The 122795-nt window shown below is 35.9% G+C and overlaps 5 protein-coding genes across 10 annotated transcripts; 3 read left to right on the top strand and 2 right to left on the bottom strand.

Moving 5' to 3' along the window:
• Nucleotides 1–17734: 17734 nt before the first annotated feature.
• Nucleotides 17735–29620, top strand: LOC141334451 (IgGFc-binding protein). The gene is made up of 19 exons (XM_073839527.1): nucleotides 17735–17783; nucleotides 17953–19134; nucleotides 19217–19557; nucleotides 19660–20233; nucleotides 20799–21400; nucleotides 21503–22073; nucleotides 22187–22782; nucleotides 22872–23436; nucleotides 23570–23766; nucleotides 23856–23994; nucleotides 24088–24692; nucleotides 24807–25377; nucleotides 25468–26060; nucleotides 26138–26702; nucleotides 26819–27015; nucleotides 27110–27248; nucleotides 27328–27659; nucleotides 28681–29239; nucleotides 29326–29620. Coding segments are annotated over exons 1-19 (8379 nt in total). The 3' UTR covers nucleotides 29328–29620.
• Nucleotides 29621–61714: 32094 nt separating this feature from the next.
• On the top strand, nucleotides 61715–65914 carry alkbh2 (alkB homolog 2, alpha-ketoglutarate dependent dioxygenase). Its single transcript, XM_073840316.1, has 4 exons — nucleotides 61715–61819; nucleotides 62164–62404; nucleotides 64926–65124; nucleotides 65211–65914. The coding sequence occupies exons 2-4, from the start codon at nucleotides 62164–62166 to the stop codon at nucleotides 65536–65538; spliced, it is 768 nt and encodes a 255-aa protein (XP_073696417.1). The 5' UTR covers nucleotides 61715–61819; the 3' UTR covers nucleotides 65539–65914.
• bcl7a (BAF chromatin remodeling complex subunit BCL7A) lies at nucleotides 65819–72176 on the bottom strand. The gene is made up of 6 exons (XM_073840318.1): nucleotides 71999–72176; nucleotides 70946–71027; nucleotides 69775–69871; nucleotides 69221–69394; nucleotides 69019–69116; nucleotides 65819–67185 (listed from the first exon to the last, which is right to left on the bottom strand). The coding sequence occupies exons 1-6, from the start codon at nucleotides 72088–72090 to the stop codon at nucleotides 67120–67122; spliced, it is 609 nt and encodes a 202-aa protein (XP_073696419.1). The 5' UTR covers nucleotides 72091–72176; the 3' UTR covers nucleotides 65819–67119.
• Nucleotides 72177–72540: 364 nt separating this feature from the next.
• On the bottom strand, nucleotides 72541–87662 carry cfap251 (cilia and flagella associated protein 251). Its single transcript, XM_073839526.1, has 20 exons — nucleotides 87411–87662; nucleotides 86324–86464; nucleotides 86098–86207; nucleotides 84836–84944; nucleotides 84512–84592; nucleotides 84288–84365; nucleotides 84163–84207; nucleotides 83859–84061; nucleotides 83476–83664; nucleotides 82558–82808; nucleotides 81125–81276; nucleotides 80663–80836; nucleotides 80378–80562; nucleotides 79044–79158; nucleotides 78695–78858; nucleotides 77281–77371; nucleotides 76957–77100; nucleotides 76618–76846; nucleotides 75655–75735; nucleotides 72541–72666 (listed from the first exon to the last, which is right to left on the bottom strand). Exons 1-20 carry the CDS (start codon nucleotides 87660–87662, stop codon nucleotides 72548–72550), a joined length of 2913 nt encoding a protein of 970 aa, XP_073695627.1. The 3' UTR covers nucleotides 72541–72547.
• Nucleotides 87663–90739: 3077 nt separating this feature from the next.
• On the top strand, nucleotides 90740–121199 carry atxn2 (ataxin 2). Of its 6 annotated transcripts, none has more exons than XM_073839796.1 (25): nucleotides 90740–91225; nucleotides 93068–93101; nucleotides 93312–93371; nucleotides 93519–93590; nucleotides 94084–94234; nucleotides 97534–97548; nucleotides 99269–99393; nucleotides 99479–99570; nucleotides 99681–99869; nucleotides 101207–101367; nucleotides 102180–102395; nucleotides 107370–107552; nucleotides 107633–107812; nucleotides 107922–108029; nucleotides 109153–109223; nucleotides 109303–109652; nucleotides 109873–109939; nucleotides 111670–111810; nucleotides 112560–112577; nucleotides 113221–113287; nucleotides 113545–113738; nucleotides 116634–116760; nucleotides 117612–117991; nucleotides 118079–118253; nucleotides 120945–121199. In XM_073839796.1, the coding sequence occupies exons 1-25, from the start codon at nucleotides 91107–91109 to the stop codon at nucleotides 120971–120973; spliced, it is 3324 nt and encodes a 1107-aa protein (XP_073695897.1). In that variant the 5' UTR covers nucleotides 90740–91106; the 3' UTR covers nucleotides 120974–121199. The 6 variants fall into 6 exon arrangements, with proteins under 6 accessions (XP_073695897.1, XP_073695900.1, XP_073695896.1 ...); XM_073839799.1 differs by having other exon boundaries at nucleotides 113221–113293; nucleotides 116634–116736; XM_073839795.1 differs by having other exon boundaries at nucleotides 113221–113293.
• The last annotated feature ends 1596 nt before the right edge of the window (nucleotides 121200–122795 follow it).

The following is a 122795-nucleotide window of genomic DNA, read 5'->3' as shown; positions in this document are numbered from 1 at the left end:
ATTCTCTGAAATGTTTATTAACTTGACATTTCTTTTATTGCACCATCTAAAGTGTTCTTTTATCTTCAACTATATCAAAGTCTTGTCCATTTCTGTTCCTTCACACAGGTCTTGGTGTGTGTACTGAAGGGAAGCTTATTAGAAGAATCAATTTAACTACACAGCTTCAGTCTGAAATCCTGCTGCCATGTCTTTTTGAACCAGCTCTCATTGGATCAAACCTGACCACAAATTTAAGTGCTGAGTGGACTCAGATTAATGAAACCATTGACTACATTGTAGAGATCAAAGTAAATGGTCAGATAAGCTTCTGGAATAGCAGATCCAATAGAATTAAGGCATTTCGTGACGCTGCTGCCTCTGGAAACTTCTCCATTCTGATTAGTGATGTGCAGCTCTGTGATCTGGGTCTCTACCGCTGTCACCTATTCAGAGACATAGCCTGTTCTCTAGGCTATATAGAGATACAAATCAGTGAGTATTTGAATTATACCTCTCTACAAGGATATTAATAGACTAGCAGCATGTATAAACCTGATATTGTGTTATGAAGTGGATGAATTAATAGTTTATCTCAATTATCTTATTGATCTTAATCAGGTCTGGCTGCTGTTGAGTTTTCACTGATCAGTAACTGGCTGCTCATAGCTGCAGGAGTTGGAGGAGGATTTCTACTTCTCTGTTTGATCACTGTGTGTGTTTACTGTACATGGACAAAATGTAAGTCTGATAACTCTACCTGTTGAGTAAATTGTATTAATGTTACACAACAAACTATAACAATGTCAGACAATTCATTCAACACGTTTTTACAGTTCAGCAAATGACTTGAAAGTTACATGCTGTAAAGACTTTATCAACAAAACAAGTAAAAGACCCAATGTGTGAAGACAATATGATTTAATTCGCTCTGGAATTGTTTTCAATACAAAACTACTCTAGAATGGAGATGTTGAATCTGATGAACATATTGTACAAAGCATTATCATTAACATTTTCTTCTAACATGTTCTTTCAGGTCCAGCAGTTGATGAGATGACCTATACAACCGTTGCCTATAAGGCACTTCCATAAAAGCAAGGGTCCATTTACATAATTATCAATGACATTTATACAGTAGATTGTCATTTATATACTGTGTGTAAAATGCATTGTTTGTATTGCATATAAAGTCAGTTGACACTTTATTGGATGCACGTTTCTAACATGACTGTGTGAGCTGGAAGACTGTTTCACAACACATTTGTAATTTCAACCCTTATTTGCCTGTAATAATTTAATTAAAGCTGCAAACTTCAAAGCCACTTCAGAAAGTCAGTTTTTGTGTCATGTATTTTAAATGATGGAGCTGAATACATAGTTTTCAGTAAGCAAAAAGCAAAAAAAAAAAAAATGCTCATTTAAAAAAGATCATTTATTTAGGTTTATTCAGATCTCTTTACTAATAAACCAAAACTAAAATACTAATACTAAATGCTAAAAACTAAATATTGTTAATAAACTTTCTATCAAATGTATGTTTATCTTTTTAAGATTTTCTTCACAAGATGGCAAAAGCTTTTTAAAAAGACCTTGAGTTCAGATCAGAATATCAGGATCTCTTCCACTGTGAGCTCAGTAAGACAGTGCTGTCTTTATTAGCCAGTTTGCATTATCTCTAAAAGATCTCTTTTTAATACTTTTGAGTTCACAAATGTCCAATCAGCTCACAGATGCTGCAATGCTTTGCAAGGTGTAGGTGTGAATTAGTAGCATCACCTAAACCAACAAAACTGTAATATGCAGCCTGAGGGGATGCTGCTTTGTTACTTTGAACCATGTCAACCCTCCACAGCATGCAGTCCTACTCATCTGACAGTACAAACATGCTGGCGATTCTGGAACAACAGGAGCGGATTAGTTAAAACGTCCATTTGCTGGAATTGCTGCAATTCCATATCATATTTAAAGGCGACATATCATGAAAATCTGACTTCTTCCATGTTTATGTGCTATAATCAGGTCTTGGTGCATCTTATTATAATATTACTGCTCCTTAATCTGCATGTTTCCACCCACCATGCCATCAATTTGTTTTCGAAAGCAACAACAGTGTCCCAGTTCTAACATCATGGCACAACTTCAAGCAAAGCATGCTAACTGTTCTGTCATGCTAACTTCTCAAGTAATAAATTAAACCAAAAAGGAGAAATGAAACTGCACGTCGTCCTTGGTTAAATGTATAATTACTGATCACGAGTTGATGTATTGATGTATTTACAACAACTGACTTTGACCTTCATACTTCCTGAGTTGTCTGGTTTTTGGGTATGAAAAGCTGTATAGTTTTATCCTGGACAGATCGGAGACTTCAGACTTCTCAACCTCCTTTCTCCACTCTCATCTTTGGGTGCATCTGAAACGGTATAAGTTTCTATTAGACTTATTTCTCTCAGATTTGATATTGCTATTACTATTTGACTACATTTGACTTAATCAGTTGCAACTGGCATTTATGGAACTCTCAACTTTTGAGTCAGTAAATATTATTGCAACTTTTCTTCTAATTACTGCATTTGTATATCTTCTCAAAGAAATATAATATTATTGAACATATTTGAATTGGCTTATTGATTAGGAAATTGGGATCCATGTTTTTTCCTTTTTAATGGAATTAAGGACTATTAATGGTGCGATTTTCTCATTTGCTATAATTTGTTTGATTGTGATTTACATTTTGATTCTAAAATATATTAAATATATTAGAAAATATTGAATACATTTTATAGTCTTTTAAACCCCGCCCGTCTGACTTCAAATCAATCATTTTCCGCATCAACAATGAACTGTGATTATGAACTTCTGATTATTTCCTCTGTGTTCCCAGTGTGTTGCAGAGTTAACTTCATCTTAAGTGTTGTTTTTACGCTTTTGATGTCAGTAAATTGGTTTTGTGGCAAAGGAGACAGACAGTTTGTGGCGATAAAGCAGCTTAAGTGTTGTTTTGTCTTAGTGTGATGTGCTTAGTTTCACATGCTATTCAAATGAATCAAAACTGCAGAAAAGAATGCTCGAAAATGTCAAATGCCTCTGATTATCTAATTCACATTTTATTTTTTACAATAAATTTTACAATTTTTCTAACTAAAGCAGTTGATTGAAAAAATTTTTCAATGAAAAAGTATTTTCGTTTGTTTTTATTACAATAAACCAAAAAACTGAACCATTTGTAAAGGCCAAGCGGGCTTTTGTGTGCCTTATCTGGATAAGTAGTGTCCCCCTTGGTCTGTGTCCGTGGAACCCAGCGGTGTGCAGTGTCCGTTGGACTGTCTGCCTTGAGATGTTGCCACCAGCAGAGCCCAGATTCATCAAGATGGCTTTGGTGGTGATCCTTGGATTCTTTTTTTATCTCTCTCACTATCCTTCTGGCCAGCACAGGTGTCCCTTTTGGCTTCTGACCACGTCCTCTGAGATTTTTCACAGTGCGGAACGTCTTGTATTTTTTTAATAATACGTTGCACTGTAGCCACTGGAACTTCAAATCATTTAGATATGGTCTTATAGCCCTTTCCTGACTTGTGAGCAGCCAAAATGCGCAGCCGCAGGTCCTCAGTGAGCTCCTTTGTCTTAGCCATGACTGTCCACAAACCAACGGCAGAGAGCTTCTGTTTTTCACCTGTTGAGATGATTAAAACAGCGTTAGAACAGCTTGGACTATTTGGAATTGTATAGAACTTTGGAATTTCCCATAGACTGTGACAGTTTGCAAAGGGTATGAATAATTTTGGACATGCCACTTTTTCAATCAAATGTAAATAAAAGCTGAGAAATATTTTTTTCCACAACGATGCCTCTTGTACATCCTCTTATCTTTTGGGAGAAGCCTGTGTCATTTCCTGTCAAAAAAAATTGCTTCTTCAATAAAAGTAACTTTAAGTCAGAATTTGCCAATAGGTATGAATAATTTCGGGCTTGACTGTTTATATATATATATTTCAGTGTTATTTCAGTGTCATATACTATTATAGTTTTTAATAATATTTTGAAGAATATTTAATATTTATATATGCACTACCTTTTAAAAGTTTGGGGTCAGTACATTTTTATTGTTTCTTTTTTTATATAAGAAATTAATACTTTTATTCACCAAGGATGTATTAAGTTAATAATTAAAAGTTTATTAAAGTTAATAATAAATAATTTACATTGTTATAAAATATTTATATTTTGAATAAACACTGTACTTTTTAAACTTATAACTTAAGTTATTCATGAAATAATATTGAAAAAAAAAATCACAGGTTCCAAAAAATATTTGGCAGCACTGTTGATATTACCCAACATTGATCATTCTAATAATAAATCAGCATATTAGAATGATTTCTGAAGGATCATGTGACACTTAGGACTGGAGTAACAGCTGATAAAAATTCAGCTTTTCATCACAGGAATAAATTCTATTTTAAAGTATGTTAAAATAAAAAACATTATTTTATATTGTAAAAACATTTTGCAATATTACAGTTTTTTCTGTATTTTTAATCAAATAAATGCAGCCATGATGAGCATAAGAGACTTCTTTAAAGACTATTACAAGTCTTACTGACCCCAAACTTTTGAACAGTAGTGTATTTATTTTCTTCGAGTAGCATCTTTAATGGTTTTGGCAAAACCTACTGATGCATTTTAAAAAAACTGTCACGTGAACAACATCCAGTGCTCCAGTGTGGTTGCTTCCTTTAGATTACCCAGTAACTGGTTACATTAGCAGCAATAACGACAAAAAACATTTCCTGTAGTCATTTACGCATGTTTCACTCTGCCGTGGCTCACTCCAACTCAGTGACATGTAGGCTTTTGAGTGTGAATTGCATGTTTCAGGTTTGCGATAACATTTCGGTGGGGTTTAGGTGTGGTTTCCAAAACACAAGTCTTGCTTGCAAACCATTCGGAGGCCTGAAACCTTTTTATATGTTTCAAATGATTGAAATGATCTTGCTGCATGAGTCAGCTCTGCTTCAGCTTCAGCACACAGTCAGACAGCTTTACTTTGATCTGGAGAACAGAATCATACAGTTCCTTTAATGGCAAGGCATCCAGCTCCTGAAGCAGATAAACATTAAGATTTAAAACCAAATTTTAAATCATGAAGATTAAAAAACAAAGAAATGCGCTTGTCTAAACACATACAATGGTAAAATGCTTCTTGTAATAAACTTCTTGTAAACATCATACCACAGTATTTTTTGTTTGTTTTTTAAATTATTTCAAGGAAAAAGAAGAAGATTGTTTTCCATATACTGTTCTTTGTGGGTTTACCTAGTCGTAGCCTATTTTTTTTTTTTTTTTTTTTTTTTTAGCTTTTTCAGGAAGTGACATGCAGAATAATTCTCACCTCGCTGCCCTGAACTCAGCTGTTGTTCTTTTCTGTTGCTGCTACTTCAGTGATCACGTAAGACAATGAAGCTGTTTGGACTGTGTCTCTCTGCTGTGTGGATGTTGTGCTGCTGTCTTTTGTATGGCAGAGGTCAGTTAATTCTCTGAATGCTTGTACATTTCCTTGTTTATTATCTGTACCATATCCTATATTGCTTTTATTGCACTCCTTATTTGATTTTTGTCTTTGCACTTTATCAAGCTCTTATCTATGTCTACTCTTTCACACAGGTCATGGTGTGTGTCCTGAAGGGAAGCTCATTAGAAGAATCAATTTAACCACCCAGCTTCAGTCTGAAATCCTGCTGCCATGTCTTTTTAAACCAGCTCTCATTGGATCAAACCTGACCACAAATTTAAGTGTTGAGTGGACTCAGATTAATGAAACCATTGACTACATTGTAGAGATCGAAGTAAATGGTCAGATAAAATTCTGGAAGAGCAGATCCAATAGAGTTAAGGCATTTCGTGACGCTGCTGCCTCTGGAAACTTTTCCCTTCTGATTAGTGATGTGCAGCTCTGTGATCTGGGTCTCTACCGCTGTCACCTTTTCAGAGAAATCAGCTGTTCTCTAGGCTATATAGAGATACAAATCAGTGAGTATTTGAATTACACCTCTGTATCCCTAAGAACATTATCAGCATGTATAAACCTGATATTGTAAGTGTCATAAAGTGGTTGAATTTATGATGGTTTATATCTATGATCTTAATCAGGTCTGGCTGGTGTTGAGTTTTCACTGCTCAGTAACTGGCTGCTCATAGCTGCAGGAGGAGGAGGAGGATTTCTGCTTCTCTGTTTGATCGCTGTGTGTGTTTACTATACATGGACAAAACGTGAGTCTGACCACTGTGTTATGAAAAAATTTAAAGCGAAAAGTATAAATGTCAACAAATATGCCGAGCTAGTTATAAATGCTGGTGAAAGTAATTATATGTAGGCTATGATCAATGCATATGTGATCAAGTCTATCAGGAATGGTTATCTGAGAAGCTTGTTAAAGGAATAGTTCACTTTCAGAACAAAAATTTACAGATAATGTACTCACCCCCTTGTCATCCAAGATGTTCATGTCTTTCGTAAAGAAATTGTGTTTTTTGAGGAAATCATTTCAGCATTTTTTGAAAATAACTGATCGTTTTGATAGATAAGACCCTACTTTCCTCGGCTGTGATCGTTTAGAGCCCTTTGAAGCTGCATTTTGGAAGTTCAAACTCAGGGGCACCATAGAAGTCCATTAAATGGAGAGAAATCCTGAATTCTTTTTTACTCAAGAAACATAATTTCCTTACGACTGAAGAAAGAAAGACATGAACATCTTGGATGACAAAGGGGTGAGTACATTATCTGTAAATTTTTGTTCTGAAAGTGAACTACTTTAAAGCAAGTGGCATTTTTAAATATAGTACATGAATTCATTGAGCTGCTCTTTCAGAAACTTTTTTTATTCATTCCACTGCTGAACTGCACATACAGTTGAGGTCAAACATTTAGACCTTGCAGAATTAGCAAAATTGTTAATAATTTTACCAAAATAAGAGGTATCATACAAAATGCATGTTTTTTATGTAGTTGTCATACCTGAATAAGATGTTTTTTCATGATAGACATTTACATATAGTCCACAAGAGAAAAAAAATAGCTGTATTTAAAAAAAAATGACCTCGTTCAAAAGTTTACGGGCATTAATAATACTGTGTTGTTACCTAAATGATCCACAACTGTTTTTTTTTTTTTTTGTTTTTTTTTTTAGTAATTGTTGTTCATGAGTCCATTGTTTGTCCTGAAGAGTTAAACTGCCCACTGTTCTTTAGAAAAATCCTTTAGGTCCCACAAATTATTTGGTTTTTCATAATTTTGTGTATTTGAACCCTTTCCAACAATGATTGTATGATTTTAAAATCCATCTTTTCACACTGAGGACAACTGAGGGACTCATATGCAACTATTACAAAAGGTTCAAATGCTCACTCGTGCTTCAGAAGGAAACACGATGCATTAGGAGCCAGGGGGTGAAAACTTTTCGAATTTAAAGATAAGGGTAAATTTATCTTTTTTAGCTTTTAGCAGTAGCTTCTAAAGAGCAGTACTAAATGAAAAAATATGATATTTAGGCAAAATAAGAAAAATGTACACATTTTCATTTTGTTCAAAAGTTTACTCCCCTGGCTCTTAATGAATCTTTTTTCCGGGTCTCTAAATGCGTCTTAAGTCTTAGTTTTGGTGATCACTGTATTTTACTTTTTAAAAAATATGAATCTTCTCTGTTCTAAGGACAACCAGTCGATGCATCAGTCAGTGACACATCACTCAGTTGCCATGATGTGGATGGTAAATCTTCTCAGTATATACTGTATATTGTTATATAAGCTAATGCCTGTTGTGGTCTAGAATGAGTCTGGATATTTTGTGATGAAGTAATCTCAAGAAATGTTTTAATTACTACATTAACTTTAAACAATTATAATTGCAACTTACATCATGAATTATTTTCTTTGTTCTTTCAGGACAAAAAGTTGAGGAAGCAGTTGAAATAACCTATGCATCAGTTGCTATTAAGCCACGCAACTGCCATGACAATAAAGGTAATTATTTTATGTACGTTATGTAACCCTGTGCAACAAACATGTGACAGTCTTTTTTTGCAATACATTTTTCACATGATCTTTTTTTATCTACTTCCTCTATTAGTTCTTGTAAATGATAACCCTCTAAATGGCTCTGCACCTGAACATGTCAACCAAGAGACGGTCCTTTACGCTACTGTCAAGCAAAGAGACAGAAGATGAGTAGTGAGAAGTGAGAAGCAAAACATCCAAATTAAAACACTCAAGAAAAGCGAAATATTTTTAGAGAACTCCCATCTGGTATGGTTTAATTTCTCACCACCTAAATCTAACGATGAAAATGCTGTCTAGGAATATCGTGCAATTAAAAATGTCTGCACAAGTGTGATAGCACCAATCTAGTCTGGTTTATGTTTTGTTTTATGCAGAAATTTTGTTTTGTTATCCACATTACATTTGTCTTGTGATGTTTTTAAAGGTATTAGAGACACAAATCACATTTTGAATTCTTTTTCATTTTAAGCTCACATAAATAAAGTGTATCAAAAACTACCGTAATTGTCTTATCCATCATGTTTATCAGTTTTGTCTATACCTTTTATATTTATTTGAAAGTCAGTCTCTTGGCTCAGCTGCATGAGGCTGTGAGTTGTCACTACTGTGGATGAAGCGTGTGAAGCGTTTAGCTACTTTGTCACCTAAACCACTGAAATCTTTGCAGACAATGTGTCAGGTCCACAGATGCAACAGCAGGATAAAACAGATGTAGTCTATCTGGTAAAGAAGCATGTTACAGATTTGAGTTAGTATAAAAAACCCAGCCCAAGATGCTTACAGGAAACCAGACCTGAGTCTATATCCATGAACTTCTTCACAAAGAAGCCACAGTTTCTGTTTTGCAACACGAAAATATTTAGATAATCTTGTGTGAACATCTTTTGTGTGAAAATGTTTTTACACCACTGATGCTTCTTTCTCCTGTCAAGAAAAAAGATTAAGATATTAATTAGGAGATATTAATTAATATAACAGAAGGCAAAACTGTTTATTTGCAGACTGTCTTGTGAACATACTGCCTGATCACATTAAAATAGTCAGTTTCACTGTGCATATATAGTATCATCCTGTAGATATTTGTGCAGAATTGTGTTTTTGACCTCTGGTGGCTATCATGAGACATTTTAAACATTGTGTGACCCTGAAATTATTTGTGACCCTGGGCAACAAAAACAGTTTTAAGTAGCATGGGTATATTTGTAGCAATAGCCAAAAATACATTGTATAGGTCAAAATTATACATTTTTCTTTTATGCCCAAAAAAATCTTTAGGATTAAGTAAAGATCATATTCCATGAATGTATTTTGTAAATGTCCTACCATAAATATATCAAAACTTCATTTTTAATTAGTAATATGCATTGCTAAGAACTTCAATTGAACAGCTTTAAAGGCAGTTTTCTCAATATTTCATTTTTTTACACTCCAGATTCCAGAGTTGTATCTCGGCCAATTATTCTCCTATCCTAACAAACCATACATCAATTGAAAGCTGATGGTTTTGTGGTCCACGACATCCATTTTAGTGGATGTCACAACACCCATTAACACATCAAGAGAGATAATGAGAATAAGAGGGCTAATATGACTTAAATGTCAGTAGGTACATGGGAATAACCATGAAAAATCTGTTATTTTTGTCATCACATAGCATAAAGTTGATAATGGCTTCAGATAAGACATTCTGCTGTATTCTGATGTGCAGACATAACAACACAGCACTAAAATCATTCTAAATATGATCTTGATATACTGTCAGATATGACATTTTAGACATGTTATTTACAACTTAGCCAGGCCATAATCAGAATATTAGCTGTATTTTTCTTTTTATATATTTTCTGTAATATCCTAAAGTCTAAATTTATTTTATATAATCCTTTTTTTATCTTTGACATAATGGTGCCAATCTGAAAACACTGCAGTCACAGAAAAGTAAAGCAACATTGGACCTGGGAATCATATATCCTCTGTGGGTTGTGTGGTGAAGTGTTGATAGAAGTGTGGTTATGCAGGTGTGTTTTGATGGATTGCTGTGGTTTACACTTTGCAAATCTGTAAAACATGGCAAGATGGCTAAAGATATAGCTTCACCTGCTTGTTCAAAACCTCATTAACACCCAGCTCAGACAGGTGCCCCAGAAAAATCATCAGCTCTAGAATATGTAAAGGTAGCCTGTCTTTTGTAAGGCACACAGGATTCTCCTGAGATGTCATCTTGATATCACTACTGAAATAGATGCCTTATGTAGGTACACTGTGGTACACTATTCTAATACTAGGGGAGCGTGGGGCACAACCTAACACTTTTTGAATTTCTCAGTTAGTTTAAATTCAGGTGAAGTTCAGAGTATAATTTTTTATCCACATTAACTTCACACTTGTCTAGTACAAATATGTTGCTTTCTTTCATAATTACAGTGTATATGTTTTTCGTTATTTACCTCAAAAGAAAGGAAGTGAAATGTTAAAACATGCCTAATAGTAACATCTGAGGGGCACGTTGTAACATAACCATATGACAGCTTAAAATGTTATCTGGTCGATTGAAAAAATATATACATGACAAACTTTTGTCAATAAAATAAAATAATTAACTTTTTAAGAATAAAAAATAATTGAATTTTTGAGTTTGATAATGAACATATCACAACCAAGGTTGGGACGGCCCTGATCGAAACACACAGCTATAGTTCAAAACAATGTGCACAAATAGATGAAACACATTTAGACATTCAGAAAAACAGTTCACTCCCTCCACACACAGCTCTCATTGAACACGAGACAAATAAATGAGCCAAAACTCTAAACTGATAAAAAAACACACACACACACACACACACACACACACACACACACACACACACACACACACACACACACACATTGCAGCCCTGCTGAAAAAACTAAAAACTAAAACCAGCCTGGGCTGGTTGGCTGGTCTAAGGTTTAAGTTGGAAGTAGCTGGTTTTAGCTGGTCTCCCAGACTGGCCAGGCTGGAAAAGTAGCCAAAACCCCTCTAAAACCAGCGTGCTGACCATTTATGACCAGCTGAATCCAGGCTGGTTGACCAGCTAAAACCACCCAAACAGCCTAGGCTGGTTTTAGCTGTTTTTTTCACCATGGAGATTGAAATAATAGCAGATTTGCCTCGTTTTAAATGAGTACTAAAAACTGAGATGAAAAATTTACTTCAGCCAGAAATGTACTTTTACTATGGTAAAATAAATATTCAGCGATATCTTCAAAAGACTTCAAATACCATAACTTTGGTTATGCTAGCGTGTGTGGAAATATTAAAACCACGTGTGTTACAACTAACCCCGCGTTAGTTTGTGCCCCGCGCTCCCCTACGTCAAGTTTTGATATGGCCAAAAACAGACCCAACTTTTAAATGACACAGATGTACACAATATGGGTGTAGAATCTTTATAGAAGACTAGATACATTAAAGGTACGGAACATTTCACTATACAGTAACTTCTCTAAATTTGGTTTCCCACAACTCTTACTTTCCCACTAGAGGGCGCCAATGTCTTTTAGATTTTTTTCCATAGAACAGGTCAGGTCAGGATCTAGCCATAAATGTCAATAACTTACTTAACTTAATCTCTTTAAAGTTAAAGCAAATGCACTCTGATTCCGTGTTACAGCTGACTGACTCCTAGAAGTACCCAGAATTAAGTGCTCTAGAATGCAATTTTTCTTAACGGTTAGCACTGAAGGTGCTTATATAGGCACCTCTTGTATCCACTTGTTTTCTGCTGCTGCTGCTCTGGAAGTCTATGGCAGCCCATAGAACCGCATGTGGGAAAGTTATCAAATTTTGATAACTTTTCACTTTTCAAGAATTGCTATACTAATAGCTTATGCTTCTAGGGTAGGCTACCCCACACATGCACACACACAAACTAAAATTTGAAGCTGGAGAGGGATGACTATTTCTAGTAGGAGCACAGGAGGGGAGATCTATTGTATTTCAAGTAGTCTGTGAGTTTTGACGGTAACATTTTTTACATTTTCCTTCATAACTCACAGACTACTTGAAATACACCAGTCATCTTTTGATACAAGAAACAACTTATAGCTGCACTAATTAATAATACAGATAATACCTTTCACTAATGAGGACAAGACTAATAATATTCAATTAAATGCAAAAAGTCACAGTGTTACAATTGCCCCATTGGTGTCAATAAGTCATAAATCCACTGCAACTCAAATAAAAGTCTACCTCAAAGTAATCACTTTACTGCTGTAATAATGTTACTTAACTATTACTTACTTGTTTTTTATATGGTTTGAAATATTTTAGATGTAAGACATCATATGCATTCAAAGAGCAAAAGTCTATTTCTATTTTTAAAAGACTTTGCAGCTATTCTAGTGTTAACTAGATTTTAATTATAGAAATATATATTTTACTCAAATACATTAATCAGCTGATGAATCAAGAACAAGACAGAATAGATCATGTGGAGATAATATAATTTTTTTTTTTAAAGGCAACACATGGTTTAATGTATAACACTAATAATGCCCCCGAAGTTGCAGCTATGATAAAATCTTGTATTCAGCCTAGTCACACATAAATAGTCAACATTTAAAGTTGATCAAAAAAGTTAATCAAAGTTGTATTAAGACAAGAACCTAGAGAAAATATCTATGTAACTTTAAATTCGCAGTCAGCTAATCTTTAGACAGCAGAAGAAAAATACTGTACATCCAAAAAGTTAGTTCCATACCTCAAAATCAGTATTTTGTTGAAAATTCTTCTGAGGTGAAATGATCATGCTCCTTTTTTCACAGGTACAGAGAGAATCCTATTGAGCATGTGCAGATCAATTGCCATCACTATAGCTTGTTTCTGATTGGAGGAATTTAGTGTGTTACAATTGCCACCGGTCTTTCCTACATTTAAGTGATTTTCATTGCTTTTAATGTAGGAGAGACTAGAGAGTTGTAGCACCACCAGTTTCACTAATTAGAAATTAACTACTGTACATGTGCATCCTCCTGAGGCAACAATAGAAGTCTCTGTGTAAAAACATGAAGGATTTTCAGAACCAAACAGATCAAATGTAACACTGTTTTGTTCTGTTGTTGTCAAATTTGATTTGCAGTCATGTTAATGGATATTAAAGTATGTTGCTACAGAAGTAAACAGTAGATTCGCTTGTTTAATTTGATATTTAACATTTACACATCAATGTTTACACAGCACACACAATGTCTCTGAACTTATTCCTGATTTCCCTCAACATGGGGTCGGAGAGCTGTAAGTCAATAAATGGGAAAAAAAAGTGCTGTTACTTATTTGAAAAAGTAACTCAGATATTTTCTTGTAAATTAAAAAGTAAAGCATTACTTTACTTTATTCTAGCTTGTTTCGGATTGGAGGAATTGAGTGTGTTACAGTTGCCCCTGGTCTTCCCTACATTTAAGTGGCTTTCTTTGCTTTTAATGTAGGAGAAATTAAAGAAACAAAATGTAACACTGTTTTGTTTTGTTTTGTTTTGTTTTGTTTTGTTTTGTTTTGTCAAATTTGATTTGCAGTCATGTTAATGGATCTAACTAAACATCAGATTCTCTTGTTCAATTTTATATTTAACATCTACATCTACACGAAAATATACATACCCCTGGCAAATTCTGACTTAAAGTTACTTTTATTCAACCAGTACATTTTTTTGACCGGAAATGACACAGGCTTCTCCCAAACGATAATAAGACGATGTACAAAAGGCATCATTGTGGGAAAAAAATATTTCTCAGCTTATATTTACATTTGAACAAAAAGTGGCATGTCCAAAATTATTCATACCCTTTGCAAACTGTCACAGTCTATGGGAAATTCCAAAGTTCTATACCATTCCAAATAGTCCAAGCTGTTCTAAAGCTGTTTTAATCAACTCAACAGGTGAAAAACAGAAGCTCTCTGCTGTTGGTTTGTGGACAGTCATGGCTAAGACAAAGGAGCTCACTGAGGACCTGCGGCTGCGCATTGTGGCTGCTCTCAAGTCAGGAAAGGGCTATAAGACCATATCTAAATGATTTGAAGTTCCAGTGGCTACAGTGCAAAGTATTATTAAGACATAAAAGACATTCCGAAAATCTCAGAGGACGTGGTTGGAAGCCAAAAGTGACATCTGTGCTGGCCAGAAGGATAGTGAGAGAAATAAAAAAAAGAATCCAAGGATCACCACCAAGGCCATCCTGATGAATCTGGGCTCTGCTGGTGGCAACATCCACGGACACAGACCAAGGAGGACACCATTTCTCCAGATAAGGCACACAAAAGCCCACTTGGCCTTTGCAAATGCTCATCTGGACAAAGAAGAAGACTTCTGGTCTTCTATTTCATGGTCAGATGAAACAAAAATGTAATTGTTTGGCCACAATGATGTAGCCTTCATTTGACGTAAAAAAGGAGAAGCCTTCAACCCTAAGATCACCATCCCCACTGTCAAACATGGTGGTGGGAACCTAATGTTTTAGGCTTTTTTTTTTTTAGCTGGTGGACCAGGGAACCTAATCACAGTAAACAGCAACATGAAAAAGGAGCAAACATCAAAATTCTCAACAACAACATTAGGCAGTCTGCAGAGAAACTTGGCCTTGGGCACCAGTGGACATTTCAGCATGACAATGACCCAAAACACAGCAAAAGTGGTGAAGAAATGGTTAGCAGACAAAACATTAACGCAGTGGCCCAGCCAGAGTCCTGACTTAAATCCAGTTGAGAATCTGTAGAGGGAGCTAAAGATCAGGGTGATGGCAAGGAGACCCTCCAACTTGAAAGAGTTGGAGCTCATTGCTAAAAATGAATGAGCAAAAATACCAGTGGAGACATGCAAAAAGCTGGTCAGCAATTATAGGAAGCATTTGATTGCTGTAATAGCCCAAAAAAGGCTTTTATATTGATTATTGAGAAGGGTATGAATAATTTTGGACATGCCACTTTTTATTCAAATGTAAATAAAAGATATAATATAATAGTAATAGTAATATTTTTTTTTCCACAATGATGCCTCTTGTACATCATCTTATCTTTTAGGAGAAGCCTATGTCATTTCTGGTCAAAAAAAACAAAAAAAAAAAACAGAAAAAAGTAACTTTAAGTCAGAATTTGCCAGGGGTATGAATAATTTCGGGCTTGACTGTACATATAAACACTATCACGTCTGATATCATGTGTTTCTACTTGAGTATACAAAAAGGAACAGCATTTCTTAGACTGACATTTGCCCCAGAAATCCCTAAACACAAAATGTCAGTGTTTTTATAGTTATTAGCCTTAAAACGTATAACTTTGAAAACATTTAATATAGTGCATACAATTTATAAGGGTAAAGGGTAAAGTAAATTTACAATTTTGACACTCTTCTTCAACAATTACAAAAAAGAAGCACAAATGTTAGTTTATCCAAAGAAATTTTGGCTTATTAGTGTGGTTGAATTGGATCATCGAAGGTCAGCAGCAAAGACACTGGTTAATAAACTTGGAATAAATTGACTTGTCAGTCAATATGGGAAAACAAAGTAACTGGTGTTACTTATTTGAAAAAGTAACTGATATTCTTTGTTAGTTAAAAAGTAATGCATCACTATTTACTTGAAAAAAGTAATCTGATTACATGTGTTACCCCCAACACTGTTAAAATGTTTCAAATAAAATGGGATTGCTGATGAACAAGTATAATAGATAATTAGTAAATTTGATGAATAAATAAATGTATGCAGAAAATTATAGGTGTACAGTGGGTTATGTTGTAAAAACAGCACTTTTTGTATTTGACTTTGACTTAAACCATTTAGAGGTGTGTATTATAATAAACTAGTATACTCATATTTGTCAGATAAATGTGGAAATATTACAGTCAAATTTAAAGACACAAAAAAAATCTAATTACAAAATTCCCTGGTCTACCAGTTTACTTTCTGATGCTTTTTTAATTCTTTTGATTGAATCATACTATGAACAGATTCAAAACTCTCTGTTCTTTCCATAAGAAGCTGATTTCCAACATAATTTCTTAAATTGTTTGCCGCAGACGTAAATAAGTGTGCAACCCAATATCTTGTGATTAATCTTCATGTGACAGCTGCAATTAACTCATTAACTATTCCGAAGGCTCAGGTTTGAATTAGATTAGGGAAATAACAGAAGCAGTTCTGAGAAGTCTGATCTTCTCAAGTGGTGGATTAACTAGTTTCAAACTAGATAAAGTATACAGGAAAAAGTCAACTGAGACTATCTAGGCAAACATGTCAGGTAAACAAAGTAATTTAAACACATCAGTTTCTGTTTGTCTTGTCACATTGTTCATACAATCCATTTCAACAAGAAAGCTGGGCAAACATTTTTTACCCCAAGTCATCTGCCTTGTGTGGACAATGTGTCACAGTACACACAGCTGCTGACAAAGATTGTAAAATTTCAATCCTAAACTCAAACCTCAGATGCATAATTGCAAATAAACATAAAATGTATTTACAGTATAACCAGGCAAAATTTCTTAATAAACTGAACACTCAGATAAGCGTGTGAACGTTTCGCTGAAGCCACCACAGTTAAAAGACTGTTCCAGCATCCTAGTGACTGCTCATTTGCTTGGTGAATCTTCAGTGTATTTAGGGAACACATTGGCCTAGTTGAGTTTGTTGGTTGCGGAGGGAGTAAATGTACACAGTGGTGTGTTCACTTGGATCCATATACACACACTTCAAACCAGCTGAATCCTTCCCTCCTTTAAGTATATTTGTTTTATAAACTCACAAATATTGTGTGTAATTACATCATTTCTGCCGTCAGTTTCATGTTTGCTATAGAGGTGATGCAGAACGCCTCATAGCTTTAATTTACACACATTTTTATGTACTCAAAAATGAGTTCCTGTTTCCGGAATGTGCTTTTTTTTTCGACCCTAAATGCTATATAAGCTCTTCCTTTTATTTTTTTTTTGTTCACAAGAAACCTGGTCTCCAGGTAAGTACGGCTCACTCTTAAGAATTATGTTCGTTCTTTTTAAGGCTAGCTTTAAAACTAAAATCTTTCGTATAGGTAAATATTAGTGCTGTCAGTTGATTCAAAAAATTACCTAATTAATTGCACATTTTTCTGTAAATAATTGCATATTACTATATTTATATTGTCATAATTAATGTAAAAATTTGTGTTAAATTGGTGTTTAATGGCATCTTTTTACTAAGTAGCCTGTTATTTATGAAGACCAGTATCTATACTAAAACTGCGATGATTGTATTAAATGCATTTTCCCTCAATTTTAGCCGTTAATTATAGCCATTCAACATTACAGTATAATTGAAAGCCGTATTTGTATGTTTGGATCTAACACACATCTCATTTTCTCTCTGTTCTTGATGGTCATTTAGAACTTAACTCATTTAGGACTTTGTTTATTATGTCACTCGTCCGTTTAGGAATGAAAGAGAACTCTGAACAGCTTTCTGTGCCTGTACAAATGTCAGATACCTGTGTTCACAGAGAGCTGCTTCACAGGCAGCTCTTTTTTACGTCTTATTGTGCTTGATAGCAAGTTCATATGATCCACTGTAATGCTAGCCAAAGGATTAAATTGTGTTCAATATTTTAAAACATTAAACTGAACAATAAATAAACAAATACTAATTAAAATCACACAATTAAAAATAAACTTTCTCTTTTACAGCCATGGAGTCCCAGTCTCTTCTATTCTGCCTGGCAGTTTTAACTGTAACTGGTAAGATTATAACAAACTTTAATTATATTGTAACATGTTTTCTAATACTTCAAATGCTTAATGGAAAGGTTTTGGTAAAGCTATACAATTACCTTTTGAACTATTACATTTTATTACAAATAATAATGTTTGCTTTATATGTGTACACTGTGTTTCTGTTTTACTACAGCGGTCAGCGGATGTCCTATAGGCCGTGAATTCATCACTGCTTTCATGACAAATTACCAATATGGAAAAGCCAATCTGGGTCTCTCTATAACAGCATATAATGCCCCCGCCACTGTCAAAATCGAGATAAAGGCACTGGGTTACAGCGAAAATGTGAACATTGGACGAGGTGAAACCAGAAAGATGGTCCTCCCTCAAAACGCTGAGATCGAAGGTGATGGAACCTTTCGCAAAACCGTGTACATCTCCTCTAATGCCGATATCTCAGTCGTTTCATCCAACTTAAAGGAATTCACCGGAGACAGCACTGTGCTCCTCCCAATAAATCAACTTGGCAAGCGTTATGTAGTTTTTACTCCAAACACGGGTCCAAGTCCATATAAAAAGGAGATGGCCATAGTCAACGGCAATTCTCAAAACACAATCACGATTGTCTCCGGTTCACAAAATCTTTGGAGTCTCATTTTTGGAAGGAGCAAAACCATCACGTTGGGTCCCTACGAAGTTTATCTATATCGCAGTCTTAACACTTTGACTGGAACACGAATCACATCCAAGTCTCCAGTGGCTGTCCTGGCAGGGCACGAGTGCTCCATGATCGTAGGCACCTGTGAGCATGTCTTTGAGCAGCTGGTGCCAGTTGAGTCTCTTTCCAACGAATACCTGATCCCTGCAATGCATCAGACCTCCAGTAAGGACACAGCCTATGTGGTTGCCCCAGATGACAACACTATTGTGTCCGTTTTCACTAGGCATAGTTCCTATCACACAAAACGTAAACTAAATGCAGGAGATGTTTTTGCCGTTGATGTGAGCAATAATGCTGCGCTCATCCAAAGTACCAAAAACGTAATGGTGATGTTTTTCAGTAGCAATTATCCCAATGATGAGTTCCTAACCAATGTCATACCCACCTCTGAGATGTCAAAATCATGGACCATTCACGCTCAAGATGGCTACGATAGCACTGTTGTTGTTGTTGCTGAAGCGGCATCAGCCTCCAGTATCAGCGGTACATTTAAGTGGAAAACATTCCCTGCTAATGAAAAGTTTGTATGGGCTACCAGGCCACTTGGTTTACAGAAAGGTCCCTTGACCATATCAGGTAATTCGATGATGGCTGTTTATGTTTTTGGCGGGAAAGTAAGGCACGGTTATGGCACGAGAGGAGTGTGTAACACAGGTAAGAAATCATGTCTAAATTAAAACATTTGACTGAATAATAACATATGACTGAAAACTGAAAAATTCCTTTGTTCCCTAAGTTTTAACAATAGCGCCGACTCCAGAAGACCCCTGTGAGAATGTTAAATGCCGTCAGCAGGAGGAGTGCAGAAAGGGTGTCTGCGTCCCCACTGCCACCGCCACATGTCAGGCAGTTGGCGACCCCCATTACAAAACTTTCGATGGGACACGGTTCGACTTTCAGGGAACTTGTACCTACGTCATGGTGAACAACACAAAGTCTCAAAAAGGCCTCACACCTTTTACCATCTTGACAAAAAATGATAACCGGGGAAGCAAAAGGGTGGCATTTGTAAGGACGGTTTCTGTCCTTGTGTACAATCATAAAGTGGTGGCTGGCAGCCAAAGAGGAGTAGTAGAGGTAAAAATGAAAAGTACTTTATGTACCTAACGTACCAATAACCACAATGAACAATAACTAAATCTCTTTCTTTGGTGTTTGTGTTCTTGTTTCTCATTTTAGCTTGATGGTGAAAACACGTACCTGCCTTTGACTATAGATGGCGGAAAAATAAAAGTGAATCAGAGAGGATGGAATGTTATTATATCAACAGATTTTGGCTTAGAGGTGAAATATGACTGGAATATGATGTTGTATATCACAGCTCCAACTAGCTATTTCCAGACCGTAGGCGGTCTTTGTGGAAACTACAATGGTGACCGAAAAGATGAATATACTGATCCTAAAGGCAAGGTGATCTCTGACACCATTGAGTTTGCTAAGTCCTGGAAGGTTCCAGATAATGATTTGTTTTGCACCGATGAGTGTAATGGACAGTGCCCAAGTTGCTCTGCAAATCTTCAAGAGGAGTACAGAAAAGAGACAAACTGTGGTGCCATGGCTAAAAAGGATGGGCCATTTGCTGTTTGCCACAACACTGTGGATCCCCAGATGTATGTAGATAACTGTGTCTATGATGTCTGTATTAATAACGGTGTAAGAAACTTCCTCTGCAACAACATTCAAAGCTACGTCGATGCTTGCATGTCAGCTGGAATCAAGATTTCTGGAAACTGGAGGACACTTGCCAATTGCCGTAAGTGTGTATATACAAAGTCATGGCATGAAACTCTAGATGGCGCGTCCAATAGGTCATCATTATCACTTGGTGCAACTGATTGGTTCTCTCTTGTATCGGTAGCCAATGAGCTCACTGCTCAACATTCAAATACAAGATTAGTGCTTGCTATAGCAGTTACAGAGTGCTTCAGAAACCCTCCACCTTCCCCAGCTCCACCTGTATAGATCTGCTACGGGTTAATTCATGTATGCTATATGGGGGTTATTTCATGTATATGTGCAGCAGCAGTATTTCTTGCATGCTCACAGCAGCATGTTGTGGATGTTTTGAAAGTAGCAAGTCTTGGTACTTGCTCTGCCGCAGCAGCAGCAGCATAGTAGATCTATTCTGCTTAGACCATACACATTAACATTGTCATCCCTCCAAGAGTTATAGATGTAGAAATATATTTATTTAATTATTAGAATTGCAAATACTAATGCAACATCTTCATGGTGCTTTTTGTTAGTAGAATTAGCATTTGATAGACAATAGATGTGCCATATAATCAGAATATTTATATTTCCTCTTCTCTTCCCAGCACTGGACTGTCCAGTCAACATGCATTACGAAGCCTGCGGCACAGCCTGTGCTGCCTCTTGTGCTGATCGAGAAGCCCCCAACAAGTGCAATCTTCCATGTGTGGAGGGCTGCCAATGCAATGCAGGTTTTGTCCGCAGTGGAGATCAATGCATACCTGTGAAAAACTGTGGCTGTACTTATAAAGACCGATATTATCTAGCCGAGCAGACATTTTGGGGGGACCAAAAGTGCACAGAGAAATGTGTGTGCTCTAAAACTGGAAAAGTTGATTGTACAGCGACAAAATGTAAAAAATCTGAAATGTGTGACACACGGAATGGAGTGAGAGATTGTTATCCGACATCCTATAGTTCCTGCCAGGGTGCAGGGGATCCACACTACCGCACATTTGATGGTAAAGCCTTTGACTTCCAAGGAACCTGCACTTATTATTTGTCCAAACTAATCAATACAGCTGACCCATCACTGGTACCCTTTGAGGTACTGGTCAAGAATGAGAACAGAGGAAGGAACATGGCTGTTGCTTTCACTAAGACTGTGTCACTAACGGTCTATGGACACACGATCGTCTTGAGTAAAGATGATCCAGGCAAAGTGAAGGTCAGTATGTTAAAGACTCTTATAACTGTACAAATGTCTTTATACTCTGATCTACAAATACTTTTAACAATTATTAACTAGTTGGTCATGTGTGTCCTAAAGGTCAACAATCTGTTTGTGAATTTGCCATTTGAACAAGCGGAAGGTCGATTCTCCATATTTAACAGTGGCTACTTTGGTGTTATAAAAACTGACTTTGATCTGACTTTGAAATTCAACTGGGAAAGCCATGTAGTACTTACTCTCCCCAGTACTTACTCTGGTGAAGTGGGAGGCCTTTGCGGCAACTGGAACAATAATGCTAATGATGATTTGCTGACTCCTGCCAAAACCCCTGCTGCAACCCCAACAATTTTCGGAACCAGCTGGAAAGTCAAAGATGACCCTGGATGCTCAGATGTATGTCAGGGCAAAGCATGTCCTAAATGTGATGGCCTAGAGAAAAACCAAGTCACATTTACAAAGCCTTGCAGCATGATCACAGACAAACAGGGACCTTTTAAAGGCTGCCATAGTAAAGTGAATCCAAATCAGTTTTATGAAGACTGTTTGTATGATATGTGTATGTATGGTGGCCATTCATCAGCCCTCTGTGGCGCTCTGACTGCATACACAGCTGCTTGCCAAAATGCACTTGGCACCGTGGAATCCTGGAGAACCGACACTTTCTGCCGTTAGTATTCATTGCTTTGTTTCGATTAATACTTTTTAAGATTTTGAATTATACATAAGAAATTGATGCAAGAAATTATTATAAAATCAGTCCTCTATATAATTTGTTCACAGCTTCAACCTGTATGGATAACAGCCACTATGAGGTTTGTGCAACAGGATGTTCCCAAACCTGCAATGGCCTCACTGAGCCCATAGCCTGTAAGGGCACTCCCTGCGTTGAAAGCTGCATATGTGATGACGGCTTTGTCTTGAGCAACGGTGAGTGTGTGGCTATGGAAAGGTGTGGCTGTTCTTATGAGGGCCGTTATTACCAACTGGGCCAGGAGTTCTTCCCTCAAGACAAGTGCAAGCAGAGGTGTGTGTGCAGAGAGAACGGAAGAGTTCATTGTGATGATGGATTCAGCTGCAAAGCAAACGAGATGTGCCAGGTCCTGAATGGAGTTCAGGGCTGTTTCCCTGATGGCAAAGCAGTTTGCTCAGTATCAGGCTTTGGGCTTTATCAATCATTTGATGGGAGGTCCTTTGCTGTTGAAGGAAACTGTGAGTATAGATTGGCAGAGACTTCTCAGGATGACAATGAGGACACAAGCTATTTTAGTGTAGTTGCGAAACAGCAGTCCTCTGACCCTTCCTTCACCCGAAGAGTTGAAATACAAATAGAAGAAACTGTGATTACTTTGCTACCTGGCCACACATGGGAGGTCCAGGTAATGTACTGGTTACTGACTATAGTTTTAAGTGATCAGGAACTTCTGCCTACTGAGTTTGAAGTTATTTGTTGGTGTTTACCTTACAGGTGGACAATGTTAAAACCAATCTCCCAGCGACTCTGGATGAAGGACTGATACAAGTTTATCAGAGTGGTGTTAATATTATTGTGGATACAAACTTTGGATTGAAACTGACATATGATACAGTCTCAATGGTCAAAATTGAGATCCCATCCACTTATAAAAATACAGTCAAAGGACTTTGCGGTAACTACAATGGAAACAGTGCAGATGATTTCCTCCTGCCAGGTGGTCTTCAGACACCTTCCGTGGTAGATTTTGCTGAAGCCTGGGTTTCACCATCATACAAACTGACGTGTCAAACAACTTGTGGGCCCAAGTGTTTAAATCCTGACAAAGACAAACAGAAAGAGGCAGAGACAGCTTGCAGTCTGCTTATCTCAGAGAAGGGACCATTTTCTAGCTGTTACGAAAAAATTCCACCTCAGAAATTTTTTGATGACTGTGTCAAAGATGTGGCAGCAAAACCAACCGACAAGACAGCGAACTGTCGCCACATACAAAAATATGTTACCAGCTGTCAAGAGATTGGGATGGCAGTCAACATCTGGCGAAATAACACTTTCTGTCGTAAGTGGCTGCATACTAAATGCCCTTTAATGCTTTTAAATTTCCATTTAGACATACTAATGATTTGGAAAAGCAGTTGCTCTACCTTGAACTGAACCCTAAGCATTTTTAACTGTCTCTGCTTTCTTTCCAGCACTCACATGTTTCAAAAACAGTCACTATGAACTCTGTGCTGACACCTGTACCTCAACCTGTGCAAGCCTGACAAAGTCACAGAAATGCCCAGTGTGTCAAGAAGGATGCCAGTGTGATGACGGATTTTTGTTTGATGGAGGCGAATGTAGGACTTTGGATAGTTGTGGTTGTAATGTGGATGGAACGTTTTACAAGGTAAGAATCGATCGGGTCTTTTCTTTTCTTGATCGAACATGACACAAACAGTGACTTTTTGTCTTTCCCACCAAATTTTTATTCTGCAGTCTGGTCAGACAGTAATTCGAAAAGAGTGTGCAGAGAAATGCAACTGCAAAGCTGGAGTGTTCACCTGCGAACCATTGGAGTGTGGTGAAAATCAGATGTGTGGCAAAAAAGATGGCATCACTGGATGCTACGACAAAAGTATTTATAATTATTAGAAGTCTCCCATAAAAGCAAAATATTTGTTTTTATGCCAGATATTTCATTTCTCTTTTCTTTGTTTAATCCTCAAAGACACATACTGTCCAGCCAACATGCACTACGACGCCTGCGCCACAGCCTGTCCTCCAACCTGTGCTGATCGAAAAGGTCCAGAAGAGTGCACACAGCCATGTACAGAGGGCTGCCTGTGTAATGAAGGTTTTGTCCGCAGTGGAGATGACTGTATACCAGTGAAGAAGTGTGGCTGCACTTACAAAGGCCGATATTATCTACCTGAACAGGCATTTTGGGGTGAGAAACAATGCACAGAGAAATGTGTGTGCAACCCTCTAACTGGAAATGTTGAATGCACACCATCAAAGTGTAAGACTGGCCTATTGTGCGGCACACGGAATGGAGTGAAAGATTGTTACCCGTTGTCCTATAGTACCTGCCAGGGTGCAGGAGATCCACATTACCGCACACTTGATGGTAAAGCCTTTGACTTCCAAGGAACCTGCACTTATTATTTGTCCAAACTAATCAATACAGCTGACCCATCACTGGTACCCTTTGAGGTAGTGGTCAACAATGAGAACAGAGGAGGGAACATGGCAGTTTCTTTTACCAAGAGTGTAGCATTAACAGTTTATGGATTCACAATTTTCTTAAGTAAGGAAAGCCCACAGAAAGTGAAGGTCAGTTCACCAAAAATACACTTATATACAGTAATATGAATAACTGCATCCATAAATCAAAAGAAAACACCCTCGACTTTGAACATGAATTGACAGGATGAATTTTTCTTACAGGTCAACAATCTGTTCGTGAAATTGCCATTTGAACTAGAAGATGGTCGACTCTCCATATTCTATAGTGGAAATTTTGGTGTGATAAAAACTGACTTCGGCCTGACTTTGAAATTCAACTGGGAGAGCCATGTATCGCTGACTCTCCCCAGCACTTACTCCGGTGAAGTGGGAGGGCTTTGCGGCAACTGGAATGACAATCCCAACGATGATTTCCTGACTCCTGAGAACACTTATGCTGCAACCCCAACAATTTTCGGAACCAGTTGGAAATTTAGAAATGTCACTGGATGCTCAGATGGATGTAAGGGCAAAGCATGTTCTAAATGTGATGCCACAGAGAGAAACCAAGTCACTTTTACAAAGCCTTGCAGCAAGATCATAGACAAACAGGGACCATTTAAAGGTTGCCATGATAAAGTGAATCCAAATCAGTTTTATGAAGACTGTGTGTATGATATGTGTATGTACGGTGGCCAACTGACAGCCCTCTGCAGTGCTCTGACTGCATACACAGCTGCTTGCCAAGATGCACTTGGCAAAGTGGAATCCTGGAGAACCGACAATTTCTGCCGTTAGTATTGCATTTGGTATCTCAAGTAATTTTAAATACACATTACTAGTTTATTTAGTGGCATTCATCCTTAATATGGTCTTTCCACAGCTACAACCTGCAAGGCAAACAGCCACTATGAGGTTTGTGCAACAGGATGCCCCCAAACCTGCCGTGGCCTCACTGAGCCCAAGAACTGCAAGGGCACCCCCTGTGTTGAAGGCTGCACATGTGACAAAGGTTTTGTCCTGAGTGATGGTGAGTGTGTCCCTGCGCAGCAGTGTGGCTGTACTTACAAGGGCATGTACTACCAACTGGGCCAGCAGTTCTTCCCTCAAGACAACTGCAGGCAGAGTTGTGTGTGCAAAGAGAACGGAAGAGTTCAGTGTGATGATGGATTCACCTGCAAAGCAAACGAGAAGTGCCAGGTCCTAGATGGAGTTCAGGACTGTTTCCCTGATGGCACAGCAGTTTGCACAGTATTAGGCTTTGGGCTTTATGAGTCATTTGATGGGAAATCCTTTACTGTTGAAGGAGATTGTGAGTACAGATTGGCAGAGACGACTAAGGACAAAAATAAGAAGAACTCTTTCAGTGTAGTAGCAAAACAGCTGTCCACTGTGCCTGCCATTACTCGAAAGGTTGAAATACAAATAGAACAATCCACAATTACTTTGCTGCCTGGCTACATCTGGGAGGTTCAGGTAATGTATTGGTTACTTACCACACTTTTGGGCGATAAAGAACTGCTGCCTACAAAGTGGTGTTGTTTTTTTTACAGGTGGACAAAGTTAAAACCAATCTTCCTGTGACTTTAAATCAAGGACTTGTGCAAGTCTATCAGAGCGGTGTTAATATTGTTGTGGAGACAAACTTTGGATTGAAACTGACATATGATACTGTTTCCTTGGCCAGAATTGAGATCCCATCCACTTTTAAAAATGCAGTCAAAGGACTTTGCGGTAACTACAATGGAAACAGTGAAGATGATTTCCACCTGCCAGGTGGTATTCAGACTTCTTCTGTGGATTACTTTGCTGAGGCCTGGGTTTCACCATCAGACAAACTGATGTGTCACACAGGCTGTGGCTCCAAGTGTTTAAATCCTAACAAAGACCAACAGAAAGAGGCAGAGACAGATTGCAGAATGCTAATCCCAGAGAAGGGGCCGTTTTCTAGTTGTTACTTAAAAATTCCTCCTCAGAAATACTTTGACGATTGTGTCAAGGATGTGGCAGCACAACCAAATGACAAGACAGTTCAATGTCGCCACATACAAAGGTATGTTGCCATCTGTCAAGCAAATGGAATTTTAATCAACATCTGGAGGAATAACACCTTCTGTCGTAAGTGGCTGCATGTTGCACAATAACCATCTTCTTTCTAATCCGTGTACAATTAAATATTCTCTCCAAAAATGAATTCCTGAGCTAGTCTCTAAAACAATCTTGTATTCCTACAGCACTCCAGTGTTCAGGTAACAGTCACTATGAGCTTTGCGCTGACACCTGTGCCTCAACCTGTGCTAGCCTGACTAACTTACAGAGATGTGCACCATGTCAGGAGGGATGTCAGTGTGATGATGGCTTTGCGTTTGATGGAGGTGAATGTAAGGTTTTGCAGGAGTGTGGTTGTCAAGTAGATGGAAGGTTTTACAAGGTGAGAAGCCATTGCATTTCTTTCCTGCAGTAGTCAAACATCCCACTAGTTATGGGAAAGTACTGCAACTTATTGTCTCTTGTTTGTTCTGCAGTCTGGTGAGACAGTCGTTCGGGAAAAGTGTACAGAAAAATGCCTCTGCAAAGCTGGAGTGTTCAAATGTGAACCCTTTAAATGTGGCGCAGATGACATCTGTGACAACAAAGATGGTGTCATTGGGTGCTATGAGAAAGGTGAGTACAACGTTTCTACAGCATTTCCCATGTTAATTTTTGAATAAAGCCATAATACAGATGTGCATCCATGTTCCAGATCCGTGCAGTAACTTTGTGTGCCGTGAACAAGAGTACTGCACAGTAGTAAAAAACAACAAAGCAGTGTGTGTTGCAAAAGCAAAGGCCTCTTGCATTGCCAAAGGAGATCCCCATTACAAAACCTTCGATGGCAACCACTACTCCTTCCAGGGCACCTGCTCCTATACTTTAGTTAAAACTTCAGGCAAAGACCAAACACTAACACCTTTCAAAATCGTCAACAAGAACGACTATCGCAAAGGCACACGTGGTTCTTACGTCAAGTCAGTCACCATTACAGTCAAAGGACGTGAAATCACATTCATCCAAGGCAGCCGGAATCGTGTGACAGTAAGTCAGTACAGAACATTAAACACAGAAGGGTTACAGAACCAGATGTGGCTATCCATCAAGTATCCATCAAAGGGGTCATGAACTGCCTCTGTTTTTAATTTTGCACTGTCCACTTATAATGTTATCAAAGAAAATATTTTAGAAGCAACAAGCTATTTTCAGTCTCGTTTTTAACCCTCCTCATCAGAATGCTGTTTAAATAGGTGGGGCAGATTGTAGACTCAGAAGTAAATGCCTACTTCTATGATTGACTAATAGTTGTGTATGTTTGACAGCCTACATTCCTCATAGATGGACAGTGCTGCGGTTTAGGTCAAAAGCACATAAACTCAAATCCGTGGTAAAATGAAGTAAACAAAGGACCAAGTACTTACTGACGTGGTCTGGATCTTTATTAAAAATAGGCTCTCTGTTTTACCACAACTTGGCACTGCATGGTGTCTTCTTGTCTGCAGAGCCATCTTTATCATTTGGTTTCTGCATTAACCTGCACGTTCACCTCTCTTGTAAACACTACATGCGAAAATCGGTGGAAGGGGCTAAACAGGCAGTGATGTCAATCTTTTTCTGTGGAGGCGGTGCTTATCCACACCATTACATCATAGAGTAAAACATTCCACAGACTAGCTTCAATATAAGCTGTTTTCAAGACTAGTTTTTATTATACAAGGACCTCCTATCTGTCAAAAGATCAAGGGAATGTTGGTTTCTGAGTTCATGGCCCCTTTTTAAACATCTCAGTGTCCCTCTGAGGTAATATTGTACAACAGACAGAGCCAACTTGCTCCCGGAGGTCTACTTTTCTGCAGACTTGAGTTCCAACCCTGCTCCAACACACCTACTTGTTTTTGTCTAGTAGTCTTTTAACACCTTGATTAGCTGTTTATGGTGTGTTTAATTTGCGTTAGAGCTAAAGTCTACAGGATGGTAGCCTTCTAGGAACAGGGTTGGTTCTTCTACTGTCTGGAAATTCTCTACTTAACATATTTGTTTCTTGCTCTCCTTATTTCCAATCCAGATTGATGGCACAGTTTCAAACCTTCCTGTGACTTTGATTTCTGAGAGGATCAACATCACCCTTTCAGGTGCTATAGGAGATCTGCAGACAGATTTTGGCTTGGATGTCAAGTATAACTGGGCAGATACCCTTATGGTGACATTGTCCAGTAGCTACTACAATAACGTAGGTGGAATGTGTGGAACCTACAATAGTGATCTGGAGGATGATTATGTCTCACCGAATGGTAACGGCATAGCAGACATCACAGAATGGGCAAAGGCCTGGAGTGTCCCTGAAAGCAACAGCAACTGCTGGCACTTCCCCCCTTGCTCAGATGATAAGAAGGTGCAATATAGCGGACCAAGCTTCTGTGGCATGTTAGAGAAAGCAACAGGCCCATTTGCAGAGTGCCGTGAAGTAATATTGAAGAGGCGATTCGCAGCTGACTGCCTTTTCCAAATGTGTCTCAATGATGGAAGTCAGAAAGCTTTCTGCAGTTCCCTAAATAATTATGCATCCGCCTGTGCACTGGTAAAGGCTGACGTGTCTCCAGAATGGAAGCAGCTCACCAACTGCTGTAAGTGATGACTATGACTCAAGATCTTTGTTTAATGGATATTACATTAAAGCTAACACTTTTCTTGTCTTTTTTTTTCTCAACAGGATGAAGATGAAGCAGTTCTGTGTAGTGCAAAAAGCAGTGAACATGAAATATATTCTGCACTTCACAATATACTAACATATAGCAATGTCTCAGTTTCTGTCATCACTTAATAACACACTACTTTATCTGTGATTTGGTGTTTTAAATGGATGTTTAAGATGCCAATTTGTTCTCTCCACAAATCAGTCTGTATTTAATCTTGGGTTAAATTGTTCTGTGTGTTCTTTCAAATGCCTCCATACATAAAATATTTCAAAAATATCATTATTAAACTTATTAAATTCTTGCATTTCATTTAGCTGTGTTGTTTTTTTATGTATGTGACTGCTATCATATCACTGTTATCATAAAGAGCAAAAATCATTAACAGATATATAGATTATGCCAACTATATGTCAGCTTCTAATACTGTCATATCAATGATCAGGAAATAGTCAGACATTTTGCATACGTCAACATTTCAGATGCTTTTCATCACACACACACACACACACACACACACACACACACACACACACACACACACACACACACACACACACACACACACTAATAAACCAACAAATTTTCATTGAAAATGTCACAACATTGTGCATCCATGTTTGTAAGAACCATAGATAGGATATCTATGGTAGGTTATTCAGATAATAATATTTATTATTAATTATGTAACATAAATGCTAAAGTAAATGGTGTGAAAATCACCTGCCAAAGACTACAGCAGATATAAATGTACATACGTGTGGAAAAAACGCAAATATAGACCACATTATACAGTTGAAGTCAAAAGTTTACATACACCTTGTAGAAGATGCAAAATGCCCAGTATTTTTTATTTAGTACTGACCTGAGTAAGATATTTCAGATATCATATAGACATTTACATATAGTCCACAAGAGAAAATAATAGTTGGATTTGTAAAAATGACCCTGTTCAAAAGTTTACAAACACTTGTTTCTTAAAATGTGTTTTTACCTGAATGATCCACAGCTGTTTTTGTTGTTGTTGTTTGTTATTGATAGTTGTTCACGAGTCCCTTGTTTGTCCTGAACAGTTAAACTGTGCACTGCTCTTTAGAAAAATCCTTCAGGTCCCACAATTTCTTCGGTTTTGTGTATTTGAACCCTTTCCAACAATGACTGTATGATTTTGAGGTCCATCTTTTCACACTTAAAACAACTGAGGGACTCATATTGTAACTATACAGAAGGTTCAAACACTCACTCATGCTCTAGAAGGGAACATGATGCATTAAGAGAAAACTTAAAAATTTCAAGATTTGGGTAAATTTGACTTGTTTTCTCTTGTGGGATATTGTAAGTATCTTCTGTAGCTTCTGAAGGGCAGTACTAAGTGAAAAAATGTGATATTTAGACAAAATAATAAAAAATATACACATCTTCATTCTGTTTAAAAGTTTACACCTCTGTCTTTTAATGCATTGTGTTTCCTTTTGAAGCATAAGTGAGCATTTGAACCTTCTGTAATAGTTGCATATACAAGTCATTCAATTGTCCTCAGTGTGAAAAGATAGGAAAGGGTTCAAATGAAAAACTATCACTATTAAAAAAAACAAAAAACAGCTGTAGATCATTCAGGTAACAACACAGTATTAAGAATCAAGTGTATGTAGACTTTTGAATGGGGTCATTTTTACAAAATCAACTATTATTTTCTCTTGTGGACTTTATGTAAACATATTTTTATGTGAAATATCTACTTCAGGTCAGTACTAAATAAAAAACAACATGCAGTTTGTTTGATCCATCCCTTGGTCTGTCTTGAATCTTTAAAGATTACTATCAAAGTGTGCACATCCAACAGGCCAAAAGCTTAATGCTGGTGTCCAACCACAAAAAAATACATAAAATAAAAAAATAATTCAAATAGGAAGATCAAAGTTGGCAACTTTAATCTGTCTTTAATCTTTTCAATATGCAGACAGCTTATAGCAGCCTGTACAAACATCCACTAATCTGGAATCTACACATAGACAGATATATAATATTTTCACCTGGTAGGGCATTCCAGAGGGCAGGCTTAATTTATTGTAACATAATTCCTGAACTGATGTTGATTAACCCAATTATTATAGTTCATTATTATAAATTATTATTGTTAATTAAGGCCAATTCACAAATGCTGACAAATGGCAATATACAAGTTTGGCAGGTTTTGTTGGATCTGTTTGTTACCCCTGACATGAGATACTTTTGTATGTTTTTTGTTTGTTTGTTTGTTTAATGGTGATATATAGTGATTAATAATTTTTAGTTGTTTCTCAATTGCTAAAACACAATGCATGAAATAAGTTGCCATTTTTTCACTGTAAACTAAATATTATAAACACAATCTCAAACTTACACACCTCACAAACCTCAAGCTGCCTGTTAATATATGTCAACATTAAATATTTTAGTCAAAAACATTTTTTTTTATTTTTTTTTGTCATAATCAAACTTCGGCCAAAACCTAACAAATACACATTCTACTTTCTTGCCAAGAGAACACAGTGAGTTTAATTCAAAGCATTGTTACTAAAAAAAAGTTCAAAATCCAAAGATTTGAATATGAACTCAGTAAACATGAACGTCCTGGTTTTGCAGCCAAACGTTCTGTAGGATCTGCATCCTCATGAGTAAAATTACCTAGAAAAGTTGCATAAAGTTTTTGTAATATCCCATGAGAATCATTGTTTCAACTTGAAAGACATTAAATAACATCAACATTTACTCTCCGCACCCAGAACAAAATGTATTACAGTTTTTCTCAATTGCTAAAACACTATAACCAGTCTTTTGAACTAAAATTTCAAAACTATAACGCCATTTTTGAAAAAGCACACCCATTTCCCTAAACTATAAACACTATTCCCTGCTTTGACACATGAGTTATATTTGGTGAACTGTTACTTCAAAACTCTACACACAAATCCCTACATTTCTCAGTGCTTACACCATGAGGTCATTTAGAAAGCACAAGCATTCAATATTGTTCACTCAAGTCTGCGAAGTTTGAGCTCAATTAGCACACAATTACCCAACTGGAAACACTAGGAGTCAAAATTTAGCACACACCAGTCAGAACCTTCGATGGAGATAAAAGGATAAAAGTTTTTCTCAGTCACTTTGGTGCATTTCTCAGATCAGAAATGAAATATACATTTGTGCAGTTTCAGTTGCTATTGTCATGTTGCTCAAAATGTATTATATACTGTAGTTCTCTGTGCAATAGTCTTACCCCTCAAAACATCAAGTCATTAGCTCATCGTATAAATCATTACCTAAATGCAAATTTTTTGATCTAGTTGTCCTAAACTGTCAATCATATATTCTACACATTTCTATTAGACTTTTTGTAAATTTGCCATGAATTATTCAAGTGAATCTTGACTTTCACTAATGAAGATAATATAGATCAACCAATGATAAAGCAGTTCTCTGAAATAGATCAAAGGTACATCTCATGAACCTTCCATTGGAAAGCATATATAGACAGAGGACAACACAGGAGTTACAAATTCTGACAGTGGACTTTCTTATTTTTATTTTCACCTTTGTGAAACAGAAAAAAAAGAAATATGGGCACAATGACGTTGTGTGCTTTTATTTTATTTTTTTATTTTTTGTCAGACCACTAGTACAAGTGTAACTGTGAATCCTATCCAGTCTTTTTCAATCAATATCCCACATACAGTAATGTGTAATTTTGAAGAGGAAGAGTAGGAGGTGAAAGAGGAAGAGGAGGAGGAGAAGGAGGACGATGACGACAACAACATGGAAGAGACAGAGGAAGAGCAAGGGCAAGAAGACAAGCAGTCTCATATATTTTAGTTGATGAGTGCCAGGGTTGGATCAGGCATGCAAGAGGATTTTACCCCTGCTGCCTGGCCAGGGCTAATTTAGCCTGTAATGCTGAAGAGGTTCTTTGGCCTGTCCCAGACCAAAGACAGGATGCTGGGCCGAATAATTATTTTGTTGTTTTTTGCTGTTTTGTACTGTACTCTACAGTACATTAAATTAAGGAATAAAACACTTGCAAAGGAATAGATTTGTTGTGTTCATCATGTGAAAAGTTTTTTATTTGTATTGTTTTTGTAGTATTGTTTTGAATTTATCTCATCAGCGTGTAAAACTGTGTTGTAGTGTGTTTGTTTTTGAGGATTTGTGTGTCATGTCTGAGAGCAAAGTTTGGTTTTTCAGCAAGATTGAATTGTTTTGAGTGGAGAGCTTCATTTTGACCTCAATATAGGAAGTTTGGGGAAATGAGTTAGGAGTTGTGGATTTGTGTTTAGAGTTTCGCAAATAAGAGGCATAATTTCAAGAAATGTGTTTAAGCAATTGAGAAAAACTGTATTGTAATCTCAATGCAAACAAGTTATTAACCAACAAATTAGCAAAGAAACCATTTTATATTCGATGTACTCAATGAAATTATGACCGAACGTGATAGATTAAAAAATTAAGCAAGCAGAAAACATTTTTTTGTTTGTATGAACATAAACCTTTTTTTTGGTAAAGGTAAATTGGATGCGGTTGCTATCTTAGACTATTTTTAAAGGCAACTGCTATGTAATATTTCATTTCAGAAGCCTCTGTTTAGTTTACGACTATTTATTTTTTAATTAACTACAGTTTGCTTGTCATACATCCTGCCGTACTGCTAGTACAAGCAGTGTTTGGCTAGCATGACCACACATGTTCAAAGTAAAGGCAGACATGACAGATTGTTTTGTAGAAATATACATAAACCATAAAGTAAAATCATGTTTACCAACGAGCAGCCTTTTAAACTCATCGGTGCTTTAATGAACTAGCAGTGCCATGACCTAAACTTTTAAAATAGTTAAGCAACTTGGGCAAGTATAAATAAAATCTATACGACACCAGTCATTTGGCTGAAAAGTTTGGCTGAAAAATCTCCTTTTTGTACACACACACATTAAAAATGTACGGATGACTACTAATGCATCATTTGGACACATTACACTGGGTTTAAAAGCTTGATATGACTAATGTGTACAGTAAAGTATATGGTCATTTGTAAACTGATTCAAAACACTATATGTACATCTTTGGAGTGTATTTACATTCACATTTACGTCACTTACCAAAAAAAAATGAGACATGGTATTTATGCAACGATTAAGGCTTTCCGAGAAAATAACTTACAGGAAGAAATATATTAAAAGGTGGAGCCCAGCAATGTCAATAATTCTCAGCGTGTGGGAAGAATTTGTGTTAAGTGTGTTTAGATTATTTTACATGAGACTAATGCAAATGTTCACTCATATGCAAATCTTTGTACCCACTACTACTATGACTAACTACAATAAACAACTAGGTCAGAAAAGGAATATATTTATTTACAAAATTGGTTCTTTGGGGTGGTAAAGGTGCACCACTGACACACAAAGAACCTGTTAAGCCCCTTTATAGCTCTTTAAAGGTTCTTTAACTCTCTCTTAGTCAAGTTGGGGAAAGGATTAAACAAAACTACATTAAAATACAGTGTATTTCCTGAAGATAACATGATTCTCAATGTTTTTGTCCTTAGGGCTCCCACATTTTGACCTCAGAAAAGCATAAAAATGATTCCAAACAGCTTTTGCTTTTGTAGTAAATTCCCATTCACAGCAAACATATGACAGTGGAGTGACCCATCTAGGTCACACTTTATTTTAGGTTTCCTTAACTATTATGTACTTACATCAAAAAATAAGTACCACGTATTTAATGTGGTCATATTGCATTGCAAAACATTTTTGCTTCTACTAATGTGGGATGTTGTAAAGTGTAAAGTGGCACCACATCTTCAAGGTTAGGAGCTATATGGCATTTTTTTATTATTATTTATTAATCTTTGTTAATGTCGTTCATTGTTTGTTCATGTTAGTTCACAGTGCATTAACTTATGTTAACAAACACAACTAAATATTGAAATAAAAGATGAATAAATGCTGTAGAAGTATTGTTTATTCTTAGTTCAGGTTAACTAATGTTAACTAATGAACCTCATTGTAAAGTGCTACCGAAGTGCTACCGAAACTTGTTCACACCCTGGTGACACACCATGCTAATAAATGATACATAATAAATGTAATATTTTACTTGTCAAACTGAATTGCAGTTAATGAACAGACTGGCCTTAAGTAGTTATTTACTGCATTTATCTTGTCAATACTCTCGTGAATTTACTCATGTCTCATTTCTTTGTTCACTAAAACAAAGAGGTTTTGTAAAAGCTGTTCTTTTAGTGCCTGTTTACATCTGGTCACGTCGTGCGTTTTCTGTGTTTGGATCTAATAGTTGCATGTGTGAAATGGCCAGGTGTAAATGCCCTTCGAAACGCACACGGCATGTCTGTTGTTGTCACTGAGGTAAACGTTAAATTTGCATATAGCGTGGGAATTGAACATTGGATACGTTTATACGGCCAGGTGTGAATGAAACAGTTTTTAGAAAAACTTATTTAGAGACCAGGTGTTAACAGGCCCCTACAAACAATAGGCTATTTGTATACAAATGTAAAAAGGGATGGAAAACTTTAAATATCAAAATATCATAAAGTAGTTGATTGCCACTAATGCACTATACTTTATCCTTCTGATGTTATTTGAGTACATTTTAAGATGTTATTTGCTGAGAATAAGGATGAGCTATTGGCTATTTACAGAAAATTTAAGGCAGTGGCTATTTGCACTAAGTGTTGGCTAAATGGCAATAGAGGCAATTTACTCTAACTGCAAATAGATGCTCTTTACACTAAGTGAAAACAGCATATTTTCTTAGGGTAGATGCCATTTACACTGTGGAAAGAGCAATGGATTATTTACGTAAGGTGAAAATTGTATTTTTTAATGGCATGCTATTTACAGTAAGTGCAAAGAGCTATATTCTATTTACACTATGTTAAAATAGCAGGATTTTCTGCTATTTATACTATTTTCCGCAAATAGTGGCAATTATCTGTAACTTAGTTTTGTAGTACATTATTTTTTTTTATAAAAATATGAATTATGCAATAACATATTGAATGTAAATTATCGTTTTCATTAAAATGATTAAATGGATGCCACCTTATTGAGACATTAAGTTATATAGGTTTGTAAACATTCAGGATGCATGCACATCATTTTTGCAGAAACCCAGGAAAGATAGTCTTTACGGCTAGAGAATTACATGGATATGGTAGAAAATAGTTAGATTTAAAAGGATTATAGATTATATTGATTAGATGTAATTTTCAAAATAGTCTCCGCTTATAACAAGAGCTTGTCACCCAGCGATAAGCACTGTTATAAAATGAAATTGACGTTAATGGGATAGTCTTACAGATCCGAAACAGGGATGATGTTTTTAAAGGACGAAGCCTGTCCGTAATAAAGTCCGCATTAGGAGATATTAACTCATTTAAAAAAAAAGTCAGAATTGTGAGATTAAATAAATAAATGTTATGTACAAATGTTAATAGTGATAGGTTTAAATAATATTTCATGCTATAGGGCTAACACAATACACCCCCTATGAACAGCATATGTGAATATACACCTATTGTTTACATCAAATTTATGCTTTAAAAGTTGAGTAATCATAGCAGTTTTCATTCATATGTCCAAATATCATAAAGTAGTTGATTGCCACTCATGCACTATACTTTTATTCTTCTGATGTCATGTGACTAAATTTAAGATGTTATTTGCTGAGAATAAGGATGAGCTATTGGCTATTTACAGACAATTTAAGGCAGGGGCTATTTGCACTAAGTGTTGGCTAAATGGCAATAGCGGCAATTTACTCTAACTGCAAATAGATGCTCTTTACACTAAGTGAAAACAACATATTTTCTTAGAAAAGAAAAGTGAAAATAGCATATTTTTGAGCATAATTGTGAGATTAAATAAATAAATGTTATGTAAAAATGTTAGTAGTAATAAGTTTAAGTAATATTTCATGCTATAACTGTAGGGCTAATACAATACACCCCCTATGAACAGCATATGTGAATATTATGTACACCTATTGTTTAAATCAAATTTACGCTTTAGAAGTTGAGTAATCATAGCAGTTTTCATCCATTTTGTCAGTTTAAATGTCTGCGTTGGCGTCTTTAACGATAGTATTCTATAAAAAAAATTGAAAAAAGCACAAAAATATTTGTTTTTTGTCTTGTTCCATCCTAACTTTATCCAATACTTTATGTTCAACATTTAAATTTTTTCCTTTATTTTTACTGAAAATAAATGCCTTTCGGATGCGATATAAGATTTGAAAAGGGAGAAAGGGCGGATTCTAACTTGGGTCGATCACATTAAAAAGCTGATTTTTGGATAATCGTCTTTTGTAGTGTTGACTACCCCAATCACATGTTGGTGGTAGTTAGTGTAAATAGCCTGTGCCAACAAGGCGGGTAATTTTACTTAGTGTGAATAGACACTCAAATTGGCAACCTGAAAACAATGGAAGTAACACAGCTATAGTTGTAATTAACTGGTGCAAGACTTTTTAAGCATAATGGCCAGTTATGTCCACCCTTTTCACGTGACTTTTTTGCTTAAAGGGGTCATCTGATGCCCATTTTTTCCACAAGTTTATATAATTCTTTAGGGTCTTAATGAAAAGTCTCTAATATACTTTGGTTAAAAAAAAAATTAAAAAAAATTACCTTGTCAAAATCAGCTCTTCAAAATACCAGCTCATTTTAAGACATGGCCCCTTTAAATGTCACCGAGCTCTGCTCACCAGGCCCCTCTCTCGGATTATGTTTACTTTAGCCACATTTAGCCGCATTTAGCTGTATTTAGCAGTTTTTATTGGTGAAACCTGCCAAGCACATTATTAAGAAAGGCCATTTGCAAAGATGCATAAAAACCCTTAAACTCACTTCTGCTGTGGGTGAAGCTGCAACACGAGTGATTCACACGAACATAGACGCATATGTAGATCGGGATTGGCACTTTCCTTTTAAAAACAAAAGTAACGCTAAACCTCTGCCTCTTAAGTGGCTCAGATGTCGGGAGTAAATGACGACTGCTTTGTTCATTATAACATCCAACACCAGAACACCTCAATCGCTCAATTAGAGTCTTCCTCTGCACCTGAGTCACACAATGGCAATTTTATTCGGACTGTTTCAGCTCGGTGAGGCCCTCTAAGGTGAGATGCTAATGTCATTAAAATGTGTTTCGTCAAAATGACAAGAAGCTAAGAATGAATTGATTTTAAAAAGGGGACATACTTTTTAAGATTAAAAAATCCACTGGGTGGATTTTTATCATTGTAGGGTGGTTGTGTACACAAACTGCCAACACACATTAATGTTCAAACAACATGTAAAAGTTAGTTTTGCACCCGATGACCCCTTTAAGTCAAATGCAATGTACTGAACCACATTCACTGCTCTATTTTGTAAACATGTGTATTTGGGTTGCTGCCTCATGGTGGCACTTGTCCACTGAACTTAATCTATTTATTTCAAGAGACACGCGTCCTATATGTGTTACAACAAAAAATAATGTCACTTTCTAAGCAACCGTGTAATCCTACTATTTTACAATGTAATAACGAACAAAGAGTCATAATGTTCCTCTGTGTCACAGCAAACTTTTTTGCTTAAATACTGAAATTATTGTTATTTTTGCATGTCTGGAGTGTGTGTGCTGTACTTTTAGTATTACACGCTGTCTGCTGAATCAATATTTATTCACCATAAACTAAACAAACTTTATGCGCAAACAATGGCTCTCTGTAGAAAACTGGGACAGCACAGAACAAACTTTTGTCTTTAGACACGCAACAGAAGTGTACATTAAGTCTATCCTGTTAGATGAGATTCCTGTTTTAGTGGCTATACTGCATATATATATATATATATATTGTCAGCTGACTAAGTGTCTGATTACTTTACCAGTGAGGACATGAAGCAAAGCCACAATACCTGATGAAGGGATGTAGAAGAGATGTACTGCTTCTATCACCACAGTGGTGAAATGACAATGGCCACATTTAACCTCAGATGACTGATTACTGAAAGAGAAGCAGATATCTGTCTCTTTAATGGGAAATTGTGTCCAAACTTTTGACTGGTAGTGTATTTCAAAAGCGTTTTCAGTAGCCATGAATGTTTACAAAAATGATGCTCATCATTGTGTGAGGATGTAAACTTAGCAAGATCCGCCCAATGGCTGTCTGCATATTCAAGGCCTACAAAATCTCAGTGATCAATCATAATTTGTCATATAGAAACGCAGGTAAGATAACTCAGCAGTGCTCATTTAATAAATGGTTCTTTAAAGCCCCATTTCTTGCTTACGTTTTATAATCTTAAGAACTTTATTTGCCACAAAGAACCTTTTGTGAAACAGAGAGGTTCTTCAGATGTTAAAAGATCTTTATGGAACCATTTAGACAAAAAGGTTCTTCTATGGGATCGTGAAGCACCTTTATTTTTAAGAGTGTACCTCCCCAAAATATTGATTTCTTACTACCTTTCTGGGCACTAAACATGGTAAATACATTGCTGTCTATGCTGGGTCAGAAAGTTCTCGAATTTCTTCTAAAATATCTTAATTTGTGTTTCAAAGATAAACGAAGGTCTTATGGGTTTGGTGTAGAATGAAATGACGGTGAGTAATTAATGACAGTATTTTAATTTTTGAGTGAACTATCCCTTTAAAATGTGTTGTATCAGAAAACCCTCAAGGATGTTGATATAAAAAAAAGCACAATATCATAAAATGTTTGATCATAGCAACTGAGAAAAACCTGGACTGTACAGCCAAAAGACTTGCAAGATAAATATTTTAATGCAGAGTGAAACAAGTATGGCCTTCATGCTGAGGCATCTTGCTGAATGCCACTCTTGACAGAAAAGAATATAATAGGCTGACTAATACATGCTAAAATTCATTTTGGAGTTCTGGAAGAATGTTATATAGACGGATTTGCCCAAGCTGTAACTTTTTGAACCCATGGATCAGCTGTATGTCTGGTGCAAAAAAATGAGCAGAAGAACACCATCTCCATGGTGAAAACATAGAGGTGGACCAGTACTGTTAAGGTTTTTTTGCAGTAGAAAGTGTAAATCATGACTGTATAAAGGACATCATGGATTCTTTTAAGTATCAGGCCATTTTGACAAGAAATCTGACACCTTCGGTGCAAAGACTGAAGCTTGATAATCAATGGACAGCCATTCCATAGTTTAGGCCTACATACAAATCTTAGTTCAAGGATTGAATTTGAAGAAAGCAGTTGCAATGTAAAAACCAAAGATTATTATTGATCTGAAAACTTTTTCAGGCAAAGAATGGGCCAAGATCGCAATAGATAGGTGAGAGAAGCAGTTACAGGCAGTGTTTATTGGAGAAATAAAAGATTCCTCACCAAAATTGACTTCTGGGGGTTGAATAACTTTAAACATGAATGTCTAGAGCTAATTAGATTTTTTCGTTCTCAGAATCACTCAAATAGGTATTAATAAACTTTTTATAATATAGTTTACTAATGCCCTTTGCTGAATTGTTTTCATAAAATTTCAGCAAAATGTCTTTCAGGTCAAGGTTGTTGAATATGTGTGATTGTAATTGCATAATTATAGTGTATATAATCCAATCAACACTGTTTCAGTGGATTTGTGGCTTTGCATGATCATAATTGGAGGAGCAGTGCAACTTGCACTCATCATAATCACAATTAAACTTTTTAAACATAAATATTAGCAGTCAGTAGTCTTATTGAATCAACTTTGCGTCTGTTTTATGCGATCAACGTTTTACACTAAGTTAAAATACAGTATAAGGATCCCATTGTAAAGGCAGCTTTATAGGAGCTTTAGATGGATTTAAAAGATTTATGACAGTACAGGATCAATGGCTTAATTACATACAAATACTAGTTTTATATATTCCTTTGTGCTTAATGATGTGTATTTTATAGCTTACTAGAGTTTATTAGAATCAGACTATATTTTTCAATATTTATGTTGGTTAAGAATGTATCACTCCTGAAGCTGTTTGTTGTAGGTTTTGCATTTCTCAGTAATACCGTTTAAGCAGTTGCTAGGCTCTTAGACTAAACTAAATAGCAGATGTTTGACCAAAGCACAGAAAAAAAAAATGTAAAAAGATTTTTTAAAAATAATTTATTATTTATATTAATATTAGACTAAATATAAACACAACAAGAAAAATTTCAAATGTAATTCAGCTTTGTCACATCTTTTTTGATTTATTTCCGTAAAAAAGAAACTATAAAATACGTAAAAGCCTTGGAATTGGTGTTGAGGATGAGGCATGAACTGCATAAAATGATAGCAATATCCTTTGCTTAATTTGACATGCATCTTATGTACTTTCCGTGTCTTTCATTAGATCTTGTGCAAGATTAGCTCATTAACGGCTCTACTGAGGACTCGGGTCTACGCTGCCGTCAAAGAGAGGACATGAAAAGAAAAACACAACATCACAATTATCAACATTTCAAATATAAGTCTAATTCAATTAGCCAGTTTTGTTGTACAGCTTTCACTGTGCATTCCTGTTTAATATTGCAACACCTGAATCTAAACGGTTGAATCAAACACTGGGAGTGCACAGGTGAAAAGCCCATGCAAACCTATCGCTGCAAATTACACTTTTATATACATATTGTAAAAGCAAATGTTTTGTACAAGTGATCAGAGAGACTTTGAAGCTGGTATAAATATAAATATGAAACAAAATATGTAAAAAAAATAAAATAAAATAAAATAACTGATTTTCTGTAGAATGCTTTTGGATAAATATGACAAGACATCTTCCATTGCGGGATTTATGGTCATTTTTGTTATAGTTAGTAGACATTTGTTCAAAATTGTGCAATTTATGACCTCTGGTGGCTATCCTGAGAATTGCTAAACCTCAAAAACAACACTTATTAATAGGTGTGCCATTGTTAATGCCATTGGAAAGGAGGGCAGTAAGTAGACTAGATATCATTGCATATTTAATGGCAGATTATGGGAGAAGTATTACTTTTTATAGATTTGTATATATGTTATATAATTTTTATATATTTTTATATTTTGATAGATAGATAGATAGATAGATAGATAGATAGATAGATAGATAGATAGATAGATAGATAGATAGATAGATAGATAGATAGATAGATAGATAGATAGATAGATAGATAGATAGATAGATAGATAGATGTACAAAGTCAGGATCACACGTTTCCTATAGAGGGCATCTACAGTTCGAATTTCCACCGAAAATAGTACCTTTGAGATACTAATTTTAACAAATATTTGGGACACACTAGTGATTGCGTGTCACCCATCGACCACAAGGCGGTGCTCCATCCTCGTTCTGTGAAGACGTGAAGAGGTGTACTGAAGGTAAATGACCAGCTAACACACCATGACAAGAACCACGGGGACGTGATGATCAATAAAAGATGGTGGCGTCCATAAAACTAAAAAGTCCTGTCGACAAAGAGTCGAATTAAGCAGCAAGTTCAGCTGTCAAATTATTAACTGACAGCAGATTTTAGGCCAGGAGTTCTCAACTCTGGCCCTCGAGGTCCATTTTCCTGCAGAGTTTAGCTCCAACCCTAATCAAACACACATGAACAAGCTAATCAAGCTCTTCATCATTACTAGAAAGTTACAGGCAGGTGAGTTTGATCAAGGTTGGAGGTAAAATCTGCAGGAAAGTGGACCTCGAGGGCCAGAGTTGAGAACCTCTGTTTTAGGCTATATAGAGGGTTTGCACTTATGTCATGGTTTGGTCAGTTACCCGGATGCGCGGGCATATTGGAGTGGAATTGTTTAGGTTCAGTGCCGTCAATGTGGCCGATTAATTCCGCGTTGTGAAAACACTCTGTATTTGGGAGGACAGCGGCATGTAGGACACAAAACGGATGGGAACAAGTATAATAATTCTATGAAAATGTTAAAAACAATGTTATAATATTTCTAAAATAAGCATGGCATGCCACACTGGGCATTGCTTTATAAAATAGTTTGAACAAAATGTTTTAACAGACCACATGTAATGTTCATTTTGTATATAGAATTACACAAAAATGTTAACAAAGTATACCTGATATGCCTATCTGTGTGTGTGCATCTTCCCCTTTAAATTTCCACGGCAGCGTAAATCTTAATTTCCTGTCTTTGCACCACCTCTTCCCTTTCTACACTGCCTCCGCATGGGAGAGGCGGGTTTCTGTCAAGCTCTAATTAATCTGATGTCATCTTTAATTTTTATGTCACTTTAAAAGATAGTTTTCCTCTTTAAATTATATCTTTGACTCTATTTTTCATGTATGTTTCGTTATTTTCATGATTTCATTTTAATTAAGATTGTGATTTAATTTTGATGTTTCATCGATGCGTTCGATGTATGTGCTAAATGCATTGCACTTTCTCCTTTAACAGAAATAACGAAAAGGGCGAAAACACACTGCTAAAAACCATATTCTGTGTTATCAGGTATGCTGTTTTGTCACTTGTTGAATTTATGTTATTGTTTAAAAGTTGTATTTCCACCTCTTCCCCTTTCTACACTGTCTCCGCATGGGAGAGAAATAACGAAAAGGGCGAAAGCACACTGCTAAAAACCATATTCTGTGTTATCAGATTAAAGAAGCAGTTGAACCGTCACTTGATGTCCGTCTGGTTACTCGAACAACAGAAAGAAAACACAACTTAGACTATACCTGTTACACACATTTGCTGGAAATATTCCAACTGCAAGAAGGAGGAAGGAAGGGGGATGCGGCTCCATCTTTGAATGGACCAGCTGTGAGGATGGCCTTCAGGTGGCTGTAAAATTCACAATGAAAACAGAGAACAAGCTGTATATTAGTCTTTTTAAAGGGGTCATCGGATGCCCGTTTTCCGTGAGTTCATATGATTCTTTAGGGTCTTAATGAAAAGTCTATAAAATATTTTGGTTAAAAGTTCTCAATAGTAGTGTAAAAAAACACCCTTTTACCTTGGCAAAATCAGCTCTACAAAAACTCATCTCATTTTAAGACATGGTCCCTTTAAATGCAAACGAGCTCTGCTTGCCCCTCCCCTCTCTGGGATTGTGAGATGTAATGTTTACTTTAGCCACGTTTAGCAGGGTTTAGCTGCATTTATGACCTGATTTTAAAAAGGGGATATTACTTTCAAACATAAAAAAATACTACTGGGTGAATTTTTATCATTGTAGGGTGGTTGTGTACACAAACTACCAACACACAGTAATGTTTAAACAACATGTAAAAGTTAGTTTTGCATCCAATGACCCCTTTAAGTAAACTGCTCTCTCTATCTCTAGACTGTCATCTCCTCTCAGCTATAGTGTGCCGTTTTTACCATTTGTAATGTAAATTAAAGATTACAAGAGGTGTTACACTATGTGGCCCTCCCATTTACTATTTAAAGTCAACAGGAGTATGGCATGCTGCTTTAGCATTTAATACACCTGGCTCTACAAGATCTTTCTTTGGAGATTTCTGTATTTAGTTTTGTGACTGGGAAAAATTCAATACAGATATCTGGAATTAATATTCTTAGTAAAAATTACTCTATAGATGTACATGCAAATACCAACGCTGTCTCACAACCAATTTGTACGTATTTTACGAGGTGGCAAATTCATACAAATTCGTACAACCTCATTAACCCTTTATAGGGCACTCATTGAAATACTTGGAAATTCAAAAATTCAACCCCAGAGTGTTATTGGAGGTTATTACAAGACCTTTAAACTTTTGTGACTTAAATTTTTTTTTAATGTTTTTATGTTGAAAATTAGGTTGAATGAAGTGATCATATATAGTTACTTGCCGGTCTATGGTATCTTTTTCCCCCCCAAAAAAATGTGTATACATTTTAAATATAAGGCATAAATAAATACATAAAACATATATAATATTCATAGAATATTTATTTAGAAACAATTTACACACACACACAAAAAAAAATTATATATATATATATATATATATATATATATATATATATATATATTCTCTCTCTCTCTCTCTCTCTCTCTCTCTCTCTATATATATATATATATATATATATATATATATATATATATATATATGAACACAAAAACGTAACAGAATATTTATTTAGGAAATTAAAAATCTTGCTGTCTTCCTCGTCAGAAGCCTAGATGGGGTCAGCTGGCACAACAAAACTGACTTCTATCCATAGAATTGTTGAGTAGACAGCTGCGAAAGAAAAGGTTTCTGAGTCAGTATCAAGCCCATGTTGATTTGTTTGTGAAAGAAAAGTGCAGATCTACTGAAAACATATAATATTCACATAAATAGTAAATTTATAATAAGAACTGAAAAAAATAGCATTAAGTACTGGTGGTACCACCTATTTTAGCAGAAATAATAAACACCAATCTATTGGTACTAAAACCAAAATTACAAATTTTTCACTGTTTATTTCTTGATCATTTCAATAAATGGTTTAAGTTTGACACTGGATTACTGCATCATGGTATACAAGCCTTTGCAATATTCAGTGGACAAAAAACAGGCATAAAAACAGCCAAACTATCACTTGCCTTACTTTTACCTGAACCGGGCGTATGTCTAAAAATGGACATTCTGTTGTGTTACCACAAACGGGCGTATGATCAAATATGATCACACCATTTTTTTTACCACATCGTTCACTAATTTCTAGAAATCAAACGCAAACAACGTCTATATCACCATATAACACAACTATTCAGCTATATAATGTGTGAGTTTCATTGACTTACCATTGTGCATTTCGATGCTTTCTCCGTTTTTGTGGGACAAAGTAGGAGCGTAAATCAGCATTTTCTCAATCCGGAAGCACGTTGAAGTTTGAAACGCCCCAGACAACTTCCGATTGGTCAGATGCCATTGTGTCGCTATCCGTGACGTAGACTAACATCTGTTGATTGGCTGGGACAAATCCATGTGCTTACACGATCTCATACAAGGGAGGCAGACGCTATTGAAAATGTTCGATTAAGTGATCAAATATGGTGCCTCGCCCTATAAAGGGTTAATACGATTTTGTACGATTTGCCTAGACCCCAGTGACGGATAGGTTTAGGGACGGGGTTAGGTGTAGGGCATTTGTACAAATTCATACGAATTGTGGAACTCGTAAAATACTTACGATTTAGCCAAAAATGTATGAATTCGTCTGAGGTTGTATGAATTTGTACAAATTAGTCACCTCGTAAAATATGTATGAATTGCAGTGAGATTAGGCTGCAAATACTCCTTTGCAAAGTCCAAACCTAAAGGGACAGATCACCATTTTAATATTTCCTTTACAGAAATTCAGGGTTACCCTATCTTATTACTCTTTTAACAGTCTGACACACTGTTTACACAAAGTGTAAACACAGTGACATCATAATACCATGATGTTCACATATTTTCTGTCACAGGAAGATGTTGGTGTAGAGATGCATAAGCTACTCTGCAGAGTAGTGAACCAGCTCTACTCTGCACTCAGTTTCAATTGCTGCAATGTTACTTTCAAGCATTTTATCAACTAAAAATTAAAACAGCGCAGAGGAGGAAGTCATTTTAATATTGAGGTTAATGCTAAAACATCTGAGTAACTAACAGTGTTGAGCAACCCTGCAGACCTTTGAGACTAATTATAAAGGCACTTCCTCAAAACCACATCCTGTTAAGAGCCTTACTCTATGATATGAATCAGAATCACAAAAGTGCTTTTTCAGATTATTATTATAGTTATTAATATATTATTATTATATTATTAGACAAATAAACTAACATTATTTCAAGTGTGTCACTATAAAAGTATTTACTTTTGTTTCTGTTTAAAACAATTGCTGTAGTAACATTCACAACCTGTAAGCAGCAAAGAACCCAAGAATGAGAAAGAGAGAGAGAGAGAGAGAGAGAGAGAGGAGAGAGACCCTATTGTAGTGGTGGTGTATGAAAAGACAATAACACAAACTGCAGCTGCTCTTCTGAAACATGCCGTGTGTGAACAGTTACTTTATCTCATGGATTTTAGGGCTTCTCATTTTTGATGTTCAATGCATACATGGTAAGATACAAACAATCATTTTGGTTAAAAAAAATTAGGCATATATAATTACTAAATTGTATATTAAGTTAATCCATTTTAAATCAAAGTTTGATCTATAAGCACTGAAATTGATCCTGTTTATATAGCTTAATTCTTTGTTAGTTCTTGTTTTTAGTAATCAGGTTCTATGATCTGGATTCTTTGATTCTAAGCAATGACTCAACATCTTCATGCTTTGAATTGTTCAGTAAAATTATCAGTGAAAAGTGAAAGATCACTGCTTAGTCCTATTTGAAGTTATCCAAGCATAATTTTAAGCATAATTCATAAATTAATTGTATTCAGAAGCACAGTAGAAGAAAATTAAATTAGATATGTAAAAAAGAAAGAATGCCTCCCAGTTTTCGGTGTTGATCTGTAACCTGGTGCTAATTTCCTTAATTGTATAACAAACCCTATTTAAGCGGCAACATTGCTCCAATTTTCACTGAGATAGCAGGATGCTCAAAGGTGACTAAAACTCTGCGACAAGAGGTTTGTTTAGATAAAGGCCAAAGGCATGACCCTTTCAGCCACTGATAAAAGACAAAGATAAAGATATGAATTTTATGGGTTGATATGGTATTGATAAATGTTGATATGATTCAAAAAGATATGATTCATTTCTGACAAACTGGAAAAACCCTTACACGAATGAAAGTAAATGTTGGTTTTACTAAGTTGTTGTGTTTTTTACAGGTCTGAATGTATGTCATGGAGATGTAATCACCAATGTCAATCTACCTGCTGAGCTTCAATCTGATGTCCTGCTGCCCTGTACATTTAAATCAGACCTCTTCATTTCAAACCGGACAAATGAATCTTGCGTGGTGTGGACTCACCTTAATTCAACAAGCACAGACATTGTGGAGATCAGTCTTGATGGTGAGGTTAAATTCTGGAGTAACCGACGTGGACGGATTAAGACATTCCCAAAGTTACCAGAATCTGAATTGCTGGACTTCTCCATTCAGATCCGTAATGTGCAGCTGTCTGATTTAGGAGTCTACCACTGCAAACTGTTCAGAGAGACCAACTGTCTCCTAGCCTATAAGACAATTGAACTACACAACGGTAAATTGAAAGTATTGCTGGTTAAAATCTTAATGCGCATCTGCTGCCTGAAATGTCTAAGTCGGTTTCCATTGTCTAACATAAATTAACATTCTGCTGTAGTTTCAGTGGATTCTCTGTCTTGGCCGATCACAGCTGGAGCAGCAGGAGGAGCAGCGGTGCTAGTAGTGCTACTTGTGCTTCTCATCATTGCATGTAAATTCTTCAAACGTAAGAATCGCTTTAAAATTGGATTTAATTTCATTATCTTTACTTTTCATGTAATCAGCTTATATTGAAGTGTTAATCATCTTTAATGTTAAATGCTCATGTTGTAAATTTGTAAATACTGAAGTTGTAAAATGTATATATGAGCAAATACCACACGAGTAGACTTGAGATATGGCTGTATATTGGCACTGCTGGGTTTCAGCCATTGGCACTAAAGCCGCATTTATATAACAGTTTGACAGCAAGAGTGTGAATACATAAGAAACAACAGTTTTTATAAAAACACTTTTGTGCAGAACCTACTGCCACATATTTAAATCTCAGTTTGATAGATGAACAGCTGAGCACAAGCCTCCGTTACTAATTCGAAAACGTCACTTTAGAATTAGTAACGAAGGAATATTGAGTTGCTTCATTGAAAAGGTATTGTATTATTAAAAGCTTACTGTATTATGTAGAGTTTTAGAAGAGAGATGGTCTGAGCGATTGTGATTACCTGTATCTAGTACAAGTACAGCATTCATCTTCATATTCTCATTGTATTTTATATTTCCACTGAGGAAAGCGTTGTCTTTGTCATAACGTCAATATCTTTAATATCATCTGTTAAGGGTTATTTTGGATGCATTAATTAGCTATGTCAAGCAGTTGTTGAGACTAAAATTAACTTCCATTTCTAATTTTTCAGTATATGCAAGTCTTTACTGCTCACTCGTAAAACATGCTCTCTTGCAGCTTAATGAGTGCAGAACGACCACTGACGATCTGGAGTTCTCATGTCCGAAAATGTTGACGCAAATTTTCAAATCGACATTATCTTTATTATCTAATATCACACTCCTGTCAGCCAATCAGATTTGACATACATAATTATTGATACAGTCAATCTGTATATTAGGACAGAACTTTAACCTATTAAAAGATTTATGACATGGCATATCATCAGCTTAGTTTTCTACAATTGTGGCCAAAAGTTTTGAGAATTACATAAATATTGGAAATTGGAAAAGTTGCTGCTTAAGTTTTTATAATAGCAATTTGCATATACTCCAGGATGTTATGAATAGTGATCAGATGAATTGCATAGTCCTTCTTTGCCATGAAAATTAACTTAATCCCGAAAAAAACTTTCCACTGCATTGTTAAGAAGGCTTCTGGGCGAAGTTGATTGAGAGCATGCCCAGTCGAATTGCAGAGGTCCTGAAAAAGAAGGGCCAACACTGCAAATACTGACTCTTTGCATAAATGTCATGTAATTGTCGATAAAAGCCTTTGAAACGTATGAAGTGCTTGTAATTATATTTCAGTACATCACAGAAACAACTGAAACAAAGATCTAAAAGCAGTTGAGCAGCAAACTTTGTGAAAACTAATATTTGTGTCATTCTCAACTTTTGGCCACGACTGTATGCTAATTTCAACAAACAAACAAACAAACATATTGTTTAACCAGCACATAAATGTCATTTCATCTTAATTGTCATTTTTACAATGGGGTTACAGGTCAAGAAAATAACATCTGTGAGCCTGTCTACGGTAGGTATCCTATTCATAATATATATATATATATATATATATTTTTTTTTTTTTTTTGAAAGCTCATGGCTTACTTCTACTTTACACCAGACTTAAGTCAAATATCTTTTTGCAGAAAACACCTCCCACATGCACAGAGCAGAGTTCACCAATGAAAACCGTAAGTATGATGTTACATTTGTGCATATAGATGAACTCATATTCATTATGTTGCATGTCTTTCTTGTGTAATTTCACTATGAAAAATATGTAGATGTTTGCTGATCGCTTGGAAACTAAGTTTAATGAAAACATACTAGTTTGTACATATATATCTATCAAACTGATTAATTTTATTTAGTGTTATTTTATTTAGTTTATTGTTTAGTATTTAACATTCAGAAGAATGGGTAGAAGGAAAAAAGGAAAAATATGTTTTATTAAAGCTTTGTTTTTCATTTTTCTTTTTTCTATAGGAATGTCAGTCAACAAATCCAATCTATAGTTAAACTTGAACTGTAATAATGTGGAACAGCAATAGGCCTATGTATGTGTAATTAGTTATACATTATATCAACAACACTGAGAATGATTGTAATAGATCTGGGTCTGTATTCACAAAACATTTTATCTTACCACTAGTTCTCCTAAATAGCAGTAAAAGTTTTTAGCAAAGAGTTTTCTCTTTAAACCTATTCACAAAGCTGCTAAGACAAACTTTTATTAAGGAATAGATAGAAGGCTTAAAGGAGTAGTTCACTTTCAGAACAAAAATTTACAGATAATGTACTGACCCCCTTGTCATCCAAGATGTTCATGTCTTTCTTTCTTCAGTCGTAAGGAAATTGTTTTTTGAGGAAAACATTTCAGGATTTCTCTCCATATAATGGACTTCTATGGTGCCCCCGAGTTTGAACTTCCAAAATGCAGCTTCAAAGGGCTCTAAACAATCAAAGCCGAGGAAAAAAGGGTCTTATCTAGCAAAACCAATGGTTATTTTGAAAAAAAATTACAATTTATATACTTTTTAACCTCAAATGCTCGTCTAGTCTAGCGCTGTGTGTACTCTGTGTAGAGATTAAAAAGTATATAAATTGTAAATGTTATTACAAAATAACCAATCGTTTTGCTAGATAAGACCCTTCTTCCTCGCCTAGGATCATTTAGAGCCCTTTGAAGCTGCATTTAAACTGCATTTTAGAAGTTCAAACTCGGGCGCACCATAGAAGTCCATTATATGGAGAGAAATCCTGAAATGTTTTCCTCAAAAAACATAATTTCTTTACGACTGAAGAAAGGAATACATTAACATTTTGGATGACAAGGGGATGAGTACATTATCTGTACATTTTTGTTCTGAAAGTGAACTACTCCTTTAAGCTAAGACTAAGTGCGTGGTCAGCATACTTACTAACTATGCACACAGTAATTGGCTGATAGAGGAGGGGTCTCTGTCAGAGATTTATTCATAGAAACATTGTAAAGTGTGATATTATGTTGCAATATTTGAATAAAGATTTAAAAATGAAAATGTTTCCATTTTAAAATACAAGGCTAAGTGTCACCAATTAAACAATTATATATGTTCAGTCTAATTGTTAGCCTCTTACATGTATGCTTCTCATAAACAATTAGTGAATATGCATACAAACAGCCTTAGAATACAGAATAGAATATTTATGGTTGATAGTAAGACATGTAAACGTAAAAGAAAAGCAAACTGGATGCAAAAACCGCTGTTACTTCTTGCCCAACTTGTTAATGAAAACAAGGATAAAATCAAATGAAATTTTGGAGTTGGGATAGACTCCAAAACCAAAGGTGATACCTTTTCAAAAGCTCATAACCGTCAAATGCTTCTAAAAAGTTTACGTTCCAAGGCAGACAGCCATTTTAGGATAGTATGTAGCTGGTCTTAGTGACTTAGGAGTCCTCTTCACTACTCCCAATGTTTTACAGATGTAGGAGAAATACTCTTAGAGCAAAAATTTGAAGTCCTAAATTTAGGACTGCTACGCCCAATCTAGCAAAACGATGGGTTATTTTCTATATATAAAAAAATACTTTTTAATCTCAAATGCTTGTCTTGTCTAGCTCGGCAAGACAATGTTTGAGATTAAAAAAAGTATATAAGTTGTAAAAACTCACCGTTTTGCTAGATAAGACCCTTCTTTCCTCGGCTGGGATCATTTAGAGCCCTTTGAAGCTGCATTTAAACTTGACTTTGGAAGTTTATACTTTACACTGAACAACCACCATGTAGAACACAGAAAATACTAAGCTGACAGAAAAAAAAAAAAAAAACACTATTTGCCATGACTTTGGCCATCCTAGACTGTAGAGTGACTCTGCCTCTTGTCCTTGGAAAATACTCAAAATTAGTATGATGCTTTAAAAATAGCATTTTTGTGTGCAAAGAAAAAAAAACAACCTGGAAGAAGAAGAGATTTGTTAAATAATTATTTTTGTTTTCTTTGCACACAAAAAAAGTATTCTCATAGCTTCATACAATTGAAATACTGATGTTACATGAACTATGTTATTAATGTCCTTACCACCTTTCTGGGTCTTGAACATGGTAGGATTCTTGCTGTCTATGCAGGGTCAAAAAGCTCAAACATCTTATGAGTTTGGAACGACATGAGGGTGAATAATTAATGACAGATCCATTTAACATTCTTACTAGTCAAAATAACTTTATAGATGTACTAATACTCCTTTGCAAAACTCCACCTTAAAGGGACAGTTTACCTAAAAATGAAATGCCATAAGGGAAAAAAATACCTTTTCAAAATTTCCATTTCAGAAATTTGGGGTTATCCTATCTTAGATGACTCTTTGAACAGTTTGACACACTGAACTTTACAAATGAATTGACCTTATGCCCGGAGCATTCTTTAGAACTTCCGCATAAAGATAAGCCAGCTGGTAAACTTCCGCTGAAGCTCAATTTATATGTGCCATATATTAGGTGGACACTCGTGAGACTCATCTACTGACTCATTCTCATCAGAAACTGAGGAAAATTATAATTGCATCAATATAAACAATGTGAGCAGCATGAACATTCTGTTTCATATTATTTAACAACATAATTTAAATGCGGAGCCTGGTGATCCCGTACTCTCATATCTGCATAGTACATTTAAATGCTGACAGCTAAACACTATCACAACGTGTTTAGGCTAACGTTAGCAAGCTAGCGATATTTCTCTTCCAGGACATCTTAATGTATTCTTGATAATCTCTAACTTGCCTTCATAGTCATTACACATTTTTAAAATCTTGCAATATTTTAAAGCCTTTATTATTTTCTAACATTACAGCTGTGAAATAAAATACTTCAAGGACTCACTTTTCATTCATAAAAACGGCATCGGGAAAAATTACTTTTCACGGAAAACAACGTTTAGGCCTATTTTTTGGCAAAAATAATATGGAATTACCCATATAACCAATAGATGGCAGCAGAGGATTATTTATTATGCAGCTGCCTTTCAAACTCCCTCTATTTTCAAGACTCTTGCTTTTCGATTTATTATAAAATTACTAGTATAATAAATTGTATTACTTTTACCGCCCTTAAGTATATAGTATAGCAAGTGCAAAAAGTCATTAAGTTCACACACAAACAGCCTATAAGGGTGAATTATTTAAATACTAATATATAGTTCACTACAAATATGTTAAATATTTATGGTATAATAATGAAATAATGCACTCAATATGAATCGATAGGAATTTGAAATATTTTATAAAATGGAATCTTTTAAAAATGTTATCTTTTTAGTAATCTTTTTATCTTTTAAGTTTTATCTTGAACTGTAAAATCTATTAAATAGCCTATATTTAACCAACACATACTGCTGTAGTTTCTGAATTTAGTCACTCATTTAAGCTCTTTTTTGACATCAGCTTGTCATTTGTTTGGTCCGGTTATTACTGTCAATCATAGCAATGACTCACGCATATTCAGCAGATTTACACGCGAATTTTTTTTTAAACTGGCATTTGTCATTCTTGAAACGGTAGCCTACGTAGAGGTTTGGTTAGACAAACAACACTTTTCTTCGATTGTGAGTGGATTATGTAGAGAAAACGAACGCTCATATTACGACAGGTACAGTTGACCAGAAATGACTTGGCTGGCTTGTCTAAACAAGGAAGTAATCCGAGCATATGGTCAATTTGCACACAGAACTGTTTAGACAAACACGGTGACATCATACCAATGATGTTCGTGCTTACAGGAAGATGTAATCAGCATTACCCTGCACTCAGTTCTGCAGTTTGCTGCAATGTTACTTTCAACCATTTAATCAACTATAAATTAAAACGACACAGTTGAGGAAGTCATTTATTTTATAATTGAGATAAATGCTAAAACAGCATCTGAGTAACTAATAACGCTAAACGATTTGAACCCTGTGGACCTTTTAGACTATTTATAAAAGCATTGCCTCAAAACCACATCCTGTAAAGCATGTGACTGTGTTTTGGAATGCCTCCATCAGTCTTTTAATTTTGTGCCTGAGCTTATTATAAAGCAAATCACCATCAGTTTGCAAACACATTTACATTTTATATTCACATTTATTCATGTAGCAGACACTTTAACAAAGCATCTTACAAATGACAAAAAAAAAAAAAAAAATGTATCATTAATGAGCCAACAACCTTCTACATTCAGTCTGATTCATGTAATATTCTCACATACAGGTATGTGGCAAAAGTCCATTTATTTCAATAATTTGTTTCAAAAAGTGAAACTTGTATATTAGTTCACTACACACAAAGTGAAATATTTCAAGCCTTTATTTGTTTCAATTTTAATGATTATGGATTTAAAAAAAATCCAGTATTTCACAAAATTAGAATATTTCATGTGACCAATAAAAATAGGATCTTAAACACATGTTGGCCTTCTGAAAAGTGTGTTAATGTACTGTATTATGTCCACAGTACTTTGTTGGGCCTCCTTTTGCACTAATTCCAGCATCAAGGCGGCGTGGCATGAGGTTTTATGGTAACCCAAGTTGCTTTGATATTGGCCTTCAACTCGTCTGCATTTCGGGGTCTCCGTTCCCTCATCTTCCTTTTGACAATACCCCATAGATTTTCAATAGGGTTTAAGTCAGGCAATTTGCCGGCCAATCAAGTACAGTTATTCCATGACTATTAAACCAGGTACTGGTAGTTTGGGCTTTGTGGGCAGGTGCCAAATCCTGATGGAAAATAAAATCATCATCTCCAGCAGCTGCCTTGTACTTTTAAGTTGATTTAACTTAAAATGTTAAGTCATTTTAACTAATTTTATTGTTGTGAGTTGAAATGACTTGTAGTTTTAAGTTGATTTAACTTAAAATTTTAAGGCAGCTGCTAAACTTAAGTTTATAAGTTGAAACTGGTGAAATCTTTTTACAGTGTAGATATTCTGGAGCACCTAACCCCACCCCTACACCCGAAAAACCTACCCACTCAACAACATAAAACACTTCTAACTAGGCAAAAGTACAGTCAAATGTATTTAATGCAAAAAAAAAAAAAAAACGGACCATAAAAGCATTAAACAACAGCTAAATAACAGATTATTGGAGATTAAAATAATAGCAGATTTGTATCATTTTAAATAAACAAAAAATTGAGATGAACAACTGACTTTTCTTTTTGGTTAAATGTTTAGCGATTTTCAAATATTAGCACGTTTTTTTTCTCAATATAGTTTGGATATGGGGATAGATGCCGTAAATTTAGTTAGGCCTAAAGTCTAAACACTTTGTATATTCACTTCAACAGCATTCATTTCAATAGAGTAGCCTAATCTTTTCGCATGTATTTTGGACATTTGGATATTTTTGCCGTTAAAGCGAAAAATACACGTCCTTAAATCAACTTTATAGCGTATTTAATTCAAAAGTTTAATGTCAATACGAACTACAGAATGCATCTTCATATTTATATATTTTATTATCCTCATCTATGAAGCCACAGCCACTAGAGGGCAGTGAGGCCTTTCTTAATATTCCACAAACACAGCTAAAGATAGACACAAATATGTTTCTTATGTAGGCCTACCTCCACAGCCCAAATATCATCTCCATCAGAAATGTGGTCCTTAGCCTAATTTAACATGGTCATTAATAATTAGTCATGTTAAAAAATCTAATCAAATACTGTTCATAAAAACTTGATTTCGCTTTTCTCATTTTAAAAGATTTACTCTTAAAGAAAGTGACTGGTTTAAGCAAAACAAGTTAAATGAAGACGAAATAAACAAAAAAAAAATGTTACTTCTTTTTATCTGAAAGTTGGAGTTCAATTCAACAAGCCACATTAATACAAATTCAGTGGTTTTGTGTGATCTTTCCTCAGGCAATCCATCTCATGAACACTTGATTGTGGAACATAAAACACTATTATACACTCTTTATTCATTATTCAGTTATTTATTTAACGCACATACTTACTTACATTCAAATTTTGCACGTAATACCTGTACATAGTAAATTGAATATTTTGTATATTGTGTCTTTGCTATTTTTGCACATTGTCTGTGTTGTATACTTGTATATTGTACTTTTTATAATCTGTGTTGTCTTGTCACTGTCATTCTGTAGCACTGTGGAGCTTCTGTCACTACAACAAATTCCTAGTATGTGTAAACATACCTGGCAATAAAGCTCATTTTGATTCTGATTCTGATAGTAAAGGTTGTAAAGTTTATACGAACACCCACCTGAGCACAGAAACTGTCTTCAGGAGGATGGCCAAGTAGAGAGACCTAGCAGGAAATGACGGCAGAAGACACTTGTCCAACAGCTTCTGTGAAAGCAGAGTGAATATTTTTTCAAGGTTTGCAGCACACGCTCTTGATGTTTGTCTGAAAAAAAAAAATCATTATACATTCTTTCTTCTTGTGTTGAACTGTGGGGATTTTTACTCTCTATGTTTCATCTCTAAATGGTAAGGTTATATTTATGGTTTTAATCAGTTATTTTGAGTTAACTCTAACTGTGTTAAGCAAGCAGAATGTAACACTGTGTTGTAGTTTCCGTTAACAGTCTTTTGGGGATTTACTAACAAATATTAACTTAAAAAAGACATTATATTCCCAGCTTGAGCAACACACAGTTATTTAAAGTTTGCTTATAAAAACTGTAAAACAGCAGGAAGCTCATCATTGTGCAACATTTGATCAACCTGTGAAGTGCAATTGTTGTGGTTTCTCAGGTTTGAGCAAAGAGATGCTCTCTTGCTTCTTTGAAATGGCTCTTTGCAGACCAGACGGCACAGCAGAGATGTCACACCAGTGCAACTGTATCTAATTTTAGAGAGCAATCTACAAGGTGAAGCAAAGGTTTGACATAGCAGGAGAAGACCTTCTCCAAATTATATGAAACTATAAACTACTCCATCCTCCTCTACAATGTGTAGCAGTGGCACATGGATTTATACAACTGTTAACTGTTGAAAACTTTAACTATAGCATTAACCATCAGGACACTGGAATTCACACACGTGAGTATAACCATAAAAATGTTCACATTTTCAGAGACATTCCATAATTGAGTGTTTTTTACTGTCCTGACACTTATTTTCTTTTTTCTTTTAAATACTATTTAATTCTAAAGTTACACTGTATCTCAGGTAAAATTAGATATACTGTCTGTTTTTCTTTTTGCACATTACACATTTTCTTGCTAAAAGGCAGAAGAATTTGAACGAGGTGAATCAGAAAGCTCAAAGGACACAGTGATGAATTTTTGGCCCTTCGTAGCAGGGGGAGCAACTATTATTATTTTTCTTCTTGTGGTCGTGGTGTGTTGCATTGTGCATAAAAGAAAAAGTAAGTATATCAGATCAATTATGAATAAATTATAAATATACAAAGTTTGCATGCTCAATAAAGTAACTTAATCTCTCTCTCTCTCTTTTTAAAGAAACATTAGATCAGCCATGCTATGCAAACAGCCAGCAGGGTAAGCACTTTATTTATATTAACGATAATCGCAAAGTTATGACATATGCAGAGATAGGTAGTTTCATTTCATGTAATCTGGATTAAGTAATCAGATTCCAAAAGTACTTGTAATTAGTTTAAATTACATTTTAAAATATATCATATATCATATAATCAGACTACAGTTACTTTTTATGGATTACATAATTATGTTTTATTTACATAATAGCAATACAATTTATTGATAATTCATCTTTTCATCCTTCTTATCTAAAATAGCCTATTGCTTATATACATTCAGAAAGTCTTCAAGTTCTCAGGTTTAAGAAGTGTTTTATTATTGCATTCATCATACTGTTGAACGCATTTATTTTGATCTGAATTATCACTCTGTAGGTTTTTTAACCATATATTTCTATGTCTTTGGAAGGCTTTTGTCTTTCAAACACATTAAACTACACAGATTCACAACTTTTTTGATCCTCTTTCTCCATATATATTTACTTAAAGAACCCCTGAATTTTAAAAATAAATATTTTAATAATTAAGTATCACATTTGCATGTTAATTGGTTCTCAGACGGTTATGGTCACATGACATGCAGGTAAAAAATATTTCTTTTTGATTGATTGATTTTAAAATGATTTATTTTAATTACACTATTTTTTATGATTTAATGAATTATTAGGTTTTCATTGAACTCATAAACCCCCTGCAGTTCCTTCATAGACACCACTTTGGGAAACCTTGATGTAATACACAGTAATGTTTAATGCACTTCATGTTGTTAATAACAACAAATGGCATATATTTACTTACTCTTTGTATTTTTATGTCAATATGGAACAAGATTATCCTATTTAAATTAATGTGATAAACGAGTTAGGTCAAAAGTAATCTAAAAGTACTCTAAAAGTAATCTGATTATATTATCTAAAATGTGTAATGTAATGGATTATGTTAATAACTACAATTTGTCTCATGTAATTTGGAATCAGTTAATGAATTACAATTTGTAAGTAATCTACCCAGCTCTATATGTGACAATTTTCAAGAACACATTGGTCTCATGAATTTAGTTTGTTTCAAGTTTAAAAAGATCCAGTTTCAAACATTTTCTTTCTCTCATTGTGATGACAGTTCGAGGTGCCAGTAAAGATCAAATCATTTATGGTAGGTTTAATGAGTATTTCTTTTTTCACACAAATAACAGATTACTAATATTTGATGTACAGAACAAATTATTGTATAATAATGCTGTAAGTAAAACATTAAGACATTACAGTTATTATCTTTCCCCTGCAGAGAATGATCATGAGTTCAGAAAAAATGTCTCCAAAGGGAAAAGTGAGTATATAATAAAAAATAATTATATATATATATAAACACACACATAAAACCTAAGAATTACTTTTTTTGTTATTATTATGAGTATTGTTGTTGTTGTTGTTATTATATCACTATTTATTTATTTTTTGCAGAACCGCATTCAACAGTTTACATCAATAGGCCTGAAAATAAAGTTGCAATTTATGTTAACAGTGCAGCACAAGCAGATGAGACATATGCAAACTGCAGTGACAATGATTATGAAAATGTGGAGTAGACTACTAAGAAGACATGACTACAGTTCTTCATTCTTCCTTCTCTGTTTTTCAATCATCTTCATTCGTCTTTTGTGCACACTACTAACTTATGTGGATTAATGATATAAAAAATGAATTTGACCATTTCAGTCTTATTCAGGTAATGAACTGAAAATGATTTGTCATCATGGAATGATCTGTGGCTATTTAGGATGACAACGTCTTTGTAGTCCTCTAGTATATTTGACTAACATTGTAACTATTTGTCAAAAATGGCAGTGTCTTCTTCCGAACTTACAGTGAATAAATTTTTATTTATATCAAAATGTTGCACTTTTGAAATGGTCCTTTGGTTCTGAATAGTTATAACAATTTGTTAACTTTTATATTCAATAATTAACAAATAATAAATTCTTGGTTTTTTTTTTTTTAGGAATTTAGGGGAGTAGTTCACTTTCAGAACAAAAATTTACAGATAATGTACTCACCCCCTTGTCATCCAAGATGTTCATGTCTTTCTTTCTTCAGTCATAAGGAAATTATGTTTTTTGAGTAAAACATTTCAGGATTGCTCTTCATATAATGGACTTCTATGGTGCCCCTGAGTTTGAACTTCCAAAATGCAGCTTCAAAGGGCTCTAAATGATCCCAGCCGAGGAAAAAAGGGCTTATCTAGCAAAAAGATATGTTGTTTTCTAAAAAAAAAAAAAATTACAATTTATATACATTTTAACCTCAAATGCTTGTCTTGTCTAGCTTAAAAAGTATATACACTATTGTTCAAAAGTTTGGGGTTTGTAATAGTCTTTAAAGAAGTCTCTTATGCTCATCAAGGCTGCATTTATTTGATTAAAAATATTGAAAAAAACATTAATATTGCAAAATGTTTTTGCAATATAAAATAATGTTTTTTTTTATTTTAACATACTTTAAAATAGAATTTATTCCTGTGATGAAAAGCAGAATTTTTATCAGCTGTTACTGCAGTCTTAAGTGTCACATGATCCTTCAGAAATCATTCTAATATGCTGATTTATTATTAGAATGATCAATGTTGGATAATATCAACAGTTGTGCTGCCAAATATTTTTTGGAATATTTTTTTTTCAGGATTCTTTCATGAATAACAAGTTTAAAAAGTACAGTGTTTATTCAAAATATAAATATTTTATAACAATGTAAATTTTTTATTATTAACTTTTAATAAACTTTTAATTATTAACTTAATACATCCTTGGTAAATAAAAAATAATAATTTCTTTAAAAAAAATGTACTGACCCCAAACTTTTGAACGGTAGTGTAAGTTGTAAATGTTTTTAGAAAATAACCAATTGTTTCGCTAGATAAGACCCTTCTTCCTTGGCTGGGATTATTTAGAGCCAGTTGAAGCTGCATTTTGGAAGTTCAAACTCGGGGGCACCATAGAAGTCCATTATATGGAGAGAAATCCTGAAATATTTTCCTCAAAAAACACTAATTCTTTATAAATGAAGAAAGAAAGACATGAACATCTTGGATGACAAGGGGGTGAGTACATTATCTGTACATTCTTGTTCTGAAAGTGAACTACTCCTTTAATGTAACTCATTGGTCATACACCACAAATCTACTTCCTATCCTTATTATTTTACAGAAATCTGCATTGTTTTGGTTTAATTTTGTTATATATTTATTTCTGAGCAATTCGAGGTTCCTGTAAGTACCTCCTTATTTTAGCGTAGCTATTGTTGTTCCCACTTTTATCTGAACGAATAGGTTGAAATTTAATCAGACACATAAAACGTCCGTTTTGTCTGTTTGGGCTCAGCAGACATACCATAATATTTGTTTACATTGTTTTCTTAATTTATCACTGTACTAGATCAATGAGGTCTTGGTTAGACCAGACGAGTTCGGGTTTGTACAATGTAACCATGCAAAAGTAAAGTAGCGTATATCACGTGACATCGGTAGTGACGTGGACGTACACTTCCGGAGGTGTGCAACCCGCGAATGCTGGAAATGAAAAAAAATTGGGAAAGAATTTGAACGTTAAGCTATGTAAGACAAGTAAACAAACCAGGTAAGAAAAGCTACTGAATCTTTCCCCAAATGTATACAGATAGATAATGCACGTGTATAAACGAAGATATCAGATTTCTTCCGCTTTTCACGTGTTAGTTACTAACCACCAAAACATTGGTTGCAAACTACTCATGGTTTGCTGTCAACTATATCTTGCTGTCAGAATGTGCATCCTATATAGGTATAAGTTTGTGGGCACATTACCTGTATAAAAACTATTAATATAAACTGCTAATTTTGGCTCAGTGAAGTTGACATTTAAAAGTGGTTTAGAAAAATAGTACCAGACTGTCTAAGAAAAGACTTTTTTTTTTTTTTTTTTTACTTTTTACACGTATATAGATGGATAAGTTTGTAACTCGGCACAAAAAAACATCAGCTGTTGAGGAAGATGAATGGAAAACAGAAGAACTGTTCAAGAAACACAAAGAGGAGTGTGAGGTGGAAGACGAGTTTTCTCAGCCCATTCCCTGGCAGAAGATTGAGGCTGATGGATTAGACTGTGACTACAGTTTGCTATTTGACAAAGAGGAGGCTGATCTCCTTTTCAACCAGCTTGAAGACGAGGTGGAGTATTTTACAGGTATTTAAGGCACTTTTGTATTAATTACATTGCTGTTCAGAAGTTTGGGACCAGTAAGATGTTTCTGAAAGAAGTATTTTATGCTGACAGAGGTTGCTTTTATTTCAACAAAAATACAGCAAAACAGTAATATTGTGAACCAGAGCCGGCGCCAGACCATAACTAACAGGGGGGCACGCGACATCTAACAAGGGGGCACACAATCAGCAACAATAACTTGAAAAACGAGGCAAAAAAAAAAAAAACAATACAGTGCAAGCGCACACTCATACAAGTACACATGCTAAAGACACAATGACGCACGAGACGCGCAAAAACACACATCAACTGTAGTTTCTCTCTTTTTTTTTTTTTTTTACATACCCTGCTGAAAAAAACAGCATATGCTGGTTAGGTAGGTTTTGGTGCTGGGATGCTGGTTTTAGCTGGTTTATGCTGGTCCTTTGCTGGTTAATGCTGGTCCTTTGCTGGTTTCTGCTGGTCATGTTGCTGATCAAGGACCAGCATAAACCAGCAAAGGACCAGCATAAACCAGTACAGGACCAGCATAAACCAGCTAAAACCAGCATCCCAGCACCAAAACCTACCTAACCTGCATAAGCTGGTTTTTTCAGCAGGGATGAAAAATCATGGAACATTCAATGCTTAATTTATTTTAATTATTCTTGATATGTATTAAATTTATTAAAAACTGTGTAGGGGGCACAACAGCCTCTTTGGGGGGGGGCACGGCCCGCGAGTGCCCCCCATAACGCCGGCACTGTTGTGAACGATTACAATTTAAATGAATTTTCTATTTTAATATACTTTAAAATTTCATTTATTCCTGTGTTGACAACATGAATTTTCAGCAGTCATACTGCAGTCTTCAGTGTCACATGATCCTTCAGAGATCATTCTAATTTGATGATTTGGTGATGAAGAAACATTTATTATTATTATCAAAGGTGAAAATAGTTCTGATAATATTTTTGTGAAAACCGTGATGCATTTTCCATGATTCTTTGATAGAGTTCACCAGCATTTATTTGAAATAGAAGTGTTTTGTAGCAATATAATTCTTGTTACTTTTAATAAATGTAATGCATCTTTGCTGAATAAAAGTATAAATGTCTTTCTTCTTCTTCTTCTTCTTTTTTTTTTTTACTTACTGACCCCAAAATTTAGAAAAGTAGTGTATAGAGGGTTTGCACTTACGTCACAATTTGGTCAGTTACCTGGATGCATGGCCCACGGGTCTTTGAAATCCTTTAAAGTTTGTGAATCTCAGAAAAATATATCAAGGCCCTGGAAAGTTTTTGAAACTTAATATACATAGTTAGAGGTCCTTGAAAGTGCTTGAATTTATTTTGTGCAAGAAGTTTTCAGGAAAAAAATCCATATTAATCCCTCCGGTCCACTAATGTGTTATTTCACTAACACTTTGTTGCCTATGCATACTAGCTTTCTTCTGCTTGATTTACTGTAGTTACGTGCATTTATGACAAATAGAATATCAGATCTCTCATATAGCCAAAAATAAATGCAAAAAATTTTTTTTAAATAGTTTGACACATGAAAACTGGTAACAATGTATCTTACAAGGTAACACAATGTAACCTTGATATGTCCACACTAAGTCCATTAAAATCCTTGAAAGGTCCTTGAATTTGAAGTTAACCAAGGTGTGGGAACCTTGACAACAGCACGAATTGCATGGTAAATGTACTTCTGCTAATTTATGCTGTCTGAACCCAAGAAAACAAAAACATGTGGAAGCTGCTAAATCATATAGAAAAAGACTTAGTAGGCTGGAAAGGGTGCAATATTTTGACAAACTAAAGTTAATAGGTGATAAATAGGTGATATTAGCCTAATATTTCACCTTCCTGCTCAGAAATACAAAGAACAAACACAAATGTTGTCAAGATTCTTGCCCTGGAAATCCTGGCTCAGTTTGGCCAACCACAAACACCTTTTGTTCCTTTGACAGTTTTTTGCACTTTTTGATTTATAACTTTTGGCAGTCTATAGTACTCCAAGGCCCGGTTTCACAGACAGGGCTTAGATTAAGCCAGGATTAGCCCATAGTTCAATTAGGACATTTAAGTAATTTTTATAAACATGCTTAGAAAAAAAAATACTGGTGTGCATCTTAAGACAAAACAAAGGCACTGATATATTTTTAGATCAGTCAGTGCAAGTTTAGTTGAAACAGCTCAGACTTACATTTTAGTCTAGGATTAGGCTTAAGCCTTGTTTGTGAAACCGGGGGCAAATGTTTTTCCCGGTCTGTCCAATTAGTACAGCCCAAAACATGACAATAACTGAGTATTTTCAGCAGCAACAATCAGCTAAATATGCGAGTTTTGTTCAGTTCAGTGGCATTGTTTACGTTCATTGCCGCCAACATGGCCAATTGAGGACGCGTCATGAAAACACTATTAATACAATACTGTATCCTGTTGAATTTTTTGGATGGTGATTGTATTAGTGTCCAGTGTTTGAAATGTTTTGTGTTTCCATTTTCTCTGTGACAAAGGTGACAAAGCAAAATTGCAAGTGTACGGAAAGACGTACAGTATTCCAAGGAAGCAAGCGACATATGGTGACGAAGGACTGATGTACTCTTTCTCTGGAGTCCATCTCCTGGCTAAACCATGGACTCCCACTTTGGAACACATTCGAGATGCTGTTACCAAAGCAACAGGCCATACGTTTAACTTTGTTTTGATAAACAGGTAATTTACCATCTTCTGTTGACATGTAGAGGTGCTTTGCTTAAAGTAGAAGTAATGTTCTTGATTTATTTATTTTTCACCATCAGATATAATGATGGTCATGATCACATCGGAGAGCATAGGGATGATGAACGGGAACTCGATCCGGCCTGCCCTATTGCCTCTGTATCTCTAGGGGCTGCCCGTGACTTTGTTTTCCGACATAGAGATGCACGAACTGGTTCTAGCAAACGTCAGATTGAGCCTGTGAAGCTGGAGCTGGCTCATGGGAGTCTACTGCTCATGAACTATCCCACAAACACATACTGGTATCACAGTCTTCCAGTCAGAAAAAAAGTCAAAATGCCACGCATCAACCTCACTTTCAGACGCATAGTGAAAAACAAACAGAAAACTGGCATTAAAACAGAGTGATTGTTCTTTAAGCATCTTACCATTGTTGTGGGTCATGTTAGTGGGTTCTTCCACAACGTGTGAAAGCAGTTTCTCACATCATCACATCTAATCTGCAATGAATCGTCATTGGGTTTTAGCACATTCAGACATCTCTCGCACACTACAGTATTGGTTCATTTGAACTGTTTCACTTTCTTTTCACATATTCATGTTATGATTTACTAGTCATTAATCTAGTCTTTAGTTTAAACCCAAACTCAGATTTAATATCTGCCAACAAAATGCACTTTCAAGAGCCTTCAAAGGAAATATTTTATTTTATTTGTGTTTTTTGTTTGTTTTTTTAGAAAACCAATAAACTACATGTGGAATAAATAGGTTAGACACAACCATACTTCTGTACAAGACATTTCTATCATAGACTGGGAAAGAAAGAAAAACAATATGGTCCCAATGAATACATTTTGCTAAAGGTTTCAAAGATTGAACTACAGAAGGCAATAGTTTGGCGAAATACTGTGGCAAAAACATAAGGGTAGCAAAAAAGTAATCGTATAAATATATACATTTTATTTTTCAAGCATACGTAACAGAGTAATTTCGAGAAAGTCATACTTAGCGTTTACATTCCAGCACTGCTGGACTGAGTATGAGGTATTCGCACAGCTGTCTACCCATAACCTGCCTGTGTTACAATCTAATCAAAGTCACGTTTTTCCTTGGACGACGACACATGCGGTCAGTACAGTTGCTGCTAAAAGAAACAGTAATTTGTGAATTTCGCATTTCGAAATGACGGTATTATTGTATCCCTTGTGTAGGTTGGAAGGTTGTAGTACTGTTGAAATGGCAGCCAGCATTTCAAAGCTTGGTTTGAACACCACAGTTCATCTTGAGCATTAGTGGAAATGAACATGTGTTGCTTATTTGACTTTAAAAAGAAAAAAGTGAGAACCAAAATGTGGGCACTTGGAGAAGTGTGTAGACAGACAAGACAAAAAACAAAACAAAAAATGTACTCAACCAAACAGGGCCTATGCTACAAGCTATGGTCTTCACAGGAGAAGTTGAATAACTTGTGACTAGTACCATTTGCATTTTTCTTTATATTTAGCTACTTATGGTGAAATCTCACTAAACTACAGCAGCAGAAATCAGTTACTTTCAGCGTGATTTAAAAAACAGTGTGTTGACCTTCCTGAGTGAACAAGAAAAGGTGAGTGATACAAATTTTTGTCAAAAATCGCAAATGGCAGTTGATATCAATGCCAATTTGGAAAAAACGATGGCAGTTCCAGTGCCGTTTTAATTGACAATACTGATCTTAGTGAAAGAAATAGTATGTAGTGATTGTAGGGCAGCATGAACTGTTTTAGGATCAGTTCAATATCTCACAGCTTGATTCATCACCCTTACTCATACAACGATGATCCAGACATGCCCTCTACACTAAAAATGACTCCAAGAGACGGGTTTTCTGGATTAAAGTGAATAGATGGTAGTAGGGAAGAGTGTAGAACTGAAGAAACCTCCTATGTTGTGATGTGTTTCAGGATAAGAGACGGGGATCGCAAATGCCTGACAGCTTGCAGAAGATAGTTAACTTTCTTCAGAGGAAGAATCGATTTTCCCTTTTTTGCTTGGGGGAGCACCATCTTCCACGTCCTACAAAAGAAACCACTGAATCAGTTACAATGCAAAAAACACAGCTGGTATACACTACCAGTCAAAAGTTTTTGAACAGTAAGATTTTTTATGTTTTTTAAAGAAGTCTCTAAGTTCACCAAGCTTGCATTTATTTGATTTAAATATTCAGAAATATTGTAAAATATTTTTACTGTTTGAAATAACTGCTTTCTGTTTGACTTGATTTACGTTTTTTGCCACATCAGCTTCATATGCTATTTATGGCAAACAAAGATTATGCATAAAAAAAAACAATACAGTGGTACATAATACGAAAATTTAAACAAAGCAATTATAAAGCAAAGCGTACATGAAATTCTATAAAAAGATTATTTACATTTACTTTTGAATGAAATTGTAAAAGTTTTTCTGGATCCATCTTAAAATATAATTTATTCCTGTGATCAAAGCTAATTTGTGATTGGATCCTGATAACTAATTAAACTCAATTTTACTTCAGTCTTCAGTGTCGAATGATCCTTCAGAAATCATTCTAATATGCTGATATGCTGTTTAGGAAACATTTTTTTATTAAGAGTAGATTTTTTCAGGATTGTTTGATGAATAGAAAGATCCAAAGATCAGGATTTATCTGAAATAAAAAGCTTTTCTAACAGAAATGATAGAAATTAATACTTTTATTTAGCAAGGATGCTTAAAATTTATCAAAAGACATTTAAAATGTTACAAAAGATTTCTATTTTAGTTAAATGCTGTTCTTCTGAATGTTCTATTCATCGAAGAAACCCGAAAACATTCTACTTGGCTGTTTTCAACAATCATTATGGTGCGTTCACACCGCACACTTTGTCTGCGTCAGGCAACGCACCTAACGCATCTAGTTTGACGCATGTACGTTGAAGCTGGCAACGCTTGCTTTTTGGTGCGTTCACACCGCACACGTCAGGCAACGCTCCCAACGCATCTAGTTTTCTGCACACTTCCCCTGAATAAACCATGGCAAACTATTGGGACTGGACATTTTGGAATCCTCTCATGAACATGTTTCGCTAGCTAACGAAATGGGAAATAATTACGTTGAGAAAAGATTTGACAACCCGATCTCTTCAGCGATCTTCATCCAAGCAAGTTCCTTTACATTCCTGTCTTTATACAACAACGAGAACGGATCATACAATTCTCTGCGATTGCAGACGGCTAGAATAAGTTTGTAGCCGTCTTCAATCGCAGAGAATTGTATGTTGTTGTTTTTCTGCTCCCGCTTCATTCAAAATACGTGTGGTGACGTCGCTACAGTGAGACGCTCTGATTGGTTGACGCACTGCGTCAAGTGCGTTAAGTCCGTCAAAAGTTCAACTAGCTGAACTTCTGCGTTGCTTGCGTTGGCTGCGTTGACGCTTGAAACGCAGGTAACGCTTGAAAAGTTGACGGATCCAACGGACACAACGCAACGCAGAGCCTCTGACGGACCTCTGACGGACTCAACCATTGACTTTACATGTAATCTTGCCGCAACTGACGCATGACGGTTTGGGCGGTGTGAACGCAGCATTAGAATGATTTCTGAAGCATTATGTGACTGGAGTAATGATGATAAAAATTCAGCTTTAAAACCGCAAGAATAAATTACATTTTAAAATATATTCAAGAAGAAAACTGTCATTTTAAACAGTACAAATATTTTTAAAATTGTACTGTTTTTGCTGTACTTCAGATAAAATAAATGCAGACTTGGTGAGCAGCAGAAACTTTATTAAAAAACATAAAAAATCTTACTGTTCAAAAACTTTTGACTGGAAGTGTATATAAACATTTTTTTACTTTGATGGAAGTGATGCTGTAAGCATGTACCTGGGCTGATTTGGAAGAGTCTAAAAAGTGTTCCGAATCTCCCTGTGACTTGCTCTCCCTTTTGACTGTTATAGATTCTGATGAGCAGTGGTTTTGTTCTGAAAATAAAGAAGTGCTATTAGAGACCCCAAAAATCCCACAGCACAGGTAGACAGAAAAAATAGGATAATGAGCTCCTAGAGGCCTCATTGCAGTGACTAACCACTCTTATGATCCTGACCAGATGATGGCTGTTTGGACGGATATTGGTCATTTTTCAAGTCATTGCTGTCATTCTGAGAAGCTGCCATGGGGTCAGGTGCAGGACTAGTGTTGTTGCTGGTTTCTTGCTTCAGTGGCGAGGAGTCTGCAATGGAGCTCTGGTTACTGTTATCATCTGTATGTGGGGAAACACAAACATGATTAAAAGGGTGCTTATAAATGATTTGAGAAATGCTTTAAAAAGTAGTATATGACTGTTCATAAATGGTTAAAGGTTAAACTAGCAATTGACACCAATTCCTGTATATTAAAAGTGTTTCATCAACCCCCTCTATTGGTTAAGAAGCATAACGGCTCATTGAAAGCCAATAATAATATTTAAAAATGCATAATGAATTACAGGTAATTTCTGGTATACTTTCTGAATAAATATTTCAGAAATTTCCTTGCAAGATCAACTTTAAAAACCACTATAATTTGCAATAATCTCCAAGCAACAGTCTAAAAAATACTTAATTTTTTTTTTTTTGAGATTTGATTGGAGACTGTGATTACCATGCATATCCATCATTCCAGGAGAAGAGCTGTTCTCGGGGGTCGTGACCTCAGAGCCATATTTGTCATCTTTGCCTTTCTTCTTGTTTTTGTTCTTCTGTGTGACATAAACAAATGCATTGTCAAATCACGTTTTGCAATTAAACCATGTGGAGAATAATGAACCAATAACAACATCTAAAAAACAGTGTAGAATAAATATTGGCTTTGTGTGTGTGATGCTACAACTAAAAAAAGAAAGAAAGCAAGGCCAGGCTTTTGCCACGGTTGGCCCCAAATTGTGGAATAGCCTACTTTTATCTATTAGGATAATCTCTACAGAATCTCTGTTTAAAGCAAATTTAAAAACCAACATTTTAGAGAAGACTTATAATCCATGAGTCATCCTAAGATTGTTTTCTTCTGCATGTACTATGTCTTTGTATGCTGTTTTATTGTTTTGATTGCTGTTTTTTTTATAATGTTTTCACGATGCATCATCAAACGGCCATATTGGCGGCACTGAACGTAAACAATGCCACTGAACCGAACAAAACTCACATATTTTGCTGATTATTGCTGCTGAAAATGGTAACTTATAGTAATTTTTTGGCCTGTACTAATTTGTCGGACCGGGAAAACCATTTGGAGTACTATAGACTGCCAAAAGTTATAACAAATCAAGGAGAAGAGTGCAAAAAAAACTGTCTGAGAAATAAATGGCGTTTGTGGTTGGCCAAACTGAACCAGGATTTCCAGGGCAAGAATCTTGAAAACATTTGTGTTTGGATCATTTCCAGTGAGGGAGGTGAAATATTAGGCTAATATCTCAATTAATTTTGCTCGTACTTATCTTTTCCACTTATTAACTTTAGTTTGTCAAAATATTCTAGTCTTTCTCTATAGGATTTTGCACACACACAAAAAAAATAATAACATTTAGCACTAGTAACCGCAATGCCACTATGAATTTACCTTTACTAATAAAAAAATATATATATAAAAACATTTTACCTCACAACTTCATATCAGTATACAAATGATAATAATGCACATTTTAGTATTGATTTATTCATTTGTGGGAAAAAATATTTAAAGAGATTTATCTGCTATATTGGCCATAACATGAAGATAATAATTGGATAATCAGTATTTTAATAACAGTGTATTATGGTGATTAAAGGTGACTTACATCATCTGACTTGGGCTCTGTCACTGGTACCCACTTGTAGATCCGCAGTGACGTGTCACCAACAGTCACCCATTTCTTCTCCCTGGAGATGCATAGCATTGTTAGATATTGAAGACAAAGGAGACCGAAAACAAATGAGTTTAACAGAGTTTTAATTATTTAAACATTTAAGTATTTATTGTGCCAAAAATATCACAACTGATAACAAATCAACAAGGCATCCATACCTTTTTGTATACAATAAATATATACATTATTAAAGTGAGGTCAAGTCTTTTTGCAAAAAATTGGTTGAGTAAAACAGTACTAGTTATGGTAAATGCTTTTAATTGATACAGTTTATAAATCATTTTACTAGTTTAAAGTTTAGGACAGTCAAGTGCGATCACACTTCAGTTTTCAAAACAAACTTTTTTTTTAGTTTTACTCTTTGGATAATTTGTGTAAGTTCATAAGAAAGAGAAAGATACTGTTGTTGATGTTATTGTTCATCGTGATCTTTTTGTTGTAAATGTTATTCTAATTTAAACTGCGCTCAAGCGAAATGTTTCGCAGTCCCTAAAAAGTGGAGCTGAAGCTGAGCGCAGAGTTTAAAACCCCGCGCGTGGATAAAACTCTTCTCACGCGCCGTCGCTCAGAAGCGCGACTCACTGGCTCTCAGGTGAGATGAACGAGACAAATGCCCGTTCAGCGGCACTTTTTGTTCGGTACGGATGTCTGACTCTAGTTCCCTCATGTCAGCCCGTTCGGTTACAATTCAGCCGGCATTACAGGCTCAAACAGCAAAGCCTTCATGTGACTGCAACGAAATGGCTTCTAGGTTCAACCCACATAAAAATTTAATGGAAGAAAAATGCCATCTACAATTTTCCCTAACTAATTTTTAAGAAGCCGACCAAAAGAGCAGCAGCGCGAAGAAACGCCGAAACTGCACATCTGAGTGAAATTGGAGTGGAATAAACGCTCTCTTTCCTTTCATTTCATTGTTTCTCGTTGTCTCTCCTCCCCCACAGGCTGTCTACTGTTCGTTAAAGGGTAGACGCTCTCTCTTACCATTTCCGCACTTTTTCAATTGCAGCCATAACCCGCTTGATGTCATCTTTCGCCCTGCTCCGCGTCTCCGCTCGAACCGACCTGCCCGACATTACTGCTGTTGGTAAAATATCTTTTTGCTCGCTGCCTGTTTAGACACAATGCGAATGCACACAGCACAGGAGAGAGGCGGGGTTTGTGCGCCTGCGCTGAAGCCAAATGCCCTGGAAGCATGAGAGACACGGTCAATGCGGGTACGCGTTTCGCTCCTTTGTTTAGCGAACACAGCAAAGAAAACGATATTTTAACAGATTGTTGAGTGGCACGATCGAATCGAAACAATGACTACGACATCCACACACGTTTAACACATGCATCTGGGAAAAATGGAGACAGACATCGACAGTATGCTGCCAAACAACAACGTTTATTTCCGTGTGATTTGATCTAACGTTATATCTGCGTTGAAGTAATAAACACGCATATGTGAAAATACAGCTTAGTAACCACAAATACTGTTGAATCATTTCTTTGGATACATAAATTATTAGTTTCAGAAAGGTTCAAATGTTATAGATCATGTCCATGTTCTTGAGAAAGTTCCTGGGTGGCTGAAGAAAACCCCAAGATATCTGTGGCAAATGTCTCATAGCTGATTTCAGGGGGTAGCACACTCTCCAACAGAGATTCTGTATGGGGCAGACACAGTAGTCAAGATTAAAACAGTTATTTTAATAATTTTAAGATGTTACTAAAATTCTGTGATGATCATACAGTGCAGATGACAGTATAACAGCTACAAAAACAAGCTACACTTTCATGTACATTTATGAGCTATTCTATTCACAGCTGGAAACGTGATGTCTTTTTCCACAAATTTTGAATGTATGCAAATTATATAATATCCAAGGTTACATTTCTAATTGTGCAGTTAATTCTCATATTTTATTTTCAGAAAGTTTTGAAATATTTGTCCTCTCCCTGAATTTGTCACTACCGAAACACAGTAATGTATAATTTAATTTGAAGGGTTATTTTGACCTATTAAGATTTTGCTTACATCTACATTGTAAATATATATTTTTGCTATTTCATTAAAAAGTTTTCAAATGTAATTCAGTAACAATTATCATTTTAAAGGGGTCATTGGATTTTTACATGTTGTTTGAACATTAATGTGTGTTGGTAGTTTGTGTACACAACCACCCCACAATGATAAAAATCCACCCAGTGGTATTTTTTTAATCTTTAAAAATAAATTCCCCCTTTTAAAATCAGGTCATTCTCAGCTTCTTGTAGTTGTGACAACGCACAGTTGATTGACATGAGCGTCTTAACTTAGACCCGCCCTCACTGAGCTGAAGCAGTCCGAATACGATTGCCATTGTGTCGACTCAGGTGCAGAGGAAGACTCTAATTGAGCGATTGAGGTGTTCTTTTATTGAATGTAATAATGAACATAGCAGTCGTCATTTACTCCCAACATCTGAGCCATTGGAGAGGCAGAGAATAGCGTTTACTTTCGTTTTTAAAAGCAAAGCACCGATCCCGATCTACATATGCATCTATGTTTGTGTGAATCATTCGTGATGCAGCTTCACCCAAAGCAGAAGTGAGTATAAGGGTTTTTTATGCATCTTTGCAACTGGCCTTTCTTAATGTGCTTGTTGGCAAGTTTCACAGATAAACACGGCTAAATGTGCCTAAAGTAAACATTATGGCTCGTAATCCGAGAGCAGAGAGGGGCGGGGCGAGCAGAGCTCATTTGCATTTAAAGGGACCATGCAATAAAATGAGTTGAATTTTTGCAGAGCTGATTTTGACAAAGTAAAAGGGTGTTTTTTAACACTTCTATTGAGAATTTTTAACCAAAGTATATTGGAGACTTGTCATTAAGACCCCAAAGAATCATATGAACTTGTGGAAAATGGGCATCCGATGACCCCTTTAACAATATTTCAAGTGTGATTTATGAGATTTGTTGTATTTTGAATCCATTTTTTTTTTGTAAAAGGCAAAAAGTCGATCATACTGATTTAAAAGCTAAGAATTCATTAGTTTGAATATACATTGAACCAGAAACTATCATAACATCTTAGTTGATAATTCAGTATACTTTATTTTTGACAAAACATCTCATGTTTTGGTAGCGACTGCACATTTTCAGTAGTGACAGTAATGTTTTGGTAGTGACCACATCACATTATAGAATTTAAGCCACATACTAAAACACAACTAAAACATACTAAAATTTAAAAAAAAAGCATAACTGTACTAACATGTTGTTTATTTCCCCCAAATAAAGGATTATATGTTCCCTTTTGCCACTACCGAAACAATAATGACATGTTTCATTTATGACTGTTATGGTAGTGACAATTTTTTGGGATAACACCAAAAAACAAAGATGTCATTACCGAAACCAAATGTTTCAGTTGTGACTGTTTTGGTAGTGACAAATTTAGATACTTTTGAATCTAGCTCAAAGATGCTAATCAGCACATAACTCTCAAAAGAATGTTTAATTATAGAAAACTGGTGTTTAGTAGTGACAATCTTTAAAGTTACACACAGATTTTTCATACTTTTGAACACATTTACCTCAAAATGCTGGGGCCTATCTACTCACCATGTAGCTGTGAGACAGAGTGACAAGAATTTCCTGATCATAAATGTAGAGGTGTAGTTAAAATCAAGTCTCAGCCAATGGACTAAAACCTACACTGTTTCGGTAGTGACATGAAAATGCGGGACACATTTTTATATAAAGTTTCATAAAGATATATTTTTAAAACAATGGAATAAATGCTAAAATTATTTCAATATTATTTTCATAAGTTGAAATTTAGGGGTTAGGGTTTGGGACAGCCACCTCCCAATTGAAAGTACTTACTAAATGATGATTTTATACATATTTTAAATATTATTGTGGATTTTAATAAATAATAAAGGATCTTAGTAAACATCTAAGATTTAAATACTTAACTGCTTTTTAAATGTGTTTTTTGGATGTGGGACAGAAGTTTGCACGCTTCTGTAAGAATCTCAACTCAAACCCCAAAACCAACTCGCAATCAGGTACTGTTTCCAGGTCCAAGTCTCTACTCCTTTTAAAGTGGGAATACTATCTCAACAGCCATTTATGAACACTATTCATTCATAGCACACCTTTAAGCTAAGATTTTAAAACTCATTGGCTGGGTTTTACAGACAGGGCTTTAACTAAGCCAGGATTAGGCCATAGTTCAACTAGGACATTTAAGTAATTTTTATAAATGTGCCTTAGAAAATACATTACTGGTGTCCATCTTGAGACAAAACAACACTGACATATAATTTAAGATCAGTCAGTGCAAGTTTCTTTCAGTTGAAACAGCTCAGACTTACATTTTCGTCTGGAAGTAGGCTTAAGCCTTGTCTGTGAAATTGGGGGATGGTGTACAAAACAGTGTTATGTCTCACGACTTGGACAACAATATTTTAGTGATTCAAAATGATTCCAGTATGAAGGTAAAGGTTAGGATCTTGATTTTTCAGTCGTCTACACTACACCGTTTTTGGGATCTGATAGACCATTTGGACCTGGATACGCTGACGTGTGACGTCAGATTTAACATTCAGCCAGTAAGCTATCAAATTTGTCCATCAGAATGGTGGTTTGCATGACTTCTGCATACCTGTGCAACTGCTTCCCTCTGCACTTACACCTAAAAGTGTTGTAAAGCATTCAGCCAAGTCATCCTCGGTCATATGTTCACCTGAAATTAATATACAAGTAATTACTTTTCAAGCCAAAGTCTTTCTTTGTTAAGGAAGTTCACTTCCAGAACAAAAAATTACAGATAATGTACTCATCCAAGATGTTCATTTCTTTCTTCAGTCGTAAAGAAATTGTTTTTTGAGGAAAACATTTTTTTCTCCATATAGTAGACTTCTATGGTTCCCCGAGTTTGAACTTCGAAAAAGCAGTTTAAATGCGGCTTCAAACGATCCCAAATGCGGTTGTAAACAATGTTTTTTTCCAGTTCAAGACAGTTAGGGTATGTCGAAAAACTCCCATCTTATTTTCTCCCTCAACTTCAAAAAACACTACATCGCTGCAGAAGTACCGACCCAGTGTTTACAAAGTAAACATGCAAAGAAAATCAAACACCCTTCACAAAAAAGGTAAAACAGCGATGTAGGGCGATTTTGAAGTTGAGGGAGAAAATGAGATGGGAGTTTTTTGACGTACCCTAACAGTTCAGGCAGAGCAAGACAAGAAAAGCTTTTGAGGTTAAAAAGTATGTAAATTGTAATAAAAAAATTATTAAATAACTGATTGTTTTGCTAAATAAAACCCTTCTTCCTCGGCTGGGATCTTTACAACCGCATTTGGGATCGTTTGAAGCTGCATTTAAATTGCATTTCGGAAGTTCAGGGCACCATAGAAGTCCACTATATGGAGAAAAATCCTGAAATGTTTTCATCAAATAACATAATTTGAACATGAACATCTTGGATGGCAAGGGGTGAGTACATTATCTATTTATCTGTATTTTTCTTCACAAAGTTAACTTCTTTAATTATAATAATTCTTACTCTGGTATCTCATATTGCAAGTTACCAAATCTAAAGTACTCTCATGAAAATGTATTTACCTCTAGCCTGCAGCAACTCCAGCAGTTCGTCTCTGTCAATTGTATATCTGCCCTCTTCATCTGGCTTTCCAAGCACCTGGAAGGCATTGCACAGCTCCTGTCTGGAAATGCCAGAGGCAGGTCTGTGGTTGACATACAGCTTAATGAACTCCTCCAAATCAATGTCCTTCACATAATTTCTGGTCTCAGCATAGCGGCTGAACTTCACCTCATTTTGCATGTCTTCCAGCTTCAACAAAACAAAACAATCATATGTTGACAAAAGATTGAGTGGTAGTCCACCCATCGATGACAGATCTGTATGGTAGAGTCAACTGGTGATTGCAACAACACTCATACCTCTTGCTCTGTGGGATAGAAGCCAAGCGCTCTCATTAAGAAGGGCACATCAGCTAGAGGGATGCGTGTGGACACAAGTCGTGTTTCCATGGTGTCAAGGTCCTGATTCTGTAGTTGACAGTAGTAAAAATATTCCTCCATTTCCTAAAGGAGAAATCATAAGATCTGCAGTCTACTGGTAGGGCTGGTAACATGTTAAGAGAGCATTATGAAATTAATTAATAGAATGAAATGAGGTAAATGCTGGAAAACAGCTAAAAAATGTAGTTTTTTACCTACAGACTGGGCAATGAGAAAAAAAGCATTAGAACAGAGATCTCAAACCTTGAAGAGTTGTCCATCTCTTCCTCCCTCTAGAAGATTGTAGAAGGGCAGCATGTCTTTCCCTCCTAGAGCAGCTGATGCCTCCAGTGAGCTGCAAATGAGTAGAAAGCATGAGAACTGTGAGGTGCCAACCCCAATACTACTATTATTATACACATACAGTTGAAGTCAAACGTTTACATACACCTTGCAAATGTTAATTATTTTACTAAAATAAGAGCGATCATACAAAATGCATGTTATTTTTTATTTAATACTGACCTGAATTAGCTATCTCACATAAAAGATGTTTACATATAGTCCACAAGAGAAAATAATAAGTTGTATTTATAAAAATTACCCTGTTCAAAAGTTTACATACACTTGATTCTTAATACTGTATTGTTAACTGAATGATCCACAGCCGTTTTTTTTTTTTTTTTTGGTGATGATTGTTCATAAGTTTGTCCTGAACAGTTAAACTGCTGTTGTTCTTCAGAAAAATCCTTCAGGTACCACAAATCTTTGGTTTATCCAGCATCTTTTGCATATTTGAACCCTTTCATTTTGAGATAGATTTTTTCACAATGAGGAGAACTGAGGAACTCATGCAGATATTACAGAAGGTTCAAACACTTCCTGATGCTTCAGAAGGAAAAACAATACATTAAAACATCGTCTTCTGGGGAACATGTAAGCATCTTCTGTAGCTTCTGAAGGGCAGTACTAAATAAAAAATATGATATTTAGGCAAAATAAGAAAAATGTACACATCCTAATTCTGTTCTAAGGTTTACACCCCTGGCTCTTAATGCATTGTTTTTCCTTCTGAAGCATCAGTGATCGTATGAACCTTCTGTAATAGTTGCATATGAGTCCCTCAGTTGTCCTCAGTGTGAATAGATGGGTCTCAAACCCATACAGTCATTGTTGGAAATTCTTCAAATACACAAAAATGCTGAAACACCAAAGAACCTGTGGGACCAGAAGGACTTTTCTGAAGAACAGTAGGCAGTTTAACTGTTCAGAACAAACAATGAACAACTATCACTAAACAAACAAAAAAAAACCACACACAGCTGGATCATTTAGGTGACAACACAGTAATAAGAATCAAGTGCATGTAAACTTTTGAACGGGGTTATTTTTATAAATTCAACTATTATTTTCTCTTGTGGACTATATGTAAATGTCTTTTATGTGAAATACCTTATTCAGGTCAGTACTAAATAAAAAATAACATGCATTATGTATGATCTTCTTAAATGGTAAAATAATTAACATTTTGCAGATTCTGCAAGGTGTATGTAAACTTTTGACTTTAACTGTATATTTCGTGACCTCATATTAATTAAGCGATTACGTGATATATTATGACTTGTTAGCTGCAAAAACCAGTGGACTTCTGCATGGGATGCATGTTCTCCCAACTTACGACAAATTGAGCTCCCATGAAAAGACAGTGCAGTCTTGTCCTCCAGCAGTAAAAGCATATCTACCATCATATGAGCAAGCCAGTGTTGACACTCCTGTTGAGTGACAGATCATTGCGAAAGACTTGTGAGGGTTTCCATCCAAAGGCAGAATCTGAATGCCAACCTATATCAAAGAGAGAAAATAGGAAAAAGATATTTAAATTAATATTCATATCATTAAGCCATAGTAAAGGCAACAACATTGGCATGAAGGCTCATGCTGGTACAAAGTGATCAGTAGAGAAGAGTAATTATTATCAAATGCATGGTTTATGTGGCCTAAAACACTTTACAAAAACACTGAAATACCTTATCTTGTGTTATATATGCCATGTAATGAGAATTATTGTTGCCATCCTTAGATGCAGGTAGGATGGCCATCTTTTTCACTGGAGAGCCATAAGAGGGCCCGAAGACTGTTTTTCTGTGAAAAGCACACCATTATGAACAGATATACAAAATCAGAAGAAATTTTGAGCATAACATAACTAAAAACTAAATAACATTCTTTTACTTTCTCACTCAGCATGCCAGTATGAAGTCGGTAAATCAATCACTGTAATATATAATAAATATTTGCATAGGCACAGCAAAAACAGACAGTAACTAGCAATATTATGTCTAAAATTTAATTCACTTAATTTAATCATGCTACTTTTAGTGTTGTGATTATTTAAGGGCACTGTGCCTCCGCTAATATATTTGGAAATATAGCATTATAGCATTACAAATATGTGACCCTGGACAACAAAACCAGTCTTAAGTAACATGGCTATATTTGTAGAAATAGCCAAAAATACATGGTATGGGTCAAAATTATCGTTTTTTTCTTTTATGCCAGAAATTATTAGGATATTAAGTAAAGATCATATTCCATGAAGATATTTAGTAAATTTCCTACCGTAAATATATCAAAACTTGGACAACTTTAAAGGCGATTTTCTCAATATTTAGATTTTTTTTGCACCCTCAGATTCAAGATTTTCAACTTATTTATTCAGCTTTCAGATCATTTATAAATCTCAATTTTAAAAAATAGACCCTTAAGACTGGTTTTGGGGTCCAGGGTCACATATAGCATTCCTGCTACAATTTTTATTTTAAACTAAATTACAGATCTGTCATCCCAAACCAATTCAATAAATAATAATATTATCTAATAGTGAAGGTTTTCAATAATAACAATAATATTCATTGTCTTTTCATTTTCTTTTTACCTGTTTATGTTTACTGTAGCTATGCATAAAATTGTAATATATATTATTTAGTGTGTTAAGACCCGTTCACACCAAGAGTGATAACGATAACTATAAATACAATAACTATATTTGCGTCCACACTAGTGAACGATAACTGTGTTTTTGTTGCATTTACACGACTTTAACTAGTAGATGTCGTCAGCATGCACTCTCGAGCGCATCTAAACTGTGAAACTAGCGTAAACTATCTGATCTCTAATGTAGCCAATGTAGCGGAAATAAAAACAATAAGGACTCTTTTCTACTGCACCTTCAAAGGAGGCAAGACAATGTTGTCCAAACTAGTGCTGAATTGATGAATGATGAAAAACTAAAAAAATCAACCATATTGCTGTTTATTTCAGTGATATATCTGTTTGTTCTACCTATAGGAAAACTGCAAACCTGCACATTTTGGAGGTAGCATTGAAGAGCTTCATCTTATACATGTTGGAAGCTGTAAGGAGGAAGTGTTCAGGTGTCAGAGGAGGATACCACACCATGCAGGTGGGCACAGCGCTCTGTTCGATCCGATCAGAACTCAAAATCAACAACCCATTTTCACCACTGTTCTGCAGATCATACTCCACCTGTTCAGAACAGACAGGACAGATGTGATACGTTTAACACAGTTCAACAAGTTAAACACATAACAAGGGAGCAAGATCATACAGGAACACAGGGGCTCACCAGCCTGCGATCCATGCCAAGAGAGAGGAGGCGAGGCTGATTGCTGTCTAAATCCACTCCAAACAGCAGGTCCTGAATGGGTTTATAATGCGAGTGGTGTCTGCCCTGATACTTCCAAATCTCCTGGGTCCCCTCTTTGCATCGACGGAGCAATGTCACAGCTTTTCCAGTGTCCTGAAATAAGAAAAGAAAAATCCATATAGGAAATATAAATGCTACATAACAAAAATGCCCTCATAAAATCTGGAACATTGCTGTTACAGTCAAAGTTTTATTACTAAAAAGTAAACAGCTATTTATTAATATTTATTTTTTTCACTTAAAATGTAACATTTTTGTGCCAAAACAGTCGTATTCAACTTTCATTTCACATTATTTCGCAATGTGACAGGTTCACAAAACATTCTGTGCTGACATGTGCAGTACAAACTGAACTAAAACAAAAATGCAACTCCTACTAACTGCAGCAGCCAGGTAGCATGAGTCCTGGGAGAAAGTGAGATGGGTAATGCTGTACTGACTGTACTGCAAACACTCTTCAGCATCACTCTGAAGCGTACAGGCATCAACAATCTGCAAAGCCCCACTGGCAAAACCCACCGCCAGGTAAAAACCTAGAACATGACATAAAATTCATAAACATGGATACTGTGAGGATATAATTACATCATTCATACAAACATTTGCTATTGTAATTTTTTTAAAATATGTGGTATAAATGCAATGCAAGCGGTCTTAAATTGGACAATGTGCCATTGAAAGACATAAAATATGTTTACATACACCTTGCAGAAAATGCAAAATATTAATTACTTTACCAAAATAAGAGGGATCATACAAAATGCATGTTATTTATTTAATAAAATATTTCACATAAGACAATAATAATTAATTTAATAAAAATTACCCCGTTCAAAAATTTACATACACTTGATTCTTAATACTGGGTTGTTACCTGAATGATCCACAGCTGTGTTTTTTGTTGTTGTTGTTTAGTGATAGTTGGTCATGAGTCCCTTTTTTGTCCTGAACAGAAATCCTTCTGGACAATCCTTCCCACAAATTCTTTGGTTTTTCAGCATTTTTGTGTATTTGAACCCTTTCTGATAATGACTATATGATTTTGAGATGCATCTTTTTAAGGACAACTAAGGGACTCATATGCAACTATTACAGAAGGTTCACTGATGCTTCAGAAGGAAACACAATGCATTAAGAGCCAGGAGTGTAAACTTTTGAATGGAATGAGGATGTGCACATGTATCTTATTTTGCCTAAATATCATATTTTTTAAATTTAGTACTGCCCTTTAAGTTACAGAAGATACTTGTACTTACATGTTTCTCAGAAGACAAAATAAGTAAAATTTACCCTGATCTTCAAATTCAAATTCACCCTCCAGCTCCTAATGCATATGAGTCCCTCAGTTGTCGTCAGTGTGAAAAGATGGATCTCAAAACCATACAGTCATTGTTGAAAAGGGTTCAAATACACAAAAATGCTGAGAAACCAAAGAATGTGTGGGACCTGAATGATTTTTCTGAAGAACAGCAGGCAGTGTAACTTTTCAGGACAAACAAGGGACTGATGAACAACTATCACTAAACAAAACAACACAGCTGTGTGGATCATCAGGTAACAACTTTTGAATGGGGTCATTTTTAAGAATTCAACTATTGTTTTCTCTTGTGGACTATATGTAAATGTCTTTTATTTAAAATATCTTATTCAGGTCAGTACTAAATAAAAAATAACATGCGTTTTGTATGATCCCTTTTATTTTGGTAGAATAATTAACATTTTGCAGATTCTGTATGGTCTATGTAAACTTTTGACTTCAACTGTATATGAACTTTATAATAATAATAAGAGTGAGATCTTGTTTTCTAGTTCACCTTGTGGATCATAGGTGATACACTGGATCTGTTTGTGGGGCTGGAAGACCCTGCTGCAGAGTGCCTCTTTACGCTCATAGTTCCAAACCTTAATGGTGCCATTGTGGCTGCCCATAGCAACTAGTGGCTGTTTAGGATGGCAGGCAACTGCTTCTAGAGGTTCTGCATGTTCCTTCAGAAGGGTCTGTAGAACATTTGTCTTTGCATTTACATGCACTGCAGTTGCATGAGTTGTGGAAAGAACTAAATTTCTGTAAATGGAAGGAGAAGAACATTTTATTACTTTATAGAGTTGACAATTGAATGATGTTGCCACTAAATGCCTGCCTTTAAAAGGTGGTATAAAAAGATGAAAATGAACAGTACTCATGGTTAATATCACACTTTAAAGAGACATTTCACCGTTCATTTCATCATGTACTGACCCTCATGTTGTTCCAAATCATCTGTGGAACACAAAGGAAGATACTTTGAAAAAGCCTCAGTGTTTTTGTCCATCCAAATGGAAGTCAATGGTCACCAAAACCTTTGGTTTTCCAACATTCTTCAAAATATCTTCTTTTATGTTCAGAAGGAAAATTTAAGTCATACAGGTTTGGAATGACATTAGGTTAAGTAAATGATGAGCAGAACAGAATTTAAATTTTTTCCCCTTCAAGCATACTCACTGATTAAATTTAATATCTAAATGTACTTTGTTACATGGATGGGTGCATTCAATCTAAGCACTGCACTCTTGTTAGCAGTTTTAGATGTTAACTGAGTACTTGAAATGTATCTCACAGATATTGCTGAGGTATGTGTAAAAAAATAATAATGAGAACTTTTTTTAAAACATCTTTGAAATAAATGCTAAGTCAGCGAAGGTAAGTTTCTTTCTAAAAAGTAGCATTTATAAGCATTTTTCATATCACTCACCTTATGATAAATGGATTGGCATCAAGTGTGCAGGCTTTTGGATATCCCAGGCTACTAATGGAGGGCTTTTCTTTGGAAAAGGAGATGGATCTGATGGGATCTAAGTTAAACTCGTTGTACAAGTTGATGAGCTTGAGGTTTCCATCATAGAATTTGATGTGGCCATTCACATCGCCTGTTACTATGAAACTTGACAGTGTACACATAATACAATTACCTCAAATAATAATGTCAGACAGACAAAAAAACATCAAATGCATAGCAAAGTGTAACATCAGTATAAAAGCAAGTGAAAATGTAAGAGGCTTTAGGATTATTGGAATTGATTTGAAAAATCCTAATGCACTCATTTGTCATATACTGTATCTATGTGTTATATATACCTGTCAGTCAAAGTCAGTACAGTGATTGCTTCCTTCTGGAGAGGCACAAGTTTTATGGCTTTCCTCACTACTGGTTGATGAGAGGCAGATTCAGTCTGCTTGTCCCAGAGAACTAGATTCCCAGCAGAGGTGGCTGTAAAAGCCTGCACACCATTGTAGTGGAAGATGGACTGGCTCAGGGAACCTAGCACCATATTGAAGGTCTGAAAGAGAACAGATTTGCAAGAGGTCAATGCTAAAGGCAGAGAAGAATAATATTACAACAGCACAAAAATACAATCTGATGAAAGATTCTTCTGCCAACCTTGTCAGTAATTTCAGGAGCTGAGTATTCCAGATGTCCCGTTTCCTGAGCAGTAGAATTCATTATTATATACAAAGACAACTAAAATCATAAATCAGTAATATAAATAATTAATTAAGTCCTACCCAGTTGTAGAAGAGAACCTGAGTGCTGCTGTTGCTGACCAACTGCGTGTTGTCAGATGAATTGAAAAGTATTTGATTCTGGGGAAAAGTGGAAAAAGTGAATTTGATATATGATGTGACAACCAGTCAGAAACAATAAATGTGGAATTAAGATTACTGCTCTTCAACCCTCTATGTGTTGCCTCTGTGTAATAACCACACCAGTGCACAGTTTTGCAACATACCTGGCAACCATATTTTGGGCTGAGATTAACTTGACATTCCGGGTTTTCGCTTTCATCTGTCCAGTTCCAAATACACACTCGCTGATGCACAGAAAAAAAGTACTTAGATCAGTGTATTTGCAGCCAGTGATAATATTCTGTGGGTTCATTTGATCTTTTTACTGCAATCATCTTTATTAAGCACATTTTGCTTAATATAATAGATTCTGGGAACACAATGCTCCTCATGAGTGCATCTAAGATATCTATAATGGGTGTATGTAAAAATATGATAAAAAACATCAAATGTTTCAACATAAAATGACAACATAAAAGGTTTCAGACCTGCACTGCTCCAGCTCCAACAGTCGCCAGATATTTTGAATCCTTTGATAGTGCCAAGGCACAAACTCCACCCTCAGGATGAGAGTCAAACAATGTCCGCACAGGAATCCTGCAACATTTATGGATTGGAATGAAATGAAAATTCACCCTATTTTGTTAATGCATGTAATACACTACAAGTCAAAAGTTTTTGAACAGTAAGATTTTAAATGCTTTTAAACAAGTATATTCTGCTTACAAAGTCTGCATTTATAGTACAGCAAAAACAGTAACATTTTGTGATTTATTCCTGTGATTTCAAAGCTGAATTTTTAGCATCATTACTCCTTCAGAAATCATTTCTAATATTCTGATTTGCTGCTCAAAAACATTTATTATTGTTATTTTGAAAACAGCTAAGTAGTAAAGTTCATAAGAAAATAGAATTGATTTGAAATAGAAATCTAAAATGTCTTTATCATCACTTTTGATCAATTTAAAGCATCCAAAGTATTCATTTCTATAATTTATTTAACAAAACAATATATATATACTGACTCCAAGCTTTTGAGTGGCATAGTGTATAATGTTACAAAAGCTTTTTATTTCAGATAAATGATGGTCTTTGGATCATTCTATTCATCAAAAAATCCTGAAAAATGTACTCAACTGTTTTAAATATTGATAATAATTGATCATATTAATAAATGTTTTTTTGAACAGCAAATCAGCATATTAGATTGATTTCTGAAGGATCATGTGATACTGAAGACTGGAGTAATGATGCTGAAAATTTTGCTTTTATCACAGAAATAAATTTCATTTTAAAATATACTCAAATAGAAAACTATTTAAAAAAAAAGAATGAAATAAATGGAAGCTTGGTGAGCAGAAGACACTTGTTTAAAAACATTAAAAATCTTTAATAGTGTAGATCTGTGAATGCCTCATAATTTTGAACTCATAATACTTAATCAAAATGTCCTAACTTTATGTTGAGATTTTATGGTGAAAAAACACACTTGCATGCTGGACTTATCCAATCATTTAGTCTTCCTTAACCCTTACCTCTACAATCAACTGCAAGCTAGAAATCAGACAAGTCCAACATTTATTTCTTTTACATAATCTGTTTAACTTTTAAATTGTCACAATACAGTGTAAAAGATTTGTTGCTACTTCTGTTTCATCAAGACTTTAACAGATAAACAACATATTCAGGACCATCAAGCAGATTTACAAAAATATATTAATTGAATGTACAACATTTGGGTCAGTGTTACCCTGTATAAGCATCCCATATGATAACTAGACTCTCTTGGCCCATGTCAGCTGTCACAAGCCAGCGTCTGTCTTCACTAGCACACAAACAGGTGATTGGACTGCAGTGGCCCTGTAGACAACGAGCAGCACATAAACAACATGTTTACAATAAGATTTTATGCTTTAGATCACATTTAACATCATTATCATTTACATTCTTAGTTTGTAGTGGGATAAGTCTCTTACTTGTAAAAGATGCTGAGCATTGGATGCGTGATCATACATGACAGCAACATGGGCACAAATATACAAGATGACAAGTCTGTCTTCATCCTGGAGGCTGAGAACAGGTAGAGTTTGGTTCATCCCATAAGCCCAATCAAGGACCTGCAAGGACAAATGACAAAGATTTAGACACAGGTGTAAAAAACTGAGGTATAGTGGGTATAGCATTAAAAGATGTACTTACAGGAACCTCGAATTGCTCAGAAATGAATATATAACAAAACTGAAACCAAAACAATGCAGATTTCTGTAAAATAATAATCATAGGAAGTAGATTTGTGCTGTATGACCACTGAGTTACATTAAAGGAGTAGTTTACTTTCAGAACAAGAATTTACAGATAATGTCCTCACCCCCTTGTCATCCAAGATGTTCATGTCTTTCTTTCTTCAGTCGTAAGGAAATTACGTTTTTTGAGGAAAACATTTCAGGATTTCTCTCCATATAATGGACTTCTATGGTGCCCCCGAGTTTGAACTTCCAAAATGCAGCTTCAAAGGGCTCTAAACGATCACAGCCGAGGAAAGTAGGGTCTTATCTAGCAAAACGATCGGTTATTTTGTAAAAAAAAATAAAAATACAATTTATATAATTTTTAACCTCAAATGCTCGTCTTGTCTAGCTCTGTGTGTAATGTTTTTAGAAAATAACTAGGTAAAACCATTTTTCATTTAGAGCCCTTTGAAGCTGCATTTAAGCTGCATTTTGGAAGTTCAAACTCGGGGGCACCATAGAAGTCCATTATATGGAGGGAAATCCTGAAATGTTTTCCTCAAAAAAAAAAATACATGAACATCTTGGATGACAAGGGGGCGAGTACACTATCTGTAAATTTTTGTTCTAAAAGTACTCCTTTAAGACATTTTTGCTTTTTGACAATAACATTACTGTTTCTTGTAGAATATTATTAACCCCTAAAGCAACTTGTAATGCATAATATATGACTTCTTGTCACTGTCAAACATAAAACATTTGTAGTTTTAGAAGACACTGTGACATGACATGGTAATTACATTGTAGTTATTGCTAACTAATTAAAGATAATTACCAATGGGTAAGTTTGGGTACTGCTGTTCTTGGGAATAACAGACACTGATGTGGCTGTGTGAACTTGTGAATCCGCAATATTCTCCTGCAGATTGTATAGTTCACTTCCTTCTTTTTCAGCCTCTTCATCTTCATCTTCATCATGTAATTCTTTCTCTGTCTGATTATCCTCTGTGTTTTTCTGCTCACCCGCGTCTTCAGTTTCTGCATCTGTCCTGTCAGATGCAGTAGATGTCCCGTTTGTCGTTGACATTGCTCGTTGTGACTTGTGAAAACAAAAGCTGGAGAATTTGTCCGGGCCACAACCAGTTTTACGATGTTACAGAAGCAACCACCAGAATTTTTGAACGTGACGGTTAGCCAGGCTAATTTAGTCTCTGTGCAGTGGAAAACATTATCTGTGCCAAAGGTTTGTTTTTAAAAAGTTTGAATTGAGCGAACACAAGTGCAATAATACTTGCCAAACTTGCCAAAACGAATGTCTCTCGTTTTTATTTACCCATCCAGTCTAATTACCCAAGCACAGCGTTGCTAAGATACGGTCACGTGTGAGGGCAAAGCACAGCTCTTCTGAGGAAAAACTTCATAAAAGGAAGTGAAACGTTTTTTAAGAATGTTTTTTTTTTCTCAGTATTTTTAGGTGAATGGAAAGTTAAAAATAACAGCATTTTAATGCATCCTATAGTAGCCTATTAATTCATAAAAATACACTTTTGAATAGTGGTGTGTATTTTTCAGTTTTTAGATTTTTTAGTTTAATGTAAGCCGCAGTTATTAGGACGTTAGGAAACACCAAACAGTTTATGAATGAATGAAAGAGTGAGTGACTTGAGTGAATGAATGAATGAATGAATGGTAACAACACAGCAAAACCTTTCATTTTAAAAATCCTAACTGCATACCAGCTGATATTTACCTGTATGTATGCCAATGTGGTTTTATTTTATTCCCATGTTTAACAGGTATTCAGATTACGACTTATGGCAATTTATAAAAAAATATATAAATATCTAAAACCATTGTTAGAGTTTCACTGCTAGTAAACAAGCACTTGCATAAATGAAATATTTATAACTTGTATAATTTGAAACCTTTGCTGAGGTGTATTTTGTATTAATATTTAAAAAGTTGATAAAGTAGTCCTGGTTTCCTGTTTTTTTTTTTTTTCCGTCTTGTAGTATTCAGTTTATTATGAGTGTGCTTCTTCCCTATCAAATGTATCTTTGTGTGTGTGTGTACCTGGTATTCATCACGTTATGGGGACCAAATGTCCCCACAAGGATAGTAATACCAGTAAATTTTGACCTTGTGGGGACATTTCTCAGGTCCCCATGAAGAAACAGGCTTATAAATCAAGCACAATGAGTTTTTTTGAGGAAGTAAAAGTGTGCACAATTTCCTGTGAGGGCTAGGTTTAGGTGTAGGGCGATAAAAAATACGATTTGTACAGTATGAAAACCATTACGCCTATGGAATGTCCCCATAAAACATGTAAACCCAACATGTGTGTGTGTGTGTGTGTGTGTGTGTGTGTGTGTGTGTGTGTGTGTGTGTGTGTGTGTGTGTGTGTGTGTGTGTGTGTGTGTGTGGTTCTTCACAAAATGTACCAATCAGGAATGTATAACCAACTTCTTGTCTGAAATGAGTGAATAAATACACTACCAGTCAAATGTTTTTGAACAGATTTTTAATGTTTTTAAAAGTCTCTTCTGCTCACATTTATTTAATCAAAAGTACAGCAAAAACAGTAACTATTTTTTTATTTGAATACACTTTAAATTGTAATTTATTTCTGTGATTTGAAAGCTGAATTTTTAGCACCATTACTCCAGTCACACAATCCTTTAGTAATCATTCTATCATTCTGATTTGCTGCTCAAAAAACATTTATTATTATTGTTGAAAACAGCTTAGCTTAATTTTTTCAAGTTTCTTTAATGAATAGAAAGTTCAGAAGAAATGTTGATGATGATAATAAAAAAAAATGTTTCTTGAACAGCAATTCAGAATATTAGAATGATTTCTGAAACATCACGTGACACTGAAGACTGGAGTAATGATGCTGAAAATTTAGCTTTGATCACAGGAATTTTAAAATGGACTTAAATAGAAAACAGTTTTTTGAATTGTAAAAATTTTTCAAAATTTTGATGTACTTTGAACCAAATAAAAGCAGGCTTGTGAGTAGAAAAGACCTCTTTAAAACATTATATATTTCTCATGACTTGATTTTTCTACAAGCTTAGAGACAAAGAATTAATCATCGGCATTGGGTTTAATGAGGATAACAATGTTTTTAACCACTACACTAATGTAGATTAAGGGAAGACACTGCAGGCAAAAACACTGTTTTATCATGCACCCGTCAAGTTTGAGATTTTAGACTTTTTGGTTTTTCATAAAGTGTTTTTTCAGACTAGTGGAAAAAAAAAACATCCAAAAGACACTTGTGTCAATAAATCCAAATTACAGTACATATTTTTGAAGGCTGTTTTCTCCTATACTGAGCCATGAATCTCCACTTAAGCACTTACACACACCAAACTTTACATTTTTATTCCTGTCTATATCCTGAAGGTTTTTACAGAGGGATTTGTTTGTATATAATTTGCTTGGTCATAAACAACATTTTATTCCCCCCAAAATTGTGAAAATATAGTATTTTCTGAATTATGGAGTGACAAAAATGAGATACCCAAAATTCCCTCTGTAAAGATTTCTAACTCTAAAGTGTCAAAAAGAAAAATTAACAAGAATTTTAAAACAGACTTCATCCAGTGTTTAGATTTTTGTACTAGAAATGTATGCAAATTAGCTCATTAAATAATGTGTAATTTGCATATTTAAACCTAACCTTTTAGAAAACGTGTAATACAAAAAATGTTTTCAATTATCTGTATTCAATCAACTGGGTAAGTAAGGTGAAACTATTAGATTTTTTTTTTCCCCTATTCACCTGCATTGTCTCGCCTTAAAACAAACAATCAAACAAATAAACTGATCAGAATAACTGCATGTGTTTAAGGAATTTAACAGTATATATTACACCAGTCACCTGGCCTACTAGTGTCAAAGCACGAACGTTCAAAGTGATCCGTGCATTTGCTGAAAATAGTGCGCTCTACATAAGAGCAGCGTTCATCAAAACCGACATTCATTCGTGTCCAGTATGAAGTAAATAACGTATCACGTTCCAGGGATATTTACAGTAAGTACTGATGACCATTTCTCTTTAGAACTAATAAAACCGTGAAAAGGAGTACACACATTCCTGGGATGTGTATATATCCTTCCGCCACTTTTTGTGGCTTTTCAGACTGTTTAGGTCTATCGGTCAGTGCTGAAGCCCCGCGTGAACTGTGTATATCACTGAAAATATCGCAATTAAAATAACAAAAAAGCGAAATTACCGGGTTGGTATTTTTGTTGACATCTAAAACATATGGATCGTCCGCACTTTGGTTTCAAAACGGGCTAAATTGTCTTTAGGAGGAAATAAATCAGCAGAGCTAGCTAAAGTAGCAGGCAGCGTTAGTGGAGACTTGACTAACTGGAGGAGTAGCTTTACACGTTGGCTGTCACTAGATCAACTGTCAGCTAACACGTCAAATAGCATATTCCGCACTCGTCCGCGGTGGACAACGTTTTTTTCAAACAGTCAGAAAACTCTGCTCAAGCTGTCGTTTATGGGATCACCATGTCCATGAAGCCGCAGGCCGGTGGTAATCGCAAACCCGGCGGAAGCAACAGCGGAGCCGCTGCGGCCTCCGGTACCGGGGGAGCAGGAGGAGGCGTCGGACGGCAGAACATAGGAAGGTGAGTGCCGAATCTGCAACATAACGGCTTTTTAATTTAGAGGACGGATGAGCGTGAACATTCAGAGGGATGCGGCATGCCTGCACTTGTGTCGTAGTTTAAAAACGCAGGTTGTGAAGTTGCAGTGGTCGGGATTGAGCGCAAGTAGGCCGATATAGGCCAAGTTCACAGGACAGACATTCACACGTTAATGGTACAAACCCACTGCGGTTATAAAATAGCAGATGATAGCGGACTATATGTTCGTGAATATTTGAGAGGGGCGGCTTGTCTGCTGTGGTGAATACGTTCAGGATGAATTGCGTCTTTTAGCCGGTGAAATATGAATGTGGCAGCTTTGCCCCATAAGACAGATGCATTTGTAACGTTTTCGACTATACTATGCGTATTATTATGAGTAAGTGTAAAAGAAATGACTTGCTAGGGATAAAATGAAAGTGTCAGCAGCGATACAATGCATCGTAGTATTGTTAGCTAGCTAACTAGCCAACATTTATTTACTATCTATTGATTTTATCCGCATGACAGTCTAGTTCGTTGATAAATGTAATTTAGGAATAGCTCAAAATACAATCAGGAGCTCTTTAGATGATGGTCACGTTATTTCTAACGTTACATCGTTTGCCTTTGACTTGTGTCAACCCCAACAAAATGCAAAGGTGGCTACAGATACGTCATGTTTGGACTTTTGTCCTATTTAAGGGCTGTCATCTGATTTTTAAACGGTTCTGAGATTCTGTGAATCGGTATTATGGGAATTCATCATCCCCTATGAGAAGTCACATGTTAGTTCCCTGTGTCAGTATTAAGAACAACCCAGCTTCCGTTTTGGTTTTCCTGCGTTTGGTTAACTCGAGGACACTAGGTCAGAATTGCGTCTTTCCCGTTACTGACCATTTGGCAAACGAACGTTTCACGTCTGGAACTATTTGTCAGTCCCGAGCATTTCCGAAGAGAGGCGGTGCGCGCTCACATGGGAAAGTCAGACCACTGTATCAACCTTGACGTTTCCAAGAGGTTGCATGTATTAAGTCCGTCCTTGCTAGATGACATTTGTGTAAGTGTGTTTTATTTTAGGGCATGTTGTGATACACGAATAATATTGTGTAATAAGTGTACGTGGAAATGTTCATTCCCTAAGCCTGAGATGCAGAGAGGCCTTTCTAGGCATCACATAGTCACACTGCATGGTGGAATAAAAAAATGTCATTCTTGTGTACATAGAACAACAAGAGTATTATGACTTGTAGAAACTGTGGGAATGGTGCAGTCAAGCCTGTAATGCAGTATTTGATTTGTACTTTGGCTGCTGAAAAAGGACTGTCATTCACACGCTTTTATTCTCTAATTTATTTTAATGGACTGGAATCACTTGATAGTTTGTACCCTGATCATGTGCACTGAACTCATTCTTGTTGCACATTAGAGACCTCATTGGTATTTCGTCCTTCATGTGTAGATGAACACTTTATAATTTAGGAGCTCTCCTTCTTGCATGTTTGAGGTATAATGTTGTCAGTGACTATGAATCACGTCTTTTCATCAAAATGATGATTTTTCCTAAGCCTGTTGGTTGGGAGCTTCACAAGCGCTTCTTTGCACAATGAAATGCATGAAGCATATGATTATCTGTCACTCCCTTGTCATTGCAATTCTGGGTGTATGCCAGTGCATGTGCTATCGATAGCTCCACCGGTATCACATGAATTCTTGTTCCTGGCAAAAACTCTGTTTTTTGGTTCTGAAAACTGTTTACAGCATGTCAAACATTTCCATGTATCTATTTGAACATAAATGATCTACTATCAAGCTTATCAATCATGCAATTTCCTCTTTCCCCAGAGGACGCAACAATGCCAAAGGACCCTCCACTGCAGTGAGTTGTAACTTTTCTTTCAGTTTCTTTTGTTTATTCATAGAATTGATTTTCTAAATTGACTTGCGTGTAAAATTTCGCTCTCCATTTAAAATTATCTGAATTAAAAAAAACATGGAAAAGTCCCCTGTTGAGCTTATTGAATGCTGCCGAAAGTATATGATTTAAATGTAAATGTTTTAATTTATTTATTTTTCAATGATCTTAAAGGTGGCCTTCAGTGGAGTTTATGCAAACATGAGGATGGTTCATGTTTTGACCTCTGTTGTGGTGAGTGCACAAGAATTAAAATAAAATGCTTGTTTGTTCATATTGCAGCTGTTATATTTTTCGGTTTTTATTTCATTATTCTCTTGGAGAAAATAAAACCAATACAATCTTACTGAAATTTGGTTTTGTGCTTCACCACTTCAACAGGGAACCAAATGTGAACTTAAGGTTAAAAATGGGCTGATCTATGAAGGAGTTTTTAAGACCTATGGCCCAGAGGTAAGGAGAAGAGTTTCATTTAAATCACTTAGGCCCTGTTTACACTAGTGCGTTTTCGTTTTAAAACTGCATTTATAAAATAAAACCGACCTCGTCTACGCTGGTGTTTTCACTGCTTTTCAGAAATGATATCTGTCCACACTACACAATTGAAAACGCATGTTACATGAACATTCTTAATGAACAGGATTCTGTTGTTTACACGATCATCAAGGATACGCAGAGTGAATACGGGCAGCCATGCTATCGTTTTAAAAAATCTCAGTTTTGGTCCATTTACACTGATACACAACCCCAGAGTTTTCAAACTTAAACGGGGGCTGCAGCGTTTTTGCAAGTCTCCATTTTTGAGGGGAGAAAACAGCAGAGTAGTGTAAATGACAGGCATAACCATAGCAAAAGGTATGCTTTTTAAAACAAAAACGCACTCGTGTAAACGTAGCCTCAGCAGCAAAATATATATTGACTTTTGTTCTTCTATGTACATCTATAGTGTGACATTGTCCTGGATGCTGCACACAGGAAGAGTGTTGAGCCTAATGTGGGCCCTCGCCGTGAGGATATTGTGGAGAGCATCATCTTCAAGTCCTCAGATGTAGTGGTAGTTCATTTCAAAGATGTGGACCTCAACTATGCCAAGAAAGGTGAGACCCTTGTCAAATAAATGTTAGTCCTTGCTTTAGTGGTTCGTTTACAGGTATACACTTTGAAAAGATGTAGTTTAGATGCTGCGGAGGTATAAACTGGCAATGCAATTCCTCTATAAACACAAATAACAGTAAAACCGATCCATTTACAGACATCACAACAAACATCTTAATGTCTTTAGAGTCTTGTGTAATTCTACACGTTGCAAAGTGACTTTTGGTGCTTTGAGTTGGCGTCAACCACCAGAACAGATAAAGTCAAGATGTTTTTTTATTTTATTTTTGAAACTGGAGCAATCTGTTATATTTTACTGCACATAGGGTAATGTATATTTAGAGGACTGCATTATATATAGACGATTGATAAGACTGGTCAGAAATTTAAAAAGCAAACCTTTTTACTTGCTCTGTGTATTGTACTAGCCTGTGGATATAAGTACAAGGAACAGAACAAATGTGCTTGTGCAATTCTTTCTCTATGATCTCCTGGCTATTATTACAGTAATTTGGATAAAATAATCCTGTAATGTACGACCCACTAGTTACATCCCATGATTGCTGAAGTTTTTCAAGGAATTTTCTAATTTTTGGCAACAGCTCAGTACCAGTTCATTGGCATAATTCAGTATATATATTTTTTAGTTTAACACAAGTAATTTTTATTATCTATGACGGGCTTTATAATTATTCAGACATATCGTTTCATTATTGGGTCATATGAGCCAAACGGGTGTAATATCCATTGAAACTATTTACACTAAATGCAAAGCAACTGTGTCTGTATTTACACTGTCAACAATTCAAATTTGTTTTTTTGCAGTGTCAGCTGCAGATCGGATTTTGTTACACTCGTATAAACAAACACATTGAATCAGATATTATATAACGATTTGGTCCGTTTTTGGTTTTTAATCTGATACATGTTCAATATCTGGCCATTGGATCCAATTCTTCCAATTTCATGTAATTAATGTTTACTGTAAGAGAATATCCTGTTATATTTTTTAATGTCTAGCCACCAAACACACAATATTACAGCAAGGAGATGTTTTCTCTCTTTTTTTTTAAATTTAAACCTTTATACGAATATAAATCCTTACACAAAAAGTTGAATTCACCATAAGCTCTTTCTGCGTCATACAGGGTTTCCACATGTCATAGAAAAATGTGGAATTTAAAAGGGGTCATGAACTGCCTGTTTTTTATTTTGTACTGTTCTCTGAGGTCCACTATAATGTTATCAAGACATTTATCTCAATAAATTTCATAATTTAGAAGTAATAGGCTATGTTCTGTCCTGTTTTAGCCCCCCCCCCCCCCCCCCCCCCAATCAGAACCTTCGTTTTTGAATAGACATGGATTGTAGACTCAGAAGGAAACACCCACTGCTAACACTTGTGTGTTTGACAGCCTACATCCTTCATAGATGGCTGTGCTTTATATTAAAAATGTATAAATGCTCATATCAACCGATCTATTTAACAAACAAAGCAATAGTGGTCACATAGTAAAAACAGGCATTACTGTCGGAAATAATGTAGAGATAACAGCATTGTCTTCTAGTTTTAATCTTTCTGAAAATCCTTCGTCGAATTGTGCCTTGTTTGTAAACGAATCCGCGGTAAAATGAACAAAGAATTAAGTTCTTACTGATGCGGTCTGGAACGTCATTTAAAATAAAGTCCCTCCATTCTTTCCTAACGTTGGGGTACGAAGGAAGGCTATGCAAAGACTGTTTTTCCAGAACTTGGCACTGCACAGCGTCTTGTTGTCTTCGACTGGCTTCAGTATAAGCTGTTTTTAGACTAACAAGAACGTTTTGAGTTCTGAAACTTGCAGGATGTTTTTATACTACATAACATCTTATATGTCAAAAGATCAAAGAAATTTTGATTTCTCAGTTCATGACTCCTTTAAAACTTCTTTAGGGACATTAAAATGTCTTATAAATGTGTGTTTTTGCTGCTAGGCATTTCGTTTTGAATGGCGGTCTTAAATTTTATTGAATAATACAAGTTTCTAACAAAGTAAGGTTGTTAAGTTTTCTTTCTTTTCTGTTTGATTAAAATCATCATTAACAAAAAAAAATTTTTGCACCCCCATGAGTATTTGTCTTCTATTTATATCATGTGATGTAGTGATATAGTGTAAAATCACACGAGCAAGAGTGCTTTTCCCAAATATTGCAAATGTGATACTGATTTTATACAACAGTTCAATAAACAATGTTCATGTTGAGGTTTAGGCACAATAGTGTAATAACACAAAACAGTGCTTCATTACTGAATGAATCGACTTTTTGAAGATTTTGTTTAATTCAATGACCCATTTATAAAAACAATTACTTGCTTGTTTTGAATGTATCAGCTGTTGAACAAATTGGTTGGGTCAATTTTCACTCCGCTCGCTTATTAAGACTTCAGACTTGCTGCCACTTACTGGTGGTCTTAGATTTATGTTTAAATGTGTGTTAAATAATTAAAAAAGAATGACTTCATATTTAATTATATGAATAAATACTCAATTGTGCATGCAGTGTAAATGCATTCAAAAACACACAGCAAAATGTTACCTAATTATTGTTATCAACAAAATCCCTGAAAACATTTTCAATAATGCACACCCCTAGCGCACAGTATTCCTTTTTATTTATTCAGGTCTTAAACATTTCTTTAAAAGCCTTAAAGCTGATTTAAAAAATGTGTAGGAACCCTGTAGGTGTTTGCGATGCATGGAGTAAAAGCTTAACCAAAACCATAAATGTACTCTGTGATGTGCATGTAAATGTGGTCAGTGTTACGCAATCAGATCTCTGAGCCTTGCAGTGACAATGCAGACCATGAAAAACATCATTATGGACAGTGCCTGCTGTACTTCTGCAATTATGTTTTCATGGCTGCTGAATAAGATGTTTATTTGATAGGAGTTCAAAGTGTGTTGTTAGGAAAAAGGATGACATTTTAATGGATCAAAGACAAGATGCAAATCAGTAGTTGCAAAATATTTATAATGCTACTACATACATCAGCAATGCAAAACACACTTAAGAAATTATCATTCCAGACATACTCCTGTGTGGTAGCTTTTTATCCTTTTCTTAAAAACAGCGTTTGCAACTTGCATTAAATTTGAAGTGTATATATTATCTCCACTGCTCCTTCCATATAATCCATCCTGTCAACCCGTCTCTATCACTGTAGATGTAAAAATGCAGTAGATGAATCTCGTAAATGACTTTCCAAAACTGATCCCTTTTTTTTTTTTTATTCTGTCTCTTTCCTCTTAAATGTGTCTAGTCTCATCAGATGCAGGTAATGCAACTCATCCTCTTCTTTTACCAGTGTTATTTCTATGCAAAATCTTTCAGTTGCTTGTGGCATTCTTTGAGTAGGTGAATGGTGCATGCCTTGCGGGCATTTTGACACAAAAATGCTTTTGTTATTTGTTGTTGTAATCTTGCTTGATCAGGAATCATGCCGGATCAATCTAGAATTTTATTAATAACACAACACTTATGTCAGAAAATGTTGTTTTTGCATTATCCTCTCAATAAAGCACTGTACTAGCTTCCTATGTGCTTTTTGTGTCCAACACAGATTAGCCAGCTATATGAATATTTGATATAAGTGCATTGATGCAATTTCTCTTAGAAAGCTCTTTTTAAAGGTCTCCCAATCACCTCTTTTGTCAAGTACCTACAAAAAGAAACATTTTAGTGTTCAATTAGAGGTAGCCTTTAGAGAAAGTTTGTGCTTTGCAGCACTTCACTTCAAAACCTTAGCACCAGAAAATACAGGGTGTCTACAGAACTGGCACAGATACAAAAATGATCAGCTAGTTCATGTGAACATAAAATGGCAATTGCCATCATCATAACAAAAGCCAAACAAGCAGCACACAAGTGCTGAACCCACTCAAAGCTGGCTGCAAGTAGCTACTGTAACATTTTGATTTGTCATTACATAATTAACCTTATGATGTTATATTAGAGCCCTGTTTCATTTCATGATAAATCTTGGTGGGAGGTTGTTTCATTTTGATCTCTGCATGCTTTTCTTCTTTTCTTTTGTAAAATATAATTTACTGAAAACAAGATGAACAGTTAAATCCAGTGCAAGAACAGTTTAACTGCAATAAAGTAAATCATGCTGCCATGAAACTCCACTCTAGTTTTTGAAATTTGAAATCAGTGAAATGAAATGAGACCTTATTTATTAATTCTTCAAAACTATTGATTGAAATGCATGGCGTCATGCCAGTTTAACAAACCCACATGAACTGATTCTTTCCTAATTCTTTTGTATTACTGTTTCCTCTTGAGTTCTTTGTGACCCTTAACCTCTGACTTATTCTGGTGAAGGCCATGTTCTCAGAAATCTCACTTTGTAATTAGTGTTTCAGGCCATGTTTATTTTGTAGTGGTACAATGTAGTTACATAAAATATAACACACCGAATACAGAAGTTATTTCAAAACAAGCATCTTTCTGTTGGACATAAGTCTTTCGCCCTCATGCAAAATTCCGAAATGATTGGGTTTTGCCTGTGAAAATTCAGAAAATCTAACCGCACCTTTAGTTTGAGCATCAGGATTTAATTAACTATTAGCAATGATTTTACTCTAAAGGGACCAATGTTTCCTGTCTGCTTTGAGAGAGGAATCACTCATTAGTTTTCTGGTTATTGTACAAGAAGTAATTCTTCAACTGAAAACAGAACAGCATGTAAGAACATAAATACAGCTCCACCTTTTTTTCTGAAAACATGGCCTTTGAAATCTGTTTGTAATGCAGTGAGCTCAGATACACGATTGTTATGTTATGACTAAACGTGAGATCCCCGCCGCTGCACCACCATTTCTGTCTATTTTCTGTCATTTCTGTCCTTTTCCACTATATTATGTCCCCCATATCATACATTTTCATCTGTTTTATGTTGCTTCCATTAACATCTGTGTGCACTGCTTTTGCATCACCATGATACAAGTGATATGAATCCAGTTGTTCATCTTGTGTGTTGGTGTGTGGCAAAGATAACTTCACAGACAGTGCAGTAAGTGCCCGTCTGAATGGAGATCACAAAGAGAAGGATCTGGAACCCTGGGATGGAGGGGAGCAGCACATCTCAGGCAGCATGGAATCTCTTGACACTGATCTGGTGAGATGACAGTCAACAAATCAGGCTGAGGCAGAAGGTATGGTGTGATATGAGGTGAAACAGTAATCACATTTTTTTCCCTTAGTCAAATGGTTGGGATCCTGATGAGATGTTTAAATACAATGAAGAGACATACGGTGTGAAGTCCACCTATGACAGCAGCTTGTCCTCGTACACGTAAGTCCACTTATCTGTGCTGTATTGTAAATCATTTCTGATGAGTATGTTAGTTTATTTAAATACTAGGTATCTGTTTCTTAGGTCATATTTTTTCCTTTTGTTTCCAGGGTTCCTTTGGAGCGAGACAACTCTGAGGAGTTCCTCAAGCGGGAGGCTCGTGCTTCACAGCTGGCGGAGGAGATTGAAGCCAGTGCCACCTACAAGGCCCGCGTGGCCCTGGAAAATGACGACCGCTCCGAGGAAGAGAAATACACTGCTGTGGTTCGTGGAGAGCGGGAGCTTCACAGCCTCAACAGGTGAAGACTATTTTATTGCTGATTTAAAATGTTATTTAAGTACGAGTTTGGTAAGCAGTTTTTGAGATTTCTGGTCTAAAGTTTACATAAACTTTGCAGAATATGTAAAATGTTAATTGTTTTACCAAAATAAGAGGGATCATACAAAATGCATGTTATTTTTTTATTTAGTACTGACCTTTAGTACTGTTTTTTTTTAAATTTAGTGATAGTTCATGAGTCTCTTGTTTGTCCCAAACACTTAAACTGTCCACTATTCTTTAGAAAAATTCTTCAGGTCCCACAAATTCTTTTATTTATCAGCATCTTTGTGTATTTGAACCCTTTGCAACAAATACTGTATGATTTTGAAATCCATCTTTTTACACTGAGAACAACTGAGGGACCCATAGGTAACTATTACAGAATGTTCAAATGCTCACTGATGCTTCAGAAGGAAACACAATGCTTTAAGAGCCAGGGGTGTAAACTAAATATATATATTCAGAAGCTCTTTAGAAGCTACAGATGATACTTACATGTTTCCTAGAATACATAATAAGTTAAATTTACCCTGATCTTCAAATTCAAAAAGTTTTTACCCCCAGCTAATGCATCGTTTATGAACCCCATGAACAACTATTAACTAAACAAAAAAAAACAAAACACAGATGTGGATCATTCAGGTAACAACACAGTATTAATCTAGTGTACGTAAACTTGAACAGGGTCTTTTTTTATGAATTCAACTAATATTTTCTCCATGCATTTTGTATGATCCCTCTTATTTTGATTATATAATTAACATTTTGCAGATTCTGCAAGGTGTATGTAAACTTCTGACCTCAACTGTATTTAATGTCCCGGAAAAATGCAAAACTATCGCTGGTTTAGGATTACAGCTTGTTATTTATCTGCTCAAATAAACCTCTGCGCAACAGTTATATTTCCTTCTTTGGTCTTGATCAACGCAGGCATAAGCAACAAATGTCTTAACATGTGGTTGCATTTATTGTTGTTCTGCAAATTTTGCAGACGAAATTGAGCCATTTCAATAGGAAACCACATAAATGGCAACTTCAGGGCAAAAGATAAAAAAAGGAAAAAAAGACTTCCACTTCCCCCCAGATTTCACATTGTGTTCACAGTGTTGACCAACAGAAAGCTGCTTAGTCTGAAAGTGATTTCTGTAGTGACTTTCGGAGCTGTGCTTCATACATCTACACTGTTGACAATAGAAAATTGACCTTTGGCTAATGTGACCACACTTGCTAGAATGCTAGATTTTTTTTTTGCCATATTCCGTTCAAAGAGTATTGCTCAATTAGTTTTCCTCTTACTTCTGTTTACTTAATCAGGGAGAACAAATACATTCCCCCTAGTCAGAGGAACAGAGAACCAGGGATGTCATGGGGAGCTGGTCGTCAAAACTCACCCAGACTGGTGCAGTGCAGCCCTGGGCCACCCGCACCAAGACCTCATGACTACAACACAATGGATCAGCGTGTGGTCAATGGAGGTACAAGCTGATTTTTGAACTCTTTGTTTGTACATTGACTTACTTTGGGTCTTGTTGGGTGTCCAAAATAACTGTTGACTAGTGTTGTGGTAATGTATGCAAACAAACTGTATGTCAGTTTTTTTTTGTTGTTTTTTTTAGATTAAAAGCACAGCTAGACAAGTAATGTGCTGATATTCTTTGATAGATGTCTCATAATATTCCCTGGGTGTTAACAGGATCATTCCTTATCGGTCCATGAAACAGAACTCAAAATCTCCACTTTAAATACTAGAAATTAAAACGAGCAAAAAAATCTACTCCCTTTTCTTTTTGTGGTATCTTTTAATCCGTTGTTCTCCTTCACTAATCGATCTACCAAATCATCTCTCTGGCTTTCAGTCCTTTCATGATAAAAGGATTTGAGCAAGGGAGAACTGCAGGCCAAGACTGCTGCTGTTCCAAGAGAATCTGATTGATCTTTCCAAATGTTCTTTCTTTGAAGTCCTGTTTCCCGTTGTTTTATGTTTCACTGCCTTAGAATTAACCGAAGAAATCTCAACATGTGATTTGTTGCATTTCGTCCTTGTTGTTTGGTGTCTTCTCATTCCTTCTCAACACATTTCTTCCCAAAGTTCTTCCGTTACTTCTATCTGGACCTTTTCTCCTTGCTAGTGTCAGTGTTCTTATCTAAACTGCTCATTCTATAAGGCCTTCCGACTTTTCTGTTCTCCTATTTAATTTACATACTCATTTGTTTCCCCTCCTTCCGTCTTTCTCGCTCAAATGTAGTTTTTCTTTCCTCTCATTTCGACTCATTTCATCTCTATCAGGTGCACACCCTTGGCCCTCACGCTGCCCATCTCCCTCCTCTCGCCCTCCATCCCGTTACCAGTCAGGCCCCACCAACTCTCTCCCGCCCCGGGCGGCCACGCCCACCCGGCCTCCTTCCAGACCCCCATCCAGGCCCTCTCGGCCCCTGTCTCACCCCTCTGCTCATGGCTCTACAGGGCCCCTCTCCACCATGCCCAAACGCCTGTCCTCAGAAGGTACCAGAAATTCAGGACCGAGCAGCCATTTTGTTGTGGCACCACTGCTCAGGTTCACGTTTTGCAATCCAAATGCCTGAATTAAGGCTGCCACTAACAGCTGTGGGACTTTCCTGGTGTTTAATAAAACGACTCACTCCTGTTCTTGTTCCATTTTCTATTGCTATCCCTGTTTCTGTGCATGATTGAAGTGAATTTGGGGCACGTTTTCACTTTTCATTTTCTGCGGTGTGTTTAAGTGTTGCCATTGTGTTTTGGCCATGGGGACACCACTGGCAATGCCCAAGTGTTTCTTTCCATGTCTGACATAGGCTTGATATTGTGTTCTCATACATCAAATGAGAAACTGTCACAGCCTCTTGAGTTAAAATGGATTTCAGGTAGATTGACTAGAATTAACATTCTTATCCATTAATATTTCATGAATACGGAGAAAGGCACATGACCTACAGAGGAAAAAGTGTGGCGACAAACTGAGAATTTGTTCCTACAATTGCTACAGTGTACTAATTTGTTCCTTAGTTTTAGTGTGCATTCACATTTGTAGTTTGGTTCATTTGGTTCATTTTAGGGCTGCAACAACGAATCGATAAAATCGATAAAAATCGATTACTAAAAGCGTTGGCAACGAATTTCATAATCGATTCGTTGTGTCGCGCGACGCAGAGACATTTGGTTGTTATTATATATATTTAAAAAAAAATTGAGCGCAGAGCGGAGTGGACACATTCGGTCTCTCTCCCGCACTGATGCCAGCAGAGTTCGGCACCTCATAAGCTGTGTTTCCATCCAAAAATGCGAATTTAACTTACGCGCAAAACTGGAACATTTGAGCATAAAGCACCGTTTCTACATTATATATATATGCTGCCCCGATTTATATCAAACATGTTTGATATTTAAGCCTACTTTGGCTAGCGTACTTTCACAGCAGCCAATGCTCGATCGCAAAACAGCTGCTGTACGGGTCGTTGGATAGTGGAGATGGAGAAAACTACTTCTATAGTTTTTGTAACACTGTCTGTCTGTATAATGTGTCGAAAACATACCACAACCGTAAGGAGAAAGAGGAGCTCTGCTGAGGTGAAATCGTCTCAGTTTTGAATAGGGCTGTGACGGTGGCACGTTGTTTTTTTATAGCCTACACTTCAGTCAGCAAACAAGCAGCCTAAAAACGCTAAAATAAATCAAAGAAATAATATATTTAATTAAGAAAGTAGCCTAAGAATATTATATAGGTTATTAAACAAACATTCCTTGTAAAAATGTCCGACAGCTCATCAATTTTTGGCCGACTGAATTTCCAGTCCGACTGTCTTTTTTTCTCTTTCTCTTCCTCATTACACAGCTGCTGATTTTAATAGCAAAGTGATTACATTTATTTTCGTTCCTTTAGTTTATAAAGTTAATTTAGAGATATATTTGGAACACTTTTTGTTTGTTAAATTCAAGTTTTTGTTTTTTAAAGTTATACCTAGCAAACAGCGGCAGACAGATCAAAAGCCTGCTTAATTCATCGCGATTTAAATTAAAATCCATTGATATAAAAAACTTAAAACATATCACAATATTAGTTTAATCATTCAATCAATATAAATCCAAAGTTTGTGCGGAGAGAAGCGCGCTTTGCAGCGCATGGAGACACCAGTGCGATGTGGAATTTCTTTTTTGCTCATAAAGGTAAGAGTAATTTACCACCCGGGCCGGAACTGTAAAGGGTCTACCTTAGTTTGTGTGTACTCACAGTATCAACAAAATGTGCTCTTAAAGAAAACAAACAGAATACGCTTGATATCTTTGGTTTAAACAGGAGCGCTTCACAATAATTAACCGAAACCCAGGTAATTGCCTCACAAACACAATATCTATAGAAAGCTTTAAATTATTATTTTACTATAAAACGAAATAATTAAAATCGAAAACAAAACTCTTTCATTAGCTAATCCATAAAGATGCATTAGGCATTAATGAGCAGATGGCAGGATCGTCAATTTCATCTTTGCAACACTGAATCAGAAAATACTAGTTTATTAATAAGTAATTCGAATATTTTCTTAATTTTTGCCTTGACACATTCATGGTAATTACTTTTGCTGGGGCTTTGAGGCCAGTTTTGCGTGCATTTGAATGCGGAACTCTTCCAGCTGGTCGCTGCTGATGGCAGGACACTAAACACCGCCATGTGGCAGAATGAATGTAGCAGAAAGTTAGTCAAGTTATCCCGTTCCAGCGTGCAAAGTCACATGACTTTTTTAATGCGCACTGAGGAATTTAATTTGAGAGGCTTCTTGATGGGAAATGCAGCATGTACACCACAGCAAGTCGCTGTCTTGACGGATAGTAATTTTAGTTTATTTAGTCTATATATTTGGCAGATGTAAAGCATACATGTGTATGTTTTTTGTGTTAGTCCATTTTTATTTTATTATTATTATTATAACAGTTCAAGGAGCAACATGTTCGTGCACTTTCTAAAGATTTTAGTTCTGTTTTTGAATAAAGGGTTGTAAATCCCTTGTTTTTTTTATCCGATTCATCGATTAATCGAAAAAATAATCGACAGATTAATCGATTATCAAAATAATCGTTAGTTGCAGCCCTAGTTCATTTGGTCCGGACCAAAAAGGAAAATAATACATATGGTGCTGGTCTGCTTAGCGTTCATACTGCATTTTTGACAGTGAACCTAAAGATACCGAACCTGAAGGCATAGCGATATGTTCACAACCTGATTGGTCGGGTATCATGACATATATTTCATGATGGAACTCACTGAACACCCCAAACAAACGTGTCCGACTTAAAGTGGCTCTGCGCAGACCAATCGGTGTATGACATCAAAGAACCCATTCACTGTTTGGTCTGCTCATCGCTGCTTTAAGTCAAGTATTAAAGTGAATATGTGACCCTGGACCACAAAACCAGTCTTAAGTTGCTGGGGTATATTTGTAGCAATAGCCAAAAATACATTGTATGGGTCAAAATTATTGATTTTTCTTTTATGCCAAAAATCATTAGGAAATTAAGTAAAGATCATGTTCCATAAAGATTTTTTGAAAAATTCCTACTATAAATATATCAAAATGTAATTTTTGATTAGTAATATGCATGTTAAGAACCTAATTTGGACAACTTTAAAGGTGATTTTCTCAGGATTTTGATTTTTTTGCACCCTCAGATTCCAGATTTCAAATAGATGTTTGTCGGCCAAATATTGTCCTATCCGAACAAACCATACATCAATAGAAAGCTTATTTATTGAGCTTTCATATGATGTATACATCTCAGTTTTGTAAAATTGAACCTTATGACTGGTTTTGTGGTCCAGGGTCAAATATTTCACCACCTGCGAACTCACAGAGCGTTCATGAATGTCCCTTTCCTCCTCGTTGCTCCACGTTTACCCTGTGCTTATTTTGTTTTGGATACCGCTTGTTCCCTTCGTGTTCTTGTTTTTGGTTGGTTTAGATGTATTTGGTCCCTGTTGCGTTCATATTTAATTCGAACTTCACCAGAGTTCATTTGGAAGCAGACCAAAACCCATCTTTTTGGCGGTCTCGGTCCGCTTGTTTAGTGCGCACCAGGCTTCAGATGGCAGCGTTTCCACTTTTCCACGAACTAACAGCACTTGCACCAGAGTTAATTTTAATCGAACCAAACATGACAAGTGTGAACACATCTTTAGTTAACATGTGGCCACATTGTACTAATTTGTTCTCTTGTGTTAATTTAGTTAAAGCATGGCCACATTTTGCTAATTTGTTTTCTTGTTTTAATTTGGTTAAATCATGACCACTTTGTACTTATTAGGTTCTTTGTTTTAGTATATTTACATCCAAATTGTACTAATTTCTTCCCTTGTTTTTGTTCAGTTGTGACCACAATTTACACATTTTTCTTCTGCTTTAGTTTAAAACAAGGGAACAAATTATTACAATAATGACCACAATTTAACCTAAAGGGTTAGTCCACCCAAATATTTTAATTCTGTCATTAGATGCCGTGACCATAAAGCTCACCCTTTTGTCATTCCAATCCTACAGACGTATTTTTGATGAAATCCAAAAGCTTTCTGACCTTTCTTCTTGTGCTGTGCCTTGTTTACAAGCAGAGGAGGATGCATTCTGTACATAAAACAGTCTTCGTAAACATTTCAACAGAGAGGATGAAGTGTAATTTTGGGCCCAGCCTTACTTATTTGAACCACGATGTACAGACGAAAAGAGAAAATGACATGCCATGTCAGAACGTCGGCTTGTGAGCGCATTGAAGACTCACACGGAAGAGAAGAAATTGTTGAAAAGTTATTTTTGTTTTCTTTGTTCAAAAAAAGTATTCTCATAGCTTCAGAAAATTACGTTTGAACCAGTAATATCACATAGACTATTTTAACACCTTTTAACACTACCTTTCTGAGCCTTGAACGTGTCAGTTGCATTGTTGTCTATGCAGGGTCAGAAAGCTCTTGGATTTCATCAGAAATATCTTAATTTGTGTTCTGAGGATGAACAGGTCTTACAGGTTTGGAACGACATGAAGATGAGTAATTCATGACAGAATTTTCATTTTTGTGTGCAATATTCCTTTAAACAAAGGAGTGAATTAGTAGAAAGGCGACAAGTTTATAAAATGTGAGAACAAATTCTTACTGTATGGTCACAGCATCTTTTTCTTCTGCATGTGATGTTTGGTACTCCGTACATGACTCATGAAGTATGACTTGCTCATATTTGGAATAAGCTATTTTGGTGTGTGTCATAGTGTGTCCAATATATATTTAAACCACAAACTGCTGTTAAACATGGTTATGAGTGTGGTGTCTTTGCTTCATATTTGATGTTTTGAATGTCACACACAGCAACTGCTTTTGGAGAGAGCTACACGCTACACATTGGTGAGAGATGCCCTGGGCCACCCGCAAGGGTGTTTGTGTCTTCCTTTAAAACTCACTCATCCCTCTGTTTGTGAATCCAGGTCCTCCAAGAATGTCTCCCAAGTCACAGCGTACTCCTAGACCTCATAGAGTGGCCTCTTGTCGGGGTGGCGGGCCTCCTCCGCCCGATTATATGTCCCAAGGTGCGTCGGTGGAGGTTTCCGCTCCCCCTCCTGCTCGCAACAGCCCTTCTGGGGGAACCTGGTCATCTGTTGTCAGCGGTGGTAAGTCTAGATTATAAATCTGTAGATTTCGGTTTCATTCGGAAAGACTCGTTGACTAATTTTTTCCACTTCCTCTTTAGCACACAGACCTCGATCACCTCGACAAAATAGCATTGGTGGAGGTGCTCCGAGCCCCTCCTGCTTGTCTTCCCCTCAGGCTGGTACAGTGCCAGTAGACTCTGCGACAGCTTCCACAACAGCGACGTCACCAACAGCAGCCAATCCGGCCACCAACCTGGAAGCATCTCCAATAGAAGAGGGTTAGGATGTCCCTTACACAATATGTGCATGTTTAATCATTAGTTTTGAATTTCCTCTGTTCCAGATCTCACAACTGCCCTGTTTTTTTTTTCTTCTTTTTTTAAATAGCCAAAGAATCAAGAGTACTAGAGACGAGACAAAATTCTCCCAATGCCAACAAGGAGAATGTGAAACCTATTGAAGCTTCTGCAGGCATCGCTCGATCCATTGGAAAGGGTGTGTACCTGTGGATATGTCATGCTCTTTATCATGTATAACCAACTATTTTTTTAGTATTTTTAAAGCTGTTTTTTGCAGCATGCAATTTTTGCTGTGTTGACAAAAAGCAAGAAAGTAGAAATTGCCAGTTGTCAGTATGAATTAGGGATTTGGCTTCTAAGAATTCGTTCTGCACAATTGCTGACGCTGTAAATAGAGCAGGAAATGACTTTTTCAGTTCATCTTATAAATCATGCACAAACTGCAATACAAGTGTAGGTACAACATGTGCATCATAGTAGGGCTGGCTCAATATCTGATTTTTAAAATCTTTGAATTTCCAATTATAGTATTTTTTTCTGTATCTATGGAAGTTTGAAATACATTTCTTTTGTTTGTCCAGTAATTGCACTCAAAATGCAAGTTTAGGGAGGTGAAAAATTAGTTTGTAATCAACAAAACCATACAAAAAATAACTTGCTGTTGATCATATCTTGCTGCAGACTGTAATGTCTGACATTGAAGTGTCATTTCATTATTTTTTGTCGGTGGCACTGTAGCTAATGTGCGCTGGATTAGTATTAACATGATATCAGTATTTTAAATATCACCTTTATCGACTCCACTGCATCAAAACTAAAAAATCAAATGAAATTGTGTAATCTGTTTTTAATAAATGTGACCCTGGACCACAAAACCAGTCATAAGGGTCAGTTTTTTTTAAATTAAGATGTATACATCATCTGAAATCTGAGTAATTAAGCTTTCCATTGATGTATTGTTTGTTAGAATAGGACAATATTTGGCAAGATACTACTTGAAAATCTGTAATCTGAGGGTGCAAAAAAATCTAAATATTGAGGGAATCGCCTTTAAATTTGTTGTCCAAATGAAGTTGAGGAAATTGCCTTTAAAGTTGTCTAAATTAAGTTCTTAGCAATGCTAATTTATGGTTGGAAATGTACAATATATCATGGAACATGATTTTTACTTGGCATAAAGGAAAAATCAATAATTTTGACCCATACAATGTGTTTTTGGCTATTGGCGACAAATATAACCCATGCTACTTAAGACTGGTTTTGTGGTTCTGGGTCACATGTCCTTTTAAAATATTTTTCTCTCATTTTGATCTTTCTAGGACCTTCCAGTATGGGTCCAGACCACAGGAAACAAATAGATAATTTAAAGAAATTCAGTGTAGATTTTAGGGTAAGTTTTATTCCTCTTCTATCATGTGTGGTTTATAAGCAACTGTGTTTCATTTATTGAAGCCCTGCATCATTTGTAGTTGCAGTCTAGCTCAAATCCAGATCCTGTTTTTGAGACCATGGTGATCAAGGCTCCACGGGACCTCGTAGAAAAGCCAAAGGATCAAGCCGCTGAGAAGAGCACAGTAGATTCAACAGGACCCAAAGTCCCCAATGACTCCACCATTAGTGAAGAAACCTCCACTGCTGTGAGCGTCGCCTCAACAGGAAGTAAATCTGCCACCCCTTTGCTCTCTCCTTCCTCTGCTGTACCAGAGCAGAAACGAGGGCCTGATATGACGTCTCAGGGCGTTCAAACCACCTCGCCTCTGGCAAATGCTGCTGCAAAAGACAAGGATGAGAAGGAGGAGAAGAATGACCCTGTAGCAGAGTAAGTCAGCAGAAGAAAAATCTCTAGCATTTTCAGTGTGAATGAGTGAATTCTGTCAAAATTATAAATTCATTTTATTATATAGGAGGGATAAAGTTACTTAGAGTCTTTCCCAGCAAAATGATTCATACCTGATGTGATTCAAAAGCAAGTGAGAAATGTTGTAGTCATATGTTGATGACAAAAAACAACATTGACTTTTTCTTTATGCACTTTTTAGGAGTGTTAGAAAATCTACTCTCAATCCCAATGCCAAGGAGTTCAACCCAAGGGTTTTTTGCTCCCCTGTAAGTAAATTGGTGGTTTGTTTTGTGACAGTTATTGAACTGAAATCAAATTTTTTCAAATATGTTGTACCTTAAAGGGATAGTTCACCCTAAAATGAAAATTCGATGTTAATCTGCTTATCCCCAAGGCATCCAAGATGTAGGTGACTTCAGTAGAACACTAACGAAGATTTTTAACTCAAACTGTTGCAGTCTGTCAGTCATATAATGGCAGTCAATGGGATCAACGGCTTTGAGAGTCAAAAAAACCTACACAGACAAAACCAAATTAAACCTTGTGGCTCATGACAAAACGTTCGGTATGTGCAAGAAACTGAACAGTATTTATATAATCTTTTACCTCTGATCCACCACAATGTACAACTGTCCTGACAGCGTTCACAACGTGGCGTATTAAAGTGCTCTGGCATAGTAGTCGGTGAAAAGTCAACACTCAAGGATGAGTTCACGCAAGGAAGCGTAATCTTTTAGTTTTTAATCGGTTGCAAGAATCAGGATAAGCACAAGTAATTACCATTTTAAGTAGTCGCTATGCACTGTGTAAATGATGTAGTGACGACAGAAAGCTTCCACGCATGCATCTACTATTCACACGCTGGCTGTTGTGAACGTGCTCATGATAGTTGCACATAGCAGTGGATCAGAGGTTAAAAATGATATAAATACTGTTCAGTTTCTTGCACAGACCAATCATTTTGTGTCTTAACACCTCAGTGTATCGTCACGAGCTGTATGTTCTGTCTATTCTTCAGAATGTCTTTCATGTTCAACAGAAGAAAGAAGCTCGTACGGGTTTAGAACCGCTTGAGAGTGAGGAAATTATGGCTGAATTTTTCTTTTTGGGTGAGCTGTCCCTTTAAAGGTCCGCTGAAGTGCTTTGAAACACGCAGCATTATTCTGTGGTGATGTAATTTCAACTAAAAGAGAAAGTCAGGGCGGGACCCTTTTTAAAAAAAATAGCCAGTAGTGTTTTATATATTACAACAGAGCCGCTGAGCTTGGTAAAGCCACGTTTGGCAGCGTATGACAGCCACAATCTCATCCTATAAAATATAGAATTCTGTGTAAAGTTCAGATGGGTCCGATTCGTTTTGTGGTCTGCGCTGACTTGCGCTTATTATCCACTCAGTGCTGTCATGTCTCTGGACCAGAGCAGGCTGTGGACACGCAGCACTAGTTTTTGTGAAACAGTTTGAAACCATACTTCAATAGAATGAATATTTGCGCTGTCTGAATCATTCCCCATTCCCTATATAGTGCACATATATATAATATGTCCCATTCACGGTACAGGTAATACAAATTCTGTGAACAAGTGACCGATTTCAGCCGCAATTTGAGTGTCTTATTTGTAGTGCCAGGGACGGGATGCTTCAGATTCTAGAGAGCATTTGATTGGACAGTATGTTTAATGAGAAGCTGAAGTGCAGGGTGATGTCATTAACTTCCACCAATATAGATCAATGATTTTAGAGACTGTAGGTTTTGACTGCTCGTGTCTTCTAAATGCAAATTTTGTCATTGTTTTGGAGCACACTGGCTTATAGATAACTTTAAGGCAAACATATACTAAAAGACAAGAAATTTGGTTTCAAGGGGATTTTAAAGTTTCTATCTCAAGTTATTTTGTTTGTCCATTGGATTTCCTGGAAGAGGGTGAACAAATATAGCATGGAAATGTATGTTTATATATTTATCTTATTTTTATTTCACTTTATCTATTTCCTCAGCCTAAGCCAGCAACGACCCCCACTCAAACCCGGCCCCAGGGTCAGCCCAGTCCTTCTATAGTAGTGCAGCAGCCCCCTGCTGTTTATGGCCAGACCATGTTCCAGATGTACCCTCTGACGCCTGTCAGTCCTGGCGTTCAGGTGAGCTCCACTATATGAACCTCTCTGTTAATGGAATCTCATTCATTCTCTGCATGGAAGTCCCCATCTATCCCAAAACATTTGTTTTTATTTTCATTCATGTGCCAACATCCTTGATCTCCTGATTGCATTCGTACTTCAGCCACCCCTCCTTTATTTTCATTTGTCCGCTTCATTTCATCTGGCATGTGTATCCAGCACATAATTGCTTTAATTCATTGAGAAGGGCCAGTAGAGGCCTGTTCAGGCTAAGTCTGGTTTAAAGAAATGGCACAAGTTTTTGAATTCGGTGTGCACTAGTTACGTTTACTGCATTTTACAGTATTGTGTTAAATTTGGACTTGGTGTGAGACCCTAAGGTCAAGAACATGATAATGTAAAAATGATTCGACTAGAAGCATGTTATCCGACTTTGAAAGGAGCTCATGGTTCGTCATCAGCCTGAGAAGTTACACCTCACTGATGTCTGATTATTATATTTACTAATTGGCTTTGTTGACCAAAATATAAAGCTTTACTGTTATATATTGTGGTGTAGAGCGGAAAGATGCGTTTCAGTAATTGCAAAACTCAAAAGCGACAACGAATCTTTATTTTTCTCTAGAGCATCATTTAAAAAGCTTTTCTTTCATCTTTAATCACTCGCACATTTTCTAGACAATGCATCTTATACTGAAAAAAGCGAATGATAATCACACTAAAGACTCGTTCTTTTTGTTTCTTTTCCCTCTTTCCTCTCTCTCCATTAGAAAAGCATTATCTGGAAGGTTTGTGCAATTCTAAGCTTCTTTTTTCCTACTGAAAACATGTATGAGATTTTCGCCTGCGTGGCTGACCAGCACTTGTTGGTTTGTCCATTTCTTACTGCAGCTGATCATTTTATTATTATTGTTATCATATTTTCATACTGTTGTCAATAAGCTAATTTTTTATATACGTTTACCTTATCAACTAAAATTTGTGAGTACTTCCTTTTTTCTTTAAAATTTGTAATGATTTTTTGCTTTATCATTTCCCCTTTTTGTCCTGTTAAGAGCATTGAAGCTTTGTTTGCATGAACACTTGACCAGAAAAGAAAAAAGGCAGAAATTTGTGGCTTTATGTGTCAGTGACAAGCATTAATTTGTGTATTCTCGCTGTAAAGGACAGAATTTTGTTGGGTTACACTCTTGGCACATCTTAATCATGTTTTTGAGAAACGCAACACTCAAAATGTTTACAGATAGATTTTTCATGTGAGCACTGTGGGCTAAAAGATAAAGTGCTCGAAGTTAATTATAGTAATCATCTGAATATTATACATGATAAGTTTGAGTTTTAAGATGCATTCTGCAAGTGTTCTTCAAGACTGTGAAAAACCCAGAACATGGATGTAGTTCTGCATCTCAAGTTCTGCTCCTCATCCTTTAGCCTCCAGCCATGTACCATGTTCAGGTTCCTCATATGACCATGAGCCAGACCAAGCCCTACAGACCAGGTAAAGGTGAGAATGATTCTCTCTAAGAGTGAATGATTTATTTTAGTTTTTTTTTTAAAGCTGCTTAAGGTTATTTTGCCTTTGCTCTAGTCATGATCTTTTTCTGTAAGAGAGAGTTATGCTGTATATTTTTGAGTATTGATTTAGTATAATATTTGCAGTGCTGTGCAGTTAGGAAATAAGATCTGTGAAAAATGAAAAGTTCTTTATATCATGCCCATTTCATTCTATCTTCTTTTTGCTGTATCTGATTGCAGTACCAAACATGCCACAGCAAAGACCAGACCAGCATCACCCACCTGGCACGTCTTCAATGATGCATCCAGCTACAGCTGCTGGGCCGCCCATTGTGGCACCAAGCCCAGCCTACTCCACCCAGTATTTCACTTGTAGCCCCCAGCAGTTTGCTAGTCAACCTCTGGTACAACAGATGTCCCACTACCAGTCACAGGTACAGTAACTTTAGAGGTCTCATTTCTAATGTTTACTTAATCACTAAAGCACAGAAACAAAGGTAACCAGGATGAATAAATGATAAAAAAAAATTCCCTGCATCCAAAAATGCTTACCTCCCTACTTTAAAGGATTAGTTCATTTCCAGAAGAATTCCGGATAATTTACTCACCCCTGTCATTCAAAATTTTCATGTCTTCCTTTCTTCAGTAGAAAAGAAAGTAAGGTTTTTGAGGAAAACTTTTCATGTTTTTTCTCAATCTAGTGGACTTTAATGGGAGCCGACGAGTTGAAGGTCCAAATTGCAGTTTCAATGTAGCTTCAAAGGGATCTACATGATCCCAGCTTGTGACTATATATATATATATATATATATTAGGGGTGGGCATAGATTAATTTTTTTAATCTAGATTAATCTAGATTAAATCTTGGAATTAATCTAGATTAAAATGGCTAATTTGAATTCTGCTGAAGGCATTCAGAATATGTGTGCTACCCAAATAATGACTAAAAGTAAGTCTTTGAGAATGGATCATAAAGCTCATAAAGCTGTTCTATGATAATTTGTTGAGGAAAATAAATTGTTCAATAAGATGTACTGTTTACTAACTAACTAACAATGAAATTATTTTTTCTACCTATTAGATTGTTTTTTTTTTTAACATCAACACCTACCCAATCCTAAATTTAGCCCTTACTGTAATAAAAAAAAAACAGTATTATTGTTGTACAGTGTGATAAAAATATACATCTACGTATATATATCTATGGTAGCCAGTGTTTCCCCTACGTTTCCAGCTTTCTCAAATGAAACGGTAAAAGTGACACTCACAGCAGTTTTGGAGATTGAGTTTATCTGTTCATGTGAGATGCAAATGCCAAAAATTACCGGGAGCGTCACGTGTGTTTCAGTATGCGTGTAGTAAAACCTCGTCTCCATCATTCATACATACAGCTAGGCAAACGGAACATACCGCATTCATATTAAAACGGTCTTTTTGCATTTCAGTTTTCACATACACTAGTCCATATCGCGATTTGAATTAAGTGACAGACCAACATTTGATTTATGAATCCAAAAAACTACGAATTTACGTGGCATTTCGCTATAGTAGATTCGGTTTTTATGAATGGAGGACGACGCGATCCCGTCTGTGTTTTGGCGGAGGAGACGTAAACGCGCGACCATATTCTATAGTCTTCGGTATACATCCGCGTTAAACTATCAAGGTGAAAGTCATCATAGCTTGCGTAGTTTAGACCCAGCTCCCAACCCAAATTTGAGAATAGATTAACGGCGATATTTTTTTTATAAGATAAGAGTCTCACGTTAACGCAGCACGTTAACGCCGATAACGGCCCACCACTAATATATATATATATATATATATATATATAATCATTATTTATTCTTTTTTTTTTTTAACCACAAAATGCTCGTTTTGCTCTACTTCTGCGATGCGCGTGCACATATCTTCATGCATTGTGTAATCAGGTTGGAAAAGTCATGAGTGGTTAGTTCTTCATCTGTGTACTTAGGTTAAAAATTTTAAGTTCATCTCGTTTTCTCTTCCAATTTCACAATCGTCTGACATTGTTGTTTAACTTTTTTTTAGAAAGGACAATTGACTTTCTTTGCATGTTTGTTTTTGTACACACTGCTACTGTTCTTCTGCCTACGTCGAATATGTAAAACATGACGATGAGCTAATGCATGATGAGCACTTTTGGTTGCAAGGTATATACATTTTAGAAAATGACAGATAGTTTTGCTGGATAAGACCCTTATTCTTCAGCTGGGATCATGTAGAGCCCTTTGAAGCTGTTTGAACCTTCAACCTGTTGGCCACCATTGAAGTCCACATTATGGACAAAATTCCTGGAATGTTTTCCTCAAAAATGTTAATTTCTTTTTGACTGAAGAAAGAAATACATGAACATCTTGGATGACAAGAGGGTGAGAAAATTTTCAGGAAAATTTTATTCTGGAAGTTAACCAATCATTTAAACTGGGCATACTTAACAGTATGTGAAAATAGTATTTCTTAAATACATAGTATAAAACAGCAGGTGAGTAGTTCCTGAATGATTTAATACTTCTGTTGAGAATCTGAAGTGCGTGTTAAATGGACCTTTTACTGTCCAAATGAGGAAAAGGCGTCCACAGGAGATGAGTTGTAAATGGCAGTGAAGCTGATGCCATAGATCACATGATAAAACCAACATGGCAGATTTAGTACGTCAGGATTTCATTCATACTTCATGCATTCATACTATATTCAATTTACTTTTTTTATTGATCATGAAGTTTGTAGTGAAGTAGTACCTACTCAGGCAGTAAACGATTTTGGACAAAACTTGGACAACCAATCTTCAGCTGAAACAAATGATCTAGTATTTGTGAACATTGTATTCGCTTTTTTAGAAAAGTGTTGAAATGCTGAAAAGGTACCAAGATCAACAAACAACAGAACTTTTTATAAGATCCATTCAGGAATTATTTCACTTATAATGTTGGTATGGCTTGTTTGGATACTTTGTCGTTTAAAAGCTTTTTATACAAGAAAAACATACAATGACCAAGATACGTAACAGCAACATGTTTTACCAAATGTGTATCCCATTATTACTGGAAACAAATTTTTTTAATTTTCCAAATGTTTTTTTTTTTAAATAGCAGCTATGCACAGTATAACCTTGGGAGCCTATTCCTTTTATTTCTGAAAGGAACTGCCATTTACCATTCAATAAAAAAATTGATCATTTGGGTTTAATGTATTTAGTCTATTTTCTGCAAATTAAAAAAAAAGGTCTTGTGTGCAGACAGTATTTATAAATAAAGTCTTTCAGTATTCTTAAGACATTCTTATAATCTTGGGTTTCTGTGTTTCAGGCCCAGCATGTGTTCAGTCCAATGATTCAGGGGAGTGCAAGGATGATCACCCCTCCTGGCCACGGTCAACCCAGCCTGGTCTCTTCCTCCACCAATCAGTATGGTGAGCAGACGCATACTATGTATGGTAAGAACTCCCGCCAGCACAAAGTCTAAACCTTGCCAGCCCATTTAACCTCTTCACTATTATAATGTGCATCTGTGCTAAATTTACAGTCACTTTTTATTGCGTCTGAATAGCTTGATGCTGCAATTAATGTTGGTCTTTGAAGTGAGCCACACATTAAAGACTCAACAAAATAGCACCCAATTTTCCTTTATTCCTGATGTGTCTGTTATGTGTTTTATGTTTCTTCTTGTACTTTTAATTGTAATTATATATAATATACATAATTATTTTTTGACTTTATACAGTATTTAAGCTTAAATGCCAATTACATAACTCCTAAAATATAGACCTTTCTGAGTATGTCTTTTGTGTTCATTTTTATTTGTTAAAGGGTTCACACAAAAATTAAATTTCTGTCATGAATTACTCACTTTCATGTTGTTCCAAACCTCTGAGACATTTGTTCATCTTCGAAACACAAATCAAGATATTTTTGTTGAAATCCAAGAGCTTTCTGACCATGCATAGATGGCAATGCAACTACCACGTTCAAGGACCAGGAAGGTAGTAAGGACATTGTTTTTTATGATGTTATAACAATGTCCTTGAACTACCTTTCTGGGCCTTAAACGTGGTAGTTGCATTTGTTGTCTGTGCAGAAAGCTCTCGGATTTCATCAAAAATATCTTAACTCATGTTCTAAAGTTGAAAGGAGGTCTTACGGGTTTGGAACAACATGAGGGTGAGTAATTAATGACAGAAATTACATTTTTGGCTGAACTATCCCTTTAAAATTCATATTCGTTGTATTAATTTTGAGTGAATGCAGATACCATCTAACTGCTTGTATTTGTGTTTCTGTGTTTCAGTGTCATCTACCCCCATTCCTCAGCAGTTTCAGCACCCAAGCTCCACCCTTCACCCTCATCCACAGCACCCTCAGCCCTCTGCCACCCCGACAGGACAGCCGCAGCAGGGTAACCAGCATGGAGGCAGCCACCCGGCCCCCAGCCCAGTTCAGCATCCTCAGCACCAGGCGGCGGCCGCTGCCGCCCAGGCCATCCATCTGGGAAACGCAACACAGCAGCAGATGTACTCAGCCCTGGCACCCACCCCGCCCTCCATGACCCCCGGCCCCAACCCTCAGTCGCCTCAAGCCAGCTTCCCCTCCGCTCAGCAGGCCGTCTACATCCACCCCCAGCAGGTGCAGCATGGGTATAACCCTAACCATATGGCTCATGTGCAGCAGGTAAGTGTTGATGAGTCTGACACAAGGATTATAGAAATGCTAAGAAATATTACTTAAGAAAAATATTTATTCACTCTGTCTCTAAAGGCCCACATGCAGTCAGGGATGGTGCCTCAACATCATGGCACTCCTTCCCACCCCCCTACTATGATGTTGATGGCCACACAGGCTCCTGCTGGCCCCCAGCCCACGCTGCCCCAGGGCACTCTCAACCCCATCCCTGTGTCCTCAGCTACACACTACTCCTACACTCTCACCCCTGGTAAGGGCTTTACTCAGCTTAACTCAACAGAATCAGAGATTTATTGGCAAGTATGTTTACACACACAAGGAATTTGACTCGGAGGCAGAAGAGCTTCCGGTGCACAGAGACAACCGAAATGCACAGATAGTAAAATAATAATAAAGCTACATGTATGTGATGTGAACTGGGAAAACCCGTCAGATGTCACGCTATTTGAAAAATAGGTTGAATGTCAGTTTTTTTTTTTTTTGTCAAAATTAGGTTTTCATTAAATTATTATAACATAACATCTTCACTATTATAATGTGGAAAACCTGCCGGATGTCGTGCTGGGACATGTTCAGGTAATTTGAAAAATGGGTTTAATGTCAATATTTTATTTATTTATTTATTTATTTTTTGTCAAAATTAGGTTTTCATTAAATTATTATTCCATAACATCTCTGAAAATATTTTGGTACAATTCACTTGTTTAGTGCAGAAAAATAGCGATTTATTGCAGCAAGCAGAAAAGACTGTTTTGCTCTTATGTTAAGAACACGCTGCGGGGGTGCTTTCCCTGAACACTACAAAAACAGTTAACCTATCATAATAAACCCTGTAACATTTAATAAAGGTGTATCACTGTGTAAACCACGACACTCAAAGTTTTATTTATTAATTTATTAATATTGTGAGACAACGCAGTCTGAAGTACTGTAAGTTGCTCATTTAAATGATCTTACTTGTTTCAATCTGCTAAATCTTGGTGATGTCAGTGCCCTAAATGACATTATAATGGACAATTTTATATTCAGAGATGAAGGATCAGATGATGAAATTACTAAAGAGGAGAAGTCGGATGACAGTCTGTTATATGAAAATGTGCTATCTAAACGGATATTATCAAAAGTTCAGAGACTATCCCCATGATAATCAACGGAAAACACGTTTGTCTGTTTGTGTAATGATGCAGTATAGCACTCCTGACTTGACAGACAGCTCTCATTAAACCTGTGAAGTGAAAAAAATCCTGTCTCACTTTAAACCTTTTTTTTTTCTAAAAATTACATTTTTTTAAATCATAGCTATCAGTCAACTTACAATAGCCATAACTTTTGTTATGTTCAAGCTATAGACTAAATAAAAAATTTGGAACCCTCCTTTCATATGGTATCAAAACCTAAAAAAGGTCAAATTTCACCATGTGTTGGATTTTCCCTGATTGCATCACATATGTGTAATATAGTATGCAAATATATATGTATGTACTTTGGAGGGTCCGCCTGCGGCTATTTACTAGTTATGGCTTTCCAACTACTTCCTAAAAGTGTCTTTGAAAGGATAGTTCAACCAAAAATGAAAATTCTGAAAATTAATTACTCACCCTCAAAAATGAAGATATTTTAATGATGTTCTTACTACCATTCTGGGCCTTAAACATGTCAGTTGCGTTGCGGTCTATGCAGGGTGAGATAGCACTCATCAAGAATATCATATTTTGTGTTCTGAAGATGAAGGTCTTATGGGTTTGGAATGACATGAGGATGAGCAATTAATGACATCTTTATTTTTAGGTGAACTAACCCTTTAAGTATTTATCAGTGTCTAAAACAGTTTTTTGTATTTTCTGTATGTATGATGTAATGAATTAATAGTCAAACTCCCCTCTCATTACTTTTCAATTTCTAGCACCACCTCTGGCCAAATAAGGTTTAGTTTTTGGGCAAAAATTTGAAAATTAAATCAGTCATTAAGGTTCCAGATTGCCTCCAACTAGGGTTGCCCTTGACTGAAGATTTTTCTGGTTGACTAGTAGTCGTTCATTTTAAGAATAATCGACTATTAGTCGCATGTTTATTAATAAACCATATAAATCATAATGATGAGTCTTTAATTGCCTACATAGCCTAATAAGCACTTAAACGCACACAAAAAAAGCTTGCCACAGTACACCGGCAGATATAAAAATAATAATAAGGGAATAACAGCAAGCTGACTACATTAACGTTTTTAAAAATGTATTGATAAACTAGTGCTTTCGGCTTAAGAGATGAAGTCGGCAACACTGACGCGCTATCTCAGCTGTAGTGATTTGCCTTTATGCATGTTTTTATATGGATAGCAAAATCTGAGAATTTTTTTTGTATTTGAGTTGGTTCATTTCAAAGTAGATCTATTTTTCATGTCTGCAAGACAGGTATACACAAAGTTTCAGAGTGATGTGCTTAAGTTCACAAAGACCGACATGACAGAAAGCACATCCTGTTTGCTTTAATTATTTTACAAAAGTGCAATGTTTTGTTTTCTTTTTTCTGCGACTAATAAAATTTAGGTCGACCAAGCATCTTTTCATCGAGTAGCTGTTAGTTGACAATTAGGGGGCAGCCCTACCTCCAACAAAAGCCAACTCTGTGTTCCTGTTTGAAGTGCTATTAATTTAAGAGGCTTTTTTTAACTAAAATCTTCCATCCAAAGTCCCTCTAGGATATTGAGTTTGTAGTAGTCTGCCATTTCTGTGTGATATATTTTAACAAGTGATTTTTGGAGGCTTGTGTACTTCCGTATAATTTTAAAACCTTTTTTTATTGTCTTCTATTATGTATGAAAATATTGTAATTGGCCAGTTCTGTTTTACCTGTAATGCTTGCTACATTCTCTCTGGCTAGTTTTGTTAATTGTGATTTTTTTTTTTTATGAATATATAATGTAAACTGTGTTTTTGTTTAGTGCAAGGTCACCATCAGCAGCAGCTGTAGAGGATGAAGATCAGAGAACAGCAGATGATTTGAGTGGCTCCTGATCTTCGCAGAGCCATCTGGCCCCACCTACCACTTACTGGTCAAGTCCAAACTTTACCAGTCTCTAAACTCCCCTAAATGGCCACGAGAACCTTGATCATGCTGCTCTACTGCTACCCACCACCAGTGATTAAGAAATGCGTATAGGCAAAGATGTGATGAACTCTGGCTTTTTTTTTCTTTTTTTTTTTAAGAAAAATTAAAACAAGAGTTTTAACGAGGAGTCATTTTTCATATGTTTCAGTGACACTAGAACTCTTGCTGTGGGTCCTAACAATAACAAAAAAAGCCCAGATGAGTGAGAAAACTGTGCATAAATAACTGGAACATTTTGTCTGCACCTTTTAAGTTAAAGATAATTCTTCCGTATATTGACAGTATTAACGTTACTGTTAAATGCTGCTGCTATAGCTGTGCTCAAGACCTTGGGGTAAATCAACACCAACAAAATGAAAATGGTTCTAACCAAACTAAACACAAGAAACTTCCATTAAAGAAGATGTTCGGCAAAAAAAAAGCAGATAAATTATTTATTAATTTAATCTGATGGCAAAACCCCATTAGACTTGACCGTTATAAAACTGTTAAGTTAAAATAACTTTTACTTTGTAGATAATATAAATGACTTTAAAAAAAAAATAAAAACATTAAAAAAAGTTTTAAAAACTTTACATGGCTTGTCTGTTTTTCTTTCCTTTGTCATTTTATTACCTCACTTGACAAGAACTGAAATACTGCTTTAGTATTTGCTTATTTTTGTGGTTATGATGCGAGTACAGGTGCATCTCACTAAATTAGAATGTCATGGAAAAGTTCATTTATTTCAGTAATTCAACTCAAATTGTGAAACTTGTATATTAAATAAATTCAATGCACACAGATTGAATTGTGATGATTTGGCTCACATTTAACAAAAATCCACTAATTCAAAATCTCAACAAATTAGAATATGGTGAAATGCCAATCAGCTAATCAACTTAAAATACCTGCAAAGGTTTCCTGAGCCTTCAAAATGGTCTCAGTTTGGTTCACTATGCCACACAATCATGGAGAAGACTGCTGATCTGACAGTTGTCCAGAAGACAATCATTGACACCCTTCACAAGGAGAGTAAGCCACAAACATTTATTGCCAAAGAAGCTGACTGTTCAGAGTGCTGTATCCAAGCATGTTAACAAAGTTGAGTAGAAGGAAAAAGTGTGCAAGAAAAAGATGCACAACCAACAGAGAACCGCAGCCTTGAGAGACTTGTCAAGCAAAATCTTCACAAGGATTAGACTGAGGCTGGGGTCAAAGCATCAAGAACCACCACACACAGACGTGTCAAAGAATTTGGCTACAGGTGTCGTATTCCTCTTGTTAAACCACTCCTGAACCACAGATAATGTCAGAGGCATCTTACCTGGGCTTAGGAGAAGAAGAAATGGACTGTTGCCCAGTGGTCCAAAGTCCTCTTTTCAGATGAGAGCCAGTTTTGTATTTCATTTGGAAACCAAGGTCCTGGAGTCTGGTAGAAGGGTGGAGAAGCCCAAGTTAGCCCAAGTTGCTTTAAGTCCAGTGTTAAGTTTCCACCGTCTGTGGTGATTTGGGGTGCAATGTCATCTGCTGGTGTTGGTCCACTGTGTTTTTTGAAAACCAAAGTCACTGTACCATTTACCAAGAAATTTTAGAGCACTTCATGTTTCCTTCTGCTGACCAGCTTTTTAAAGATGCTGATTTGATTTTCCAGCAAGCATGTTAACAGAAAGTTGAGTGGAAGGAAAAAGTGTGGAAGAAAAAG

The sequence above is a fragment of the Garra rufa genome, chromosome 5 (assembly GCF_049309525.1).
Source record: "Garra rufa chromosome 5, GarRuf1.0, whole genome shotgun sequence".
NCBI lineage: Eukaryota > Metazoa > Chordata > Actinopteri > Cypriniformes > Cyprinidae > Garra > Garra rufa.
The sequence above is the reverse complement of the archived record's forward strand: the minus strand, read 5'-3'. Positions and strand labels throughout refer to the sequence as shown.

Excerpts from the sequence above, each read along its gene's own strand:
- cfap251 (XM_073839526.1), bottom strand. The coding sequence starts at position 87,662 with ATGTCAACGACAAACGGGACATCTACTGCATCTGACAGGACAGATGCA. Across the intron at positions 86,465-87,410 it reads GTACCCAAACTTACCCATTG|GTCCTTGATTGGGCTTATGG; the intron begins GTAATTATCTTT and ends TTGTCCTTGCAG. Across the intron at positions 80,563-80,662 it reads TTGGCATGGATCGCAGGCTG|GTGGAGTATGATCTGCAGAA; the intron begins GTGAGCCCCTGT and ends TGTTCTGAACAG.
- bcl7a (XM_073840318.1), bottom strand. The coding sequence starts at position 72,090 with ATGTCGGGCAGGTCGGTTCGAGCGGAGACGCGGAGCAGGGCGAAAGAT. Across the intron at positions 71,028-71,998 it reads ATTGAAAAAGTGCGGAAATG|GGAGAAGAAATGGGTGACTG; the intron begins GTAAGAGAGAGC and ends ATGCATCTCCAG. Across the intron at positions 69,117-69,220 it reads TGGTCAGGATCATAAGAGTG|AACAAAACCACTGCTCATCA; the intron begins GTTAGTCACTGC and ends CTTTATTTTCAG.
- atxn2 (XM_073839795.1), top strand. The coding sequence starts at position 91,107 with ATGTCCATGAAGCCGCAGGCCGGTGGTAATCGCAAACCCGGCGGAAGC. Across the intron at positions 99,870-101,206 it reads GAGCTTCACAGCCTCAACAG|GGAGAACAAATACATTCCCC; the intron begins GTGAAGACTATT and ends TTACTTAATCAG. Across the intron at positions 101,368-102,179 it reads TCAGCGTGTGGTCAATGGAG|GTGCACACCCTTGGCCCTCA; the intron begins GTACAAGCTGAT and ends CATCTCTATCAG.
- alkbh2 (XM_073840316.1), top strand. The coding sequence starts at position 62,164 with ATGGATAAGTTTGTAACTCGGCACAAAAAAACATCAGCTGTTGAGGAA. Across the intron at positions 62,405-64,925 it reads CGAGGTGGAGTATTTTACAG|GTGACAAAGCAAAATTGCAA; the intron begins GTATTTAAGGCA and ends TCTGTGACAAAG. Across the intron at positions 65,125-65,210 it reads AACTTTGTTTTGATAAACAG|ATATAATGATGGTCATGATC; the intron begins GTAATTTACCAT and ends TTTCACCATCAG.
- LOC141334451 (XM_073839527.1), top strand. The coding sequence starts at position 17,735 with ATGGAGTCCCAGTCTCTTCTATTCTGCCTGGCAGTTTTAACTGTAACT. Across the intron at positions 20,234-20,798 it reads GAGGACACTTGCCAATTGCC|CACTGGACTGTCCAGTCAAC; the intron begins GTAAGTGTGTAT and ends TTCTCTTCCCAG. Across the intron at positions 22,783-22,871 it reads GCCACACATGGGAGGTCCAG|GTGGACAATGTTAAAACCAA; the intron begins GTAATGTACTGG and ends TTTACCTTACAG.